A 144179-nucleotide genomic window follows, 5' to 3' on the forward strand; every position below is an offset into this window, starting at 1 on the left:
ACATCCTTCCTATAACAAGGAGGCAGCAGGGGGCTGCCAGGAAGGGAAATTTCCCTTTCATTTCGGTGGTGGAGCTGAGTGGGAGCAGTGAGAGCGAGGAGCTGAGTGGAAGCAGTGAGAGCGAGGAGCTGAGTGGGAGCAGTGAGAGCGAGGAGCTGAGTGGAAGCAGTGAGAGCGAGGAGCTGAGTGGGAGCAGTGAGAGCGAGGAGCTGAGTGGGAGCGATCGGGTTGCGCTCTGGGAAGGTGAGTGAACTGTTATATTTGGGCAGCGGCTGACCCAGAGACACTACACGCCCTCCTCCTCTAACCAAAAACAAGACTCTGTAGTACGTTGATAAGGTAGGGTTTTCTATTTTTCATTGTGTGATTGGTTAGAATTTTTCTTTTTTCATTTATCTTATTTGATATTATAGTTGGACTAAGTTAAGCTTAAGAGTAAAAATGGCAGGAGATCTCAGACCCGTGTTTTGCTCCTCTTGCTCAATATGGTAGCTGAGGGATGTGGCTGATGCCCCTGACTCCTTCACGTGCAGGAGTGTGTCCATCTGTAGCTCTTGTTAGACCACATGTCGGCTGTGGAGTTGCGGATGGAGGTCTTGATGGAGCAGAATTTGTAAGGAACATCCAGGATAGTTTTCTAGAGCAGTAGTCCAACTTGGGAAGGTGCCATACTGGACTTGGTGTTGGGGAATGAGCCTGGCCAGGTGGTTGAAGTTTCAGTAGGGAATTACTTTGGGAATAGTGATTATCCCCAAAGGTTTATTTGGAAGTTTTAACTTTCAGAGTGTTGCTCTTTTGTCAAGTAGTTGTCCTGATGAAGGAGTGGTGCTCCGAAAGCTAGTGCTTCTAAATAAACCCATTGGACTATAATCCGGCATGGTGTGATTCTTAACTTTGTCCAACACCGGCACCTCCACATCATACCTCTTTGAATTCACCCTAATCTTCTCAACCAAAGCTATCTCATGCCCCCTTTTCACCCTCATGATTTCTTTCTTCAGTAAACTCCTGTAATATCTCCAGGGGTTCCCTTGATCCCAGCTGCCTGTATCTGAGCCACACCTCCTTCCTTTTTCTGGTCAAAGCCTCAATACCTTTTGTCAAAGAGTGCTTAAGGCCCAAAGACGACATCACCATCGTGTTCCCCTCCTTCCCTAACCAAAGAAAAAGGGTTTGGGTAGAGAGATGTGCTATTGTAAAATTTATTGGTAGCAGAGTAAGAAGTAAGGCTTTGGCTCCAGAGGCTTCGGAGAGCAGTGGCTCAGTAAAAAAGTACAGGTAACCTCAGGTAAAGTCCTTTTAACTTTCCTCTTTAGTTTTACAGCAGTTAAGATGTTATCTAGGGTAGTCCCATATTCCACCTGCAGGATGTGGGAGCTCCGGGAGACTTCCATCGTTCTGAATGACTACACGTGTGCGAAGTGCACCCAGCTGCAGCTCCTGGGAGACCGTGTTAGGGAGTTGGAGCTGGAGCTGGATGCACTCAGGATCATCTAAGTGCTGAGTGCTTCACAGCTAAGAGTTTTAGTGAGGTGGTCACACCTAAGGTGCAGGCACAGAATAGCTGGGTGACCACCAAGAAAGGCAAAGGGAGTAGGCAGAGAGTGCAGGAGTCAACTGTGGCCATTCCCCCCAAAAACAAGTCTGCTGCTTTGGATACTGTTGGGAGGATGATCGTTCAGGGGAAAACAGCAGGAGCCAGGTTGGTGGCACTATGACCGGCTGTGGGGGCACAATAGGAAAGGGTAAAGGTCAACAGGGCCTTAGTAATAGGAGACTCAATAGTTAGGAGGACAGATAGCAGATTCTGTGGCCGCAAATGGGAATCCATGATGGTGTTTTGCCTCCCGGGTACCAGGCTCCAGGATGTCTCAGAATGGCTGCAGAATGTTCTCAAGGGGGAGGGTGAACAGCCAGAAGTCATTGTGCATGTTGGTACAAATAACATGGATAGAAATAGGGATAAAGTCCTGCAGAGTGATTATACAGAGCTAGGAAAAAAGTTAAAAACCAGGACCTTGATGGTGATAATCTCTGGACTGGAGATAATCTACATGATTGGAAATACTCCTTAGGCCTGGCACCAAGTGTACGGAGAGAAATAGGATTAATAGTTCAGGCATGTGACTATTCATCAGATCATAAGATCATAAGATGGAGGAACAGAATTAGGCCATTTGGCCCATCAAATCTATTCTCCCATTCGATCTAAGCTGATATGTTTCTCAATAAATTGAGACCTTAACTTTGTTTCTCTTTCCACCGACTGCTAGGCCTTACCAGCATTTTCTGTTTTTAATTTCCACTACTGTTAGTATTTTGGCTTGGTACTGCACAACTGGCACTTGTTGAAACATAACACATAACAAATCATCCAAGACTGGTACATATATGATTGGGAAGCTTGTTGATATCACAAGTGGCTTGTTCATGACTAAACAAAACCTTTATTCACTGCTAATTATCTGTTATTTTGATTTCCCTCTCAGCCCTAGTTTTGTTTATTCATTCACTGTTCTCTCCTCAGAACATTTTCTTCTCTTAATCATATACATGATTATTATTCTTTTTCCCACATGGAGGATAACGTTGTGCCTGCAATTCCATCATGTTGAGCATCTAACACCAAGAAACCAAACAGGTGGCGCAGAATCACATGGGTACGATGATGTAAAAGGAGGCCATTCAGCCCACAGTGCCGACACTGGCCTTGAAATGGGTGTCATTACCTCGTGACAATCTCCTGCTTTTCCTTCATTCCCTTGCCCACCATTTCCATTCAAATAATTACCTAAATCCCTCTTTGTGCCTCAGTTGAACCTGCCACCACCACATTTCCAGGCAGTGCATTCCGCACTCTAATGAGCCACTGAGTGGGGAAGGTGTACCTCACTTCAACCTTGCTTCTTTCACCAATTGCTTTCAGTTTAAGTCCTCTTGTTCTTGCTCCTTTTACAACCAGGGCAGTTCTTCCCTGTCAACTCTATCAAGCCTGCTCATGATGTTGTAAACCTCTCTGAGGTCCTGTTGGTTATGGTTTAGCTGTTGGGCTCCCTCAGATCTCACATCTGAGTCATAGAGTCACAAAGCTGTACAACATCAACACAGACTCTTAGGTCCAACTTGTCCATGGCGACCAGATATCCTAAATTAATCAAATCCCATTTGCCAGGATTTGGCCCATATCCCTCTAAACCCTTCCTATTCATGTACTATCCAGATACATTTTAAATGTAATTGTGGCAGCCTTCACCACTTTTGGAATATTGTGCGCAATTCCGATCTCCCTCCTTTTGGAAGGATGTCGTGAAAGGGTATAGAAAAGAGTAACAAGGATGTTGCCAGGGTTGGAGGGTTTGACCTATAGGGAGAGGCTGATTAGGCTGGGGCTGTTTTGTCTGGAGCGTCGGAAGTTGAGGGGTGACTTTATAAAATCATGATGGGCATGGATAGGGTGAGGGCATAGGTTTAAGGTGAGAGGGGAAACATTTAAAAGAGACCTAAGGAGCAACATTTTCATGAAGAGGGTGGTACGTGTATGGAATGAGCTTCCAGAGGAAGTGGTGGAGGCTGGTACAATTACAACATTTAAAAGGCATCTGGATGGGTATATGAATAGGAAGGGTTTGGAGGGATATGGGCCTAATGCTGGCAAATGGGACTAGATTAATTTAGGATATCTGGTTGGCATGGACGATTTGGACTTTAGGGTCTGTTTCCTTGGTGTATATCTCTATTACTCTATGACCTCCTCATTAGGAACTAACACAGAATTCTCATGCAACTGCTTTGTCAATGTCTCAGTTTGTAGGGAGAGGGTAGGCACCTTGCCCAATTCAAAATGGAGCACAGGGTCTTGAGGCTAACAGGAAGCCCTCCAAATGGAAGGAAGTCTGGTAAGAAATGGAGATGGCACCTTAGAGTGTAGCTTTCCCAACACTGTGGAAGTAAATGATAGGTTTGACTGGCAATCCATCACGGAGGAGAACATGTTGGCCTACAGTTATAGGCATGAGCAGGTATGCAGTGGCCAGTAGATGTTGGTGGAGAGGAGGCATTGCAATGACACGTCCTGATCTTCCTGGAATGCCCATCCACACCAGTCTGCTGCTGGGCATCATCTCCAACTAGCCAGGCACTCCTGGCACCACAGGCAACCCAATTGCTTACTGGAAAATTGGATTCGTAATGAACCTAAGAGGTTACCTGTGGATTATGGAGGATATCCATTCTACCCTTTACCCAGCCTTCAGGAATATGACAGTGATGGCACTGGCAAAATGATACACTGGCCAATGGCACAAAATTACATGCCTGCCTGCCTAATTCCCACTCCAGTGAAACTCCTGCCTGAGATAGGAATGAAGGAGGAATGAGGTTCTGCTGAGCAGCAAGAGGATAAATTAGAAAACAGATCCAAAAAGATGATACTCTGATTACAATATGAGCCATGAGCTAATTGGTGCAGGGTCAATAAGGTAAAGAGATATACACATGGCTCAAAGATTGGTGTGGGAGAAACGGGTTGGAATTCATGGGACATTAGCATCAGTATTGGGGAAGGAGTCGTAGAGTCATAGAGACAGGCCCTTTGGCCCAAACTGGTCCGTGCTGACCAAAATGTCTATCAACGCTAACCCCATTTCCTTGCATTTGGCCCATATCCTTCTAATCCTTTCCTATCCATGTATTTGTCCAAATGCCTTTTAAATGTCGTTAATGTACCGACCTCAACCACTTCTGCTGGCAGCTCATTCCATATGCGTACCACCCTCTGTGTAAAAAGGTTGTCCCTCCGGGTCTTTTTATTCTTTCCCCTCTAACCTTAAACTGATGCCCTCTAGTCCTCGATTCCCCAACCCTGGGAAAAAATGTTCCAGAGTCCTGGAAAGTCGCATAGTTGTGGCTATGGATAGGGTTTTAAACTAAATAGTGGGGGTATGGGTTCAGTTGCATGGAAATTATGGAAAATGTTGAACATTATTAAAGTTTCCAGAACAAGTAATAGGACAGAGAGTATGGAAATAGTCAGGAAACTAACTTCAGACACAGTGATTGAGGAGACAATTATGAGAATGGGAACAGTCAATGCAGGACTGAGGGTGTTGTACTTAAATGCATGTGAATGAGCCTGTAGCGCAGATTGAAATTGGTGGTTACGATGTTGTGGGTATCACAGAGACATGGCTGCAAGGGGATCAGGGCAGGGTACTAAATATCCAAGGATACATATCCTGTCGAAAGGACAGACAGGTGGGTAGTGGGGGAGGGGTTGCCTTGTTCATCAGAAATGAAATTAAATGGATAACAAGAAGTGATACAGAGTCAGAAGGCATACAGTCTATCCCACCTCCATCGCCCCTCCTCCCTACCTTTTATCTTAGCCTGCTTGGCTACTCTCTCTCATTCCTGATGAAGGGCTTATGCTTGAAACGTCGAATTCTCTGTTCCTGAGATGCTGCCTGGCCTGCTGTGCTTTGACCAGCAACACATTTTCAGCTGTGATCTCCAGCATCTGCAGACCTCATTTTTTACTATACAATCTATGTGGGTTGAGGTTAGGAACTGGCAAGAAAGCTTGATGGGAGTTGTGTACAGGCCTCCTAGCAGTAATCAGGATGTGGGAAAGGACTGAAATCAGGAGATAGAAAACCTGCATCAGTTTTCATAGTGGAAGACACCGACAGCATACCAGAACTTCACGAAGTGAGTGTAGTGTCCATCACTAAGGAGAAGGTGCTGGAGAAGTTGGAAGGTTGTGAATTAATCGACTGGATCAGATGTTCCGAATTTGATAGCTGAGAAGATTGTGAAGTCACTGGTGATCTTTCAGCAAAGTCAGTTAAAGGCGAGCTAGTGGACATGATGTATTTGACAAGGTGCCGCAAAGGAGCCTGCTAAATAATAGTGTTAGGGGTAAGGTACTGGTGTAGATAGAGGATTGGCTGACTGGCAGAAGGCAGAAAATAGGATCAAAGGGGTCTTTTTCAGGATGGCAACGGATGACTAATGGGGTCTGTAAGGGGACAACATCTATTCACATCATGTGTTAACGATCTAGATGAAGGAATGGAAGGCATTGTTGCAAAGTTTGCAGATGGCACAAAGTTAGGTGGAGGGACAGGTAGTTTTGAGGAAGTGGAGAATCTGCAGAAAGGCTTGAATATGCTAGGAGAGTGGGGAAAGAAGTGACAGATGGAATACAATGTGGCAAAGTGTGAGATTATGCACTTTGTTAGGAAAATTAGAGGCATAGACTATTTTCGAAATGGGGAAAGTCTTTGTAAATCTGAAGCACAAAGGGATTTGGGAGTCCTAGTTCAGGATTCATTTCAGGCCAATATGCAGATTCAATTGCAGTTAGGAAGGCAAATGTAATGTCAGCGTTCTTTTCAGGAGAGTTAGAATGCAAGAGCTGGGAGGTACTGCTGAGGCTGGATCAGGCTCTGGTCAGACTGCATTTGGAATATGGTGAGAAGTTTTGGGCTGCGTTTCTAAGGGAGGATTCGCTGACTGTCCACAGGAGGTTTACAAGAATGAACCAAAGGATGAAGGTCTTGTCAAAAGAGGAGCGCTTGAACACTCGGAGTCTGTACTTAAAGCAGTTTAGAGGGATGAAGGAGGATCTGACCGAAACTTACAAAAAACCGAGAGGCCTGGACAGATTAGATGTGGAAAAAAAACGTTTCCACTAATTGGAGAGATTAGTACGTGAGCGCGTAGCCTCAGAGTGAAGAGACAACCCTTTTAGAACTGAGGAGCAATTTTTCCGAGGGTGTTGAATCTGTGGAACTCATTGCTGCAAAAGGTTGTGGAGGCTGAGCTGTTGAGTGTATATAAAACAGAGGTAGCTAAATAAAAAAATGACAAAATGTGTTTGCTGGAGATCAGAAGCAAAAACAGAAATTGCCAGAAAATCTCAGCAGGGATGGTAATATCTGTGGAGAGAAATCAGAGTTAAAGTTTCAGCTCCAGTGACCCTTCCTTAGAACATATTAGCCATGATTCAATGGCACAGCAGACTCGATGGACCGAATGGTTTAATTCTGTTCCTGTACCTTACGGTTTTACAGAGAAAATTCCTATCATACACAGTGCCATTCGCACAGTTTCTTCTAATTCTATCAGTTCAACATTTGAAACAAAAATATTGAAACTAATTCTGTTTGCAAAGAAGCAAGAACTATTTACATATATTCTATTTTCATCAATGTAGACTGTGCTATGTCTGCCAAAACAAGCTGAAAATTACAACTCACAGTATGTCTAGTGAATAAAAAAAGCACAATATGAACTCTGGTTGGAAAGGTCTTGAATGAGTCAAAATATTTGCTCAAAGTATCTGCAGAAGTTAGAACTTCTGACTGTGTTTCTATCTGTTTTTAAGGTGATGTGGAATGTCCTACTGTAGTCATTGTTCGACTGCAGAGAGGGAGGGTTAACATTATAATCTCCCTCACTGACATTCGCACGAATACAAGTGCTGAGAGATGTCAACCACGGTGACAGATTTCAAGTCAAACTTTCTTATTTGAATGCACTGTCAAGAGTCGTTGAGGTCTACAGCATAGAAGAAAGCTCTTCAGCCCAAGCTGTCTGTTCTGGTCAAAAAACAACTACCTAAACTATTCTAATCCCATTTTCCAGTACTTGGCCATAGCTTTACATATCCTGGCATCACAGAGACACGTCTAACCTCCTTACCTATAATCTTGTCTTATCGGACAACTGTTTGCCAGAAATTCAAACAAGTTAGCTATTTGCTGAGTGATTTACTTTCAGAACTGCATTGTCATCTTTTGTTGGTTAAGGATGCAAATCCCAACTCTATGTATTCATCTGAAATAAGTGGGAAAATGAGAGACAGAAACTGCATGAAGAACATTTTATTTTTACAGTTTGAATTTGACAAAAATTAAAGTATCTGCTTATTTGGTTTCTCTCCAGTGTCAAACACAGCACTTTTGATTAATTCACTTTGAGTAACACCACAATATATCAGTAGTTTTTGAGCCAAACACAAGTTTTTAACCTTATCAGGTGTGGTATTTGGAAGATCGTGATATTGGATCTATTGCCATTGGAACGCAGAAAGCTAAATGAGATTCAGTTAAGGTTTTATTCACATGACCAGAGGCAGCTTGACACCATTTATAGGAAGCAGCTTGCTGCATTGGGAACCTATCTATCACACTTAACATTCACAACCTCCACCCTCAATGCACAGTGGTAGCAGTGTGTCTCACAATAAAGATACACTGCAGCAACTCACCAAGCTCCTCTAACACTATCTTCCAAATCCATGACCACTTCCATCTAGAAGGTCAATGGCAGGGTTGAGAGTGTGGTGCTGGAAAAGCACAGCAGGTCAGGCAGCATCTGAGGAACAGGAGAATCGAAGTTTTAGGCATAAGCCCTTCATCAGGAAGGTCAAGGGCAGTAGATATATGGGAACACCATATATCAAGTTCCGCTCCGTGCCACATTGTACCTTCACGATTGCTGGGTCAAAATCCTGGAATTCCTTCCGTAATAATACATGGATGATCTTACACCTTGAGAACTATAGTAGATCAAGGAAGTGGTTCACCACCCCACCTTTCAAGGGCAATTAGGGATTCTACAAGAGGCATCCACATCCCAAGAATATGGGATTTCCCCCCATAACTCTTGATTCCTTATTGATTAAAAATCTGTTTGCCTCAGCTTTTAATGACCGACCCACAACAGCCCTTTTATGGTAAAGAATTCTGCATACTCACAACCCCCAGAGAAGAGATTTGTCCTCATCTCTGAAACTTTTAGCACCTGTGGACAGTACTCTGGGGTAATTGAAAACTGTTTATATTTTTCTAGCTCCTTCAGAATTGTAAACCATCCAAAGACACTTTACAGGAACACTATCAATGTTTGACATCAAGGCACCTAAGGTGATATTGTGTCCGATAATCAAAAACCGTGACCAACATGAGAGGTTTTAAAGGATTCCTCAGACAGGCCATTGACCAGAAACTCAAGTGGACACAGTGGCTGCAAGAACAGGCCGGAGAGTGAGACTCCCCAAATCCTGCCCATTATCTACAAGGTACAAGTCGGGGGTGTGATGGAATCCTCCCACTTGCCAGAATGGGTGCCGCCCGCTTAATTGGCACCACACGCACTCCCTCAACACCGATGTTCAGAAGCAGCAGTGTGTACACTGTATAAGATGCATCGTAGAAATTCGCCCAAGATCCTCCGCCAGCACCTTCCAAACCCATGACCACTTCCACCTAGAAGGACAAGTAGATATGTGGGTACACCACCGCCTGCAGGTTCCCTTCCAAGCACCTCACCATCCTGACTTGGAAATATATCACCGTTCCTCCACTGTGCTAGGTCAAAATCCTAGAACCTACCTATAGCATTTGAACTGGAAGGCATCTCACCACTACCTTCTGAAGGGCAACTAGGAATGGGCAACAAATGTATTCCCAGCCAACGGAGCCATGTCTCAGCGGGTGAATTAAAAAGCCTGAAATATTGACTTCTTCCTGCTGCCTGGCTGACTGTGTTCCTCCAGCCTCCTGCTTGTCTACCTTGGATTCCAGCATTTGCAATTCTTTTTTGTCTCAAATGAAAAGCAAAGGCTGGGAAATGGGATTTTTCGTAATAAATGGTTTGCAGCTCTGCAGTGCTAATCTAATGCGATTTTCCCAATGTTCGCGCCAATGCCCACATCGCTCACGTTCCTGGTACAGAGAGAGTGCACTGGGAAATCTGAGGGCTGCCGACGGGATTTTTGTGTGACACACTGAGCATCCAGCTACCAGGAGATGTGGACCAATGTACTGAATCAAGTCTCAAACTGGCTGATGCAGAAGTGGGAGGTCAGTCAGACAATAAAACTCGGTTTTCCTAAAGAAAATCACAAAGGCACCATTCTGAAAGAAGTGACCTTTCACTCTTTACACAAGGAACTGTTCTTCTGAACATTCAACATGAATTTGGAGACAGTAAGGATTACAGATGCTGCACACTCATTCAACATGAATTTGCTTATTTACCCTGATTGTTTTTACTATGGTTTGACGTGAAACAGTTGAATGTGCAAGAACATTCAATTAAACTAACGGTTTGGCTAATAAAACGGTTAGAAAATTATAATCACATGAGGACGTTCATTTTTGATTTGCTTCGTGAGGGGATGGATCATTCTAAGCCTATCCTTTCCAGTAAGATGCTCTACGCAGATCCTTTGATGAGTGCAGCCAGCCTCTGCAAACCCTGTAAGGGATAAGAAACATGCCGATGAGGAACTCTCATTCTGTCATTTGATATCTTTATTTTTTGCGATGACAGTGTCCCCTGCAGAGTGCCACTTTTCGACACTGCTTCCTATTACTATATCATTTTAGAAATTGTACATCCCAGAAATATTTCTAGCAGCATTTGTGGAGTGAAAGCAGAGGTAACGTTTTAGAACTTCAGATGAACTGAAGAGGGGCTGCTGGACTTGAAAGGTTAACTGTGCTTTCTCGCTCCACAAAGCTACTAGGCCCGCTGAGATTCTTTGGAAATTTCTATGTTTACTTTAGATGCCCAGGTCTTGCTCAGGTCTATTCCAGCACAGAAACAGGCCGTTCGACTGTTTATTCCAGTAAGTCAACAGCCTGAGAGCCCAAATCACCTCTCAGACTCTACAGAGTGAAGGTAAGTGTGTAAGATAAATGGGTGAGGGAGTAAACTAGCAGGTGGGTGAAGGGTGGTGGAAATACGTGAGTGGCAGAGTGCCAGGTGGATAGGTGAGGAGGTAGTTCCAGGTGGATGGGTGAGGAATCAGGGTGCCAAGTGGGTGGGTGAACAGGCAGGGTGCCAGGTGGGTAGGTGAGGAGGCAAAGTGGCAGGTGGGTAGGTGATGGGGCAGAGTGGCAGGTAGGTAGGTGAGGAGGCAGGGTACTAGGTGGTGGGTGAGGAGGTAGAGTGGCAGGTGGATGGATGAGGAAGCAGGGTGCAGATGTATGGGGGTTAGAAGGCAGAGTGCCTGGTGGGTGGGTGAGAAGGCAGGATGCCAGGTGGGTGGGTGAGGAGGCAGATGTACCCCCTTCTATTCCTTTATCTTGCGTGTAATTACCTAGTTTCCTTTTAGAAGTGTTGATAAACCCTCTTCAACTGCACCTTCTACGGCTGCAAACATTGACATTTGGGAGGACAAGGACAACAGACATGTACAAACATGGCCATCTGCAAGTTCCCCTCTCAGCAATACACCATCCAGACTTCAACCCACACAGTTCCCCTCAGCCAGCTCAACATCCTGGGAGTCCCTTCGCACACACATTGTGGGTATCTATCCCCACCGCTCTAAGTAATTATATCTGGTCAAGAAGGTAGCTCACCACCACCATCTCCAGGGCAGTTAGGGATAGGCAATGCCAGCCCAACATGTGATGTCCACATCCTGTGAAGGCGTGGAAGAGACTTGATTAAATCAGTGAATTAATAATAAAAAAAAGCATTTACCTCGTCTATTTCTTCAGGGCTGGAAATGGAGAAAGCAGCTCGGAGATACGAACACGGTGCTGAGTTGTCAGTCATGAACACTCGACCAGGCACAAGCAGTACCTGAGGAGAGGCGGACAAACCCAGTTTCAGCAGGAATCACTTTCTGATGCATTCAAAATATGATGGACCAAGGTTAAGAAAGGAGACAGACGGTGAAAGGAATAAGCAGGAGATCTTGCCTTGCTCGCAGTCTGAGTGAAGGATAACTCCAGCAGGCCCACAGAGGATTAATTCACTGGAGACTAGATTTCCCCATCCACCTGTGTTGAAGACACCCAACCCTCAATCTCTGAGCATTGGCGGCCAGGATCTCTGCTGGCTCAGCAGCGCCAGTGGCAACAGTGGACAGGACAGGAACTACAAGGCGCATCCCTCCAAAACCCTTCAGGTCCCAGAGACCAGGACAGTGAAGGCATGAGCAGGAGATCTTCCAGCAGGTGGGGAGGGGTCCCATCAGCAAGTGGGGAAAGGGTGAGTGGAAGTCTCGATGAAGCGGCTGGATTGGCATTTGTAGGGAAGTGTCTGGAGGGAGCAGACCTTGGTGAATGGGATTTGGATTGGGGTGAGGATGTCAGGTATGGACACAAGGCTCTTCAGAAAGAGGCTGACCTAGCCTCCCACTCAATGCTGGAATGAGGTGACCTGTTGACTCTCCCACCCTCGCCTGTCCTCTGCTCCTGAAGATGCCCGGCAGTCCAGAACCAGGGCCCACATTCTAAGGACGTGGGTGAGCTCATTTCAGGCCTTTGTTACTCCTCCAACATCTGCTCTCTTTGTAACAATAAGCTGCCTCTGGATGCCTGCTGGGTCTCATGTCCCATTTGGTAAATGTAAAATGTAAATTTCTCATGAGGAGATGAAGAGAAATTGTATCACACAGAGAATGGGGAGTCTGGGGAATTTTCTCCCAAGAAAACCAAAACATTGAATGTTTTAAAGGAGTCAGATATAGTTCTTAGAGAAAAAGGGGTCAAAGGGTGGGAGGAGAAAGCAAGAACCTGAGTTTGATGATCAGCCATGATCATCTTGAATGGTGGACCAGGCTCGAAGGGTTGAATGGTCTACTCCTGTTCACATTTTCCATGTTTCTATACAGCCTTACAATTGAGGCAGTGACAGACCACTGATGGGATCTTGGCTGGGCCTGGGGTGGCCAGGCCGGTATAGGCTTTGCCCTTTTGTGTTAAATAGCAGACAGGGTGTGGGCTAGCAGGAGGGTCCCAGGAAGGCCATTCATGGAATTATCCTGACCCCGCCACCCCCTCCCTGGACTGGGACATCCAGCTTAGAATCAAATGTTCAAGGGCACCCCAACTGATTAGAAACAGGAACTCAGTCCAAAGGTAGAAAGAGAGTTCAGGATGAGGGATTTGATAGAAAATCAGTAAACATTACATCTAAAGTGGCTGTATGCCACTCACATGATAGAAACTGCACCTCATGAGTGCTTTTCAGGTAAAAGGTTCTGCATTTCAAGGAGCTTAGCCCAATGGCCTTGAAGACATTCTGATCCCTTATCACGAGGGAGACACTGAACTGAACATGACTGTCACGTAAACAAGTGTTAGTCCCTTGTGGAGATGCCAATGGGACATCTGCTTGAGACCTTTATCTGGATGTCCGCTCTATATCGTGTTCCTTTTGTCAAGTCAGAAGAAAGGGCCATGAATCCTTGATTTGCTAAAATGTATCTTCAAGTGGAGATCGGAGTGGTGGGTGCGTGGGGATTGGGCAAGGGAGATGTGTAGGGGCAGGAAGTTCGCAAGGGTGTTCTTCCTGGATCCTCAATACTACGTAGGCCACATTCTTCTCCTCCTCCTGATCACTTTAAAACAACAAGCTGCCTCTGGAAACATGTTAAGGGCCACTTGGGAACAATCTTTAGGCCTTCAGGATGAGGGTGAGGAGGAAGGAGTGAGGGAGACGGGAGTGAAGATGATGGGAAGATGGTGAAGAAAAAGAGATGAAGAGGTGTGGAGGCTAAAGAGGAGGGGACAGTATCTTAATTGAATAAAAATACATGGAGGAATGTTATTATTTAATTCAATACCTAGAGCACATAAAGAGAGCTGGGGCATGATGGATAACAGGTAGAAGCAGACATGATAATGCTGAATTCTCTGCATTATAAATATATTATAAAAATGAATTAATGGCTAATTGTTATCCTCTACTGACTGACTTGGGATTGAGTTAAAAGGGTAAAGAGGGGGGCAGGGTGAAAAAGGGGGGGAACGTGAAGGAGAGTGTGAAATGGAGAGGAGAGGGAGATTGAAGAAGAGAAAATGAAGAGCAAAATCAAGGTTATCTAAGATTATAAAGGGACCTTGATAGATTGGGTCAATGGGCTGAAAATTGGCAGATGGAGTTCAATTTGGATAAATGCGAGGTATTACATTTTGGTAAAACAAACAAAAGCAGGTCTTATACAGTTAATGATTGGGCCTTGGGCAGTGTTGTCGAACAGGAAGGCTTCAGAGTTCAGGTGCATCATACTTTGAAAATTGTGTCACAAGTAGACAGGGTGGTTAAGAAGGCATTGAGCATGCTTGCCTTTTATTGCTCAGACCTGTGAATACAGGAGTTGGGAGATGATGTTGAGGTTGTACAGGATATTGGTAAAAATGTGTTGCTGGAAAAGCGCAGCAGGTCAGGCAGCATCCAAGGAACAGGAGATTCGATGTTTCGGGCATAAACCCTTCTTCAGGAATGAAGAAGGGCTTATGCCCGAAACGTCGAATCTCCTGTTCCTTGGATGCTGCCTGACCTGCTGCATTTTTCCAGCAACACATTTTCAGCTCTGATTTCCAGCATCTGCAAACCTCACTTTCTCCAGGACATTGGTGATGTCACTTTTGGAGAACTGTGTGCAGTTCTGGTTGCCCTACCATAAGAAGAATATTATTAAATTGACAAGGTTTCGAAAAGATTTGCCAGAATGTTGCCAGGATCGGAGGGTTTGAGTTAGAAGGAGAGGCTGGAAAGACTAGGCCTTTCTTCACTGGAGTCAAGTTTAGAGTGGTGCTGGAAAAACACAGCACCCAAGGAGCAGGAAAATTGGTTTCGGGCAAAGGGTCTTCATCAGGAACCTTTCTTCACTGGAACACACGAGGTTGAGGGGTGACCTTATAGAGGCTAATAAAATAATGAGGGGGATACATAATGTGAATAGAAAAGGTCTTTTCCCCAGGGTCGGGGTCTTCAAAACTAAGGGGCATATTTTGAGAGGAGATTTAAAAGGGATATGAGGGGCAACTTTTTAACACAGGGTGGTGTGTATATGGAATGAGCTACCAGAGGAAGTGGCAGTTGCAACATTTAAAAGACGTTTAGACAGGTACATGAATAGGAAAGGTTTGGAGGGACGTGGACCAAGTGCAGGCAAATGGGAGTGGTTGCGTTTGGGAGACCTGGTTGGTATGGATGAGTTGGAATGAAGAGTCTGTTTCTGTACCACACGATCTATCACTCAAAGTTTCCATCAGATTGATGCATGTTGCCAGGGGAATTGCCTTCAACAGTTTGTACGCTACCTCTTTTTCTATGGCTTTCTCCGAGATGAGTTGTTGCGTGTCTGGGATTTTGTTCAGCTTCATCCAGAAGAACATGCCTGCACTGGGGACCTGCCAATCAGCTACATCTTGAAGGAACACAAACATTACAGAGAAAGAATCATTCAATATTCACCAAAGCGAATGCCATAAACTTGCATCAAACTGTTACCTTGGCTCGGAGAACTAAAAACAAAATGACTGGAAAGATAGGAAGGAAGATAGAGTGGCATAGTGGCTCAGTGGTTAACACTGCTGCCTCACAGCACCAGGGACTTGGGTTCGATTCCAGCATCAGCTGACTGCCTGTGTGGAGTTTGCACATTCTGTGTGGATTTCCTCTGGGTGCTCCAGTTTCCCTCCACAGTCCAAAGATATGTAGGTTAGGTGGATTGGCCATGCTAAATTGCCCATAGTGTTCAGGTTAAGTGCACTAGTCATAGGAAATATAGAGCAATAGGGTAGGGGAGTGGGTATGGGTGGGATACTTTTCAGAGGGTCAATGTGGACTTGTTGGGCCAAATGGCCTGTTTCCACACTGTAGGGATTCTATGAAGACAGGAAAAAGTGTGATTTGCATGGTTCGCCTCTTCAATCACTGAAGAGAATAAATTAGTAGATATGGAACAATGTGTTGAGAAAATCATTCTTGTTCTATGGAGAGGGGAATCTTTAGTCATGTCTTCACAGGAAGACAAGAAATAAGAGCAAATGTTGAGCCTGTTTTCCCATTTAGTATGCTAATTGATGATCTTGGATTTCAACTCCATTTTCCCACCCACTCGCTCTAGCTTTGGATTCTCGGACAGACTGGAAATCAATGCCGTTCTTCCTAGTATTCAACAATGGAACATCCACTGGTAGAGAACTTCAAAGGTTTCGAAGTTTTTGAAAGAAGACATTTCTCCTCACCCAAGTTTCTAAATGATCAACCTCTTAACCTGAGATGTGTCCGAATGCTCCACATTCCCCAGCCAGGGGAAACATGGGACAAAATTATGAATTTATAATTATCTTTAAAACAGGGGAGAAAAGAGAGATTATAGTTGAGATGTGAGAGTTTTCTTCGGAATTTAGTCTGACGATGAGACAGGTCAAGCAATCGGATCTGAAAACAAAAAACTGCTGGAAATCACAGGCAACATCCATGGAGAGTGACAAAGTCAAGATGACTCTTAACATACATAGAACATTACAGCGCAGTACAGGCCCTTCGGCCCTCGATGTTGCGCCGCCCTGTCATACTAATCTGAAGCCCATCCCACCTACACTATTCCACGTACGTCCATTTGCCTGTCCAATGACGACTTAAATGCACATAAACTTGGCGAATCTACTACCATTGCAGGCAAAGCATTCCATACCCTTACTACTCTCTGAGTAAAGAAACTACCTCTGACATCTGTCTTATACCTATCTCCCCACACTTTAAAGTTGAGTCCCCTCGTGTTTGCCGTCCCCATACTTGGAAAAAGGCTCTCCCTGTCCACCCTATCTAACCCTCTGATTATCTTGTATGTCTCTATTAAGTCACCTCTCAACCTCCTTCTCTATAATGAGAACAGCCTCAAGGCCCTCAGCCTTTCCTCGTAAGACATTCCTTCCATACCGGGCAACATCCTGGTAAATCTCCTCCTTTCCAAAGCTTCCACAAAGCTTCTTATAATGCGGTGACCAGAACTGTACACAATACTCCAAGTGTGGCTGTACTAGAACTTTGTACAGCTGCAGCATAACCTCCTGGTTCCGGAACTCAAGCCCTCTATTAATAAAGGCCAAGACACTGTATGCCTTCTTAACAACCCTGTCAATCTGGGAGGCAACTTTCAGGGATCTGTGTATATGGACACAGAGATCTCTCTGCTCATCTGCACTCCCAAGAATCTTACCATTAGCACAGTACTTTGCATTCCGATTACTCTGTCCAAAGTGTATCATCTCACACTTGTCCACATTAAACTCCATTTGACACGTCTCAGCCCAGCTCTGCATCCTATCTATGTCTCTCTGCAATCTACTACATCCTTCGTCACTATCCACAATTCCACCGACCTTAGTGTCGTCCGCAAATTTACTAATCCACCCTTCTAAGCCCTTATCCAGGTCATTTATAAAAATGACGAACAGCAGTGGACCCAACACTGACCCTTGTGGTACGCCACTAGTAACTGGACACCAAGCTGAACATGTTCCATCAACTACAACCCTCTGTTTTCTTTCAGCAAGCCAATTACTGATCCAAACTGCTATGTCTCCCACAATCCCATTCCTCTGTATTTTGTATAATAGGCTACTGTGGGGAACCTTATTGAATGCCTTGCTGAAATCCATATACACCACACCAACTGGTTTACTCTCATCTACCTGTTTGGTCACTTTGTCAAAAAACTCAATAAGATTCGTTAGGCCTGACCTACCCTTCACAAAACCGTGCTGACTGTCCCTGATCAGAGTATTCTTTTCTAGATGGTTATAAATCCTATTAGAACTCTTTATTAGAACTGATGTGAAGTGTGGAGGGGGCAGCATTTATGCTTTAGTAGGAGTTAGGCTTGGAGTACTGGTGGAGACAGAATGTTAATAGGTCAGATTAAGTGATTGGAATGGCAGAACACTGGTGTGTCTAACTGCCAAACTGGAAAGAATAGATAATCCCCACTGGGGTGGGGGGAGGGGAGAGAGGATGTGGTGACGGAGAATCTCCAGCATTTTTTTCATTTCAGTATAGATTCCAGCATCTGCAGTGGTTTGCTCCTATTAGTAACTGGGCCTTTCAACCACAGCGTGCTGACTGACCATCAGCGTGATTCGCTTTCTAATCTCCTCAATTCTCCACTTACACGAATGATTACGTGAGACCACAAAACCATGAGATGTCGGAGAAGAAGTAGGCCTTTCAGCCCATCGAGTCTGCCCCACTATACAATAAGATCATGGCTGATCTAATAATTCGCAACTCCACTTTCCTGTCTTTTCCCCACAACCTTTTGTTGGCCTTCCTGATTCAAAATCTATCTTCACCATGATTATTTAAATGACCCAGCCTTGACAACTCTCTGCAACAGAGTTCCACAGATTTACAAATGAGTTCACACACCTAAGACAGAGATGGGGAGAACTTCTTTTCTCACAGAAGGGGTGTGAACTCCCCTTCTTGCCCACTGAGGCCTGTCGAGGTTGGGACATTAAGTATATTTGAGGTTGAGATCGATTTTTAATCAGGAAGGGAATCAAGGGTGATGGTTGGAAATGGAGGGAAAATGGGGTTGAGGATGATCAGATCAGCCATGATCTCATTGAATGGCAGAGCAGACTCGATGGGCTGAATGGTCTACTGCTGTTATTATGTTCTATGGCCTCTCTTTTGCTCCCATCTGCATTTCTCTGGAGTGGGATCACATAGTGTCCACTGGTACATGGAACATTCAGTCTTTCTCTAACAACGCAGGCACTGAATGGACAGAAGTTGTTCACTGACATCTGAAACACTTAATTATAAATTTAAGTTCATGGAGATACCCATTAAATGTCAGCAGTTTAATTAACGTTGGAGCCTTGGTTCTCCTCTAAGTGAGGGATGTGCCCCTTCTCACTTCTGCAAGTGGGAGGACCATAAGAAATAGGAACGGGATTGGGCCATTTGGCCCCTTTGAGCCTGCCATTCAATGGGATGATGGCTACTCCATCACTCCTCACATTCACTTTCCTGCCTTTTCCCTGGAACGCTTGATTCCCTGAAAGATCTAGAATCTATCTATCTCAGCTTTAAATATACTAATTTGGTGTTTGGTGATCAGTCTAGACATGATGGGCCAAATGGCCTATTTTGATGCTCTATGACTAGACTAGATTAGATTCCCTTCAGGCCCTTTGGTCCAACAAGTCCACACTGATCCTCTGATGAGTAACCCACCCAGACCCATGGCCTACCCTATATTTACCCTTGATTTGGCATTTTAGCATGGCTAATGCACCTAACATCTTTGGATTGTGGGAGGAAACAGGAGCACCCAGAGGAAACCCACGCAGACACGAGGAGAATGTGCAAACTCCTCACAGACAGTCGCCCGAGGCTGGAATTGAACCTGGGTCCCTGGCGCTGTGAGGCAGCAGTGCTAACCATCGAGTCACAGTCCACCCCACACTGCGCCACTGTGCCGCCCCCATCTATGACTCTGCTCCCACAGCTCTCTGTTGGCAAGGAGTCCCAAAAACTCACAACCTTCTTAGAGAAGCATTTACCCTGATAAGCCCTTTAAGAATTCGATATGTTTCATGGAATCATAGAATCCTTATAGTGTGGAAGCAGGCCATTCAGCCAATTAAATCCACACCACCCCTCTGAAGAGCATCCCACCCAGACCCCTCCTTGTAACCCCGCATTTCCCACTCAACCTACACATCTCTTTTTCCACTGAGGATCACCTCTCATCCTTTTAAACTCCAGTGAGTAGGTTAGCCTTTGCTCATCAGGCAATCCCTCCAGCGGTTACTGGGTGATAGGTCCAGTTTAAAAAGATTACACCGTTTGTTTGGATCTAACCCTGAATTTTATGCTGACTATACTTGGTGAACCATTTCCTTTATGTTAAAAGGAGCTGTGTTAATGATCATTCCATTTTTTTTTAAACAATGATAGTTTAATTTGTCAGCATTACCTTTAAGCCATCTTTCTGCAGACTTGTGCATCGCATCTCGCTGCGTTCTGTAAAACTGCACCACCCTGTCATAAATTGAACGGAAAAGAAGAAATTCAAAAGCTTTTGGCATTTGCTGTTCAGTTCTTCCTTTGCTAGAAATAACAAGAATTCATGTGCTCTCAGGATAAAGGAACATGTCTGAGGATTTGCATCTGTTTTTCCTTTTGAACAGAAGCGTGCGGAGAAAGCATTTCCTGGTGCATTCTCCATAGCAATGCCCAACCAATAAGACTGGATAATGCCAACCACTCAGATCGTTTTTCTTCATGGAGTCTGATTGGTTGCTCCTTTTGAAATTTGGCATTCTTGCGTCTGTCCTGAGGATTGCAGAATGGAAAGCTTTCACAGTGTGTCTCTTTCTTTAACAATACTAACACAGCTCCTCATTCAAGTCTTTTAAAACAATGCATAATTCTGGTTGCAATGATGTTGAATAAATCTCAGGTTGACTATTCCGTCTGTGATCTTGAATGCAATTGACAATTTGCACCAAATAAGAAGGGATTTTCTGCTGGGACTCATACACACCAGGACTTGGGATAAACCTAACTCAGAGAGAGAGAGAGAAAGAGAGAGTGATTGGGCAGAGAGAGTCAGATAGAAAAAGAGAGGGACAGAGAGAGAGAGACAGAGAGAGAAAGGGACAGACAGAGAGGTGGGTGAGAGAGAGATGGGACAGAGAGAGAGGGACAAACAGAGAGTGGGACAGATAGAGAGAGATGGGACAGTGAGAGAGAGGGACAGACAGAGAGCAGGACAGACAGAAAGATGGGACAGAGAGGTGGGACAGTGAGAGAGAGGCACAGAGAGATGAAACAGAGAGAGATCGGACAGAGAGAGAGGGACAGAGAGAGAGGGAGACATACAATGGGAATGAGATGGAACAGAGAGAGAAGGACAGAGTTAAAGAGACAGAGAAAGATCGGGAGAGAAATGGGGAGAGAGAGAGATAGTGAAAGAGGGGCATAGCAAGAGAGAGAGAGGGATAGGGACAGAGAGGAATAAAGACAGAGAGATTGAAATGCTGAAGGAATCAAGTGGAGTGGAAGAAACGCTAGCCAGGCATCTGAAAGCAGAGATTGAAGGAAATTGGCAAAAGTCGCAACAGCGAGTGGTTAGGATCAGAACACACCGTCTGACAGTCTGTTGGAGGCAGGTTCAATTGAGATCTTCTCTAGAGATTTGGATGACTATCTGAAAAGGAAGACTGTGCTGGGCTGTGCAGAGAGGTTGGTTGAATGGCTCCAGGTGGACTGACCGTTCAGAGGGCTAGCATAGAGACATAGGCTGAATGGCCTTTTCCAATACTATAACCAATCTAAAATCTTCATTATTCTCCAAGTCTAATTTCACCCCAGTCAATCTGGACTGGGTTTCACCCAGGGAATGAGCAAAAAAAACCCTTAATAATCTTATCTCCTAAATATCATGCTCTTCAAAATGTTCTGACCACACCTTCCAAATCCACGTTCACTTCCATCTGGAAGGACAAGGGCAGCAGATACATGGGAGCACCGCCCCCTGCAAGTTCCCTCCAAGCCACTCACCATCCTAACTTGGAAATATATCACGGTTTCTTCATTGCCATTGGCTCAAAGTTCTGCAATTCCTTCCTTAGTTTGAGAAGGTAGCTCACTACCACCATCTCAAGGGCAACTAGGGATGGGCCCAGCCAGCGATGCCCATGTCTCATGAATGAATAAAGAAAGAGTGTATATTTTAGACCTGAAGAAGGGTTATACCTGAAACACTGACTTCTCCATCTCCTGATGCTGCCTGGTTTGCTGTGTTCTCTCAGCCTCCTGTGTGTCTACTTTAAATTCCAGCTTTTGCAGTTTTTTTTTGTCTCTAATATAGGTCTCAGCCAGCTTAAAATTAGATGTGTCTCCAGCAAATAGCCCTACTTTAATTATCATCAGTGGCAACCCACTTGCCTCCCTGTCCAATGTCGGCACCTGATTATTCAACAATGTCAAGTTACACATCAGGATGGTCTTGTTCCTTGGCTTTATGATCAGCCAGCATTCATCTCCTGAGTGCACAACACTGAAAACAAAAATGAGAAGAGAGAGCCAGACATATAATCAGAGACAGAGAGTGATAGAGAAAGAGAGAGAGAGATTGACAGAGAAAGAGAGAGAGAGAAAAAAAGACAGATAGAGGAGAAAAAGAGAGAGATATTGACAGAGAAAGACACATACTGAGAGAGAGAGAGAGAGAGAGAGAGAGAGGAGAAAAAAGATGCAGAGAGAGAGAAATTGATAGAGAAAGACCCAGAGGGAGAGCGAGAGTGAGACAGAGAGAGATGGAAAGAGAGAAACAGAGAGAAAAAGACAGCCAACTAGATAGAGAGAACGATTATGTTTGAGAGAGAAAGAGAGAGAGAGAGAGAGAGACAAAGAAAGCAAGTGAACAAAGAGAGAGAATACAAAAGAGAAGATAGGAGAGAGAAGGGAAACAGTCTGGAAGGAGAGAAAGCACGAGATGGTGGTTGAGGGACCGTGAGAGAATGAGATCAAAAGCAAGGTAGTGCAAATGGTAGAAAAATTAAGGCTGTCTCTAGATGTCCATCCTGTGTGTATTTCCTCAGGATGGGGCAACTGGTTCGGGTTTTACCCTGCAGAAAAGCCACCCACTTCTCCCATCTGCTCACTTAAACAGTGAACCCTGCAGACAGACCATAAGACCATGAGACATAGGAGCAGAAATTAGGCCATTCTACCCATTGAGTCTGCTCCATCATTCAATCGTGGATAGGTTTCTTAACCTTATTCTCCTAATTTCTTCCCGTAACCCTTGATCAAGAATCCAGCTCTGTCTTAAATATACTCAATAGTCTCCATAGCCTTCTATGGCAGTGAATTCCATAGATTCACCACTCTCTGGCTGAAGAAGTTTCCAGTTATCTCTGTTCTAAATGGTCTTCCCTTTACTCGAAGCCTGTGCCCTAATCTCTCCTACTAATGGAAACATCTTCCCAACATCCACTCTGTCCAGGCCATTCAGTATTCTGTAAGTTTCTATTAGATACCCTCCCATCCTTCTAAACTCCATCCAGTATAGACCCAGAGTCCTCAAATGTTCCTTGTACGTTAAGCTTTTCATTCCTGGGACCATTCTTGTGAACCTGCTCTGAACATGCTCCAGGGCCAGTATATCCTTCCTGAGATTTGGGGCCCAAAACTGCACACAATATTCCAAATGTGATCTGACCAGAGCCTTATAGAGCCTCAGAAATACATCCCCTGTTTTTGTATTTAAGCCCTCTCAAAATAAATGCCGTCATTGCATTTACTTTCCTAGAGTGAGTTTACCTTGAGAGAATCCTGGATTAGGATGTCCAAGTCTCTTTGCATTTCAGACTTCTGAATTTAGAAAATAGTCCACACCACTATTCCTCCTATCAAAGTGCATGACTTCACAATTTCCCACATGGTACTCCATCTGTCACTTCTTTGCCCACTCTCCTAACCTGTCCAAATCCTTCTGCAGCCTCCCTGCCTCCTCAATGCTACCTGTCCCTCTACCTATCTTTGTATCATCTGCAAACTTAATCAGAATGCCCTCAGTTCCTTCATCTTGATCGTTAATGTATAAAGTGAAAAGTTGTGGTCCCAACACCGAGCGTTGCGAAACACCACTTGTCACTGGCTGACATCCTGAGAAGGACCCTTTTATCCCCACTCTCTGCTTTCTGTCAGATAGCCAGGCTTCTATCCATGCTGGTACCTTGCCTTTGACATCATGGGCCCTTATCTTGTTCAGCAACCTCCTGAGCGGCACTTTGTCAAACACCCTCCCAATAATAAGTCCCAACACAGAATCTTTCCCTTAACCAATCTCTTTGTTCAGGAGAAGGGTGCAAAAGCAAGTTCCCTTCTTTAAAGCAAGATTATTCGCTGCTGAAGGAGCCTTACCTCAGACCTCACCAACCAGATTCCATGGTCCTTACCATAGCAACAGCTCACTGTCGGTGAGTAGTTTTGCGTTGGGCTTTTGCCGCACTAGCAACATGGGATGGTGAGGTTCTTCAGTAATGAGGGTGTTCAGACACCCTACAGTTCCAGGATTTGACCCAGCCTCAGTGAGTGATACAGTTCAAGGCTGGACGGTGAATAGCTCAGAGGGGATCTTATGAGAGGCGGCTTTTAAAAATGTATTCTTTCATGGAATCTGAGCTCAGTCAGCAATCATTGCCTGCCCCTAGATTCCGATGAGAAAGTGGTGGTGAGCTGCCTTCTTGAACATGAACAGGAAATAGTTAGTGATGAGCCAAATGCAGGCAAATGGGACTAGTCTGATTTGGGAATTCTGGTCAGCATGGACAAAAAGGACCGAAGGGTCTGTTGCTGTCCTGTCTGATTCTGTCCATGTAGCATAGATGTACCCACAGTGCTGTAAAGAAGGGAGTTTCCATACATCTACTACTCTTCAGCTTCTAGATGGAAGAATTCTCGAGTTTGGAAAATTCTGATGAAGTGGGTTTGGCAGGTTCACAGAATCATAAAAACGCTGGCTGTTTAGCCCATCACCTCCATCCTAGCTCTCGAGCAAGCATTCTGACTCAGTTCCATTCTCCTGCCTTTGCCCCATGATCCTTGCACATTATTTGAAAAGAGGCAAGTATTCAATGTCCCTCCCTAATGCCTCAATTGAATGCACCTCCACCACATTTCCAGTCAGTGCACGCCACACCCCAACCACTCACTGTGCAGAAATGTTATTTCCTCATCCCACTTTATTTTAATTTTCCCTTGTTGTGAGCACTTCGGGGACAGTGACCACAACTCGGTGACTTTTACTTTAGTGATGGAGAGGGATAATCGTGCGCCGCAGGGCAAGAGCTATAGCTGGGGGCAGGGAAATTATGATGCAGTGAGGCATGACTTAGGATGTGTGGATTGGAAAAACAGGCTTCAAGAGAAGAACACTAATGAGATGTGGGGAGTGTTCAAGGAGCAGCTACTGCGTGTCCTCGATAGGTATGTACCAGTCAGGCATGGTGTAAAGGGCCTTGTGAGGCAGCCGTGGTTTAGTAAGGAATTGGAGTCCCTTGTGAAAGGGAAGAAGGCGGCATATGTAAAGATGAGGCGTGAAGGTTCAGTAGGGGCGATTGAGAGTTATAAGGTAGCCAGGAAGGAGCTAAAGAGGGAGCTAAGAGAAGCGAGAAGGGGACATGAAAAGTCTTTAGCTGGTAGGATTAGGGAAAACCCAAAGGCTTTCTATAGGTATGTCAAGAATAAAAGGATGACTAGGGTAGGTATCGGTCCAGTCAAGGATAGTAGTGGGAAGTTGTGTGTGGAGGCGGAGGAGATTGGAGAGACATTAAATCAGTACTTTTCATCAGTATTCACTCAGGAACAGGACACTGTTGCTGATGTGAATATGGAATCACAAATAATTAGAATGGATGCCCTGAAAATATGCAGGGAAGAGGTTTTGGGAATATTGGAAAGGATGAATATAGATAAGTCTCCTGGGCCTGATGGCATTTACCCCAGGATCCTATGGGAAGCTAGGGAGGAGATAGCAGAGCCATTGGCCTGGATTTTTATGTCGTCGTTGTCAACGGGAATAGTACCAGAGGACTGGAGGATAGCGAATGTGGTCCCATTGTTCAAGAAAGGGAGTAGGGATAGCCCTAGTAACTATAGGCCAGTGAGTCTGACTTCAGTGGTGGGCAAAGTCTTAGAGAGAATGGTAAGGGATAAGATTTATGAACATCTGGGTAGGAATAATGTGATCAGGGATAGCCAGCATGGTTTTGTGAAGGGCAGGTCGTGCCTCACAAACCTTATTGAGTTCTTTGAGAAGGTGACCAAGGAAGTGGATGAGGGTAAAGCAGTAGATGTTGTGTATATGGATTTTAGTAAGGCGTTCGATAAGGTTCCCCATGGTAGGCTAATGCTAAAACTTCGGAGGTATGGCATTGAGGATACATTAGAGGTTTGGATTAGGAATTGGCTGGCTGGAAGGAGACAGAGGGTAGTAGTTGATGGATTATGTTCATCTTGGAGCGCAGTTACTAGCGGTGTACCACAAGGATCTGTTTTGGGACCATTGCTTTTTGTTATCTTTATAAATGATCGAGAGGAAGGACTTGAAAGCTGGGTAAGCAAGTTTGCGGATGACACAAAAGTCGGTGGAGTTGTGGATAGTGAGGAAGGAAGTGGTAGGTTACAGCGGGATATAGATAAGTTGCAGAGCTGGGCGGAAATGTGGCAAATGGAATTCAATGTAGCTAAGTGCGAAGTCGTTCACTTTGGTAGGAATAACAAGATGATGGATTACTGGGCTAATGGTAGGCTACTTGGTAGTGTGGATGAGCAGAGGGATCTTGGTGTCCATGTACACAGATCTCTGAAAGTTGCCACCCAGGTAAATAGTGCTGTGAGGAAGGCATATGGTGTACTGGGCTTTATTGGCAGAGGAATTGAGTTCCGGAGTCCTGAGGTCATGTTGCAGTTGTATAAGACTCTGGTGCGGCCTCATCTGGAGTATTGTGTGCAGTTTTGGTCGCCATACTATAGGAAGGATGTGGAAGCTTTAGAACGAGTGCAGAGGAGGTTTACCAGGATGTTGCCTGGAATGGTAGGAAAATCTTATGAGGAAAGGCTGAGGCACTTGGGGCTGTTCTCATTGGAGAAGAGAAGGTTTAGGGGAGATCTGATAGAAGTGTATAAGATGATTAGGGGTTTAGATAGGGTAGATACTAAGAACCTTTTACCGCTAATGGAGTCAGGTGTTACTAGGGGACATAGCTTTAAATTAAGGGGTGGTAGGTATAGGACAGATGTAAGGGGTAGATTCTTCACACAGCGGGTTGTGAGTTCATGGAATGCCCTGCCCGTATCAGTGGTGAACTCTCCTTCTTTATGGTCATTTAAGCGGGCATTGGATAGGCATTTGGAAGTTATTGGGCTAGTATAGGTTAGGTAGGATTCGGTCGGCGCAACATCGAGGGCCGAAGGGCCTGTACTGCGCTGTATCCTTCTATGTTCTATGTTCTATGTTGCTGCAGCATACTTGTCAAGCCATATTTGGGATATCTTGTTTTAATAATCATTTCCAATGAAGACTATCTCCATTTCCATTAAAGTAGTGGCTTCTCAACCACAGAATACTTCATTCAGCTCTTCTGACTTTTAGAGTCATAAAGGTGTACAGCATGGAAACAGACCCTTCAGTCCAACCTGTCCATGCTGACCAGATATCCCAACCCAATCTAGTCCCACCAGCCAGCACCCGGCCCATATCCCTCCAAACCCTTCCTATTCATATACCCATCCAAATGCCTCTTAAATGTTGAAATTGTACCAGCCTCCACCACATCCTCTGGCAGCTCATTCCATACACGTACCACCCTCTGCGTGAAAAAGTTGCCCCTTAGGTCTCTTTTATATCTTTCCCCTCTCGCCCTAAACCTATACTCTCTAGTTCTGGACTCCCCGATCCCAGGGAAAAGACTTTGTCTATTTATCCTATCCATACCCCTCAATTTTGTAAACCTCTATAAGGTCACCCCTCAGCCTCCGACGCTGCAGGGAAAACAGCCCCAGCCTGTTCAGCCTCTCCTTATAGCTCAAACACTTCAACCCTGGCAACATCCTTGTAAATCTTTTCTGAACCCTTTCAAGTTTCACAACATTTTTCCGATAGGAAGGAGACCAGAATTGTATGCAATATTCCAACAGTGCCTAACCAATGTCCTGTACAGTCGCAATATGACGTCCCAACTCCTGTACTCAATACTCTGACCTATAAAGGAAAGCATACCAAACACTTTCTTCACTATTCTAACTACCTGCGCCTCCATTTTCAAGGAGCTATGAACCTGCACTCCAAGGTCTCTTTGTTCAGCAACACTCTCGAGGATGTTGCCATTAAGTGTACAAGCCCTGCTAAGATTTGCTTTCCCAAAATGCAGCACCTCGCATTTATCTGAATTAAACTCCATCTGCCACTTCTCAGCCCATTAGCCCATCTGATCCAGATCCTGATCCTGTTGTAATCTGAGGTAACCCTCTTTGCTGTTCACTACACCTTCAATTTTGGTGTAATCTGCAAACTTACTATCTGTAACTCTTATGCTCACATCCAAATCATTTATGTAAATGTCAAAAATGGAGAGGACCCAGCACCGATCCTTGTGGCACTCCACTGGTCACAGGCCTCCAGTCTGAAAAACAACCCTCCACCACCACCCTCTGTCTTCTATCTTTGAGCCAGTTCTATATCCAAATGGCTAGTTCTCCCTTTATTCCACGAGATCTGACCTTGCTAATCAGTCTCCCATGGGGAACCTTGTTGAACACCTTACTGAAGTCCATATAGATCGCATCTACTGCTCTGCCCTCATCAATTTTCTTTGATACTTCTTCAAGAAACTCAATCAAGTTTGTGAGACATGATTTCCCACGCACAAAGCCATGTTGACTATCCCTAATCAGTCCTTGCCGTTCCAAATACATGTTCATCCTGTCCCTCAGGATTCCCTCCAACAATTTGCCCACCACTGAGGTCAGGCTCACCGGTCTATAGTTCCCTGACTTGTCTTTACCGCCCTTCTTAAACAGTGGCACCACGTTTGCCAACCTCCAGTCTTCCGGCATCTCACCTGTGACTATCGATGATACAAATATCTCAGTAAGAGGCCCAGCAATCACTTCTGTAGCTTGCCACAGAGTTCTCGGGTACACCTGATCAGGTCCTAGGGATTTATCCACCTTTAATCGTTTCAGGACTTCCTCCTCTGTAATCTGGACATTTTGCAAGATGTCACCATCTATTTCTCTACAGTCTATATCTTCCACATGCTTTTCCACAGTAAATACTGATGCAAAATATTCATTTAGTATCTCCCCAATTTTCTATGGCTTTCACATGAGGCCAACATGTGCATCTCATGCCAAAATATCCTGAGGGTAGTAAAGAATCAGCCACATTGCTGTTGGCTTGCAGTCACCTGTCGGTCAGGCCAGGTAAGGATGGTAAGATTTCCCTCCTTAAAGGGCAATACCGAACAAAAATGTTTTTTCCCCCGACAACCTATTCATGGTCATTATGAGACTGGATTTCCAGATTCTTATTGGATGCAAATTCCACCATCTGTCCATAGCAGGATTCGGACCCAGGAAACATTACCTGGGTCTCTGGAGTAACAGTCTTGCAATAATATCACTATGCCATCACCTCTCCATTTGATGGGATACAAACCTATCTCATGGGAACATTAACCTGAGGTTCTAGATTACTAGTGCAGTGGCATTAGCATGACACCATCACATTTCTATGGGTTGGCTTTAGCCTGTATCATGCTCTGATTACAAAACCATCTGTAACAGGCTTTCTCTTTGTTTACTGTTATCAAAACTATTCATGATTTTGGAAATCTCAGACAATTTCACTCTTAAAATCTTTACCTGCTCCAAAACAAGCAATTTTTGCTTTATAATCTGGAAGAAAGTTCAATCAAATATAATTTTTAATAGCGGTATACAACAGCAGGGAGGTAATGTTGAACTTATGTAAGATATTTATTAGGCCCCCACTGGAATATTGTGTAGAGTAATAGGTGTCATATTATAGGAAGGATGTGAACATGCTGGAGAGAGTGCAGAAACAATTTATGGGAATTGTTTCAGGAATGAGAAACGCCAGTGGTGAGGATAGACTGAAGAAGTCGGGACTGTTCTCCCTGGAGGGAAGAAGCCCAAGAGGAGATTCGATAGAGGTTTTCCAAATCACGAGCGGGGCTGGATTGAGTTGGTGAGGAGAAATTGTACCTGCTTGTAAAAGGAAGAAAGAGAAAGCATAGCTTGAAAGTGATGTGCAAAAATAGCGGAGGAACGCAGTGCCTGGAAAGGTGGTGGAGACAGGTTAAATTGAGACATCCAGAGTGGCTCTGGGTGCTTAGTTGGATAGAAAATAATGTATCAGGGTTTGGGGAAAAGGTAGGAGATTGGCAGCATATAATGATGCTTGTCTAAAGAGTTGGTGGCCCATATGATGGGCCAAATGGCTTCCTAATGCAACATAACACTCTGTGATAAAGCTTCAGGATAATTCACTGCTCCATATCCCTGACTTAGAGAGTGACAGAGAGAAGGGGAAAAATGTTATGCTGTAATTTTTACCTGTCGACATGTTTCAAGAAGCCGTCTTGTCCCCACTGTTTCAGTAGCTGTGCAACCATGAGCTAGAAATGGAAGAGACATTCACTGTACACACTTTGTTAAATTCAAACAAAAAGCAACATCTGAAGTTGAACACAATCCTTGAATTCTTTCTTTATTCTTAGGGTTTGAGGACCCTCACCAACTTTTACAGATGCACTTTTGAAAGCATTCCATCCAGGTGCATAACGGCCTGGTACAGTAACTGCACTGCCCAGGGCTGGAAGAAACTACAGAAGGTGGTGTGCATAACCCAGAGTAAAAAGTGAGGTCTGCAGATGCTGGAGATCAGAGCTGAAAATGTGTTGCTGGTTAAAGCACAGCAGGTTAGGCAGCATCCAAGGAACAGGAAATTCGACGTTTCGGGCTCTTCCTGATGAAGGGCTCTGGCCCGAAACGTCGAATTTCCTGTTCCTTGGATGCTGCCTGACCTGCTGTGCTTTAACCAGCAACACATTTTCAGCTCTGCATAGCCCAGACCATTACGGAAGCCAACCTCCCATCCATGGACTCGATTTACATTTCTCATTGCTGCAGAAAGGCCACCAACATCACCAAAGATCCTTCCCACCCCAGTTATAACCTCTTCCATCCTCTTCAGATAGACCTTGAACACCAATAGGTTCAAGAACAGTTTCTTCCCTGCCGTTATTCGACAGATGAATGGATCCTCCAACTTCAAACAATGTTGATCCTGCTTTGTGCATCTCCTGTGCAGCTGTAACCTTGAATTCCTCTCTCTGTTTGACCACGTTATGATCTGTATGTCCTTGTATGCTATTATCTGCCTTTACTGCTCACAAACCACAACTTTTCTTACGTACATGTGACTGCAATGAATCAATTCAAATCAAAATCAAACTTTTACAAGCCAATCCACTTCTGGCAAACTTTGGTTAGAAAGTCAAAGCTGCCCCTTCAACATTCCCTGATAAAATATAACCAATGGAGAGTTGTCTGAAGAAAGTGGTCTCAGGCTGGTGAGGACGAACAATCCTACTGGGGCAGGAGGCCAAGAGTAGGAGCACAAACATGTTGGCTTTAAGCAAAAAAATTGTGTGGGATGATACTAGAGCAAAACATGACTTAAATGAAAGCAATGTAACCTTATTATTATATCTGGACCTGGGGATGGGCAACTGAATACACTTCTGCACCATCAAATTCCAAGTCCCAACATCACTCATTCCCAAGCTTCTCCCAGAATCCCTCGGTCACACCCTTGTTACCTCTGACTAGACTATTCCAATGTATGAGGTGATGTCTCATAGGTTACCCTCCGAAAACTAGGTATTGTTGTTCTTCATTCTTTCAAGGGTCAGGAGTGTCACTGACTAGGCTGCATTTATTGCCTGGTTCAAGTTGCCCTAAAACTGAGTGGCTTGCTCGGGGTCGTTGCACAGGGCATTCAAAAGTCAACAACATAGGCTGTGGGTCTGGAGACACATATTGGCGGGACCGGGTAAGGATGGCAGCTTTCTTCCCGAAAGACAATTGCAAACCAGATTGTATTAAATAATAAAAACAATTAATGATAACTTCGTAGTCACCATCATGGAGTGTTTACATCTCAGATTTTGTTAACTGAATATTTTTTCTATTATTCATTCACAGGATGAGTATGTCACTGGCTTGGCCAACATTCATTTCCCATCTTGACATTTGACCACTTTGCTGCAAGACTGGAGTCATATGTAGGCCAGACCAAGTAAGGACAGCAGATTACTTCCCTAAAATACACTAGTGAACCCAATGGAGATTTATCACAATAATTTCGTGGTCATCATTAGACTCTTAATTGCATATTTTTATTGAATTCAAATTCCACCATCTGCCATGCCTGGATTTGAACCCAGATTTCCAGGACATTGCCTGGCCCCTACAGATTAATAGTCCAGTGATAACACCATTAGGTCATCATCTCCCCTTAAATTCCACTAGCTGTTGGTGGGATTTGAACTTGTAATCTTTGGATTTCAGTACTGAGCCATCACCACTGCTCCATTACCCTTCCTACCTGCCAGCTCCCCCAGAGGTACTCTGCTACACACAACCTAACAGATTCCCTTTCACCTATTCCCAGTGTTCACTGACCTATACTTGCTCTTGGCTAATCAATTCTTGGATTGTAACTATATCATGTTGGTTTTCAAATCCCTCCATGTCTTCTCATCTCTTCAATCTTCTACAGTTGCACAACCCATTGAGACCTTTGCACACCACTAACTCCTACCATTTATATTAACTCACTGGCCATAGGTGGTCGCTGCTGGGCTAGTGTTTATTTCCCATCCTCATCTGCCCTTGGGAAGGTAGTGGTGAGCTGCCTTCTTACAGCTACCTGACGAAGGAGTAGCGCTCTGAGAGCTAGTGCTTCCAAATAAACCTGTTGGACTATAACCGGGTGTTGTGTGATTTAACTTCTTGAACCGTTGCAGTCCATTTGGTGTAGCTACCTCCAAAATGCCATTAGGGAAAGAATTCAATAATAGTAACGGGTCAAGTTAAGATTAGGTTCACAGTATTGAAATAACCAGAGAAAATTGAAGAGCTTAAGATTTTCACCTTCTTCAAAAAGAAAGAACGTGGATTATTTTTATTGGTTCACATGATATTGGCATTGCTGGCTGATTTAACTTTCACTAGTTGCCTTGGAGAAAGTCCGAGTGGGCTTCATTCTACAGTTCATTTGACGTAGGGTCACCCATAATAATGTTAGGAAGAGAGTTCTAGGAGTTTGACCCAGTGACAGTGAAGGAAAAGTGACAAAGAAAGGGAACTTGCAGGCAGTGGTCTCTTAAGAGGAACCATTTGATTATGCTCAGTCCAACAATGGTGGTCCTACTTAAAGAGGCTCCAAACTCTTCAACTCTCTCTGTCCCACCTTTGCCGTTTTAAGCCCACCTTAAGACCTACTTTTCCAGCCAATCTTTCAGTCCTCTGTCTTAGAATCTCATTGGCACCAGATATTGTTCTGTGAAGTGCCTTGGGACATCTTATTATATTAAAGTTGCTACATAAATGTACAAATTGTTGTAATTCTAGTGGGAAATGTTAGTGTTAGTTGGGAGAGCTGATTTGATTCTTTAGCCTTGATGCCTGCTTCTTTCTAGAAAGCTGATTAAGTATTTGACCTTCACCTACAGACACTGGAAAGATTCCAAATGTACTTATTTAGCTGATTCAACTTTTCCAGGAGATGCCTAGTCACAGAGCCATGTTGACGTTCTTGCTGATAAATGACTTAAACGCTTAGCTCCTAATTATATCACAAATTCAACAAAGAGGTGTGACATAATTCTGTCATTTTACCCCATGTGTCCTACAGTTCAAAGAGCCTTGCATTTAGTCAGTCTGCATAAAAACAGCATGAAATAGTAACCTAGATTAACACAGCATTTGGCCCTTCAACGCAAACTGGTCCATGCTATCCATGGCGCCCATTCAGGTCATTCCAATTGCCCGCATTTGGTCTATATCCCTCGAAACCCTTCCCATCCATGTATCTATTCAAATGTTTTTTAAATGTTGTTATTTTACCTGCCTCAACCGCTTTCCTCAGCGAAAGTGGGTACTGCAGATGCTGGAGATCAGAGTCTAGATTAGAGTGGTGCTGGAAAACCACAGCAGGTCAGGCAGCATCCGAGGAGCAGGAAAATCGACATTTCGGGCAAAAGCCTTTCATCAGGAATGAGGGGCTTTTGTCCCTCAAGGTTAAAAATCACACAACACTCATTGTTTTACCTCACTGTCTCCCCTCAGTCAATGGCTGCCCTTGTGAATGGAGAGCTGTCTCAGTGTTGGGACCCCTGCTTTTTGTTTAGCACATTAACAATTTGGAATTGAACAGCGTGGGCACAGTTGGGAGATTTGCAGGCTACACAAAAATTTGCCAGTCCACGGATGCTAGGTAAAAACAATGAGTGCAGATGCTGGAAACCAGATTCTGGATTGGTGGTGCTGGAAGAGCACAGCAGTTCAGGCAGCATCCGAGGAGCAGCAAAATCAACGTTTCGGGCAAAATACCCTTCATCAGGAATAAAGGCAGAGAGCCTGAAGCCTGGAGAGATAAGCTAGAGGAGGATGGGGGTGGGGAGAAAGTAGCATAGAGTACAATGGGTGAGTGGGGGAGGGGATGAAGGTGATAGGTCAGGGTGGAGAGGGTGGAGTGGATAGGTGGAAAAGAACATAGGCAGGTAGGACAGGTCATGAGGACAGTGCTGAGCTGGAAGTTTGGAACTGGAATGAGGTGGGGGAAGGGGAAATGAGGAAACTGTTGAAGTCCACATTGATGCCCTGGGGTTGAAGTGTTCTGAGGCGGAAGATGAGGCGTTCTTCCTCCAGGCATCTGGTGCTGAGGAAGCGGCGGTGAAGGAGGCCCAGGACCTCCATGTCCTCGGCAGAGTGTCCACAGATGCTGTCTGACCCACTGATTTCCAGCATTTGTTGTTTTCAGTACAGATTCTAGCATCTACAGTAATTTGTTCCTACTATGTTGAAAGTGCAAGGGTAAAAGTGATTGATTACTTTAATAACAATCTGCCTGATTAGAGTAGATTAGAGTCATCAAAGACAGCTAGCTTAACTAAATAATCAATTGACACCAGTGATTGAAGTGCGAAGGAAGATTGACAGGTGGGACAGGTCATGAGGACAGGGCTGAGCTGAAAGGTTGGAATTGGGGTAAGGTGGGGGGAGGGAAACTGAGGAAGCTGACAATCTTCCCTTCTACCTATCTACTCCACCCTCCTCTCCGACCTATCACCTTCAACCCTACCTCCATCCACCTATCACACTCTCAGCTACCTTACTCCCAGTACCACACCCCTCCCATTTATCTCTCCACCCCCGAGGCTCCCAGCTTGAAATGTCGACTTTCCTGCTCCTCGGATGCTGCCTGACCTGCTGTGCTTATCCAGCACCACACTCTCAACTCTCGATCCCCAGCATCTGCAGTCCTCACTTTCTACTCAACCACTTTCTCTGGCAACCTGTTCCTTATACACACCACTCTCTGCATGAAGAAGTTGCCCCTCAGGTCCTTCTTAAATCTCTCCCCCTCATACCTTAAACCTATGCCCTGTAATTTTCAATTCACTATTCCTGGAAAAAGGCTATATGTATTCATCCAATCTCTCCCTCTCATGGTTTTATAGACCTCAATAAGGTCACCCTTCATTTTCCAAGGAATAAATTCCTATCCTGGCTAACGTCTCCCTGAGTTACGAGCCTGGCAACATCCTCGTAAATCTTCTTTGCACTCTTTCCAGTTTAATCATGTCTTTCCTATTAGCAATGTTTGAGAAGATTTGTAGCTCAGGCTGATGATGTCTGTAAGTCAGCTCGCTGAGCTTGAAGATTTGTTTTCAGATGTTTCATCACCATGACTGGGTAACATCATCAGTGAGAGTCTCCGGTGAAGCGCTGGTGGTATGTCCCGCCTCTCTATTTATAGGTCTTGATTTCTTAAGGTGGGTGATGTCATTTCCAGTTCTTTTTTTCAAGGGAAGGTAGACAGGGTCTAAATCGATGTGTTTATTGATGGAGTTCTGGTTAGAATGCCATGCCTCTAAGAATTCTCGTGCGTGTTTTTGTTTCGCCTGTCCTAGGACGTGTGTGATGTCCCAGTCCAAGTGGTGTCCTTCTTTGTCTGCATGTATGGAAACCAGTGAGAGTGGGTCGTGTCTTTTGGTGGCCAGTTGGTGTTCATGGTGGCAAGTTTCCTGCTAGTTTGTCTAATGTAGTGTTTTTTTTTACAGCTTTGGGAATGGTATCTTGCAAATGATGTTAGTTTTGCTGGTGGTATTTAATGGATCCTTTAGGTTCATTAGTCGCTGTTTAAGTGTGTTGGTAGGTTTGTGGGCTACCATGATGCCAAGGTGACCAAAACTGTATACAATACTCCAAGTGCGGCTTCACCAATGATTTATATAACTGCAACATAACGCCCCAACTCAATGTCTTGACCGATGAAATGCCTTCTTCATCCCATTGTCTACCTGTGACACTGCTTTCAAAGAACTATGTACTTGTATTGTCCAAGTTCTACCTTGGTTTGACTTTCCAAAATGACCCCCCCCCCTCACTTATCTGTAATGAATGACATTTGCTAATCCTCAGTCCACTTACCCATTTGATCAAAATCTCCTAATTTTTGATAAGCTTCCTCACTATCAACATTACCTCCTAATTTTGTATCATCCGCAAACTTACTAATCATGCCTTGTACATTCACATCCAGATCATTTACGTATATAACAAATAACAAAGGTCAAACAAACCTCAGGGTGAAAGCCTGGGCTATGCAATATATAGTAATTCATGAAACAAACTGAGAAGGGAGAGATGAGCCAAATGGTAAGGTCCAGTAACCTAGGTTTGTCTTCATAGAATCCCTATCGTATGGAAGCAGGCCCACTGAGCCCACACCAATCCTCTGAAGAGCATCCCACCAGACCCACCAATACCCCTGTAACCTTACATTTCCCATCGGTAAAAATAAGGACCACAGATGCTGGAAACCAGAGTCTAGATTAGAGTGGAGAAAGTGAGGACTGCAGATGCTGGAGATCAGAACTGAAAATGTGCTGCTGGAAAAGCGCAGCAGGTCAGGCAGCATCCAAGGAGCAGGAGATTCGACATTTCGGGCATGAGCCATTCCTGAAGAAGGCTTATGCCTGAAACGTCGAATCTCCTGCTCCTTGGATGCTGCCTGACCTGCTGCGCTTTTCCAGCTACACATTTTCAGCTCTAGATTAGAGTGGTGCTGGAAAAGCACAGCAGTTCAGGCAGCATTCAAGGAGCAGGAAAATTGACATTTCAAGCAAAAGCCCTTCATCAGGAATAGAGACAGAGTGCCTGCAGAGTGGAGAGATAAATGAGAGGGGGTGGGGAAAAAGTAGCATAGAATACAATAGGTGAATGAGGGTGGGGATGGAGGTGATAGGTCAGAGAGGAGGTTGGAGTGAATAGGAGGAAAGAAAGATAGGCAGGTAGGACAGATCATGAGGGTGGTGCTGAGCTGGAAGGTTGGAGCTGGGGTGAGGTGTGGGAAAAGGGGAAATGAGGAAACTGGGGAAATCCACATTGATGCCCTGGGGTTGAAGTGTTCTGAGGCAAAAGACGAGGCATTCTTCCTCCAGCTGTCGGGTGGTGAGGGAGTGGCGGTGGAGGAGGCCCAGGACCTGCATGTCCTCGGCAGAGTGGAAGGGGGAGTTGAACTGTTGGGCCACAGAGCGGACATCTCTGGGACACCCGCACCAATCAACCCCATCGCCATCCAATAAGCCTATACAGGGAGACGATCCTTTATCTGAAATGCTCAGGACCAGCTGTTTCTTGGAATTTGGAGTTTTTCGGTTTTCAGAATGAGTGACAGCTTAATGATGAAACTTTGTAAAAATCTTACTGGAGGAGCAGACTTCTAAGTAAAAAAGTGCTTGGCCCCTCAAATCACATCTGAGTGACATGCATCAAGTGGGTGTCGACTTGGGTTAACTGTTTGCCCATCAAACAGTTGAGAAAAAACAAATGAGAAAAAAACTTCACAAAAAAAATCTTCATATTTCAGAGCTTTTCAGTTTTTGGATGTTGGGATAAAGGATTTTTTTTTAGATTAGATTACTTACAGTGTGGAAACAGGCCCTTCGGCCCAACAAGTCCACACCGACTCACCGAAGCGCAACCAACCCATACCCCTACGTTTACCCCTTACCTAACACTACGGGCAATTTAGCATGGCCAATTCACCTGACCCGCACATCTTTGGACTGTGGGAGGAAACCAGAGCACCTGGAGGAAACCCACGCAGACACAGGGAGAACGTGCAAACTCCACACAGTCAGTTGCCTGAGTCGGGAACTGAACCCGGGTCTCAGGCGCTGTGAGACAGCAGTGCTAACCACTGTGCCACCGTGCCACCCACCTGCAATTGATCTGACCTTAGGGAATATCCGTCAAAGGCCCTTAAACTTGGCACAGAGCTAAATAAAACTATTTGGGTTTATAATCACACCTTTCATGTCCTTAAGAATACACAAGAACATATGAACTAAGGCCAGGAGTAGGTAATTTAGCCTATTGAATACTTTCACAGTGAATGACATACCCCAGAGGAGTCATGACTTGTAACATAAGAAACTTGGCAACCAATTTATACACAGCAAACTCACAAAACAATTCAACAACAGGAATGTGATAATAATCTGATAATTTATTATGCAAGAGGATGACGTTGATGAGGGATAGGGAATGGCTGAGGGAATCAGATCTCTGCCAAAGGGGAAGAGAAAATAAGCTGCTTTTATATCACATCTTTCATTTCGTAAGTTGTCTACCAAAAGAGAAATGAATTATGGGAACATGAGCCTAAACTGCATCATAAGATTTTAAAGGTGTGTGAAAGAAGGTTCGGTCACTAATCTAGGTTTTAAGGAGTGATTTAAAAAAGAGAGAGGTGGCAAAGCTTAGGGAGGGAATTCTAGACCTTCCAGCTGAAGGCTGGCTGGTAACAGAGGAGTGAAGGAAAATCAGGAAGGTTCTGGATGTAGGTTTGCTCGCTGAGCTGGAAGGTTCATTTTCAGATGTTTCGTCACCATACCTGGTAACATCTTCAGTGAGCCTCCGGATCCGGAGGATCACTGAAGACGTTACCTAGTATGGTGATGAAATGTCTGGAAATGAACCCTCCAGCTCAGCGAGCAAGCCTACATCCAGAATGTCAACCTGACCTACAAATCTTCTCAAAACTCACAAATCAGGAAGGTGCATGTATCCAGAATTGGGGGTACACAGAGATCATGGGATGTTGCCGGGCTAGATAGGATGTTACAGAGGTGGAGGGAAGTCAACAGAAGATGTTACAATGCTAGAGGGAATGAGGGTATGCAGGGTTAGCTTAAGATGGGTAAAATTATCTATTTAAAAGAGCAAATCTATATCAGTTATAACAGGTTTTAGTGAGGAAAGAGGCATTGAGCTTTGGGTGAGCTCAGGTTGAGAGAGGGTGGTAGTTGGGAGGCCAATTAGTAAAACACTCAAATAGTAAAGCCCAGAGGTAAACAGATGCTGGGATTTTGTATCAATATGCAGCAAGACCAGCAATATCCAGACTTGGGCTGACAAGTGATAATTCAAATTCATATCACACAGGTCAAGTAAAAATGATCTCCAATAAGAGAGAGATCCTAACGATCACCCCTTAACATTCAATAAGGTAAAAACAAGGACTGCAGATGCTGGAAACCCGAGTCTAGATTAGAGTGGTGCTGGGAAAGCACAGCAGGTCAGGCAGCATCCGAGGAGCAGGAAAATCGATGTTTTGGGCAAAAGTCTATTCCTGATGAAGGGCTTTTGCCCGAAGCATCGATTTTCTTAATCGTCGGATGTTGCCTGACCTGCTGTGCTTTTCCAGCACCACTCTAATCTAGAACCTTGATATTCAATGGCATGGTCAACGTTAAATTGCCCACTATTCCTGACATTACCATTGACTAGAAACTGAATTGGACTAGCCATAAAAATATTGTGGCTAGAAGAGTAGGTCATAGACCAGTAATACTGCGGCGAGTAATTCACCTTCAGACTCCCAACAGCCACTCCACCGTCTAAAAGGCACAAGTCAGGAACGTGATGGAAAACTCTCCACTTGTCTGATGACAACATTTCCAACAACAGTCAAGAAACTCAACACCATCCAGGACATAGTAACCCTTTTGACTGCCACCCCATCAACCACCATCACCATTCAGTCTCTCCACCACTGACAGTAGAAGCAATGTGGACTATCTACAAGATACATGACAACAGCTCCTTCACTGGCACCTTCCAAGCCTACAACATCTAACGTCTAGAAGCGAAAGGGCAGCAAATACATGCAAGTTCCCCTCTGAATTATGTTCCATCCTAACTTGCAAACATTCCTTTAGTGTTGCTCTGTCAAAATCCTGAAACTCTCTCCCTAACAGCATTGTAGGTGTGCTTACATAACACAAATTGCAGCAGTGCAAGAAGGCAGCTCACTATTAGCTTCTCCATGGCAACTAGGGACGAGCAATAAATGCTGGCCCAGCCAGTGGCACCCACATCCTGTAATGAGAATTCATGCTGCAGCTGTATAGGGGGCTGGTGAGGCCACACCTGCAGTACTGTGTACAGTTTTGGTCTCCTTACATGAGAAAAGACGTACTGCACTGGAAGGGGTGCAGAGGAGGTTCACTCGATCGATTCCAGAGTTGAGAAGGTTGCTTATGAGGAGAGATTGAGTAGACTGGAACTACACTCATTGGAATTTAGAAGAATGAGGGGGGACCTTATAGACACGTATAAAATTATGAAGGGAATAGATAAGAGAGAAGCAGGGAGGTTATTTCCACTGGAGGGTGAAACTAGAACTAGGGGGCACAGCCTCAAAATAAGGCGCAGCAGTCTTCGGACTGAGTTGAGGAGGAACTTCTTCACCCATCAGGTTGTGAATCTGCGGAATTCCCTGCCCAGTTGAGCCTACCTCGTTTTTAAGGTAAAGATCGATATATTTTCGAACAGTAAAGGAATTAAGGGTTACGGTGAGAGGGTGGGTAAGTAGAGCTGAGTCTAGGAAAAGATCAGCCATGATCTTATTGAATGGGGGAGCAGGCTCGATGGACCAGATGGCCTACTCCTGCTCCTAGTTCTTATGCTCTTATTTAAAACAAAACATCAGGACTCTCATTACGTTAGGACATCCAATTTGGTTTGATAAAGTTCTAGGACTAAAGGGATCAAAGGGGAGGGGAGAAAGTGGGAACAGGAGACTGAGTTAGCTGATCAACCATGATCATACTGGATGGTGTAGCAAGCTCGAAGGGCTGAATGGCCTACTCCTGCTCCTATTGTCTATGTTTGTCAGGGTAGCCAGATAAGTATCAAGCGAGAAGGCAAAGCAGGCAGGCACAGTGAGACATTTACACTGACAAATGGTCTTGAACTGGAGACTGGATTGATTTATTGATAGAACAGCTAGAAATGTCTTTTGTAAACGTATTCACAGGAATTCCCTCTGCTTAGTACATTTTAGCAACAACATAGCCAACACATTCTTTTAGCAACAGTAGATGTAATCCTCACTGATAACAGGTTGTTGACCAGAAAAATGTGTTCCTCTTGACACTATTCAGTCCAGGTGATACTGCGCATAATTGCTTTGAGTTCTGATAGAGTATGCCAAAAACAGGAACTCAATCCAAGCAATGTGTGAAATGGCACAAGAGATTGGAAGAGACAAGTGTGGTTTTACTGGGTTCCCCACTGTCACTATAAATAATTCAATCGTTTTTATAGCGATGGTATAAGATGAGAATGTAACAACATCCTGTTTTATAAACTTGGGTCATTTTACCCTTTGGAATGTACAGATTTAGGAGATTTGCACAAAACATTTTCAATAAAAACAATATGTTCATGAGAAGAGTTAAACACTTTGAACAATGCACTAAATGAATAAATGACCTGGGTTGAGGTGATGGTCTGTGAATAGGGATTATGTATTCATAGTGGATTGATAGTCCCCACTTCAATCACTGGTGTCAATTGATTATTTAGTTAAGCTATCTGTCTTTGACAACTCTAATCTACTCTAATCAGGCAGATTGTTATTAAAGTAATCGATCACTTTTACCCTTGCACTTTCAACATAGTAGGAACAAATTACTGTAGATGCTGGAATCTGTACTGAAAACAACAAATGCTGGAAATCACAGTGGGTCAGACAGCATCTGTGGACACTCTGCCGAGGACATGGAGGTCCTGGGCCTCCTTCACCGCCGCTTCCTCACCACCAGATGCCTGGAGGAAGAACGCCTCATCTTCCGTCTTGGAACAATTCAACCCCACAGGGCATCAATGTGGACTTCAACAGTTTCCTCATTTCTTCTTCCCCCACCTCACCCCAATTCCAAACTTCCAGCTCAGCACTGTCCCCATGACTTGTCCTACCTGCCTATCTTCTATTCCACCTATCCACTCCACCTTCCTCCCTGACCTATCACCTTCATCCCCTCCCCCACTCCATGCTACTTTCTCCCCACCCCCACCCTCCTCTAGCTTATCTCTCCACGCTTCAGGCTCTCTGCCTGTATTCCTGATGAAGGGCTTTTGCCCGAAACATCAATTTTGCTGCTCCTCAGATGCTGCCTGAACTGCTGTGCTTTTCCAGCACCACTAATCCAAAATCTGGTTTCCAGCATCTGCAGTCATTGTTTTTACCTAGCATCCGTGGACTGGCAACTTTTTGTGTAGCCTGCAAATCTCCCAACTGTGCCCACACTGTTCAATTCCAAATTGTTAATGTGCTAAACAAACAGCAGGGGTCCCAACACTGAGACAGCTCTCCATTCACAAGGGCAGCCATTGACTGAGGGGAGACAATGAGGTAAAACAATGAGTGTTGTGTGATTTTTAATCTTGAGGGACAAAAGCCCCTCATTCCTGATGAAAAGCTTTTGCCCAAAATGTCGGTTTTCCTGCTCCTCGGATGCTGCCTGACCTGCTGTGGTTTTCCAGCACCACTCTAATCTAGACTCAAATCTCCAGCATCTGCAGTACCCACTTCTGCCTGATTTTTATCTTTGTACACACCAGTCCAACACCGGCACCTCCAAATTGTGAAACAATGTGTGAGAAACACACACCGTCGTTCATTCAAATGCCCCTTCCAGCTGAGTCTACAACAAAATCACTAAGATAGCTCCAAAGAAATCTTCCTATCCTCAAATTTTATCAGGTTATCATTCCCTTTGAAGAAAAACTAGCTAAAGTCTTTCATTTTAAAAAAATGTATTCATTCACAGGAAGTGGGTGTCACTGGCTGGACCATTATTTATTGCCCAGAAGGCAGTTGAGAGTCAACCACACTGCTGTGGGTCTGGAGTCACAGGTAGGCCCGATCTGGTAAGAATGACAGTTTCCTTCCCTAAAGGATATCAATGAAACAGATGGGTTGTTCCTTAAAATCAATACATGGTCATCATTAGACTGTTAAGTACAGATTTGTACTGATTTATAATTTCATCTTTAGGCATTGCCAAGTTTGAACCCAGGTCCCTAGAACATTACTTGGGTCTCCGGATTAATAGTCTGGTGAAAATACTCACAGAATGCACCCAGGTAGGTAGTGCAGAGTCTGAATCCAAGCCACGTGATGAGAAAAATAACTTGTTTGAAGTGCTGACAGAAAATAGATGCTTGTTGTGTTTCCTTCCAGCTAACAATGATTTCAAACACTTATCTTGTTATACTTGATATTAGTGATGATGTGGAGGTGCCGGTGTTGAACTGGGGTGGATAAAGTTAAAAATCACACAGCACCAGGTTATAGTCCAACAGGTTTATTTGAAAGCACTAGCTTCCATTCATACTTCCAAATAAACCTGTTGGACTATAACCTGGTGCTGTGTGATTTTTAACTTTGATATTAGTGGAGAATGCACGTACCTGTGTGAAGGTGCTCGTATGCATCGTGGAAACCTGAATATGTAAAACCACCCGGTCTATGAGTGGTTTGGGACCAGTTAGGAAGCCCACTCTCAGCCTATTAAAACACAAGAACAGACGTCACAAATTCTTACTGCTCTTGTTTGTTTAAAAAGTAAAGTTTCCTTTTTCAGTAAAATGTAAAAGCAAGAGGTTCCATTTGTTCAATGAAGGTGGTTAGTGAACACAGCGTCAATGCTTCCTCCAATATGATGTCCATCAAATTGTACCCCACATTCCTTGCCAAAATTACGCTAGACAAATTCTTTAACTCCAAACTTTGCCAGTCGGTGTTTTCATGTTGAATCGATTTGATGCTGCATTCTAAGACTGTTCCAATAGAAGCTACTGCTCTTGGAAATGTTTAAAACTTCAGTAGGAGGGGAGTTTAATGCTCCCCTCCCTCCTCTATCCAGTAGTGCATTTGTTGGGGGGGGGGTTGGAGGGGGGGTGCAGTTCAACCAGGCAGGGGATGGGTGGGAGTGGGTGGGTCCTCACTACCTTCCCATTTCTGACCTGATCAGGATTGTCTTGGGAAGGGTCACGAGGGGTCATTCTGCCTTGCTGCCAACACCTGCGATGGTTCAGTACGGTGCCCAGTGTTAGGAATCCAATACTAAAATGAATACTTCAACAAAGATTAGATGTTGAAACTTGGGTAACATCAAAAGGAGCCTTTGTTATGTTGACCAAAATTGCCTGCCCATCTGGGAATGCCTTGGGTTGAACTTAATCCTTGTTTCTGAATCACTCCATAGGAGTCTCTGTAAGCTCCTACAACCCTCAGAGATATCTGCATCCAATCCATCGATTCAAATGAGACATAATCCATAATCAAATCTGACTAGTTGCAGACTGCAGTTTCTAAGGCCTGGGCACACACAGGCACTGTTACAAGCTGCTTGGCCTTCACCTGGCATCACTCGTTGACATAGGTGGCATGGTGCATCAGTGGTTAGCACTGCTGCCTCACAATGCCAGGAGTCTGGGATCCATTCCAGCCTTGGGTGACTGTTGTGTGGAATTTGCACATCCTCCCGTGTCTGTGTGGAGGTGCTCTGGTTTCCTCCCAGGTTAGGGTGGATTGGCCATATCAAATTGCGCAGAAGTGTCAAGGTTAGGTGGATTAACCATGGGAAATGCAAGAGTTACTGGGATAAGGTGTGGATTGGGCGGGGTGGTCTTTGGAGAGATGGTGTGGACTCAAAGGGCTGAATGGCCTGCTTCCACAATGAAGGGATTCAAAAATTATTCCGAAGCAAGTAACAGCATGACAATGTACCTTCCATAACAGCAAATCCAAGGAAACACCCTTACCCTGAAGACAAGATCTTGGAGAAGGAATCTGTCCTTATGACACGACCGTCCACATCTAAGGAAAGGAATGATGGAGCCCAAGGCTGTAAATCAACACAAGAGAGTCGTGGTCAGCGAAGGATCTAATATGGCCTGTCAGCACTATCCCTCCCATCAGTCACATGGTTGTCAGTTCAAAGTTCAGAGATGTGAGGATAGAAATCTAGGCTGACATCCCCATTCCAACTTTACATGAATGAGTTGATGCTTTTGTTGCCATAGCAATACCTTGTCTAAACGTTTAACTGAGTTCAGTTTGTTTCACAATTGCAATGAGTTCCCACAGCAACAGTTTACCGAAGTTATTCATGAATTTTCCAGTTATTAACATGCAACTGCTAACTGCATGTAAGATTGGATTCCCTAGTGTGGGAACAGGCCATTTGGCCCAACAAGTCCACACCAACCCTCCGAAGAGTAACCCACCCACACCCATTCTCCTATATTTACCCCCGACTAATGCACCGAACACTATGGACAATGTCCCATGACCAATCCAGCTAACCTGCACATCTTTGAAATGTGGGAGGGAACCAGAACACCTGGAGGAAACCCACGCAGACATGGGGAGAATGTGCAAACTCCACACAGTCACCTGAGGCTGGGATCGAACCCAGGTCCTTGGCACTGTGAGGCAGCAGTGCTAACCACTGAGCCACCGTACCGCCCTAAAGAAGACATGGCACCAGGGGAAGATTGTGGTGCAGTGGTAATCCTGTTAGATTGAAGGACAGGCCAGTGCTTCTGGGACACGGGTTCAAATCCCACCACTTCAATAGGCCTGAAGTATGGTGACTGTGGCAAAGATCATCAAGTGTTATTTAGTTTCAAAAAAAATCACTTGGTTCACTCATGTCCTTGAGGGAAGGAAATCTGTCATCTCTACCTGGTATGGCCTACATGTGACTCCAGACCCATGGCAATGCGATTCATTCTTAACTGTCCTCTGAAATAGCCCAGCAGGATACTCGCTTCGAGGTCAATTAGGGGACAGTAACACCCACATTCCTTGAAAGAAGTTTTATGAAATTTACTTGAATGCCAACTGATGGGATGTTCACTCACCAAGCGGTTAATTTAGCTCCGCCAAGCGACTGAGTGAAGTTGTTTTGAATGTAGAGTGGCAAAGACCACAAAAGGGAGATTTATTTGATCGATTTTCTTAAAAAAATATATTTATTCGCCCAATGCCCTCAAAATTTCAGGCATTTAGTGTCTGTTCTTCACTACTCTGGATTGAGTGCCCATCTTAAAATGGCAGTAATGACTCAACTAATGTTGGCATGGGTAGGGAGTCACACAGGGAGCAGGCTTGGTCAGGAAGGCAAGCCTGCATTGCTGACGTAATCAGTGAATCAATTTTGGTGTGAATTTTCCAGACTTTTAATTATGGATTTCCAAACTTTCAAACCACCATGGTTGAATTTACAACATACTCTCTAGATAGTTATTTCATCTTCTGGATTATTGATCTGGCGCCAATACTCTAAAGGCATATCATCTCTACCAATGACACAATTTTGACTGTAAATTTAAGAGGGACCTTTGCTGTTTGTTATATAAATTAACAACATGGATGTGAATATAGAAGGTATAATTAGTACATTTGCAGATAACTTGAAAATTGATGGTGTTGTTGATAGTGAGGAGAATGGTCTCAGGCTGCAGTCTGGTATTGATCAGCTGGTTAATTGGGCAGAGCAATGGCAGATGGTATTTAAATGTGATAAGTGTGGGGTGATGCATTTTGGGAGGTCGATAAGGGGGGTATACAAAATGAATGGTAAGTCCCTAGGGAGAACTGAGGCAGAAAGGGATCTTGGTGTACAAGTCCACACATGCCTGAAAGTGTCAGCACTGGTAGATAGGGTGGTGAAGAAGGCATTAGGATACTTGCCTTCATTTGCCAGGGCGTTGAATATAGGAGTAGGGAAGTATTGTCTTAAACATTTATAAAGCATTAGTTAGACCACAGATGGGTGCAGTTCTGGTCACCACACTATTGGAAGGACATGACTGCACTGGAGAGGGTTCAGAGGACATTCACTGGGATGTAACCTTTCCCATTAGATTCCCTACAGTGTGGAAACAGGCATTCGGCCCAAGCAGTCCACACTGACCCTTCAAAGACTAATCCACCCAGACCCATTTCCCTCTGACTAATGCACCTAACAGCACGAGCAATTTAGCATGGCCAATTCACATAACTTACACATCTTAAACCAGCACGCGGAGGAAAACCCACGCAGACACGGGGAGAATGTGCAAACTCCACACAGACAGTTGCCCGAGGCTGGAATCACACCTGGGACCCTGGAGTTTGCACATTTTCCCCGTGTCTGCGTGGATTTCCTCCGGGTGCTCTGGTTTCCTCCCACAATCCAAAAATGTGCAGGTCAGGTGAACTGGCCATGCTAAATTGCCCGTAATGTTAGGCGAAGGGGTAAATGTAGGGGAACGGATCTGGGCGGGTTGTGCTTCGACGGGTCAGTGTGAACTCGTTGGGCCGAAGGGCCTGTTTCCACACTGTAGGGAATCTAGTCTAATCTAATCTAACCACTGAGTCACTGTGCTGGGATGGAAAGTCTCAGTGATGGATTGGCTGGGCTTGTTTTCTGTGGAGCAGAGCAGGGGGTGATCTGATTGGGGTTTACAAAGTGATGAGAGGAATAGACAGAATGGATTGTGAGATTCTTTTTCCCATGGCAGACATGTCTAAGACCAGAGGACATGGGTTTAAGGTGAGGAGGACGTGGTCTACAGGAGGTCTGAGAAAGAAAATATGTCTTTCATCCAGAGGGTGGGAGAAATATGGAAGGTGCTGCCTGAGAGGGTGGTGGGGGCAGGTACACTTGCAACGTTTACGAAATATCTGGATGCGTACTTAAAATGCCAGGGCAGAGTAGGCTATGGAGAAATGGGAATAGTGTAGTTTGGTGTTTACTGGTCGGCAGAGAAACAAGAAATTTGCAGCGGACGTTTACTAAGCCCTATCATTTCAGGAACATTATTCACAATTAGCATATTTTCAGGGGTAGTATTCTCATCCTGTAGTCAGAAGCTTCAAGCTCCTGCCCAGGGACCAGAAGATAAAATAAAGACAGCTCCTTAGATTCTCAAGACGGAGCGTCACACTGGAGACGCCTCCTTTTGGTTGGCATTTTAAACTGGGGTTCCCCTCAGGTCGATCTAAGAGATCTCTGGTGCTCTTCTGAAAATGACCAGTGGAAATTGTTCTGTCTAATAGTTAGCTCTTAACTGAAAGCAATGTTGCTGTTTGTAAGAGCTTTCTCTGTACACATTGGTGCAGAGCTACCTGCATAACAACAGTAATTACAATTCAAAAGAACTTCATTGACTATAAACCATTTGGGATGTTTGGAGATCAGGAAAGGTGCCTTACATATGCAAGTTCTTTTACCTTTTCAAACTGCAGAAAATAGTAAGGATCATCTTCAATTATCAGCAAATCGTACTTTCTAGCAATCTGCAAAAGAAAATGTCAATTTTACAAAACGGATAGGTTTCTTCATCATTTGACTTTGGGTGAGAATTGTTCCTTTTTGTTATGACAATGCCAGTCCACACCAGTGCACGTATACAGGTAAGGGTCGATTGCACAGAAGTGGGTTTTCATGCACCCAAATAGCCCAAAAGGTGCATTTCAAATGGAGTCTCCAATAGATTTTAGATTAGATTACTCACCCTCAGCCACAAACTTGAACGTCATCCAAAGTTCTCTGACACAACTTGTTCATGAAGGCAGCTCACCGCTGCTCCCTCCTGGCCAACCAGGGATGGGCACTAAATACTGGCCTGGCCAGCAATGCACACAGAAAGACTATGGTGTTTGTTGGCCTCTCCTACTCTCATCTTCTCACATTTAACATTTTCATCCCCTTGTCTAAAATCCCTAATGGTATCATCAACCTTCTCTCTGCAAAGCTCATCGGCAGTTGCTGGTTGATAGCTCTCATATCTTGAAGGTTCCAGGTTCAAGTCCCACTCAAGGGTTAATTCAACGCTGACAGTCCAGTGCAGCATCGAGGGAGTGAGAACTAAGGTTAACCAGGTGAGAGATGGGTCGGGGGGGGGGCGCAGATAGTATCGTGATGGAGGCTGATTTGGTCTCTGTACAGAGAAGATGTGGACATCTTGCAGATTGTCTCATTGAATGTGGAGGTACAGGGAGGTTGGTCATTCACGATGATGAAGAGATGGTTAGGGGCTGGAAACTGTGAAAGAGATCAGGATTCTGCTGTTATAGAAAGTTGATTCCTCAAAAGGGGAAGGAGGGAAAAGGCCTGGCAAAGGAAATGTGATAATAGTCATGGCATATGAGTTTCAGAGTTTGGATTTTAAAACAGAGACAAATAGGTTGGATACATTGCTGAACTGTTTAAAAAAAAAACAAGGTGAGGTGGGAGATGGGGGCACAGTGGTATTTGTGATGGACTAGTAATCCAGACTAATGCTGTGGGAATATAAATTTAAATCCCATCAGAGCAGATGGTGAAATTTGAATCAGTGAAAATTTAGAATTAAACACTGGCCTAAGGGAGACCATTGTTTATTGTTGTAGGAATACTTTTGAGGGAGTGAAATCTGCTGTCCTTACCTGGTCTGGCCTACATGTGACTCCAGACTCAGAACGATGTGGTTGATTCTTCACTGCCCTCTGAAATGGCCCTGGTAAGCCACTCAATTCAAGTGGCAATTATGCATGGGCAATACAAACGGGCCCAGCCAGTGACACCCACATCCAATAAATGAATTTTAAATAAGTCTGGAATAGTGAGCTGATCTAGAATATATCAGTGAGCAAGGACCCCAGGAGTGCTTTAGGACAGGTGAGGTAAACATTTAAGGTTGAGAAGACCAGGTTAGGATCAGAAGCGAACATAGTTTCTCCATTAAGATAGGAATGTAGGATATTTCCATGAATATACATGTAAAACAAGACAGGAACTGGGGAGAACCAGATAAGTCGAAATTAAAGACTTGATAGTGGGGTAATTTCTCTGTGTGTGAGTTGCTGTAAAGTGCCATTTTTGGGAAATAGGTTGAGTCTTTTATTTAATAAGTATTTTAAGATTTTTCAAACTGTGTTCTAAATCACGATTGTATGCTATTATATTCAACATGTATGTAATAAACTTTTGTTGTTAAAGAAACATGGCAGCCTCATGTGAATATAGTTCAGTGAGTGACCTCTACATTAACTAAACTAAAAATATGACCATCAAGCATGATTTCTGGGACCTGACGAGCCCAGGTGGGACAGGCAACAAAGCAGAGTGACTGAGCAGAGGCTGATAGTCAACTTAGGTCGCCATGAGGATGGCCTCAACCAGGACCTTGGGTTCATCTCACACTACAGGTGACCCCACTGCACTTAATACTCTCTCTCTCTCACACACACACACACACACTCTTACACACTCACACACTCATGCAAACCCTCTCACATACACAAGCTCTTTCTCATATGCACACACATGTACCTTCCACACTCACACCCACACACACACCCTCTTACAGGCTTATGCCCCATCACATTCATACACACACTTTACCAAACTTGCACACATGCAAACACACACACTCTCACATGCACACACTCACTCTGTCTCTCTCCTGCATGCACACACACACACACAAGTTTATGGAGTAAATTTGTATTTGCAGATACATTCTATTTTGCTCAAAAAGTGCAGAATCTGCAAATAGTCAATGCAGGCAGTGAATCCATATAGTATTTGTAAATTCCACTTTGGAACTAGAACCAGTCTGACTCAAGATTGGCCTGACTCACACTTTTAGGGTATTGTCTGAGCTGAGATGTTACCTTTTATTATAAAAAAAAGCTTAAATTTCCTTGAGAATGTGACTTAAAAGAAGTTCTGGGATTTAGATATTAAAAAACTGAAAGCAGCAAATCCATTCTGAAGGATGAAAGACTTAAAAGTAATCTAGGTTTGTTCAATGAGTCAATGTATCACTATAATCTTATGCTGTAAATTCTGTACCTTGTGGTCCTGCTTCACAAAAGCTAGTGCTGCCAAGTAAACCTGCTGGTCGATAGCCCGGTGTTGTGTGATTTCTAACTTTGTCCATCCCAACCCGGCACAGTGGTTAGCACTGCTACCTCATGGCGTCAGAGACCTGGGTTCAATTCCCGCTGCAGGTGACTCTCTGTGTGGAGTTTGTACATTCCCCCCGTGTCAGCGTGGGTTTCCTCACTCGATCCAAAATGTGCATGTTAGGTGAACTGGCCATGCTAAAATTGTGTTGGGTAAAGGTAGGGGACTGGGTCTGGGTGGGTTGCGCTTTGGCAGGTCAGTGTGGACTTGTTGGGCTGAAGGGCCTGTTTCCATACTGTAAGTAATGTAATCTAATCAAGCCAGCTCCTCCAAATTATGAATCATACCAAGAGAGTGTTGGCAAGAAGCTTAACACTGCCACCCACTGGGAAAATATAAATATTACAGATATAAGATTTACTTGAATTAAGAAAATGTGTTGATGGAAAAGCCCAGCAGGTCAGGCAGCATCCAAGGAGCAGGAGAATCGACGTTTCGGGCATGAGCCCTTCTTCAGGAATGAGGAGAGTGTGCCAAGCAGGCTGAGATAAAAGGTAGGGAGGAGGGACTTGGAAGAGGGGCGTTGGGAATGCGATAGGTGGAAGAAGGTTAAGGTGAGGGTGATAGGCCGGAGTGGGGTGGGGGCGGAGAGGTCAGGAAGAAGATTGCAGGTCAAGAAGGAGGTGCTGAGTTCGAGAGATTAGACTGAGACAAGGTGGGGGGAGGGGGGTGGAGAAATCTGAGTTCATCCCTTGTGGTTGGAGGGTTCCGAGGCGGAAGATGAGGCGCTCTTCCTCCAGATGTCGTGTTGCTATGGTCTTGCGATGGAGGAGTCCAAGGACCTGCATGTCCTTGGTGGAGTGGGAGGGGGAGTTGAAGTGTTGAGCCATGGGGTGGTTGGGTTGGTTGGTCCGGGCATCCCAGAGGTGTTCTATGAATCGTTCCGCAAGTAGGCGGCCTGTCTCCCCATTGTAGAGGAAGCCACTTCGGGTGCAGCGGATGCAGTAAATGATGTGTGTGGAGGTGAAGGTGAATTTGTGGCGGATATGGAAGGATCCCTTGGGGCCTTGGAGGGAAGTAAGGGGGGAGGTGTGGGCGCAAGTTTTGCATTTCTTGCGGTTGCAGGGGAAGGTGCCGGGAGTGGAGGTTGGGTTGGTGGGGTGTGTGGACCTGACGAGGGAGTCACAGAGGGAGTAGTCTTTTCGGAACGCTGGTAGGGGAGGGGAGGGAAATATATCTCTGGTGGCGGGGTCCGTTTGGAGGTGGTGGAAATGACGACGGATGATACGATGTATATGGAGGTTGGTGGGGTGGTAGGTGAGGACCAGTAGGGTTCTGTCCTGGTGGCGATTGGAGGGGCGGGGGAGATGTGGTGGAAGGCATCGTCGATCACATCTGGGGGGAAATTGCGGTCTTTGAAGAAGGAGGCCATCTGGGTTGTACGGTATTGGAACTGGTCCTCCTGGGAGCAGATGCAGCAGAGACGAAGGAATTGGGAATATGGGATGGTGTTTTTACAGGGGGCAGGGTGGGAGGAGGTGTAGCCTAAGTAGCTGTGGTTGGTTTAAAGTAAATGTCCGTGTTGATTCAGTTGCCCGAGATAGAAATGGAAAGGTCTAGGAAGGGGAGGGAGGAGTCTGATACGGTCACAGGTAAATTTGAGGTCGAGGTGGAAGGCGTTGGTAAAGTGGATGAACTGTTCAACCTCCTCGTGGGAGCACGAGGCAGCGCCGATAGTCATCGATGTAGCGGAGGAAAAGGTGGGGGGTGGTGCCAATGTAGCTGCGGAAGATGGACTGTTCTACATATCCTACAAAGAGACAGGCATAGCTGGGGCCCATGCGGGTGCCCATGGCAACTCCTTTGGTTTGGAGGAAGTGGGAGGATTGGAAAGAGAAGTTGTTCAGGGTGAGGACAAGTTCAGTCAGTCGAAGGAGGGTGTCAGTGGAAGGGTACTGGTTGGTACGGCGGGAAAGGAAGAAGCAGAGAGCTTTGAGTCCTTCGTGATGGGGAATGGAGGTGTACAGGGACTGGATGTCCATGGTGAAGATAAGGCGTTAGGGACCGGGGAAGCGAAAATCATGGAGGAGGTGGAGGGCGTGGGTATTTTCAGCTCTGATCTCCAGCATCTGCAGTCCTCACTTTCTCGTATTCTAGCTCTCTACAAAGGAATCCTAACACTGCATTTGCCTTCATAACGAGCAACTGAGTCTGCAAGTTAAACTTAAAAAGAATTCTGAACTAGATCTCCCAAGTCCTTTTATGGTTCAGAGTTCCAAAGCCTTTCCCAGTTTAGAAAATAGTCCGCACCTCTATTCTTCCATCAAAATGTATAACCTTATACTTTCACACACTGTATTCCATCTGCCACTTCTTTGCCCAGTCTTCTTGCCTGTCCAAGTCCTTCTGCAGCCTCCCTGCTTCCTTAACACTCCCTGTCTCTCCAGGCAAAAGTGAGGACTGCAGATGCTGGAAATCAGAATCTAGATTAGAGTGGTGCTGAAAAATCACAGCAGGTCAGGCAGCATCCGAGGAGCAGGAAAATCGACGTTTCGGGAAAAAGCCCTTCATTTGCCCGAAACGTCAATTTTCCTCCTCCTCGGATGCTGCCTGGCCTGCTGTGCTTTTCCAGCACCACTATAATCTAGACTAATTCCAGCACCACTATAATCACCACTATAATCTCCACGCATCTTTGTGTCATCTGCAAACTTAGCAACAATGCTCTGAGTTCCTTCATCCAGACTGTTAACATATGACGTGAATAGTTGTGGTCCCTACTCTGTAGGAAACTGTACTAGCTTACTTCAATCCCTTATCTGAGTCATGTATATAAAGGCTCCAGCCCTCTACTCTGTGGCACACCACACGTACATCTTGCCAACCAGAAAATGACCCATTTGTATCTGCTTTGCGTTCCTGTTAGCTAGCCAACCTTCAGTGTGCTAGCATGTTACTCCTTGAGAATGAACTTCCATTTTCCATCATAATGTTTGGCACGTAGGATTTCCCAAACACTTCCTGGAAATTTAACACCTGACAATATTTGACCTCAGTAAAATAGAACTTGCTTAGCTTGTATTTTTATAAAAGTTAAACATTAACTTGACATAACTGTTTCAAGAGTTCATACCTCGAGCACGCGGTTCCATGGCAAATGATTATATCAACTTAATCTAACTGTCGTGTCATAATGAGTCAAAGCTGCAGACTGGATTCAATGGGTCAAATGGGAATATTTTCAAGATTAAAACAGAAATTACTGGAAAATTTCAACAGCTCTGGCAGCATCTTTGGGGAGAAAGCAGAGTTAACGTTTCGGGTCCAGCGACCCATCTTCAGAAGGCATGACTTCCAGCATCCATCGTTCTTTCTTTTGGAAGCTATTTTTCTCACCACTTTCTTGTGCAAGTTTGCTAACTAATTACTTCGGATCGGTGAGCCTCATACCAAACTGAGATGGCAACATCATGAGAAAGGAGGTCACGGACTCAAGGTAACCCGGGTCATGGGTAAAAAATCTGGACAAACATTACCGTGCTTTTTGGTTAACAATTTCCAACAGCTTCACGGTCACTTTTGCTGATCCTCTATTTTGACAAGAATAAGTTAAAATTTTCAACTGGTGGGATTCGAACTTGAGATAAAAAACTGACACTTTTCTTCCATTCTTATCACAAGATTTTATAATGAGCCTTTACACAATGAAATAATCTAAGATGCTGTACAGAAATACGAGAAAGCCAGTTTTGACACTGAGTCACATAAGGGCACAACTTTTTGGTTAAAAATGTATGCTTTCAAAGAAGGTCTGAAAGGACAAAAGGGATATAGAGAGATGCAAACGTATCAGGGGGTTTTAAACATCTTAGCGTCTAATTGACTGAAGGCAAAACTAACAGCAATTAAAATTTAGTATGTCCTTGAGGCCTGAGTAAAGAGAATATAGGTATCTCCGAGTAATGTAAGTCTGGAACAGAGTCAGGAAGGGTGGAGTGATGGTGTGATCGGAAAATAAGGCTGAGAATTTTTTGAAAAAGACCTGTACGCTACTTTACTTCGATCCTGTGTAGATAAGTGAATACAGCGGTGAGAGGCGAACACAGTGTGGGCAGAGTTTCTGATGATGATTGAGTTTAGAACTGGAGACAAAAGCAGAAATTGGTGATGGGACTTTCAGCACTGCCAACCAATTTTCATCTACTTACGGTCCCCATTATCGTTACTTCTGCCTCCTTGGCTTAGTACTATCCAGCCCTTTCTCTGAATGTCTTTCTCTCCCTCTGGGCTGTGTCTCCACTTATCATTTAGCCCTACCTCCTGTCTTCAGCATATATACCACCTTTTCCTAGCTATTCTGCACACGTGAAGAACGGTCACAGAAACCGAAAACGCTAACTCTGCTTTCTCTCCACAGAATGCAGCGAGACCTGCTGAGTTTCTCCATCAAATTTATATCTTTGCCTCAGATCTCCGGCGTCCAGCATTGTTTTCTTCCGTTTTAGAATTCGAGAGGTTGTCTATTATGCGAGCCTCGAGATGACAGAAGGTCCGAATGAGAGCATTAGCAGTCAGAGTGCTGTGGCTGGGTGGAATTGGCCAAGGTTAGGTACCAAGAAGAGGTAGTCTTTGGGATGGTGCAGGTATGTGGTTGGAGCCTCTCTGGATGTGGCGGGGGGATGGGGTAAATCATTTGGAAAGTTTGCTTGGAGAGAAACCCAATCCCTGCATGGGAAAGGTCCATGGGGTTGTTTTTGCATTCACCAGCAATTAAAACCCTTGAATAGCTGCTTAATGACTTCAACTCAACATTTCCCAAATCAACAGCCTGCCCAGCAAGCATGAAAAAGGAGCTAGTTTGCTGATTGAGACACCACAGCTACCAACCACAGTGATTGTAATGGTGAGTTCCCTGACTGGGAATGTTAACCTGGGAGCCCTGGCTGACAGATAGAAACAGGAGTGTCAGGCGTTCTGCTCGCTTGAGGAGCTGGCTCTGAGGAAGTTGGACCAGTGTCACGGACTCTGGACCAGTGAACAAAGGGTGACTCAGTGACAGGAGTCCAGCCTTTGTGGAGTTATTTCACCAGGTTTGGTGAGGGGGCAGCCCCTCCAGCTGCCCCAATCAGAGCCACGACTGGCAGGCAAAGAGGTGGCCTCTGAAAGCCCAGCCTTTGCCTCTGACCAACATGACATACCATGGGGTGGGTCACTGGGTCAGTAATCCCAGGCTAATATTCTGTGAATCTGTTTCTGTTTGAATCCCGCCATGGCAGATGGTGAAATTTAAATTCAAATCCAAAATCTGGGATAAAATAAAAACTAGACTGTGAAAACGCTGTTGATCACTGTTAAAAACAACAGGCAGGTTAAACCCATCAGACATCCTTACCTGATATGGCCTACACGTGACTCAAGATCGACAATGATATGATTGACTCTTAAGTGTCTGGGCAATAAATGTTGCCCTAGCCAGTGACACCTGCTTCCTGCAGACGAACAAAACCACCCTCTCCCTGTGACCCTCACCTCAAGAGAACAGGACAAACAAGACTTACCTACTCATCACATGAAAAGTAGGCCATGACTAGTGGGCTTTAAGACCCAGAAGCTGACAGCCTCTGATTGGTCAGCAGCTCCTGGTGGCCAGGGTCACTGGTGTCAAAGCGTGTCATACCTCTTATTTAATCACCAAAAAAAATCCATTTGTTCTTCTTTCTTTTGTTCTGTTTGAAATGAGTCAGTGACTTTGGGAGAGAAGCTTTCAAAGAGGGACAAGAAAATACCTAACAACATCTAATTACAGACAGGGTTTTGGAAGGGATCCAATACTGAAAGTTGCCTAGCAACAGCCTCTGGACTCAGTTGGTGCATGTTTTGCCACAAACTTGGAAGCTGTGGGAGGCTGGAATAAGCTGGTAATGGGGAAAAATGTCTCATTTTTCTCAGTAAGCTAAAATATAACTCTTGGTGTTGAAGTAATATTTTTGAGGTATTAACTGAGGATCAGAAAAACAAGTTTCAGGAATCAATATTCTGATCTCCTCAAACTCTGAAAGGTGAATTATTAACTTAGCTGTAAAATCTGACCTGCAACCCACACTAAGCATCTTTCATTGCTTATTGACAAGCGACTGAAGGGATTGTGAGAAAGTCGTCTCAGTATACTCTTTTAGTTTAGACTCTTGATCAACACACGTTCTCCCCATCTTTTCAATCACAATTGCTCTGCAGAACTGTGTCATTTTGTTCTGTTGCTGTATGAACGTGTGTTTGTTTGGGAGTAATCTGCATTTAAATCTGCATCATCTGTAAGGGGGTTTGAGACAGAAACCTTCATAACTGTTATGGAGTATCCAGATGTGGACTTGTGATACCAAGACAGACAGGGCTATGGGCCCAATGCTGCAAAATGGGAATCAAGAAGTGCTTATTTTTGAATAGTTAGGTGCAGACTTGATTTGCCGAAAAGGCCTTTTTCTGTGCTGTCGGCCTCTATGACTCAGTAGCTTAGTTAATAATCTGTTTGCCACTTTTTTTTTAAATAATACGTTTGTTCACAATAAAAAATGTTTCTTTCAAGCTATTGAAGAAGCTTTTTAAAAGCTTATTGCTGTTATTCAGAAAAAAGAGAAACTAATTGATCATTTTTGGTAAACAAGATGTTGACACTTCTGGTATGGCTCACAGATGGGGAGGGGTGGATTTCGATTTCGATTTTTGTAACACTATTCTGTTCCAATACAGCCTGCCTCTATACGTAAGTGGAGTTCATAGTATCATAAGATCCCTACAGTGTGGAAGCAGTCCATTTGGCCCATTGTTTCTAAATCAACCCTCTGAAGAGTATCCCATGCAGACCCACCCCCCCATCCCGAAAACCCTGCATTTCCCATGACTAACCCATCTAGCCTCTGGACATGATGGACAAGTTAGCACGGCCAACTCACCTAACCTGCACATCTTTGGATTGTGGGAGGAAACCAGAGCACCCAGAGGAAACCCTCGCAGACACGGGGAGAACGTGCAAACTCCACATAGTTGCCTGAAGGTGGAATCAAACCTGGGTCCTTGGCACAGTGAGGCAGCAGTGCGAACTACCGTGCCACCCTAAATCCATTGTAGGTTCTATGCAGTACAGCATATTGAATCATAGAATGGTTCCAGCTTAGAGGGAGGCCATTCGGTCTACGGTATTCAAGCTGGCTTTCTGGGAAAGGTTCTCAGCCAATTCCATTTCCCCTTCCCGAGCTCCATATTCAATGTTCCACTCCCCTTCTGATGGAAAGTTGAATTGGATAATACAACCCTGCTCTTATGAATGGCAGCAATCCTTCATCAATGTACCATTTCCCTTGGATTAAAGCAGTAGGGGTTGGCTACAATGTCAAGAAGTGGTGGGGCATGTTAACCTTGCCAAAAACATTATTTGTGTCCAAATGCAAAGTGATTTTTAAAGATGATTTAATGAAGAACTTACTGAACAGGAGCAGCCAAACACACACACGAAAATGCCTTAATCGCTGCATTTGCAAAATACTTTTCAGTTACTCGTGATAAAATGTCATGCAGATGGACCGTGTGTGTCTGTTAGAGATGGCTGATTGTGTGTGAAGACTTCTTTAAAACACTACAGTTACATGACTGTCTAGGAATATCTGGCATTTGCCATACCTGGTACACCTCCTGCTTCCGATCAGCTGTCATGGAAGCTCCAGTTGGGTTTCCGCCATTTGGAATTGTGTACAAAATCCTTGGTACGTCGGAATCCGGATTCTTCGCCTCCTCTGGTGCCCACTTTGAAAGGACTTCTGACAGGGATTCAGGAATGAGTCCGTGTTCATCACTCAAAATGCTGAGGATCTTGCAGCCTAGAGGTCTGAGCTGGGTAGAAACAAGAGCAGAAACAAGTAAGAGCGGAGACTTACTGATTGGCACCTTCCTCAATGCAGTAAAGAGCCATTCCTGGCCCAGCGCTGGTGAATGAATTAATGGTTTGTTAAAAGGGGTGCTCCTCCCTTCAGCTGGTAATAGCGCTGATTAATGTAGATCTTGAGTGAGAATATTTCTCAGACTCAGCCCAGGGGCTTTGCAAATTGTTGATCTCAGCCAATGTGATTGTTCAACTGCCCTAGCTCCCACGGTAGGAAGGTGGTGCTGGTGGTGGTTAGAATGAATAATCAATCCATCATCAGGATGGATCATCCATCTGACTGGGATATAAGAACATGCAGGAAAGAGTGTTAGGTTCAGGTCAGCGCAAGGCCTGGTCCTGCCAGCATCAGGCAGAGGTACGGGAAGGTGAATGAGGCATAGAAAATCAGAGCAGGAGTAGGCCACTCAGCCCTTCCAGCCTGCTTCATCATTCAATAAGATCATGGCCAATCCACCTGACCTGCACACCTTTGGACTGTGGGAGGAAACCAGGGCACCCGGAGGAAACCCACGCAGACACAGGGAGAACAATCAAACTCCCCACAGACAGTTGCTTAAGGGTGGAAGTGAACCTGGGTCCCTGGTGCCATGAGGCAGCAGGGCTAACCACTGAGCCACCATGCAGCCCCTACCTTCAATACTACCTTTTATGTTCTCAGGATGTCTAGCTAATGGAGTAGAATGGCTGGTACAATGCAGGGAAACAGTGAATTCATTGATCTCCAGCGAACTCTCACAATCAGCAACATGACAATGATGGAGAAACAGCATGTTTCTGGTGATGTTGATTGTCAGATACATGTTAATCAGGACAATACAGCAGGGATAATAACCCTGCTAGTCTTTAAGTAGTGCGGGAGGGGATCTTTTATGTCCACCTGACTGATTAACGAGGGAGAAAATGTTCCCATTCATGATGGGGTCAAGAAGGAGAGTGCACAGATTTAACCAATTCATAAACAAAGGAAAAAAAGCGATTTGAGGAAAACCATTTTTCCACAATAACTGTTCAGAGCCTGGAGTATATAGCCTGACAATGTGCTGGAGGCAGCTTCCCTTAAAACATTGAGAAAGGAATTGGACGGTTATTTGATTGGGAAGAATACGCAGGGTTGTGGGGAGAAGATAGGAGAATGCAATGAGGTGAGATACTCATATGTCTGGTTGGCGCCTAGAAGGTGGGCTGCATGGTCTTCCTCTGTGCTGTAATGATGCTGTGACCCTGCGTGGACAGGAATGCGCTTTATTTTATAAATGGGATGAGGGCATCGCTGGCTCGGCCAGTGTTACTGACCTTCCCAGAAGGCTGTTTAAGAGTCAAGCACATTGCTGTGGGTCTGGAGTCACATGTAGGCCATACCAGGTAAGGATGGCAGTTAAAAGACGTTAATGAACCAGATGGGTTTTTCCAACAATCGACAATGATTTCATGGTCAACATTAAACTGTTTTCTCCTCATTGAATTCAAATTCCACCAGCTGCCAGGGCAGAATTCAAACCCAGGTCCTCAGGACATCACCAGGGTCTCTGGGTTAATAGTCCTGTGGTAATATTACTAGGCCATTGCCTCCCCTTTGAATTGGCCCTTTGCAAGCAAACATCAGGCACTTCTTACTGCTGATAATGTCCCAGGATACGTCGGTGTGTCGAGAAGAATGAAGTCACCAGGAGCTATGAGCATCTCAAATACCTGCAGAGGGAACACAGAAATCCCTGTGAGAAGGTTTGAGAGCAACCTCCTTCCCAAACATCACATCACCATGTCACCTTACAGGAGAAACGAACAGAGACCTTTCTCCAGCATTCCCCATTAGCTTTAATAGTGAATATTATTTACGAGTAGAGATCCACAAAACGTTTGCATTGCATTTAATAAGATAACAACTCAATCTTCCATCTTTCCTACTGTAGTGATTGAAACCAGGTGGATCTTATTGACTATGAGATCCTTGATTAGGATCCTTAACCTGGGTCTGGCTGACCAGTATAAACCGGGGATATTGTCCACATTTCCATTTGAACTGGTTATGGGATTTGGGGGTTTGGCCCTTACTGCCCCTTTCTCCTGGAAATTGCTGTTTCTCGCAAACTGCTGTTTATTGTTCATTGGTGACAGCTTGTTTGTACTTTGTACAGTTTAATACAATACAAAAAAAGGGAAGTAAAATTTTTTTTCACTATATCTTACACACACAAATGTGAGTGCTGGGGAATATGAGCACTTCTGCTGGAATGGCAATAGTGTGGGGGAAACAAAACAAAAAGGAAAGAATATAACTGGGGAAAAATAAAGTCAAAACATGGGATTCAGAATCTCCTCACTGACTCTGAGTTGGCTGTTCTCAGCCAATGTACTGTATAAATGTAAATAAAGGGTGACTTGGTGATACAATATTGTCATCTGTGCAGTTATATCACGTATGCATTCCACCCCATGCTGTTCTTCTGACTTCTCTCAGCTCACCCCCCATCCCATTCGTATGTCTTGCCCGCTTTAAAAGATACTTGGATGAGCCCTTAATGTATGCAAGGCTACGGGCCGAGTATTGGAAAGTGGGATTAGTCTGGATAGTAGTGCATTTGATTTGATTAGATTAGATTCCCTGCAGTGTGGAAACAGGCCCTTCGGCCCAACCAGTCCACACTGACCCTCTGAAGAGTAACCCATCCAGATCCATTCCCCTCTGACTAATGCACCTAGCACGAAGGGCAGTTTACCATGGCCAATTCACCTGACCTGCACATCTTTGGACTGTGGAAGGAAACTGGAGCACCTGGAGAAAATCCACACAGATACGGAGAGAATATGCAAACAGTCGCCCGAGGCTGGAATCGAACCTGGGACCCTGGTGCTGTGAGGCAGCAGTGCTGACCACTGTGCCACCATGCCGGTACAGACCAAATGGGCTGAAGGGCCTCTTTTGTACTGTATGGCTCTATGGTCTGGCTATCTCAGCCTTAAATGCATTCAATGATGGGCACAAAACCACCAGGGTAGAATATCCCATAGATTCACAACTGGTTGCACCAAGAAATGTCTCCTCATCTTATCTGTGAAATGATTTACTGGGTTCCAGGTTCCTCAGCCCCTTTCTTCAACTCATTCACGGGGTGTGGGCATCACTGGCCAGGCCAGCATTTATTGCCCATCCCTAATTGCCCAGAGGGCAACTAAGAGTCAACCACTTTGGGTCTGGAGTCACATATCTGCCAGACTGGGCGAGGGTGGCAATTTGCATTCCTGAAGGAGATTAATACACATGATGAGCTTTTCATGACAATTGACCACGGATTCATGGTCATCTTTAGACTCTGAACTGCTGAATTTTATCAAATTGAAACACTATCATCTTCCATGACAGGGTTTGAGCCTGGGTCCCCAGAATATTACCTGGGTCTCTGGATCAATAATACAGTGATAATACAGTGAAAGGGCCATCACCTCCTGTTTTTTATGAAAGGATACACTTGTATTGGAGGCAGGACAGTGAAGGCACACCAAATTGGTCCCTCACATGGTGGGGGGGGGGGGAAGGAGGTGAGTGTGTAGCTTACTCAATGGTATGGAACTCCATAAATTGGCCCTATATTCTCTACAGCTGAAAATGTGTTGCTGGAAAAGTGCAGGTCAGGCAGCATCCAAGGAGCAGGAGAATCGACGTTTCTTCAGGAAGGGCTCATGCCCGAAACGTCGATTCTCCTGCTCCTTGGAAGCTGTCTGACCTGCTGCACTTTTCCAGCAACACCTTTTCCGCTCTGATCTCCAGCATCTGCAGTCCTCACTTTCTCCTCCTATATTCTCTAGAGTTTGGTTCAGTGAGATCACCTCTTTGGACAGGGCTCTGAGGGAGCTTTAACAGAGCAGATACCAAGAGACTGTTTCTGCTGGGCGGGGAATCTTAAACACGGGGAGGGGGGAGGGGACACAGTATCAGGAGAAGGAGCTGAACATTTTGAATGGTAATGAGAAATGACTCCGACTCAAAAGATTGCGAATCAGTGGGGAACTGCTACCCTCGAGGGTTATGGATATATTTAAAACTGGGATTGATAGATTCTTTTGGTTTCTCAGGGAAATAGGGAGTGGGAGACAAAGTGGAGTTCAACCTTAAGATTGTACAGGAGAACAGAACCAGCTGGACTAACCATATGATCGACTCCTCTTAATTCTTACATTCTCGTATTTTCACTACATTTACTCCATTGCAAATTGGCAGCTACTCTTGGGGATAGTCTCCCTGACAATTGTAAGGCCATAAGACTGTCAGGCATAATGAACAGAAATAGGCCTTTCAGCCCATTGAATCTGCTGCCCCTTTCAATCAGATCCTCATAATTCTCAATCGCAGTTTCCTAACCTTTCCCAATAATCCATGATTCCCTCCCTGATTAACAAGCTGAGAAATCGGAACCTTGAATATACTTAATGACCCAGCCTCGATAGTGCTGAGAATTATAGAGTCACAGAGATGTACATCACGGAAACAGACCCTTCGGTCCAACTTGTCCATGCCGACCAGATATTCCAATCCAATCCGGCCCATATCCCTCCAAACCCTTCCCAATCATATACCCATCCAGGTGCCCTTTAAATGTTTCAATCGTACCAGCCTCCATCACTTACTCTGGCAGCTCATTCCATACACATACCATCGTCTGCGTGAAACAATTGCCCCTCAGGTCTCTTTTATATCTTTCCCCTCTAACCGTAAACCTATGCCCTCTAGTTCTGATCTCCCCCATCCCAGGAGACTTTGCCCATTTATCCTATCCAAACCCCCCACTGATTTTATAAACCTCTATCTGGTCACCCCCTCAGCCTCTTGCCACTCAGGGAAAACAGCCCCAGCCCATTCAACATCTTCCTGTAGGTCAAATCCTCCAACCCTGGCAATATCCTTTGTGGTAAAGAAGTCTACAGATTCGTGCATCTCTTGAGAGAAGAAATTCCTCCTCAACTCCTACTTATTCTGAGAATTATCGCTTGTTTGCACATAGAAGAAGAAACTTCCTTAACATAGCTGCTTGCCATCCTGACTTGGAACAATAATCGCTGTTCCCTCAAAGTTCCTGGGCCAAGAAATTCCTCTCCTAACCATACTCCCACAACTCCCCGATGACGGTAGAAGTCCAGGAAAGTGGCTCAGCACTGCCTCCTCCAGGGGATGGGCAATAAGAGCTGTCACAGCCAGAGGAGCCATGTCCCACATGTATCTTTTTGTGTTTATTATCCATTAGGTTCTTTTTGCTTTGGAAACTGCCCCACCCATCAATATTTTATTTAGTTGGCAACTTTCCAGACAGCCTGTGCAATAATTGCCACACCTTACTTAATCCCTCCTGACTGCCGTTGGTGACACAGAGCTCCATCTTTCCTCCATCAGGACTGTAGTTGACGGTTGGAGGGTTATGAACACTCTTTTGCAGATCCTTCATCCAGGAGACTAATTCTGGAATTCTGTAACACACACCAGCACACAAGCAATTATGTTTACCACTTCAGAGCTCTCACCCTCTCAAAGATCACAGTGTTATCAGTTCAGAAGTCAGAATGATTTAAACAAATAGTAAAATTCAGTTCCTCATTTACAACAAAACAAAAATTCAGGCATGGTCTAAATTTCTCTGTCATTTATGACCTGATGTTTCATTCTCACATTTTTCAAAGCTGAGGTAGTGTTTTGGAAGTCAAGTCTGTCCCTGGAGTTGTCATAAAAACTAAACATTCTAACAAAGTACATAAAGTCCCCAGTTTCCTTGACTTTCAGACCTTGGTTGAGAGGAAGCATGGTGTAGGTTTCAGTAATGAACAAGAATGACACATTAACAAATTCTAGAGTCATAGGGATGTACAGCATGGAAACAGACCCTTTGGTCCAACCCGTCCATGCCGACCAGATATCCCAACCCAATCTAGTCCCACCTGCCAGCACCTGGCCCATATCCATCCAAACCCTTGCTATAAATATACTCATCTAGATGCCTTTAAAATATTGCAATTATACCAGCCTCCACCACCTGCTCTGGCAGCTCATTCCATACACGTACCATTGTCAGTGTGAAAAGGTTGCCCCTTAGGTCTCTTTTATATCTTTCCCCTCTCACCCTAAACCTATGCCCTCTAGTTCTAGATTCCCCTACCCCAGGGAAAAGACTTTGTCTGCTAAACCTATCCATGCCCCTCATAATTTTGTAAACCTCTATAAGGTCGCCCCTTAGCCTCTGACACTCCAGGGAAAACAGCCCCAGCCTGTTCAGCCTCTTCCCTATAGCTCAAATCCTCCAACCCTGGCAACATCCTTGTGAATCTTTTCTGAAGCCTTTCAAGCCTCAACATCTTTTCGATAGGAAGGAGACCAGAATTGCACACAATATTCCAATGGTGGCCTAACCAATGTCCTGGTAAAAAGTGAGGTCTGCAGATGCTGGAGATCAGAGCTGGAAATGTGTTGCTGGTTAAAGCACAGCAGGTTAGGCAGCATCCAAGGAACAGGAAATTTGACGTTTCGGGCCAGATTCCTGATGAAGGGCTCTGGCCCGAAACGTCGAATTTCCTGTTCCTTGGATGCTGCCTAACCTGCTGTGCTTTAACCAGCAACACATTTTCAGCGTAACCAATGTCCTGTACAACCACAACATGACCTCCCAACTCCTGTATTCAATACTCTGACCAATAAACAAGCATATCAAATGCCTTCTTCACTATCCTATCTACCTGCGACTTCACTTCCAAGGAACTATGAACCTGCACTCCAAGGTCTCTTTGTTCAACAACATTCCCTAGGACCTTACCATTAAGTGCATAAGTCCTGCTAAGATTTGCTTTCCCAAAATGCAGCACCTCACATTTATCTCCATCTGCCACTTCTCAGCCCATTGGCCCATCTGGTCCAGATCCTTGTGTAATCTGAGGTAACCTTCTTCGCTATCCACTATACCTCCACTTTTGGTGTCATCTGCAAACTTACTAACTGTAACTCTTACTCTCACATCCAAATCATTTATATAAATGACGAAATGTAGTGGAGCCAGCACCGATCCTTGTGGCACTCCACTGGTCACAGGCCTCCAGTCTGAAAACCAACCCTCCACCACCACCCTATCTTCTACCTTTGAGCCAGTTCTATATCCTAATGGCTAGTTCTCCCTGTATTCCATGAGATCTAACCTTGGTAATCAGTCTCCCATGGGAACCTTGTTGAACGCCTTACTGAAGTCCATATAGATCACATCTACTGTTCTGCCCTCATCAATCCTCTTTGTTACTTCCTCAAAAAACTCAATCAAGTTTGTGAGGCATGATTTCCCACGTGCAAAGCCATGTTGACTATCCCTGATCAGTCCTTGCCTTTCCAAATACATGTACATCCTGTCGCTCAGGATTCCCTCCAACAACTTGCCCACCACCGATATCAGACTCACTGGTCTACAGTTCTCTGGCTTGTCCCTACCACCCTTCTTAAACAGTGGCACCACATTAGCCAACTTCCAGTACACGGTACCTCACTTATGACTATTGATGGTACAAATATCTCAGCAAGAGGCCCAGCAATTAGTTCTCTAGCTTCCCACAGAGTTCCAGGGTACACAGTTAATGATTCTGGAATTTAAAAGCTTTTCTAACAATGACTATTGTTGTAAAAGTGCATCTCATTCACTAATGCCCTATTGAATTGGAAATCTGCCATCTTTACATGGGAGTCCAGACACACAGCAATGTAGTTATCCCGTTTTTTTCCCTCTGAATTGGCTGAAGGGTTGCACCTGAAACATCGACTTCTCCACCTCCTGTCTAGCTTATTGTGTTCTCCCAGAGTCTTGCCTGACTACCTCTGAATTGACCCAAGCAAACTCCTCAGTTCAATGCAAATAGGGACAGCCAACAAATGCATCTTGTCAGAAACGGATACGTTCCATGAATGAATAAACAAAAAAAAACTATAAGTGTTTAGCACTGGAGGATATGGTATAAAATGAGATATTTCATGAGGGGAAGACTCCTTGCTCCAAATAAGGGATTGAAGTGGAGTGTAAATCTATCCAACAAATGGAATTGTCATAGATCAAAATCTAGGACTGATGGCTTTCAACTAAAACAAAAAAGAAATTCGAGGAGAGGAGGCAGAGAGGAGACCTGACACCGTGCTGTGGTCCTGAAGAATTCAGACGGGCTGAATGGCTTCATAGAGATTCAACAGCAACCCTTCCTAAATCTCAGGGAGACACTGCACAGGAGAGACCCTTCAGCCCATTTGGCTCGGGTTTGCAGGGAGAAGCTGCATCACTCTAGTTACAAGTGAACATCGATGAACTGCTGACATATCACCAGTTAAAATTCTAACCCCTGATAAAACTCCACACATTCCACACATGTGCGTACACACACACACACACACACTCATACGTACAGTCACACACACATATACACATACACTCACTCATAAATGCAGTCACACATACGTGCGTGCACGCACACACAAGCTCACTCATATATACACAGTTAGACGCACGTGCACACACACACACACACACACACACAGAAAGACACAAAAAAAATTGGTGTTCTGAATGGAAAGCAAAAACTGGGAAGTTCGAAGGCCCCTGCCCACAGAGTTGACTGAGAGGTCCTTTTTGCTGTTACACTGGGTGTGGTGTATCTGCTGGACCAACTGTAGTCAACTTTATGCAACTGCTGTGACCACAGATCCACCTCGTACTTACACCTGTATAGTGATAAGACATCAGTCTGAAGCCTGAAACTTTGCATGCATTATGCTGAAAGGTGGCTCATTCATGTTTTCTTGAATATTACTCCTTTTACAATTTTAAACTAGCAACATTGGGATGTGGTTTGAAGGGGTTTAATGATTAATGTATTGGTTTCTGGAGCCATCTTATTTAGCAACAGCATGAAAAAGACAGTTTTTGGAGGCTATTCAGAATTTGTTTAATTAGGGCATATTTTTGGAGCAAACGGAATGGTGCAGTATAAAGTTAGAAGACTCTTGAATTATTATTTTTTGTCTTAAGGGAAACACCTATTGTTTCAGAAGTTTTTGATTGGGCTTTACTGAAGTCTTACAGAGGTTTGTTTGGGAGTTTGGTCAGCAAAATAGTTCCTTCTGAGGAAGTTAGATCGTTGAAAACTGTTAAGAAATCAGTTACTTCAATGTAAGGAGCTTAGTTTGAAAGTTCCAAACAAGAAGTGTTAGGTCAAGACCCTGGAATTATTAATTGAAACTGAGACAGTCCAAACTCAAGGAATACTCAAGGAAGAGGATATCACTCTTTCGAGACTGGGAATTGAAAGAAATAGTTAGGTCCAGATGTTCTTTGATTGTGTAAAAATATAGCGATTCTTGTTAACCCCGAGTGCTGGTGATCTGACCTTTACTTGAATATCTCTATCACCTAGGCTTTTCAATTTAAGTCTTGATGAAGAAACATGAATTCTCCGTTTCCAATTTCCTAAATGCCCTAGTGTTGAAAGACAGTCATCTGTTTTCTTCCTTTGGCTTGCATATTTACAGTTGCAGTAGTATTGAGTATTTCCATATGATAAAGATTCTGCAGCTGCGCCATTTTACTTTTAGGTGTACCAGATGACCATTTTAAGATGGCAACTACAGAGTTTCCTTGTTTTAGGTGGACCTTTGAGTAGTCATGACAGTGTCTTTTGAGCCTACACAATGACCAGACTCACCCACTGCACGAGCAGCACAGTGGCACAGTGGCTAGCACTGCTGCCTCTCAGCATCAGGGACTCGGGTTCAATTCTCACCGAGGGTGACTGTTTGTGTGGAGCTTGCACGCTCTCCCTGCGTCTGGATGGGGTTCCTCTGGGTGTTCCAGTTTCCTCCCACAGTCCAATGATGAGTAGGTTATATGAACTAGCCATGTTAAATTGCTCAGGGATGTGTAGGTTAGGTGCATTAGGCAGTGGGAATGTACAGTTATAGGGCAGGGGAATGGGTCTGGGTGGAATATTCTTTGGAGGGTCGGTGTTGACTTGTTGGGCCAAATGGCCTGTTTTCACGCTGTAGGGATTCTATGATCCAAGGTCCCCATATTCCTATAGATTATTTTTCAGGGATTTTGTACTTTCAATTTGTATTGAACAACATTCTCGAGTGCCAGGTTATCACTTATCATTGTGAGTGACAAAATTTTCAGAAGGTACTTAGATGATAACTCAGTTGCGAATAAATTTGTCTTCAATGCTCCATTCTCGCATCAACTGGCTAACCTGTATAGGTTGCTAAGGACTGATTTGATGGAGTCCCCATGTCTTCAGAATCTCTGATGGGATTGTTCTTGCTTAATTATGAGGCTCCAGTTTGGGCCGAAGTATGCACTGGATGTTTTTAGGGATAACTTCAAAGTTTTCAGAGGTCTCTTTGGGAGATGCTACCTGAAAGGCAGCTCACTGCACACAGAAACCAATCCAGTGCTTCCATTCTCAGGCGTGCCAGTATACAGGAAAATAGCGGCTTAATAGTAGTGTTACTGGGCTAATGATTCAGAACCCCAGGCTAAAGTTCTGGGTTCAAATCCTATCTGTGGCAAATGGTGGATTTTGAATCCAATTCAAAAAACACTCGAATTAAATGATGACTGTGAATTAGATGCCATAAAAACCCAGCTGGTTTACTAATACCCTTTAGGGAAGGTAATATGCAATCCTCACCTGGTCATAAAATGTGACTCCAATAGCAATGCAGTTGACTCAATTAGGGATGGACTTAAAATGCTGGCCCAGCCAATGACATCCACGTCCCATGAAGGCAAATTTTTACAATGATCTTGATGTTTTTGGGTACCACTGGAATTACCTTTTCCATAATTCCCAGAGATGACCTCTCCCCAAGCTATTGAGATTCTCAAATGGGGTTGTGGAACAGGCAGTGACTGTTCAAATGATATCATCAATGCTTCAGGTTTTTAGGCTAATTCAACAGCTGATTTGATTACTTTTACTGGCATCAGCTTTTTGAAACAATATAAACTACACATGAACTCTAAGCCTTTGGACACATAAGACTATAAGACTAGAGCAAAAAAATAGGCCATTCAGTCCATCAGATCTTCTCCACCATTCATCATTTGACCAGGGCTGATCAAAGCCACTCTCTTGACTTTCCCCCATAATGCTTGATTCCCTTACTGACTGATCATCTGTCTACCTTGAAGATACTTAACGTACCAGCCTTGATAGCCTTCTGTGGTAACGAGTTTTACAGACTCACTGCTTCAGCACTTCATTGGAGACAATAAGGCAGGGCAGGTGACTGAGGTGTCAGTGGAGGAGCACTTTGGGGCCAATAACTATAATTCTATTAGATTTAAAATAGTGATGGAAAAGGATAGACCAGATCTAAAAGTTGAAGTTCTAAATTGGAGAAAGGCAAATGTTGACGGTATTAGGCAAGAACTTTCGAAAGCTGATTGGGGGCAGATGTTGGCAGGTAAAGGGACGGCTGGAAAATGGGAAGTCTTCAGAAATGAGATAACGAGAATCCAGAGAAAGTATATTCCTGTTAAGGTGAAAGGAAAGGCTGGTAGGTATAGGGAATGCTGGATGACTGAAGAAATTGAGTTAAAAAATCACACAACACCAGGTTATAAAGAAATTGAGAGTTTGGTTAAGAAAAAGAAGGAAGCATATGTAAGGTATGATTTGGAGATGCCGGTGTTGGACTGAAGTGTACAAAGTTAAAAAGCACACAGGCTATAGTCCAACAGGTTTAATTGGAAGCACACTTGTGTGATTTTTAACTATGTAAGGTATAGACAGGATAGATCACGTGAATCCTTAGAAGAGACTAAAGGAAGTAGGTGTATAATTAAGACGGAAATCAGGAGGGCAAAAAGGGGACATGAGATAGCTTTGGCAAATAGAATTAAGGAGAATCCAAAAAGTTTTTACAAATACATTAAGGACAAAAGGGTAACTAGGGAGAGAACAGGGCCCCTCAAAGATCAGCAAGGTGGCCTGTGTGTAGAGCTGAAGAAAATGGGGGAGATACTAAATGAGTATTTTGCATCAGTATTTACTGTGGAAAAGGACATGGAAGATATAGACTGGAGGGAAATAGATGGTGACATCTTGCAAAATGTCCATATTACATAGCAGGAAGTGCTGATGTCTTGAAATGCATAAAAGTGGATAAGTCCCCAGGACCTGATCAGGTATACCCGAGAACTCTGTGGGAAGCTAGAGAAGTGATTGCTGGGCCTCTTGCTGAGATATTTGTATCATCGATAGTCACAGGTGAGGTGCTGGAAGACTGGAGGTTGGCTAATGTGGTGCCACTATTTAAGAAAGGCGGTAAAGACAAGCCAGGGAATGATAGACTGGTGAGCCTGACCTCAGTGGTGGGCAAGTTGTTGGAGGAAATCCTGAGGGACAGGATGTACATGTATTTGGAAAGGCAAGGACTGATCAGGGATAGTCAACATGGCTTTGCACATGGGAAATCATGTCTCACAAACTTGATTGAGTTTTTTGAGGAAGTAACAAAGAGGATTGATGAGGGCAGAGCAGTAGATGTGATCCATATGGACTTCAGTAAGGCGTTTGACAAGGTTCCCCATGGGAGACTGATTACCAAGGTTAGATCTCATGGAATACAGGGAGAACTAGCCATTTGGATATAGAACTGGCTCAAAGGTAGAAGGCAGAGGGTGGTGGTGGAGGGTTGTTTTTCAAACTGGAGGCTTGTGACTAGTGGAGTGCCACAAGGATCGGGGCTGGGTCCTCTACTTTTTGTCATTTACATAAATGATTTGGATGTGAGCATAGGAGGTACAGTTAGTAAGCTTGCAGATGACACCAAATTTGGAGGTGCAATGGACAGCTAAGAGGGTTACCTCAGATCACAACTGGATCTTGACCAGTTGGGCGAATGGGCTGAGAAGTGGCAGATGGAGTTTAATTCAGATAAATGTGAGGTGCTGCATTTTGGGAAAGCAAATCTTAGCAGGACTTATATACTTAATGGTAAGGTCCTAGGGAGTGTTGCTGAACAAAGAGACCTTGGAATGCAGGTTCACAGCTCCTTGAAAGTGGAGTCGCAGGTAGATAGGATAGTGAAGAAAGTGTTTGGTACGCTTTCCTTTATTGGTCAGAGTATTGAGTACAGGAGTTGGGAGGTCATGTTGCAGCCGTACAGGACATTGGTTAGGCCACTGTTGGAATACTGCGTGCAATTCTGGTCTTTCTGATAGGAAGGAGATGTTGTGAAACTTGAAAGGGTTCAAAAAAGATTTACAAGGATGTTGCCAGGGTTGGAGGATATGAGCTGTAGGGAGAGGCTGAACAGGCTGGGGCTGTTTTCCCTGGAGTGTCAGAGGCTGAGGAGTGACTTTATAGAGGTTTACAAAATTATGAGGGGCATGGATTGGGTAAATAGGCAAAGTCTTTTCCCTGGGGTTGGGGAGTGCAGAACTAGAGGACATAGGTTTAGGGTGAGAGGGGAAAGATATAAAAGAGACCTAAGGAGCAACCTTTTCACGCAGAAGTGGTACGTGTATAGAATAAGGAAATGGTGGAGGATAGTACAATTGCAACATTTAAGAGGCATTTGGATGGGTATATGAATAGGAAGGGTTTGGAGGGATATGGTCCGGGCGCTGGCAGGTGGGACTAGGTTGGGTTGGGATATCTGGTGGGCATGGACGGGTTGGACCGAAGGGTCTGTTTCCATGCTGTACATTTCTATGACTCTAATACTCATTGATGATGTTATCCAGTATGGTGACAAAATGTCTGAAAACAAACCTTCCAGCGAGTGAGCTAACTTACATATTTATCATCAACCTGAGCTACAAATCTCAGAGATTGACTATCCTCTGAAAGAAGAAATTTCTCCTCATCGTTTTCTTAAATATGCCACCCCCTTATTCTGAGATTATGTCCTTTGGTCCTAGACGGTTCAACGAGGAGAAACAATCTTTCCACATGTACCCTGTTAAATCCCCTAAGAACTTTATGTAATTCAATAAAGTCACCTTTCAGTCTTCTGAACTGTCGTAACTACAAGGCCAAACTACTCAACTTCAACTCATAAGATAGTCTCCCCAGAACCTGGTATCCACCTGAAGAATCTTTCCTGGACTGTCTCCAACTGCACTATACCCTTCCTTCGATAAGGGGCCCAAACTATTCACTGTATTCCATCCGCGGTCTGATACATGCCTTATATAGTTTTAGCAAGACCACTTTACTTTTATACTTTTAGCCCTTTTAAATAAGGACGCATATTACATTTGCCTTTCACATTATGCCGAAAATTGATGGTAGCTTTTCGTAATTCATGGATAAGTATTCCAACTCACTCAGTTCCATAGCTTTCTGCAGTCTTTCTCCATTTAAACAATATTCTGCTCTTCCATCCAAAGTGATTAACCTCACATTTTTTTCACAATATATTCCATCTACCCACACTTAATCAGCCAATAGCCCTCCTCCGCATGTTCTTTTTTCTGTCATCTGCAAAAGTGCATTCACTTGCCTCGTCCAAGATACCTTGTAAACAATTGTGGCCCCAGCACTGACCCCTGTGGCACTGAGGCAGAGCAATTTGGTTGCTGTCGAAAAGTGTGGCGCTAGAAAAGCACAGCTGGTCAGGCAGCATCTGAAGAGCAGAGAGTCGATGTTTCGAGCATAAGCCCCTCATCAAGAATGTGCTGCCTGATCTGCTGTGCTTTTCCAGCGTCACACTTTTCGGCTCTGCCTCTCCAGCCTCCGCAGCCCTCACTTTCTCCCAGTTGCTGCTGATGTTCACCATAGTTTTACATTACCCTGCTGAATTGGAATACTGCAGTGCCCTCTTCATTGTTTCCGGACTGAAGTTTATTTTCAGACCGTCCTGGATGGTAAAACTGGCAGATTCAAAGGGGAACATTCTGGGGTTCGGCATTCCTCCAGCCAATGAGATCATGGTTGGTGGGCTCCTGTTTAACAGTTCAGCTGAAAACAAATAATAAAAAAATTTTTAAGTCATAAACATTATATGGCCTAATTTTTAGGTCATAAAATTATTAAGACTAACTTTCATTTGCAGTCATAACCTTCCCCTGGGGAAAAACACGGGAGTGCAATTTTGGTGAATGAGGCATGGGAGAGAGTCATAGAGATGCACAGCATGGAAACACACCCTTCGGTCCATCTCATCTATGCTGGCCTGATATCCTAACCTAATCTAGTCCCATTTGCCAGCACCTGGCCCACATCCATCTAAATCCTTCCTATTCATAATCCCATCCAGATACCTTTTAAATGTTGTAATTGTACCAGCCTCTGATAGTTTCTTTGGCAGCTCATTCCATACACATTCCCCCCGCCTTCCCCCCCCCCCGTTTGAAAAAGTTACCCCTCAAGTCCCTTTTATGTCTTCCCCTCTCACCCCAAAACTATGCCCTCTAATTCTGGAACCCACCACCTCAGGGAAAAGACCTTCTCTATTTATCTCATCCATGCCCCTCATGACCTTATAGACCTCTGTAAGATCACCCCGCAGCCTCCGACACTCCAGGGAAAACAGCCCCAGCCTGTTCAGCCTCTCCCTATAGCTCAAATTCCAATCCTGGCAACATCCTTGTAAATCTTTTTTGAACCCTTTCAAGTTTTGCAACATCCTTCCGTTAGGAAGGAGACCAGAATTGCAGGCAATATTCCAACAGTGGCCTAACCAATGTCTTGTACAGCTGCAACATGACCTCCCAAAGTTTATACTCGACTCTCTGACCAATAAAGGCAAAGCATACCAAACGCCTTCTTCACTATCCTATCTACCTGGGACTCTACTTTCAAGGAGCTATGAACCTGCACTCTAAGGTATCTTTGTTCAGCAACACTCCCTAGGACCTTACCATTAAGTGTATACATCCTGCTAAGATTTGCTGTCCCAAAATGCAGCACCTCACATTTACCTAAATTAAACACCATCTGCCACTCCTCAGCCCATTGACCCATCTGATCAAGATCACGTTGTAACCTTCTTCGCTGTCAACTGCACCTCCAATTTTGGTGTCATCTGCAAACCTACTAATTATATCTCCGATATCCCAATCATTTATATAAATGACAAAAAGTCGTGGACCCAACCCCCAAACTGGAGGGCCCAGCACCGATCCTTGTGGCACTCTACAGGTCACAACCCTCCAGCACCACCCTCTGTCTTCTACCTTTGAGCCAGTTCTGTATCCAAACGGCTAGATCTCCCTGTATTCCATGAGATCTAACCTTGCTAATCAGTCTCCCATGGGGAACCTTGTTGAACGCCTTACTGAAGTCTATATAGATCACATCCACTGCTCTGCCCTCATCAATCCTTTTCGATACTTCTTCAAAAAACTCAAAGTTCTACTTTCAAGGAACTATGAACCTGTACTGGATAGATCTAACAAAAGGAATTCTGAAGAAGGGCTTATGCCCGAAGTGTCGAATTTCCTGTTCCTTGGATGCTGCCTGACCTGCTGCGCTTTTCCAGCAACACATTTTCAGAAAAGGAATTCTGTGTTCAGTTCTGGTCTCCCTCCTCTAGGAAAGATGGTGTTAAACTTGAAAGCTTGCATAAAATATTTAAAAGGACATTGCTGGGGTTGGAGGGTTTGAGCTATTAGCGAGAAGCTGAGTAATCTGGGGCTATATTCCCTGGAGCATCGGAGGCTGAGGAATGACCTAATAGAGATTTATAAAATCATGAAGGCAGCTTCATGAATAGCTGAAAATGTGTTGCTGGTTAAAGCACAGCAGGTTAGGCAGCATCCAAGGAACAGGAAATTCGACGTTTCGGGCCAGAGCCCTTCATCAGGAATGTGATGAAGGGCTCTGGCCCGAAACGTCGAATTTCCTGTTCCTTGGATGCTGCCTAATCTGCTGTGCTTTAACCAGCAACACATTTTCAGCTCTGATCTCCAGCATCTGCAGACCTCACTTTTTACTCGAAGCTTCATGAATAGCCAAAGTATTAACAAGAGAGCATAGGTTGAAGGTGAGCAGGAAACGATTTAAAAGGGTCCTCAGGTGCAATGTTTTCACACAGAGGATGGAGTGTGTGTGTGAAGTGAGCTGCCAGAGGAAGTGGTGGAGGCTGGTACAATTACATTTAAAAGTCATCTGGATGAGACCATGAATACAAAAGCTCAATGGGATATGGGCTACACATTGGCAAACGAGACTAGATTAATTCAGAATAACTGATCTGCATGGACAAGTTGGATCACGTAGTCTGTTTCCGTGTTGTCTGACTCTATGACTAATTGCAGAGAGAGAGAGAGAGAGAGTGAGTCAGGCAGATACGAGAGTGAGTGCAGAGATAATATGATTGATTGTGTGTGTGAAGAAATAGTGCAGGATGGAAGGGTTTAGATTTCTGGGGCAGGTTGAACCTACACAGGGAGGACACACAGCTGAACAGAACTGAGACTAACATCATCATATGGAGATTTGCTTAGATTGGAAAATGAACAAAGATGGTTAGGGAAGTAAAAAATTTAGTAAATAAAAGTGGCAGGATGCAGAAACAAATGCTAACATCAGTTAGGGTCAAAAGACTGAATAATGTTAAAAATTGTTATGAAGATGTGGGTATACCTTTAAGAGAGTTAAAAGCAGCAGAACTACCAGACCCAGAACCAAGTGTACTCAGAAATGGTAACAATGTAACCCTGGGACAAACCACTTGATTAGTTTGTTGCTTGGAGACAAAAACAAAATTGAATCCCGCCAATCAGTTTAAATTATACTCGAAACATATCAAACTCCAATCAAGATCGAATTGAATATATTGACAATCTTAAAAGCCAACGACACAATCCGATGCTCTGGAGTATAAGACCCGGGAATATTGAACAGTTGAGGGGGGATCTGCCACATCTGAGCATGTAAGAGACAGCCTGAACAAATATTTCTCTTAAAAGTCCCTTTTCGATCAGTAACCTGGAGCGCAGAAATTCCTAACAAACAGAAAAGAAGAAACATGAAAATCTAAAGACAAGAACCTTCAGCTGTCCGGTTTTGACATAAAAAGTGTGGTTTTGTTAATTTTAAATGGGAGTTTTATCGGACTAGTACTACAGAAGGGAAGCTAAAAGATAGGTTAGAGAAAGAAGTTGTAAATCGTGGTTAGTTAATTATTCTCTGCTATACTTTCAGAAATAAAGTTGTTAACTTTTACTTTAAATAGTTCTTGGCCACTCGATTTTTATAGATTACTGCACGGGATAAATCTTCTCTGTGTTGCTGGTTTTAAATTAAGCAGGAGGGTTTACCCTGTGTCATAACAGTCTGGGGGCTCGGATCCGTGATCTGAACTGGTTAAAACAGGTTGAATAGATTTGGTAGTACAAAAAATCACAGAAGATTTAAACCTAAACAGATTTAGGTTAGTATCCCAGATTTTTAAATAAAATGTAGGTGAGACAATTTGTTAATTTCGATGACTTGTAGTTGATTAAATTAAAAATGAGAGAAATGGCTCTTAAAATTGCTAAAGAGGTTCTGGGATTTGAAGATGATTCTCAAATTTGCCAAGAAAGGTTAAAAGGAAAGAAAAAGGCCAGACTTTTAGAATCAGCAAAGATGTTAGATTTGGATTTAACCAAGGACAAAAGTAAAGCTGAAATTACTCAAATACTTAAGTGTGTCCGAGAAACAGACAAGTGCAGTCGAGGTAGAAAAACATAGATTACAATTGAGGAGAATGAAGATGGGATTGAAATGCCAGTTGGTTACTTTTCGAAGAAGGTCAACATTCACCACAGGAAATACTCCACAATCGAAAAGGAACTATTGAGTTTGGTACTGGCCTTACAGCACTTTAATGTGAATGTCACAATGTGTCGGTGATGATTGTGTACATTGACCACAATCTGCTTACATTGTTAGAATGTTTTCAAGATAAGAATATGAGACTATTTCGTTGGAGTAAAAGTGTTTAGTTAATTATTCTCTGTTATGCCTTAAGAAATAAAGTTGCTAACCTTTACTTTAAATAGTTCTTGGCCACTTGATTTTTACAGATTACTACACGGGATAGATCTTCTCTGTGTTGCTGGTGTGAAATTAAGCTGGACGGGTTACCCCATGTCGTAACAAAATGCAGAGCTAAAGTTACCACCTGTTTGCATTTGGCATTGCAACAAAGCAGGTGACAGTCTGCTTAAATGTAAGTAAATGGGAATGTTTTTACTGTCATAACAATAATGCGACTGATATTTAGCATTTTTTTATTCATTTGTGGGCCATTTATTGTCTCGTTGGCCTTGAGAAGATGGTAGTGAGCTGTCTTCTTGAATTGCTGCAGTCCACCTGCTGTAGCGGGATCCACAGTGATGCTTGGGAAATAATTCCAGGATTCTGACCCAGCGACAGCGAGGGAACAGCAATAATGGAGATTTAGGAAGGACAGGCAAAAAGGAAAAAAAAAGAGTTGGGCAACGTGTTAATAAGGGTTTGGGATCGGTAGTGAGAGAAGGCGTTAAATTGGAAGTATAAATTGTAGAAATTGTTTGAGTGGAGCTGAGAAACAGCAAAGGGCAGCAACTACTGTAAGACACGTGCAAGAAACCTGTTAGATCTCAGCTGGGCAACTGTGTAGTTGTGGGTGCCACATTAGAAAAAAAAGTAAAACACATTGGAGAGAATACAGAAGTGATTTACTCAATTGGTTCCAGGAATGAGAAGCTTCAGCTATGAGGGGAGATTGAAAATGCTATGACTGCCCTCCTTGGAAGATTTGATAGATGTTTTCAAAATCATGAGCAGGCTGGATAAATTAGGTAGGGAATGTGGAGGTTGACCCCATACTGAGAATTAAAATCAAAATACCCAAAGAGTACCTCACGTAATAATCTGTAGAATGTGAAAAGTGGTGTAACTTACTTTTCAGAAACTTCTAGTGGTCAAATAAAATAAATCCCTGACATTCATTTCAAAATCAACAAGTAGAAATTTATTTATCTAACTCAACAGTGAACAAATCAACCAAACTATTAATGACAGAATAATTCCCTCTAACTACTATTCCTGAATAAAGTAAAATTTTAATGGCATGCTGTTCCAATAAATACAAGTCCCACTTATATTTTTTTAAAAAAATCAGTCTCTGAAATTACAGTCAGGTCACATGTCTTCTAGAATCTTCTGTGCCTTCTCTGTTGACTCTTCAGTCAGGAATGTCTTCTTTGTCAATTTTCTGTCAGGAATGTTAACTAGTTGTGCCTTTGGTATCACTGTTATTTAAATGATGCTTTCTCTAAGACTTAGAGGAGGCTGTGAATGTCAGTGATTCTCTCTCGAGATCTGAGGGCCATTAGCTCTGAGGTTTTTGTCCAACTATCACCTTTTTATAACCGTGATGACATATCAATATATGTACAGTAAGATTGGTCCTACGTTGTCAAAACCAACAGAGTTAAATTTAATAGCTCTTTGGTATCCAAGTACCTGGTTCAAATTGATAGGCTAAATTCAAAAGCCTATTGTCTTGTTTTAAAAAATAACTGCCGCTGGGTCTGATAATTATACGGCCTTTCAATACAATTGTTTCAGTTCCGACTCTCTGTGTACTTACAAACTTTCAAGCCTTTGCTCACAGACATCCATTTTAAATGTCTAAGCCCAGAAGAAATGCACAATCTTTTAAAGGGACCACACAATGCTTCTCCCCAGCATTTAGCAAATGTCAAATTCTAACTTGCTGTCTCCCAATCCATAAGGATTCTTCCCAAAGTCACAACAGGAGAAGCTGTTCCCGCTCATGAAAGGAATGAAAACAAGAGGGCACTGATCTAAAGTGATGTGCAAGTGAAGCAAGGGCGATGTCGGAGAAAAAAAACTTTTTCACACACTAAGTAGTTAGGGCACAGAGTGCACTGCCTGGAATTGTGGTGGATGGAGGTTCAGTTGAGGCATTCAAGCGAGCAACAGATGATTATTTGGATAGAAATGGTATTCAAGTGTTTGGGGAGAATGTAGGGGACTTTTGGGTTAGGTAACGCTTTGCATTTGATCGGCAAATGTAAAGTTTCCAAGCTTATAGATGACAAAAACCAGGCGGGAATGTGTTCGAGAAGGGTGCCAAAAGACTTCAAGGCTGGGGTCAAATAATATTTTCTCAAGGACTCCTTTTTAGATTTCTGGTTTGTGTAGATTTTTTTGGTTTTCAGGGATTCCTTTTTCATTCTCATCAACATATTTATTAGGTGATGGAGTCATGTGATAATATTACTGACTGTACTTGTGTTGATGTGTGGGGGATTTGAACACATGCAGAAACAAAATTAGCAGAATTAATCAATATCCTCAATAATAATTACCACTTTGTTAAAGTGAAAACCACAAGCCATCACATCTTCCACATATCTGTTACAACACAGGGACAGCAAGCTAGATTGAACCCACCTCGTGGAATCCTTACAATGTGGAAGTGGGCCATTTGGCCCATTGAGTCCATGCCGTCCCTCTGAAGAGCATCCCACCTACCTTATCACTGTAACCATGCATTTTCCATAACCAATCCACTTAACCTGCACATCTCTAGACAATATGGGCAACTTAGCATGGTCAATCCACCTAACCTGCACATCTTTGGACTGTGGGAGGAAACCGGAGCACCTGATAAAGGCCTGGTACTGATATGCGATGCCGTGTATGACATCAGGGTGGTATTAGCTCATAGTCAGTGAAAAGGAGAGAAACACCCACCAGTGTATACATCCAGGACTTTAGCTAATGCTCAGCGTAAATACGTCCAGATAGAAAAAGAAAGATTAGCAGTCACATTTGGAGTGAGGAAGTTGCACCAATAGTTTATGGACAGAAATTTGTTATAATCATGGCCCACAGACCCCTACTTAGTCTGTGTAAAGAGGACAAGGCAGTGCCACTCATAGCTTCAGGTCACATTCTGTGGTGGGCTCCAATACTAAGTGCATGCAATTGCAAACTAGAATACCATTCGGTAGGTCAAGTAGCGAAAGCAGATACATTGAGCTGCCTCCCATTAGCAGATACACCACTGGTGGCACTCCCAATGAAAGAGTCAATCATGAAATTAAATTTTCTGAACATGCTCCCAGTCACAGCTAACAACATCAAACTTTGGACATGGAAAGATCTAATCCTTTCCAAACGGAAATAAGTGGTATTCAGGGGGAAGCTAAAGAACCATTACAACCAGAATTTCTGGACTTGGTGAGACCAGATCACTGTAGAGGATAGCATATTGTTACGGGGAGCCAGAGTGATTGTTCTAAGTGAAGGTCACCACCAGATACTCGCTGATCTCCACCACGGCTATCCAGGGCTGTCCAAAATGAAGGTGTTAGCGCAAAGTTGCATCTGGTGACCAGGTTTGGTGGGGCAGTGCCCAGAGAGTCAACAGGGTCAAAAAATATTACCAGCTGCTCCCCCATATCCGTGAGAATGGCTGGGTGAACCCTGGACTTGGTTGCACATCGTCTATGTACGTAGATCCCTCAAAGTTGCCACCCAGGTGGATAGGGCTGTTAAGAAGGCATATGGTGTGTTAGCTTTCACGAGTAGAAGGATCGAGTTTCGGAACCATGAGGTCATGCTGCAACTGTACAAAACTCTGGTGTGGCCGCACTTGGAATATTATGTGCAGTTCTGGTCACCGCATTATAGGAAGGACATGGAAGCTTTGGAAAGGGTTCAGAGGAGATTTACTAGGATGTTGCCTGTAATGCAGGGAAGGTCTTATGAGGAAAGTTTGAGGTACTTGAGGATGTTTTTGTGAGAAGAAGGTTGAGAGCTGACTTAATTGATGCACATAAGATAATCAGAGGGTTAGATAGGGTGGACAGTGAGAGCCTTTTTCCTTGGATGGTGATGGCTAACACGAAGGGACATAGCTTTAAATTGAGGTGTGATAGGTATAGGACAGATGTCAGAGGTAGTTTCTTTACTCAGAGAGTAGTAGGGGCATGGAACACACTGTCTGCAACAGGAGCAGCAGACCTAACTTTAGGGGCATTGAAGTGGTCATTGGATAGGCATATGGACAGAATGGAACTGTGTACATTAGATGGACTTTGGATTGGTTTCACAGAGCAGCACAACATTAAGGGCTGAAGGGCCTGTACTGCGTTGTAATGTTATATGTTCTATGACTATGCAGGTCCTTTCATGTGCTCAGTGTTCCTAGTTATTATAGACACCCACTCAAAGTGGTTGGACATGAGTAGAGTTGAATTGTGAAACACTGGAAGGATGATAGAGAAACTGCAAAATCTTTTGCAACATATGGACTGTTGTTCACAGATAACAATGGGTGTTTACAAGATACATTAATGGCTGTGATGATGGGTGTGAATGTACTGGTGTCAGTTTGACAGATCTCCCAAACATAAGTTGGGAGGCAAGAATGAAGGATGACTCAGAGATTACAGAGGGATATAGGTTGGTTAAAACATGGCAAAGCTTGGCAGACAGAATGTAATTCCTGATGAAGGGCTTTTGCCCGAAGCATTGATTTTCCTGCTCCTCGGATACTGCCTGACCTGCTGTGCTTTTCCAGCACCACTTTAATATAAACTCTGTGTTCCAGTATCTGCAGTCCTCACTTTTGCCTAGATAGAATGTAATGTTGGAAAATGTGACACTTGGCAGTTTTGAACTTGACAGGAAGATTAGAAAAACTGAATATTATTTAAAGGTGGAAACATTTCAGAAAGCTGTGCTACAGAGAGATTTGGGGATCCTAGTGCACGAATTATAAAATGCTACAATCCAAATTCAGAGGGAAGGCAAGTAAGAAAGGCAATCGCTAATAATATACAAAACACTAGCCAGACTTCAGCTGGAATACTGCGAACAGTTTCGGTCCCTTTGCTAAAGATAGCTACATTGCATTGGAGGGAACCCACATCAGCTTCACGGGGTTGATCCTGGATATGAGAGGGGTTCAGTAGGTTGTGGCTGTACTCATTGGAGTTTAGAAGAATGAGAGAAGACCTTATCAAAACCTGTAAGCTTCTTAGGGGACTTTACAGGGTAGATACTGTTTCTTCTTGTGGGGCAGTTTAGGACAGAAGGCATAATCTTAGATTAAGAAGTCACCCATTTAAAACAGAGATAAGGTGGGTTTTTTTTCTCTCATGACAGTGACAAATCTGTGGAATTCTTGACAGCAGAGTTCTGTTGAGGCTGGATCATTCAGAACATCCAAGGCTGAGGTAGACAGATTTCCAATCATTAAAGGAATTAAGAGGTATAGGGATAAAGCTGGAAGATAGAGTTGAGGACGATCAGATCAGGCTCAGCCAAGCTGTCACTGAATGGTGGAGGAGACATGATGAGTTGAATGGCCTACTTCTGCTCCTGTTTCTCATGGACCATGGTATGTTCATGTTTAGGTAAATGAAACTATTAAAGGCAACAGATATTTGTAAAAGGGTTAATCTGCCAACACTAAAATGCTTATAAACACTATTGAGTACCTGCATAGTATCATGAAGCCTGAGAAAGAAGTGGAATGTTCCAGAACCTGCAACCTCTCTCTCCTGGAGGAAGGAGTGATGGCAGCTTAATTACTTTTTCTGAATTAATTGTGTTGAGCAAGGAACAATTAAAATTAGCCGTGTGTAAAGGGAATGAGGAAGGTCAGAGAGGAAGATTTTACTGAAAATATCATTTGACTAATGCGTGGATAGGATGGATATCGTTTGACCTCCAAATAACCCCAGGTCTTTTACAATAGCAACCGTTAAGACATATGGACAAACATATGAATGGACAGTGAATTGAGGGACATGAACCACTTGCAGTTAGATGGAATTAGTTGAGAATAGTATCATGGACGTGATGGCCGAAGGGCCTGTTCCTGTCTTGTACTGTTCTATGATAACAACTGGAATGGACACAAGGTAAAATCATAACTGCTGCAAGTCACCTGTTTATACAACAGCATATTCTCCATGGTGGAGGCAGAGATATGCTCAGATAGGTAACAACACTTCTTCAACTTTACCAACACCTTCCATCCCGACCTGAAATTCACCTGGACTGTCTCAGACTCCTCCCTCCCCTTCCTAGACCTTTCCATTTCTATCTCGGGCGACCGACTCAACACAGACATCTATTATAAACCGACTGACTCCCACAGCTACCTGGACTACACCTCCTCCCACCCTGCCCCCTGTAAAAACGCCATCCCATATTCCCAATTCCTTCGTCTCTGCCGCATCTGCTCCCAGGAGGACCAATTCCAACACCGCACAGCCCAGATGGCCTCCTTCTTCAAGGACCGCAGATTCCCCCCAGACGTGATCGACGATGCCCTCCACCGCATCTCCTCCACTTCCCACTCCTCCGCCCTTGAGCCCCGCTCCTCCAACCGCCACCAAGACAGAACCCCACTGGTTCTCACCTACCACCCCACCAACCTCCGCATACAACGTATCATCCACCGCCATTTCCGCCACCTCCAAACGGACCCCACCACCAAGGATATATTTCCCTCCCCTCCCCTATCAGCGTTCCGCAAGGACCACTCCCTTCGTGACTCCCTCGTCAGATCCACACCCCCCACCAACCCAACCTCCACCCCCGGCACCTTCCCCTGCAACCGCAGGAAATGTAAAACTTGCGCCCACACCACCACACTCACTTCCCTCCAAGGCCCCAAGGGATCCTTCCATATCCGCCACAAGTTCACCTGTACCTCCACACACATCATCTATTGCATCCGCTGCACCCGATGTGGCCTCCTCTATATTGGTGAGACAGGCCGCTTACTTGCGGAACGCTTCAGAGAACACCTCTGGGCCGCCCGAACCAACCAACCCAATCACCCCGTGGCTCAACACTTTAACTCTCCCTCCCACTCCACCGAGGACATGCAGGTCCTTGGACTCCTCCACCGGCAGAACACAACAACACGACGGCTGGAGGAGGAGCGCCTCATCTTCCGCCTGGGAACCCTCCAACCACAAGGTATGAATTCAGATTTCTCCAGTTTCCTCATTTCCCCTCCCCCACCTTGTCTCAGTCGGTTCCCTCAACTCAGCACCGCCCTCCTAACCTGCAATCCTCTTCCTGACCTCTCCGCCCCCACCCCACTCCGGCCTATCACCCTCACCTTGACCTCCTTCCACCTATCCCACCTCCATCGCCCCTCCCCCTAGTCCCTCCTCCCTACCTTTTATCTTAGCCTGCTTGGCTGTCTCTCTTATTCCTGATGAAGGGCTTATGCTCGAAACGTCGAATTCTCTATTCCTGAGATGCTGCCTGGCCTGCTGTGCTTTGACCAGCAACACATTTGCAGCTGTGATCTCCAGCATCTGCAGACCTCATTTTTTACTCGAAGATTTTAAACAACACTTGTTGAACTAATGAGAACTAATGGAGTTAATTGACAACTCATTCAGAGAATGGTAACTCAGCATTAACTGGAAAAAAACTTTAACTGCCAAGAGTTCCCCAAGATTGGGAAAAAATGCTGTTTCTGGAAAACGATTAACATGACTTTAAAAATGTGGATTTGGAAAATGAAGCAGATCAAGAAAAGAACCTGGACTTCTCATAGCTACTGGGAATTTCCAGCAATTTGTTATGTAGGGAGGAACTTCTTCACCCAAAGGGTTGTGAATCTTCAGAATTCCCTGCCCAGTGAAACAGTCCTGAAAAAGGGTTACACCCAAAATATCGACTTCTCCACCTCCTGATGTTGCCTGGCTTGTTGCGTTCTTCCAGCTTCCTACCTGTCTAAAGTGAAGCAGTTGAGGCTACCTTGTTGAATATTTTTTTAAGGCAAAGATAGATGGACTTTTGAACAGTAAAGGCATTAAAGATGCAGTATTATACAGAACCTTGAAGCCTGATGAAAGTTCTTGAATTTGTCTTTGCCTTGACCAGTCTGTCTTGAACCCAAACTTACGGACATGGGCCTAAAACTATACAACAAAATAATTACTCTAGGGGCTTGCTGTATATAAATTGGTTGCCACATTTCCCAAAGCTTATTTCATTTCTTTTCGACATTCTGATGTAAAGATCAGCCATTGTCTTATTGAATGGTGGAACAGGCTCGAGGGGTCAGATGATTCTTATGTTCTAATCTGTAATAAAATCTATATTTTGTCCTAAAAAAAAGCATGACTTAGTTCATTTTCACAAAATCACTTGCTTACAGTGGCCATCTTGAATGATTCAGAAAAGATATGCTGTGCAGACAAAGGGAGATCCCATCTTTAACCATTGTGAAGAAACACCTTTCCAGGCATAGAAGAGAGAAAGAGAGAGAGTGAGTGAGAGAGAGAGAGAGAGAGAGAGAGAGAGAGAGAGACACCTTGAAACAGCTTGGGCTCTGCTGTCGAATAACTGAGCAGGTAAACAGAAAAGATATGCTGTGCAGACAAAGGGAGATCCCATCTTTAACCATTGTGAAGAAACACCTTTCCAGGCATAGGCAGAGAGAAAGAGAGAGAGTGAGTGAGAGAGTGAGTGAGAGAGAGAGAGAGAGAGAGACACCTTGAAACAGCTTGGGCTCTGCTGTCGAATAACTGAGCAGGTAAACAGAAAAGATATGCTGTGCAGACAAAGGGAGATCCCATCTTTAACCATTGTGAAGAAACACCTTTCCAGGCATAGACAGAGAGAAAGAGAGAGAGTGTGTGAGTGAGAGAGAGAGAGAGAGAGAGACACACACACCTTGAAACAGTTTGGGCTCTGCCGTCGAATAACTGAGCAGGTAAAAGGCTACAAATACAGAACCAGACATAGCCTGCCTCTTAAAATTTGCTTTTTCTCAGAATCCACGTATTTCAGAGAAAAACTATTCAATTATGGATTTGACTTCAAGTCACTCAAATTCCCTACAGTGTGGAAGCAGACCATTCGGCCCATTGAGTCACAGCGACCCTCTGAAGAGAGTCCCACAGAGACCCATCCCTATCCCAGTAACCTCACATTTCCCAGGGGTAATCCACTGAGCCTATACATCCCCTGGATACTATGGGCAACTTAGCGTGGCCAATCCACCTAACCTGCATATCTTTGGAAAATGGGAGGAAACCCACACAGCCACAGGCAAAGTATGCAAGCTGCACACAGACAATCACTCTATGATGGAATTGAACCTAGGTCCCTGGCACTGTGAGGCTGCAATGCTAACCACTGAGCCACCAGCATAAACAAAAATGAATTCAAACAATTTACTTTACAAAGACTTAATGGGACTTTACTCATAAGTAATTTTCCCATAACTTTTTACCCACATTGGTGTACAATAACGGGTTTTGTACAAACCTATAACCTCTTCACTAGATTGTCTCATTAATCACACAAGGATCACAATATGGAAAGGACAGGTGATTAAATCTCTCTCGGTTTTGATTTAAAATAATTCAATATTAGCAATGACAGATTTGTGTCTCTACTTACTCAGCTCTCTAATCGGTGAAGCTTTTCGAGCTGCACTTACTGCATTGATATATCGGAAGTAGTTCATGGTGCCTGCAATTAAAAAAAAATGTTTCAAATATGGGAATCAATAACAAGACAACTTTATGATCTGGTGGACACTGATGGAATTGATGAAGGATCTGATGAACGATCACTGCGCGCAAAAGATAATCTCTGTTTTTCCTCTCAAAAATGCTGCCAGACTAGTTTCCCCAGCAATTTCAGTTTCTTTTGTTTCAGATCTCCAGTGTCACCAGCCCTATGTCCTTGCATTGTTGTATACCTGTACCACTCTCACTACATGAACATTGCCTCGATTTGCAAATCTGAAAAGCTGCAGACAAAATATTCCATCTCTGAATACCATGCACTGCACTATCCAACATACAGTGATATAAAGAACCTTGAAACCTGATGAATGTTCTTGAATTTGTCTTTGCCTTGACCAGTCTGTCTTGAACCCAAACTTATGGACATGGGCCTAAAACTATACAACAAAAGAATTACTCTAAGGGCTTGCTGTGCATAAATTGGTTGCCACATTTCCCAAAGCTTATTTCATTTCTTTCGACAGTCTGAATCAAGAAAGGTGTTGAAGAAATATTTTTTAATCATGAATGGAACAGGGTTGTCACAGGCATTTATTTTTTCTTCATTCATTCATGGGATGTGGCCATCACTGGCCAGGCCAGCATTTATTGCCCATCCCTAAATGCCCACAGGGCAGTTAAGAGTCAGCCACATTGTTGTCGGTCTGGAGTCACATGTAGTCCAGACCAAGTAAGGATGGCAGTATTCCTTCTCTGAAGAAACATCAGTGAATCAGGCTGGTTTTCCCAACAATCAACAATTAATTCATGGTCATCATTCGACTCTTAATTCCAGATATTTTAAATAAAATTAATTCAAATTCCATTGTCTGCTAGGGCAGGCTTTGAACCCAGGTCCCCAGAACATTATCTGGTCTCTGGATTAACAGCGCAGTGATAATACCACAACACCATTACCTCCCCCCATCCACCCCGCATAGAGATTTATCCCATACAGAGATTTATTTTAATTGTCCAGAGGACAGATGAGAGTGGACCAAAACACAGAGTTACAGAGATCAGTTTCCTTCATTAGCCATCTAGATGGATTTTCAACAGTTTCATAGTCATCGTTACACATTTAAGTGCAGAATTTTATTAAATTCAAGTATTTGCTATGGCAGGTTTCAAATCTGGGTCCCTAGAACATTACCTAGGTCTCTAGATTAACAGACCAGTGGGAGGCACAGTGGTACGGGTGGCATGGTGGCACAGTGGTTAGCACTGCTGCCTCACAGCACCAGAGACCTGGGTTCAATTCTCGCCTCAGGCGACTGACTGTGTGGAGTGTGCACATTCTCCCTGTGACTGCGTGGGTTTCCTCCCACAATCCAAAAATGTGTAGGTTAGGTGAATGGGCCATGATAAATCGCCAATAGGGGAATGGGTCTGGGTGGGTGCGCTTCGGAGGGTTGGTGTGGACGTGTTGGTTCGAAGGGCCTGTTTCCACAGTGTAAGTAATCTAATCAATATCACAGGGCCATCACCTCTGTTCAAATGCAAGTATTCCCTAATAATAAAAGACATCACATCACACTGTACAAACATCCCTTATTGGAGAAATTTTCACCGCTGTCTGAAAATGTTTTGATTGGAATTCCTTCTTTATTTACTTTCAAAATTATTCGCAGAGCTTCACTTAAGATCACTTCAGCCCACAAGATGCAGTTTAAGACTCACCTCAGGGACTTGTACCTTACTTTTGTCCTCTGATCTCATTATTCCTTCAAACAAAATCACCGCACTTCAAAATTTTGAAGTTCACTGTTAAATTTGTCTCAAAAGGGCAGATCGCGACCACAACTTGAACGGCTGTGGGGCACTTAAAAGTAAAGGGGTGAAAGAAGTGGGCAACAGATGATCTTACCTGGGGACCAGCAGTTTATTTTTGACAGTAGCAGCTGTCCGAATGAGCGAGGGCGACACAAAATTCCTTTGATTTCGCTGACAAACAGATCTGGGGAATTGCAACTGGAAATGTTACGTAAGTAGCAAGGGAGGGAGCTAGTCTCTGAACCTCCGGTGAGAGACGTGCCTATTTGGGCAGTGGGGTGAATCCTCTCTCTCTCTCTGTGACTCCGCTGCTATATTTGCTGCAGCTGACATTTATTTTTGGCTGGTCCCCTCAGCTGTCAATCATCGCCGGCTGCTCAGCGGCCGAAGGTTTCCAGACTGACCGGGCGGTCCGCCCTTGCAAGGAGACGCAGAGACCTCACCGCGTTGGGTTGCAATGCACTCGGGCTAACCCCTCTTCCCTCCCCGACCCTCCGACCTCACCCCCTTTCCCCGGCTCCCTGAACCTTTTTACCGGGTCCTGGCCGCTTCGCTGCTCGGGTGTGCAGCCTCCGCCACAATTGCGCTCCAAGTGGGTGTTTGTTGCCTTACAACCTGGGTTTGACGTAAAAAAAAATGTATTTGCGCTTGCATTGGCCAGGCACAATTCTGGGGAAGGGTGCATCCAAAAGACTGTTCTTGGTGCTGACAAGGAAGTGTGCAGCACTGAAAACAAAGATTCATTTGTGGGTGTTCATTGGGGTCAACATATATTGCTCATTGCTAATCTCCCTGGAAGTCGTCAAGTGGGAAACACATTGCTCTGTGCCTGGAGTCACACACAGGCCAGACCAGGTAAGGATGGCAGATTTCTTTAGCTTAAAGAACATTGGTGAACCAGTTGGGGCTTTCCCCCAGGCAATCGAGAACAGTCGGATGGCTATTGTGACTGAAATAACTGCACAGAGGCTGCTACCCTGTCACAAAATCACATTTTATTTCGGATATGAAGGACTGGGGTGTACGGAGTTAAAAATCACACAACACCAGGTTATAGTCCAACAGGTTTATTTGGAAGCACTAGCTTTCGGAGCGCTGCTCCTTCATCAGGTGGTAGTGGAATATAAGATTGTAAGACCCAGAAATTATAGTGAAGGTTTATAGTGTGATGGAACTGAAGATGAGAGATTTAACAAGCAATCAAGGTAATTTTCAATGTATAATTTCAGTTACATCATGCTGTAGATGTTTGCTACAAACTCTGTGCCTTACAATCTTATATTCCACAATCATCTGATGAAGGAGCAGCGCTCCAAAAGTTAGTGGGTGGCATGGTGGCACAGTGGTTAGCACTGCTGCCTCACAGTGCCTGGGTTCAATTCCCACCTCAGGCAACTCTCTGTGTGGAGTTTGCATATTCTCCCCGTGTCTGATTGGGTTTCCACCAGGTGCTCTGGTTTCCTCCCAAAATGTGTATGTTAAGTGAATTGCCCGTAGTGTTAGGTGAAGGGGTAAATAGAGGAGAATGGGTCTGGGTGGGTTACGCTTTGGTGGGTCGGTGTGGACTTGTTGGGCCGAAGGGCCTGTTTCCACAGTGTAAGTAATCTAATCTAGTGCTTCCAATTAAACCTGTTGGAGTGGGTTTTTTTAACTTTTTATTTACACATGCACAGAACATGGACTCTGCCCGGCCAGCCCAGAGCCAGTCCCTTGACTAAGGAGACTCCTGTTTAAATCTGTCGGCCAGGGCTTCCTCATTAGAGACAAAAAAAAAGCTGCAGAGGCTGGAATTCAAAGTAGACAAGCAGGAGGTTGGAAGAACACAGCAAACCAGGCAGCATCAGGAGGTGAAGTTGATGTTTCACCCTGATTAAGGGTTACACCCGAAACGTTGACTTCTCCACTTCCTGATGCTCCATGGAAGTCACACTGATGATGATAATGAAATGACCGCACGATAACCCAGCAGCTCGGTGAGGTAACCAAACACCTCACTCCACAAACAGATCTTCGCAAAAACATTAAATCTCCACCTACTGTTAGATATTTCATTGTCCACTATTGTTCACCACTAGTTGTGGTCGGACAGCAGAGCTTAGATCTGATCTGTTAGCTGCAAGATCATTTAGTTTTGTCAGTTGCATGCTGCTTAAGCTGCAGGCATGCATGTCATCCTGTGTTGGAGCTTGACTCTGTTGGCACCTCAACTTTAGCTACGTCTAGCACTGTTCCCGGCATGTCCTCATGTGATTATAGATTCATAGAGATGTACAGCACGGAACCAGATCTTTCGGTCCAACCCGTCCATGCTGACCAGATATCCCAACCCAATCTAGTCCCACCTGCCAGCACGAGGACCATATCCCTCCAAACTATTCATGTACCCATCCAAATGCCTTTTGAATGTTGTAATTGTACCAGCCTCCACCACTTCCTCTGGCAGCTCATTCCATACACGTACTACCCACTGCGTGAAAAAGTTGCCCCTTAGATCTCTTTTATATCTTTTCCCCTCTCACCCTAAACCTATACCCTCTAGTTCTGGACTCCCCCACCCCCAGGAAAAGACTTTGTCTATTTATCTAACCATGCTCCTCATGCTTTTGTAAACCTCTATAAAATCATCTCCCAGCCTCCGACGCTCCAGGGAAATCAGCCCTAGCCTGTTCAGCCTCTCCCTATAGCTCAAATCCTCCAACCCTGGCAACATCCTTGTAAATCTTGGCTGAACCCTATCAAGTTTCACAACATCTTTCCGATAGGAAGGAGATCAGATTTGCACGCTATATTCCAACAGTGGCCTTACCAATGTCCTGTACAGCCGCAACATGACCTCCCAATCCCTGTACTCAGTACTCTGACCAATAAAGGAAAGCATACCAAACACCTTCTTCATTATCCTATCTACCTGCGCCTCCACTTTCAAGGAGCTATGAACCTGCACTCCAAGATCTCTGTTCAGCAACACTTCCGAGGACCTTACCATTAAGTGTATAAGTCATGCTAAGATTTGCTTTCCCAAAATGCAGCACCTCGCATTTATCTGAATTAAACTCCATCTGCCACTTCTCAGCCCATTGGCCCATCTGGACAAGATCCTGTTGTAATCTGAGGTAACCTTCTTCACTGTCCACTACACCTCCAATTTTGGTGTCGTGGCTTGAGACACGGGTGTTGGACTGGTATGTTCACAGTTAAAAGTCAAACAACACCAGGTTATAGTCCAACAGGTTTATTTGGAAGCACTATCTTTTGGAGTGCTGTTCTTTATCAGGTGGTTGTCCTCGGAGCAGTGCTGGTGTTGTTGATTTTTCATTTTGGTGTCATCTGCAAACTTACTAACTATACCTCTTATGCTCACATCCAAATCATTTATATAAATGATGAAAAGTAGTGGACCCAGCACCGATCCTTGTGGTACTCCACTGGTCACAAGCCTCTAGTCTGAAAAACAACCCTCCACCATTACCTCCTGTCTTCTACCTTTGAGCCAGTTCTTTATCCAAATGGCTAGTTGTCCCTGTATTCCATGAGATCTACCCTTGCTAATCAGTCTCCCATGGGGATCCTTGCTGGACACCTTACTGAAGTCCATAAAGATCATGTCCACCCCTCTGCCCTCATCAATCCTCTTTGTTACTTCTTCAAAAAACTCATTCAAGTTTGTGAGACATGATTTCCCACGCACAAAGCCATGTTGAGTATCTCTAATCAGTCTTTGCCTTTCCAAATACATGTACATCCTGTCCCTCAGGATTCCCTCCAACAATTTGCCCACCACCGACGTCAGGCTCACTGGTTTATAGTTTCCTGGCTTGTTCTTAACACCTTTCTTAAACAGTGGCACCACATTAGCCAACCTCCAGTCTTCTGGCACCTCACCTGTGACTATCAATGATACAAATATCTCAGTAAGAGGCCCAGCAATCACTTCCCTAGCTTGCCACAGAATTTTAGGGCACGTCTGATCAGGTCCTGGGGATTTATCCACTTTTATGCACTTCAAGACATCCAGCACTTCCTCCTCTGAAATGTGGACATTTTTCAAGATGTCACCATATATTTCCCTACAGTCTATATCTTCCATGCCCTTTTCCACAGTAAATACTGATGCAAAATACTTGTTTAATTTCTCCCCCATCTCCTGCGGCTCCAAGCAGAGGCCGCCTTGCTGATCTTTGAGGGGCCCTATTCTCTCTCTGGTTACCCTTTTGTCCTTAATGTATTTGTAAAAACCCTTTGGATGCTCCTTAATTCTTACCAGGGAAGAAGGAGAATGGACTGTGTTGTCCTTTGTGTCTGTTCCTGGGGTTTTTTAAAGTAAATAATGGGACAAGGAATTAAATGGTCAAAAATGTGGTAGACAGGTAAGAGGGGAAAATAATAACATGCAAAATGAGCATCAGAGAATGGCAGAGAATAAAATCTTGGGAATACCTCAACAATCATGACTAGATGTTACAGAGATTTAAGAAAAACAAAACCAAAGACTTTATCTGGATGCATGTGGAAGATGAGCATAGTTTCATTGAAGGGAAATCATGTTTAACTAATTTATCAGAATTGTTCGAAGGAGTCACATGTGTGTGGATTGGGGGAATCCTAGATATGTACTGAACTTAGACTTCCAGAAGGCATTTGATAAGGTGCCACTTGGGAAATTATTGCAGAAAATGAACCTTCTTAGCAGTTAATAGATGAGCATGGATTGAAGATTGGCTGGCAGTGAGAAAACAGAGAGAATGCATAAGTGGGTCTATAATTTGCAGGATGTGATAAGTAGAGGTCTTGCAGGTGCCCCAACCATTTACAATTGACATCAACACTTAGACAAACGGAGTGAAGGGATGGGGCCTAAACATTTAGGTGGTGTCAGATAGGTAGGAAAGTATGTTGTGAAGAAGACATATGGAGTTGCTGATAGATAGGTTGAGTGAATGGGTAAAAATCTGGAGTATACTTCAGGAAAGTGTGAAATAGTTTGGTGCACAGATGTGGTCCAGATGTGGGCTCACCAAGGTCCTGGAGAGCAGCAGTAAGACATTCTTACTACCTACTCAAACTTTCTTTTATGAAGGCCAAAATCCCATTTGCATTCCTAATTGCTTACTGCACATGAATGCTTGCCTTCAATAACTGGTGTCCAAGGATACCCAGGTCATCAATGTTTTTCAATATGTCACCATTTAACTCATACTCTGCCATTCTGTTGAACAACTTCACATTTATTCATCATATACTGCATCTGCCATGTTTGAGTTGTCGTGAATCCTCTTTACATCTTCTTCACCATTCACAGCCCCACCTTGTCTTGTGTCTTCAGCAAGCTTGAGAATATTACAGTCAATCCCCTGATCCAAGCCATCCACATAAATTGTGAATATCTGGGGCGCAAGCATTGTTTGTTATGATATTCACTTGTCACTGCCCTCTACTCTGAAAACCACCCACTTGTTTCTATTGTCCATGTACTTTCTACCAATCAATTCTCAATCCATCCTGATATCCCATTGTCTTGATTTTGCGCAGTGACCTCTTATGTGGAACTTAGTCAAAAGCTTTCTTAAAATCTATATACACTCACAACTGTTGATTTTCCTTCACCTGTTCTGATAGTAATGTCCTCAAACAAACCCTAGTAGGATTGTCAAACAGAATTCCCAACAAATCATGTTAACTTTGCGTTTTATGTCAGTATTTTCAAACTGTCCTGTATCACACTCTTTATAATATACTCTAACATTGTCTTCCTATTGATGTTAGGCTTAATTGGTCTGCAATTCCTGGTTTTCTCCCTTCTTGATTAGATTACTTACAGTGTGGAAACCGGCCCTTCGGCCCAACAAGTCCACACCGACCCGCCGAAGCACAACTCACCCATACCCCTACATTTACCCCTTACCTAACACTACGGGCAATTTAGCATGGCCAATTCACCTGATCCGCGCATCTTTGGACTGTGGGAGGAAACCCACGCAGACACGGGGAGAATGTGCAAACTCCACAGAGTCAGTTGCCTGAGTCGGGAATTGAACCCGGGTCTCAGGCGCTGTGAGGCAGCAGTGCTAACCACTGTGCCACCGTGCCACCCACTATTCTTGGTTCAACAATAGTTCACATTTAACCTCCAATCTGCCGAGACGGTTCCAGAACCTACAGAATTTGGGAAGGTGACAAATAATACATCCAACATTTCCATGGCAAGTTCTTTTAGAACCCTGGGAGGTGGATTAAAAAGCTTTGCTTTCAGCTTTCAATTGTCAGCTTTCAGCCCATTAATATCTCTCGCACTACTTTACAAATACTAATTTCCTTCAATCCCTCCTTCCCAAAAAATATTTGCTTCTGTATCATTTCGGAGATCATTTTATGTCTTCTTCTGTGAGTCAGAACAAAAGTTGCTGGGTAATTGCTCTGCTATTTTCTTGTCGTCCCCTTTCAGACTGTAAGGGGCCTCCATTTCTCACAGATTCTTCACTAATCCTTATTGTCTTCCATTCAGAAGCTCTTACAGTCCTCATTTATGTTCCTTGTAAGTTTACCCTCAGGCACACCTCAATCTTGGTCTGTCTCTACTGTATTAAATTATGCACCCACTCCTCAAGCTTGCTACTTTTTCTAGCAATGTTATATGCATTTTTTTTTTAGAATTTAATGCTTCTCTTAATCCCCTTTGTAAACTATGGCTGGGCCACTTTTCCTGTTGCATTCCTTTGCCCAACGGGAATATCTAACCACTGCAATGAATGCATTTTTTCCATAAATATCAATCATTCGTGTCTATTGTCATGGCTTTTAAATAAAGTACTCAGTCCATTGCAGCCAACTCTGTCCTCATACATTGTAGTTTCCTTCGTTTAGATTTAGGACCCTGGTTTTGTATCGGACAACTTCACTGTCAATCTGAATGAATGAGTGTTGTGATCACTTAATCGTAAAGGACCTTCATAACAAGATTATTAATCAATCCCATCTCATTGCACAAAGCCATTATACAAATCTCGGATAACCTGCCCTAGTGTTAGTTTCTTGTGCTTTAAGTTTTAACTTGTATTCACTCTTGGAATTCATCTGCCAATGTTATTGTTCATCTCACTTGCTCAGTCTATATCTGAATCAAAATAACACATGGGAATGTAGCACCTATATTGCATACATTCATAAATGCCTGCCTAAGAATGCCCCCTTAGTTATTGCTATTATTTGGAGGACTGGAAGTAATTCCCACTATTGCTTTCCACATTTAGTTGCTTGTTACATGCCTGTATACATACATAAATGAACAAAACATGCATCACATTGTGTAGATATACATACACACAGGCATGTACATGACATGTACCACGTGCACAGTTGCATACATGCTACATCTTTCTATAGGCACACTCTACACACATGCATTACACACACACACACACACACACACAATTTCAAGCATCACATAGGCACATATGCACTCACACATTCACCATAGACATAGTTAAAAATCACACAACATGAGGTTATAGTCCAACAGGTTTAATTGGAAGTACACTAGCTTTTGGAGCGACGCTCCTTCATCAGGTGATTGTGGAGGCCTCGATCGTAACACAGAATTTATAGCAAAAATTTGCAGTATGATGTAACTGAAATTATACATTGAAAAATTGATTGTCTGTTAAGCCTTTCATCAACAAGTTAAATGTCACATGCTCACAACAAACATGCTCCCTACACAATGTTCAGTGTAAATCTAGTTTCTGTCATCTTTTACATTGGTTTAAAGAAACATGTTGGAATTCCAGTCAATCACTGAATCACTTATTTCCTTTGTTTAGATTTAGGACCCTAGTTATGAATTGGACTACTTCATTTCCTATCTGGATGAAGAATTCTACCATGATGTGATCATAAAAAACCTTCATAACAAGATTATTAATGAACGGCATCTCATTGTATAAAACTGAATCTAGGATAACCTGCCCTAGAGTTAGTTCCTTTTGGTTTAAATTTCATCTTGTACGCACTCTTGAAACCAACCATTTTGTTAATCTGGTTTGTTTACTCTATATCTAGATCAAAATGACTCATGTTTATGTAGCATCCGCAATGCATGCAATCATAATCTTCTGTTTAAGGACATCTCCATAAGTTACTGATATCACTTGGATTCCTAGAAGCATCTCCTATGAACGTTTTTCACTCTTTGTTGTTCTTACATGCATGCATACATAGACACATGAACAAAACATCTACCACATTGTGCCCAAATACATATCGTAGAATCTCTACAGTATAGAAACAGGCCATTTGGCCCATCAGGTCCACATAGACCCTCTGAAGAATAATCCACCCTGATCTGTTCCCTTACTACTCTACATTTACCCTGACTAATGCACCTACACATCCTTGAACACTTTGGGCAATTTAGCATGGCCAATTCACCCAATCTGCACATCTTTGGATTGTGGGAGGAAACCAGAACAGTTGGAGGAAACCCATGCAGACACGGGGAGATTGTGCAAATCCCACACAGACCGTCGTCCAAGCTGGAATCGAACCATGTCACTGTGAGACAGTAGTGCTTACAACTGAGCCACTGTGCCGCCCATTTACACACATATACATGATATGTACCACATGCATATGCATGTACCTACAAACTCACATCATACACATGCACGACATGTGTGTACACATACAGGTATCGTATAGGTGCATACACACTCATGCATTTACCATAGACACACCAGACCACCATACATGCACGCACACAAACACACATGTTCCTGCGCACAGAGAAAGGGATAAAGTAACCATGTGACAATAAATCAGTTGCCACACATGCATAGCAAACATACACTCTACACAATGTTCAATGATTTCTGTGATCTTTTGCATTGTTTTAAAGAAACATGGAACCCCAGTCAATCATCGAGTCACCCATTGCAATGAATTTCCACTAATTGCAGATCATTGTGGAGTTTTATAGTTAGCATTCTCACTTCTGAAACTGACATTTGCGACTCCTAGTCTTACGTCAGAGACATGAGCAGAGAAATGTAACATCAAATTTGAGGAACATTTGCACTTCATGATTTGAATATGTCATCCAACTGAGGGCCTGACCATTACTTCTCTCAGGTGGGCATCAAAAATTCTGTGGCACGACATTGAAGAAATGCAAGGGTACTATCCCTGCTTTCCTGATCAATATCTATCCCTGAATCAATGTCAAGTGATCCAATCAAAAACATATTGCTGGTTTTGGAGCTTGCTATGCAGAAATTGGCTGCTTCATTTCTGAGTCACTATGCTTCCAAAAAGGTACTTCATTGACTGTATGTTGCTTTGGGACATTCAGCATTTGATTCAATTACCTACAGTGTGGAAACAGACCATTCAGATCAATGAGTCCACACTGACCCTCCGAAGAGTACCTCACCCAGGCCCAATTCCGTCTGACCAATGCTACCTAACACTATGGGCAATTTAGCACGGCCAATCTACCTGATCTGCACATCTTTTGGATTGTGGGAGGAATATGCAAACTCCACACGGACAGTTACCCGAGGCAGGGAATGAACCCAGGTTCCTTGATACTGTGAGGCTGCAGTGCTAACCACTGAGCCACCATGCTGCCCTTATTGTGAAAATTGTGAAAGTCTTTCTTTCTTGCCAACTAACGTGTACACCAACAAAGGATTCTCAAAAGCTTCTTAGAGTCATATTTAGTTGCTTAAAGTTGGGTAACTCACAGGTCATAATTGAGAGTGTGGTGCTGGAAAAGCACAGCAGGTCAGGCAACATCCGAGGAGGAGGAAAATTGACATTTCAGACAAAAGCCCTTCATCCGGCACCACACTCTAGACTCTAATGTCCAGCATCTACAGTCCTCACTTTCTCCTAACTCATAGATCATTTACTAGTCACACCATTTTAAATTATTAATTTATATGAACTTTGGTGCAGTACAGGCATGATGGGCTGAATGGCCTCCTGCAGTTTAGCAATTCTGTGATGTTCCAAATATCAATTGTGTCAGTAAATGCATAGAAATTCGCCACTAAGTAAGAGAAAATTTAACATGTAAATTCATAAATCCATAAAGAGGACAACTGAGGCTTGTTTGAAACCAAAAAGGCAACCTGTGTTTCGAGGAAGGAGAGCTGAACTGTCTGAGGGTTATAAGGTGGCATGCTGGCTGTAGGCATTGGAATAGTTGCATCTAGAGGTAACAGAGTTGAGAACAAAGGTTTCAGCAGCTGAAACAGTGCCTTTCCATTTTGTCCCATCTCTCCTTCAAAAACCGTCTCACACTCTATCTAAAACCTTCTCACACTCTATCTATTGGGCTAGCCTCCAAAACCATTCTTCCAGCATGTTGACCTCTTTCTCCAAAGTCTAATACTCCCTGGGAGAGTTATTTGTATTGTAGACAACATACAAATGCAAAATTTGGACATCTAGTGGACAATCACATAAATGCAAAACGTAAACAAAAACTGAACCAGATTTTCTTTCATTTTATCAAATGAACTCAACTATAATGAAAGCAATTTCCTTCGAATGACTGGATCAGCAATACATAGCTCAATATTCTGGGGCTAAGAATTGATGATCACACAACATGAGAGTGGAGAAAGGTAGGGGACTGAGCTCAATGAATATAGAACATAGAACATTACAGCACATTATAGGCCCTTCGACCCTTGATGTTGCACCAACCTGTGAAACCGATCTGAAGGCTATCTAACCTAAACTATTCAATTTTCATCCATATGTTTATCCAGTGACCATTTAAATGCCTTTAAAGTTGGCGAGTCTACTACTATTGCAGGCAGGGTGTTACATGTCCTTACTGCTCTTTGAGTAAAGAAACTACCTCTGGCATCTGTCCTATATTTATTACCCCTCAATTTAAAGCTATGTCCTCTTGTGTTAGCCATCACTATCTGAGGAAAATGGCTCTCACTGTCCACCCTATCTAACCCTCTGACTATCTTATATGTCTCAATAAAGTCACTGTTAACCTTCTTCCTGCTAATGAAAACAGCCTCAAGTCCTGGAGTTTGCACATTCTCCCTGTTCCTCCGGGTGCTCTGGTTTCCTCCCACAGTCCAAAAATGTGCAGGTTAGGTGAATTAGCCGTGCTAAATTGCCCGTAGTGTTAGGTGAAGGGGTAAATGTAGGGGAAAAATGTAGGGGAATGGGTCTGGGTGGGTTGCGCTTCGGTGGGTCGGTGTGGGCTTGTTGGGCTGAAGGGCCTGTTTCCACACTGTAAGTAAGTAAGTAAGTAAGTAATCCCTCAGCCTCTCCTCATAAGACCTTACCTCCATACCAGACAACATCCTAGTAAATCTCCTCTGAATGCTTCCTGGAGCTTCCACATCCTTCCTATAACATGGTGACCAGAACTGCATGCAACACTCCAAATGTGGCGACACCAGAGTTTTGTACAGCTGTAACATGACCTCATTGCCCCAAAACTCAATCCCTCTATCAATAAAAGTCAATACACCATATGCCATCTTAACAACCCTCTCAACCTGGGTGGCAACTTTCAGGGATACATGCACATGGACACCAAGGTCTCTCTGCTCATCTACGTGATCAGGAATCTTCCCATTAGCCCAGTACTCTGTATTCTTGTTGCTCCTTCCAAAGTGAGTCACCTCATACTTTTGCACATTAATCTTCATTTGTCACTTCTCAGCCCAGCTCTGCAACTTATCTATGTCACTTCGTAACCTGAAACATCCTTCGGCACTATCCACAACTCCACCGATCTTAGTATCATCTGCAAATTTACTAACCCATCCTTCTACACCCTCATCCAGATCATAGATAAAAATGACAAACAGCAGTGGTCCCAAAACAGATCCTTGTAACACACCACTAGTAACTGAACTCCAGGATGAACTTTCCCATCAACCGTCACCCTCTGTCTTCTTTCAGCTAGCTAATTTCTGATCCAAATCTCTAAATCACCCTCAATCCCATGCCTTTGTATTTTGTCCAATAGTCTATCATGGGGAACCTTACCAAACGCTTACTGAAATCCATATACACCACATAAACAGCTTTACTCTCAGCCACCTGTTTGGGCACCTTCTCAAAGAATTCAATAAGGTTTGTGAGTCACGACCTACTCTTCACAAAACCATGTTGATTATCCCGAATCAAATTATTCACCTCTAGATGATTAGAAATCCTCTCTTATAACATTTCCAACATTTTACCCACAACTGAAGTAAGGCTCACAGGTCTATAATTTCCAGGGTTGTCTCGACTCCCCTTCTTGAACAAGGAACAACACTTGCTGTCCTTCAGTCTTGTGGCACTATTCCTGTAGATAAGTTTGACAAAAAGATCAAAGCTAAAGGCTCTGCAATCTCCTCTCTGGCTTTGCAGAGAATCCTAGGATGAATCCCATTCGGCCCAGGGGACTTATCTATTTTCACACTTTCCAGAATTGCTAACACCTCCTCCTTGTGAACCTCAATCCCATCTAGTCTAGTAGCCTATATCTCAGTATTCTCCTCGACAACATTGTCTTTTTCCAATGTGAATACTGACAAAAAATATTCATTTAGTGCTTCCCCTATCTCTTCTGATTCTACACAAAACTTCCCACTACTGTTCTTCATTGACCATAACCTTACTGTAGTCATTCTTTTATTCCTTATACTTAGAGAAAGCTTTAGAGTTTTCCTTGATCCCACCTGCCAATGATTTCTCATGTCCCCCTCCTGGCTCTTCTTAGCTCCCTCTTTATGTCCTTCCTGGCTAACTTGTAACTGTTGTTGTGATTCTGTTCGCCGAGCTGGGAGTTTTTGTTGCAAACGTTTCGTCCCCTTTCTAGGTGACATCCTCAGTGCTTGGGAGCCTCCTGTGAAGCGTTTCTGTGCTGATTCCTCCGGCATTTATACTGGTTTGAATCTGCCGCTTCCGGTTGTCAGTTGCTGTCCGCTGCAGTGGCCGGTATATAGGGTCTAGGTCGATGTGACTGTTGATAGAATTTGTGGATGAGTGCCATGCCTCTAGGAATTCCCTGGCTGTTCTCTGTTTGGCCTGCCCTATAATAGGGGTGTTGTCCCAATCGAATTCGTGTTGTTTGTCATCTGAGTGTATGGCTACTAGGGATAGCTGGTCGTGTCGTTTCGTGGCTAGTTGGTGTTCATAGAAGCGGGTTGTTAGCTGTCTTCCTGTTTGTCCTATGTAGTGTTTTGTGCAGTCCTTGCATGGGATTTTGTACACTATGTTGGTTTTGCTCATGCTGGGTATCGGGTCCAAAGTCCTGGTGAGTTGTTGTCTGAGGGTGGCTGTTGGTTTGTGTGCTGTTATGAGTCCTAGTGGTCGTAGCAGTCTGGCTGTCAGTTCAGAAATGCTCCTGATGTATGGTATTATAGGGCACTATATATAGGGCAGGCCAAACAGAGAGCAACCAGGGAATTCCTAGAGGCATGGCACTCATCCACAAATTCTATCAAAATACACATCGACCTAGACCCTATATACCGGCCACTGCAGCGGACAGCAACTGACAACCGGAAGTGGCAGATTCAAACCAGTATAAATGCCGGAGGAATCAGCACAGAAGCGCTTCACAGGAGGCTCCCAAGCACTGAAGATGTCACCTAGAAAGGGGACGAAATGTTTGCAACAAAAACTCCCAGCTTGGTGAACAGAACCACAACAACGAGCACCCGAGCTACAAATCTTCTCACAAACTTTTAACTTGTAACTCTCATATGCCTTTAAGGTCTCATCCTTACATAAGCCTTCTTCTTCCCCTTGACATGAGATTCAACTTATTTCGTAAACCACAGCTCCCTCCCTCAACCACTTCCTCCCTGCCTGACAATTACGTACTTAAAGCCCGACTGTAGGCCAAACTGTCATCTGCGATGACTCTTTACTGTACATATAAAATAAGGCTTACACTACTATTGTGGTGCAGCAGAGGAATGTCCATGTGCACCAACCATTGAAGGTTTCAGCTTTCAGGGTAATAAGCCAGATCGGATTCTTGGGTTTATCTTTTTGTAGAAAAAAGCATAGGATGTCGCATTGAACTTGTGTCAAGCGGCCTCTGCTGAAGTGTTGTGTTGTCGTTCCATTACACATTATGGAAGATGCCAGATTGCAAGTTTATAGAGATGTCTCCCAAAAATAGCGTTTCAATGTGATGAATGAGATATTCAGCATAGGACTGATATTTCAAGGAGGCAATGCCCAGGGGTGTGATCGCCAGACGATTGATCTGGAGATTCAGCTGATGCCTTTGGGGTACAGGTTCAAATCCCATCTGGCAGATGATAAAATTTTAACTCAGTAAAAAAAAAAATTGGAATTAATGTCTTTTCCCTGGGTGGGGGAGTCCAGAACTAGAGGCCATACGTTTAGGTTGAGAAGGGAATGATAGAAAAGAGACCTAAGGTGTAACTTTTTCACGCAGAGGGTGGTACTTGTATGGAATGAGCTACCAGAGGACGTAGTTGAGGCTGGTATAATTGCAACATTTAACAGGCAACTGAATGGGTATATGAATAGGAAGGGTTTGGAGGGATATGGGCCGGGTGATGGCAGGTGGGTCTAGATTGGGTTGGGATATCTGGTCAGTATGGACGAGTTGGACCGAAGGGTCTGTTTCCGTGCTGTACATCACAATGACTCTATGACACGCAATAGCTGTCCCTTGAATAAATGCCACATTTCAATCATGCCCCCATACTCTGCAGTTTCCTGCCCCACCCTGTGCATCCTAAATCTTGCCCCTCCCCCAACATAACCGAATTATGGTCACTATCACCAAAGTGTTCACCTACCTCCAAATCGAACACGTGGCTGGGTTCATTACCCAGTACCAAATCCAATGTGTCTTTGCCCCTTGATGGCCTGTCTGCATACTGTGCAAAAAGCCCCCTACACACATTGGACATAAACGGACCCATCTAAAGTACTCAAACTAGTATTTCCACTCAATATTAAAGTTAAAGTCCCCCATAACAACTACCCTGTTACTATCTTTGCTATCCTTTCCTCTATGTCTCTGGAACTATTTCAAGGCCTATAGAAAACTCCCAACAGGGTGACCTTTCCTGTTTCTAACCTCAGCCCATACTATCTCAGTAGAAGTGTTCTGAAATGTCCTTTCTGCCACCATAGCTCAGTATGATTAGTGAAAGATTTGCCTGCTGCATTGATCTCCTCATGCCCATTTAGACAGGGTAGTTGTACTTTGAGAGGGAACAGTCTGCAATTGCAATTCTAAGGCCGATGCTGCTTACTAGCAGCGAAAGATAAATAAATCAACTTGTACACAAAAAAACAGGACAAATCCATCTCAGCCAATTAATGCCCCACCAATCTATTCTTGATCATCAGTAAAATGATGGAAGGTGTCAACAACAGTGCTATCAAACAGCACCCGCTCAGCAATGCTCAGTTTGGGTTCTGCCAGGGCCAGTCAGCTCCTGACCCCATTGCAGCCTTGGTTCAAACATGCACAATAAATTCCAGAGGGGAGGTGAGAGTGCCAGCCCTTGACGTCAAGTCTGCCTGCCACCAACTGTGGCATCAAGGAGCATAGGCAAAACTGCAATCAATAAGTATCGGGGAGGGGGGTGCAGCTCTCTGGTGGTTACAGTCATACCTAGCATGTAGGAAGATGGCCGTGATTGTTGGCGGTCACTCATCTCAGCTCCAGGACATCTCTGCAGGGGTTCCTCAGGGTACTGTGCTTGGTGAAATCATCTTCAGCTGCTTCATCAATGATCTTCCCTCCATCATAAGGTCTGAAGTGGAATTGGTTACTGACGATTGCACAATATTCAGCACCACTCATGACTCCTCAGGTATTAAAGTAGTTCACATTCAAATGCAATATGATCTGGACAATATTCAGGCTTGAGCCAATAAGTGGCAAGTAACATTTGTGCCATACAAATGCCTGACAATGACCATCTCCAATAAGAGACAATTTAACCACCACCCCTTGATGTTTAATGGTTTTACCATCACTAAATCCCTCACTGTCAACATCCTGAGGATTACAATTGACCAGAAACTTATCTGGACTTACCATATAAATGCAATAGCAACAAGAGCAGGTCAAAGGCCAGGAATACTGCTGCAAATAACTTACCTGCTGACTTTCCAAAGCCACCTGCAAGACACAAGCCAGGAGTGTGATGGAATACTCCCCACTTGCCTGGACGGATGCAGTTCCAACAACACTCTAGAAACTTGGAACCATCCAGGATATAGCAGCTGGCTTGATTGACATCACATTCAGAAGCATCCATTCCCAATCCCACTGACACTCACTAGTGGCCGTGTATACTCTCTACAAGATGCAGTGCAGAACTTCACCAAAGATCTTTCAACAATGCCTTCCAAACCTACCAACTTCCATCTAGAAGGACAAGGGCAGCAGATACATAGGAACAGCACAACCTACAGGTTCCCCTCCATGTCACTCACTATCCTGTCTTGGAAATATATCGCCATCCCTTCAGTGTCGCTGGGTCGACATCTTGGAATTCCCTCCCTAAGGACAGTGTGGGTCTGTCTGGCTAGCAAAGCCCACATTCCAATTAAAAAAGTGGAAGGTTGGACTGGAATCCAGACCTTGTAGCCTAGAGATAGTGACACTAACTATGTGCCTCAATATCCTTTTGCTTAATTACAGCCAAAGCTAACTCCAGCAAACTGGAAAATTTGGTTAAGGTCAATTGAGATACAGAGAGATATTTGAGGGGATATTTCAGAATACACAGAAGCACATTACAAAAGAAATAATTATTCGAAGGGAAGGACTCATGATCAGATGAACTAAAGAAATTAAAAGAAAGCATATTAACAGTTAACCTTTTGAGTCATCTAGACTTGAAACATTAGCTTGCTCTGTCCCCATAGATGCTGTCTGACCTGCTGTAATCTCTAGCATTTGTTGTTTTCAGCATAGATTCCAGCATCTGCAGTAATTTGTTCCTACATAGAACATAGAACATAGAAGGATACAACGCAGTACAGGCCCTTCGGCCCTCGATGTTGCGCCGACCGAGTCCTACCTAACCTATACTAGCCCAATAACTTCCAAATGCCTATCCAATGCCCGCTTAAATGAACATAAAGAAGGAGAGTTCACCACTGATACGGGCAGGGCATTCCATGAACTCACAACCCGCTGTGTGAAGAATCTACCCCTTACATCTGTCCTATACCTACCACCCCTTAATTTAAAGCTATGTCCCCTAGTAACACCTGACTCCATTAGAGGTAAAAGGTTCTTAGTATCTACCCTATCTAAACCCCTAATCATCTTATACACTTCTATCAGATCTCCCCTAAACCTTCTCTTCTCCAATGAGAACAGCCCCAAGTGCCTCAGCCTTTCCTCATACGATCTTCCTACCATTCCAGGCAACATCCTGGTAAACCTCCTCTGCTCTCGTTCTAAAGCTTCCACATCCTTCCTATAGTATGGCGACCAAAACTGCACACAATACTCCAGATGAGGCCTCACCAGAGTCTTATACAACTGCAACATGACCTCAGGACTCCGGAACTCAATTCCTCTGCCAATAAAGCCCAGTACACCATATGCCTTCCTCACAGCACTATTTACCTGGGTGGCAACTTTCAGAGATCTGTGTACATAGACACCAAGATCCCTCTGCTCATCCACACTACCAAGTAGCCTACCATTAGCCCAGTAATCCATCATCTTGTTATTCCTACCAAAGTGAACGACTTCGCACTTAGCTACATTGAATTCCATTTGCCACATTTCCGCCCAGCTCTGCAACTTATCTATATCCCGCTGTAACCTACCACTTCCTTCCTCACTATCCACAACTCCACCGACTTTTGTGTCATCCGCAAACTTGCTTACCCAGCTTTCAAGTCCTTCCTCTAGATCATTTATAAAGATAACAAAAAGCAATGGTCCCAAAACAGATCCTTGTGGTACACCGCTAGTAACTGCGCTCCAAGATGAACATAATCCATCAACTACTACCCTCTGTCTCCTTCCAGCCAGCCAATTCCTAATCCAAACCTCTAATGAATCCTCAATGCCATACCTCCGAAGTTTTAGCATTAGCCTACCATGGGGAACCTTATCGAACGCCTTACTAAAATCCATATACACAACATCTACTGCTTTACCCTCATCCACTTCCTTAGTCACCTTCTCAAAGAACTCAATAAGGTTTGTGAGGCACGACCTGCCCTTCACAAAACCATGCTGGCTATCCCTGATCACGTTATTCCTACCCAGATGTTCATAAATCTTATCCCTTACCATTCTCTCTAAGACTTTGCCCACCACTGAAGTCAGACTCACTGGCCTATAGTTACTAGGGCTATCCCTACTCCCTTTCTTGAACAATGGGACCACATTCGCTATCCTCCAGTCCTCTGGTACTATTCCCGTTGACAATGACGACATAAAAATCCAGGCCAATGGCTCTGCTATCTCCTCCCTAGCTTCCCATAGGATCCTGGGGTAAATGCCATCAGGCCCAGGAGACTTATCTATATTCATCCTTTCCAATATTCCCAAAACCTCTTCCCTGCATATTTCCAGGGCATCCATTCTAATTATTTGTGATTCCATATTCACATCAGCAACAGTGTCCTGTTCCTGAGTGAATACTGATGAAAAGTACTGATTTAATGTCTCTCCAATCTCCTCCGCCTCCACACACAACTTCCCACTACTATCCTTGACTGGACCGATACCTACCCTAGTCATCCTTTTATTCTTGACATACCTATAGAAAGCCTTTGGGTTTTCCCTAATCCTACCAGCTAAAGACTTTTCATGTCCCCTTCTCGCTTTTCTTAGCTCCCTCTTTAGCTCCTTCCTGGCTACCTTATAACTCTCAATCGCCCCTACTGAACCTTCACGCCTCATCTTTACATATGCCGCCTTCTTCCCTTTCACAAGGGACTCCAATTCCTTACTAAACCACGGCTGCCTCACAAGGCCCTTTACACCATGCCTGACTGGTACATACCTATCGAGGACACGCAGTAGCTGCTCCTTGAACAATCCCCACATCTCATTAGTGTTCTTCTCTTGAAGCCTGTTTTTCCAATCCACACAACCTAAGTCATGCCTCACTGCATCATAATTTCCCTGCCCCCAGCTATAGCTCTTGCCCTGCGGCGCACGATTATCCCTCTCCATCACTAAAGTAAAAGTCACCGAGTTGTGGTCACTGTCCCCGAAGTGCTCACCTACCTCCAAGTCTAACACCTGGCCTGGTTCATTACCTAGAACCAAATCCAATATAGCCTCCCCTCTTGTTGGCCTGTCGACATATTGTGTCAGGAAACCCTCCTGCACACATTGTACAAACACCGACCCATCTAATGAACTCGAGCTATAGCTCTCCCAGTCAATATCTGGGAAGTTAAAGTCCCCCATAACAACCACCCTGCTACCTTCACTCTTTTCCTGAATCATCCTCGCAATATTATCCTCTACTTCTCTAGGACTATTAGGAGGCCTGTAGAAAACACCTAACAGGGTGACCTCACCTTTCCTATTTCTAACCTCAGCCCAAACTACCTCAGATGGCAAGTCCTCTTCCATCGTCCATTCCACTGCTGTGATACTGTCTTTGACAAGTAATGCCACGCCTCCCCCTTTTTTACCCCCATGTCTGATCCTACTAAAACATTTGAACCCTGGAACGTGCAACAGCCATTCTTGTCCCTGTTCTACCCACGTCTCTGTAATGGCCACAACATCGAAGTCCCAGGTACCAACTCACGCTGCAAGTTCACCTACCTTATTCCTTATACTTCTGGCATTGAAGTATACACACTTCAATCCTCCTTTCTGGTTACAGGCACCCTCCTTAGAGATCGCTGCATTATTCCTAACCTCCCTACACTCAAGGCCCTGTACCCTAAAGCTACAGTCCTGGTTCCCATGCCCCCGCGGAGTTAGTTTAAACCCTCCCAAAGAGCACTAGCAAACCTCCCCCCAAGGACACTGGTGCCCCTCAGGTTCAGGTGTAGCCCATCCTTTTTATAGAGGTCCCACCTTCCCCAGAAAGGACCCCAGTTGTCCAGAAACCGGAATCCCTCCCTCCTGCACCATCCCTGTAGCCACGCATTTAACTGCTCTCTCTCCCTATTCCTTGACTCTCTATCACGTGGCACGGGTAACAAACCAGAGACTACAACTCTGTTTGTTCTAACTCTGAGCTTCCAACCTAGCTCCCTGTAAGCCTGTCTGACATCCTCACCCTTCTTCCTACCTATATCGTTGGTGCCAACGTGGACCACGATCTGGGGCTGCTCCCCCTCCCCCTTAAGGACCCGGAAAACACGATCAGCGACATCACGTACCCTTGCACCTGGGAGGCAACATACCAAACGTGAGTCCCTGTCGCCCCCACAAAACCGTCTGTCTGTACCCCTCACTATCGAGTCCCCAAGAACTATTGCTCTACCTTTCTCCACCCTACCCTTCTGAGCAACGGGGCCAGGCTCCGTGCCAGAGGCCTGAACCTCGTTGCTTGCCCCTGGTAAGTCATCCCCCCCACAAGTATCCAAAACGGTATACTTGTTCTTGAGGGGAATGACCGCAGGGGGTCCCTGCACTGGCTTCCTCCTCCCACTCCCCCTCACTGTCACCCATCTATCTTGAACTTTCGGAGTAACTACTTGCCTAAAGCTCCGATCTATGACCTCCTCTGCCTCCCGAATGATCCGCAGTTCATCCAACTCCAGCTCCAGTTCCCTAACACGGGTTTGGAGGAGCTGGAGATGGGTGCACTTCTTGCAAGTGTACTCAGCAGGGACGCTAATGGCTTCCCTCACCTCATACATGTTGCAAGAGGAACATTGCCCTCTCTGCACTGCCATCCCTCTAAAAGTAAGCTTTCCTTAAAAAAAAACAACAAAAACCAACTAAATCTAAAGAAACAAACAAGGAAAATGCAACACTTACCCGCTAGTCACAATTGGTCTTATTATTAGGTTAGAGGAGGTGGAAGGGTGGGAGGCACTACTCGTGTAGTGCCTCGGGTGACTCGCCTACGCCTTTAAATAAGGGGAGAGAAAAAAAAACCTTACCCAGGTAACCTAGCGCGCCTTCCGGGTCTGCTACCGCTTTTTTTTAAAAGGAAAACTTTAAATTTACAACTATTAAATAAGCGACCAAACTTACCCACCAGTCGTCGCGAAGTCTTCCGAGAGACTGAGGCCTAAAACTCGGAGCCCGCCTTTAAATAAGGGGAGAGAAAAAAAACATATTATAGTTGTTTGCTAGTAGTGAACTTGAGTATTGCCAAAAGAAAGATGGATTTTGTCGAGGCTTTCCATTTTGCACTCACCAGAATATTTCACGAGGACAACAAGAGAAAGGGAATCCAGCACTTATACAGTATGAAGTGTTGGTCACCTATGAGGAACTTCTAGGGGTTTCACGTTGCCTAGCCTGTTCAACCTGTTATAGAAACAGCACGGTGACAGAGATTCATCTGCAGCTGGGTTAACCCCAAATGCCAGTGGGGCCAGGCACCCTTGGGTGCTTTGTGAATCAGGTTAAAATAAAACAAAGATAATTTAAACAAGACAGGTTCAAAACAAGATATGTGTGGAGCAGCACTGACCACAAATTGTTCCATGTAGAAGCAGGGTGTAGAGCCGGTAGACATGTAGCAAACTGCAACTTGCTCCATTTCAAGCAAAGAGGAAGTTGTGAACCACATTTAATTTCTATGACGGGAGTCTAAGGCAAATGACCTTATCTTGAGTGAGGCATAACCAAAGTGGAATATGATTGGTCTATTGTTTTGACATATCAACATGCAATTGGACAAGAAGAAGAAGCCGAGATATGATTGACTACAGATTTCTGAATGAAAATACGTTCGTAACTGCCAAAAGGCACACATTCTGAGCAAGGGAGACTTGGCCTTTTAAGGCTGAGTCCCTTGCATTGCAATGAATAAAGGTACTGTGTGTGTGCAACAAGAATACTATTGTCTGACTAAAGTTCCTTCGACAGTTCCTCAGTTGGCCACTTAAAGGCCAAGTTGACATGGTCCAGCTTAGAATCTTTGGACTGCGGGAGGAAACTGGAGCACCCACAGGAAACACACGCAGACAAGGGGAGAACATCCAAATTACTTTTTATTTCAAATATATACTTTATTCATTGAATAGATTTAGTCACTGAAGCATACATAGTCACTGAAGCAGTTCGATATTATACAGTAGTATATGAAGGAACAATGTTCAGGTGCAACACGATCCTGTCAAACTGAATGCCTTTCCAAGTCCAATCCCACTGCCAATGAAAGCAGAGGATACCACGCCCACCAATTACAGCACAGTATCATGTACTGTACAATTACAGTACAAGTACATGAAGGTACAAATCGCAGTTGCTGATATCAGTTTATTTCCTGCTCCCTTCTCTAGGATATACACAGTGAAAAATCAGAGAGGTGTCTGCGGCCCTAATGTAAGCTTTATCTCATTAGGTGGCAGTGTTATCACATGAAAACTGATAATGTTACAATTGGTCTTGGTGGCTGGGGAATTGGCAGTCAGCAACATCGATAGAAGTCAAACCTGAATCGGTTCAAAGTGTACCTCCACTATTTGTGCCACTATGATTTTGTCATGTTTCCTAACTTTTGGCGGCTGTTTTTTTAAACTTTTCCAAGCACTGAGGGTGTTGCTTCTGAACTGAGATTAAAATACGAGATTGCAAAATTCTATCCTAATAGATACTGCACACTAATTAGGGATGAGATAGTTTGCATCAACCTATTACCTGGTACAGGTGTGACTTGAATCCTTGCCTTTTGGCCCAGGAGTAGAGCATTTCCACTTCCCTCAGGCGTCTTTCTGTTACCTTTCCTGGTTTAGTATGGGTTTACCTCTTCAAGGCCAAATCTCAAGAATTGTAGAATTCCTTCAGTGCAGAAAGAGACCATTCAGCCAATTGAATTTGCAGTGACATTCTGAAGAGCTTCCTATGCAGACCCACTCTACCCCATCGCTGCATGTAGATTTTACCATAGCTAACTCCCTAACCTAACCTGGACAATTCCTGGACACTGTGGCCAATTTTTTTTTCGCCTGGCCAGTCGCTCTGACCTGCACATCTTTGGACTGTAGGAGGAAACTAGAGCACCCACAGGTAACACACTCAGACGTGGGGAGAACATGCAAACCCTTTTTTATTTCAAAAATATACTTTATTCATAATTCTGCCCTCGGGCTACTGTCTGTGTGGAGTTTGCACATTCTCCCCATGTCTGTGCAGGTCAGGTGAATTGGCATGCTAAATTGCTCATAATATTAGGCACTTTAGTCAGAGGGAAATGGGTCTGGGTAGGTTACTCTTTGGAGTAACTCTTTGGAGGGTCAGTGTGGACTGGTTGGGCTGAAGGGCCTGTTTCCACACTGTAAGTAATCTAATCAAACTGAAGGCATTTTTTACTTGCACAAGATGATATTTACACATATTTGAGACATTGGGAGGGTCCGATAACTGGGAGTTACCTTAGACGCTGGTCTTTCCCCTCAGCACTTAATCCTGGACCTTGGAATGAGCCAGTCTGTAACGCTTGGTTGAGACCAACAAGTTTCAGGCAGACCAGAGAGTGTCTTTGACCGAGTTAATGATTCTCCAGGTGTAGTCAATTTTTGTCTCGGTGTGTGTGACCAGACCATACAGCACAGACTCCTGCCTCACAGAACTGCTCGAAAGATGGTTATCCAAAGCTGAAATCGAACATGGGTCCCTGGCGCTGTTAGGCAGGAGTGCTGACAAGTTTGTTGCCCATAAAAGTAGTATTTATGTAATGATTTAACATTGGTAATCAAACACTGTTCTAGTTCCAAGCTTCCAGCAGAATCTCATCACATGTCTACTGAGATCACAGTTATATCACAGCATACCATAGAGGCATATTTGCATATTTACTAAAATGCATGTCTAAATTTCAGATGAAAACCTGAACAACGTCAGAATATTTAAAAATGTTACGATCCAAAATTGTTTTCCTGGTTAACTAATTGCATGACAGAGGTTCTGTAAATGAGATAAACCTCGAACAGATCTAGCAACTAAGACCAGGCATCCATGAAACACTGTGGGTGAGTAACAACAGCAGAATTGTACTCATGGCCCAGCATACCTTCCACTTTACTGTTGCCATCAAGGAAAGGGGTCAATGGACAGTGTAGGAGTGCATACCTGAAGCAGCACCAGAGGTGTTTCCAAAGGAGATGTCAGTCTGCTTAAAGAGGACTACTTGCACGCCAAACAGCACAAGCAATGAGTGACAGGCAGAGCTGGGTGATCCCAGAACCTAAGGATGAAGTCTAAGCTCTGCAGTCTTGCCAAATCCAGTTGGGAATGGTGGTGGACAATTAAACAGCTGACTGGAAAAGGAGGCTCCACAAATATCCTCATCCTCAATAATGGAAGAGCTCAGCACATCGATGTAAAAGATAAGGCTGGAGTAGTCACAGCTAATTTCAGTCAAAAATATTGAATGGACGATCAATTTCAGTGTTCTCTCAAGGTCCCCAGCATTACAGATCCCAATCTTCAGCCAATTCAATTCACTCCCTATGATATCAAGAACAGCTGGAGGCACTGGACATTGCAAAGGCTATGGGTCCTGCAAAATTCTGCCAAAGGTACTGAAGGCTTGTGCTACAGAGCTTGCCACTGCCCTAGCCAGCTGTTGCACTACAATTATAGCGCAGGCGTCTACCCGACAATGTGAATTATTGTCTGGGTATGTCCTGTATACAAAAGGTAGGACAAATCCAAGTCAGCCAATTACTGCCCCATCAGTCTATCCTTGATCACCAGAAAATTGATGGAAGACATCATCAACAGTGCATTCAAGTAGCACCTGCTCAGCAATAACCTGCTCAGTGATGCCCAGTTTGGGTTCCATCAGTTCCTGACCCCATTACAGCCTTGGTTCATACATGGACAACAAAGCTGAATTCCAAGGAAAGGCGCAAGTGACATCTCTTGGCATCAAGGCTGCATTCAACTGGAGTCCTAGCAAAACTGGAATCAATGGGTATGGAGGGCAAACTCTCTGCTGGTTGGAGTTGTACCTGATACATAGAACAATGGTCACAGTTGTTGGAAGCCAGTCATCTCAGCTCCAGGACATCTCTGCAGGAGTTTTTCAGGGTAGTGTCCTTGGCCTAACCATCTTCAGCTGCTTCATCAATGTCCTTCTAAGAAGGTCAGAAGTTTGCACAATGTTCTGCACCATTCACAACACATAAAATTACAGAATCCCTACAGTATGGAAAGAAGCCCCTCAGTCAATCAAGCTTGCATGGATTGTCCTAAATACATCCCACCCAAACACCCTGTAACCTTCATTTCCCATGGCCAGCCCACCTAGCCAGTAATTCCCTGGACACTATCGGACGACTTAGCAGAGTCAATCCACCTGACCTGCACATCTTTGGAGTGCAGGAGGAAACCAGACCACCCTGAGGAAACCCATGCAGACATGGGGAGAATGTACAAACTCCATACAGACAGTAACCTGAGGCTGGAATCGAACCTGGGTTCCTGGCACTGTGAGGCAGCAGTGCTAACCACTGAGCCACTGTGCCATCCTCTGATACTGAAGCAGTTCAGGTTCCAATGTAACAAGATCTGAACAATATGCAGGCTTGAAAAGTAACACTCATACCACATAAATGCCAGTCAAGACCACCATTTTTATGTTATTCAATCACAAGATGTAGGCATTGCTATATGGGTCAGCATGTATTGACCATCCATAATAGCCTAGAGGGCTTTTAGATTAGATTACTTACAGAGTGGAAACTTCGGCCCAACAAGTCCACACCGACCCGCCGAAGTGCAACCCACCCATACCCCTACATTTACCCCTTACCTAACACCTGACCCGCACATCTTTGGACTGTGGGAGGAGACCAGAGCACCTGGAGAAAACCCACGCAGACACGGGGAGAACGTGCAAACTCCACACAGTCAGTCACCTGAGGTGGGAATTGAACCTGGGTCTCTGGAGTTGTGAGGCAGCAGTGCTAACCACTGTGCCACTGTGCCACCCACTAAAGAGTTAAGAGTTAACTGTTAAGAGTTAACCACATTGCTGTTGTGATTTGGAGATACCGGTGCTGGACTGGGGTGTACAAAGTTAAACATCACACAACATCAGGTTATAGTCCAAAACCTGTTGGACTATAACCTGGTGTTGTGTGATTTTTAACATTGCTGTTGGACTGCAGTCACATGTAGTCTGCACCAGATAAGGATAACAGTTTCCTTCCCTAAAGGACACCAGGGAATCAGGTAGGTTTTTCCCTGACAATCAGTAATGGAACCATCATCATCATTAGACTCTTCATTCCAGAATGTTACTGAATTCAAATTCCACCATCTGTTGGGGACAAGATTTTAATCAAGATCTCCAGAACGTTACCTGGGTTTTTGGCTTAATAGTCCAGCGGTAATACCACTAGGCCCTCACCTCCTTATAAGAGAGAATCTAGCCAGCATCCCTTGACATTCCTGACATTATTCTCACTGAATCTCTCACTATCAACATCCTGAGGTTTACCATTGACTAGGAACTGAACTGGGCTCACCATATGAATACCTTAGTTGTAAGATCGGGCCAGAGACTAGGAATACTGCTTAAGACCATAAGACCATAAGACATAGGAGTGGAAGTAAGGCCATTCGGCCCATCGGGTCCACTCTGCCATTCAATCATGGCTGATGGACATTTCAACTCCACTTACCAGCATTCTCCCCATAGCCCTTAATTCCTTGTGACATCAAGAATTTATCAATATCTGCCTTGAAGACATTTAGCGTCCCGGCCTCCCCTGCACTCTGCGGCAATGAATTCCACAGGCCCACCACTCTCTGGCTGAAGAAATGTCTCCGCATTTCTATTCTGAATTTACCCCCTCTAATTCTAAGGCTGTGTCCATGGGTCCTAGTCTCCTCGCCTAACGGAAACAATCTCCTAGTGTCCACCCTTTCCAAGCCATGTATTATCTTGTAAGTTTCTATTAAATCTCCCCTTAATCTTCTAAACTCCAATGAATACAATACCAGGATCCTCAGCCATTCCTCGTATGTTAGACCAACCATTCCAGGGATCATCCGTGTGAATCTCCGCTGGACACGCTCCAGTGCCAGTATGTCCTTCCTGAGGTGTGGGGACCAAAACTGGACACAGTACTCCAAATGGGGCCTAACCAGAGCTTTATAAAGTCTCAGTAGCACAACGGTGCTTTTATATTCCAACCCTGTTGAGATAAATGACAACATTGCATTCGCTTTCTTAATCACGGACTCAACCTGCATGTTTACCTTTAGAGAATCCTCGACTAGCACTCCCAGATCCCTTTGTACTTTGGCTTTACGAATTTTCTCACCGTTTAGAAAGTAGTCTATGCTTTTATTCTTTTTGCCAAAGTGCAAGACCTCGCATTTGCTCACGTTGAATTCCATCAGTCGTTTCCTGGACCACTCTCCCAAACTGTCTAGATCCTTCTGCAGCCTCCCCACTTCCTCAGTACTACCTGCCTGTCCACCTAACTTCGTATCATTGGCAAACTTCGCTAGAATGCCCCCAGTCCCTTCATCCAGATCATTAATATATAATGTGAACAGCTGCGGCCCCAACACTGAACCCTGCTGGACACCGCTTGTCACCGGCTGCCATTCTGAAAAAGAACCTTTTATCCCAACTCTCTGCCTTCTGTCAGACAGCCAATCCTCAATCCATGCCAGTAGCTCACCTCGAACACCATGGCCCTCACCTTGCTCAGTAGCCTCCCGTGTGGCATCTTATCAAAGGCCTTTTGGAAGTCTAGATGGACTACATCCACTGGGTTTCCCTGGTCTAACCTACATGTCACCTCTTCAAAGAATTCCAACAGGTTTGTCAGACACGACCTCCCCTTACTAAATCCATGTTGACTTGTTCTAATCAGGCTCTGCTCTTCCAAGAATTTAGAAACCTCATCCTTAATGATGGATTCTAGAATTTTACCAACAACCGAGGTTAGGCTAATTGGCCTATAATTTTCCATCTTTTGTTTTGATTCTTTCTTGAACAAGGGGGTTAAAACAGTGATCTTCCAATCATCCGGGACTTTTCCTGACTCCGGTGACTTTTGAAAGATCTCAACCAATGCCTCCGCTATTTCCTCAGCTACCTCTCTCAGAACTCTAGGATGTATCCCATCGGGGCCAGAAGATTTATCAATTTTAAGACCTTTTACCTTTTCTAGCACTTTCTCTTTCGTAATGGCAACCATACTCAACTCAGCCCCCGACTCCCTTTAATTGTTGGGATATTACTCATGTCTTCCACTGTGAAGACTGACACAAAGTACTTGTTAAGTTTTCCTGCTATTTCCTTATCTCCCATCACTAGGCTTCTAGCATCAGTTTGAAGTGGCCCAATGTCTACTTTTGCCTGTTGTTTGTTTCTGATGTATTGAAAGAAACTTTTACTATTATTTCTAATATTACTGGCTAGCCTACCTTCATATTTGATCCTCTCCTTCCTTATTTCTCTCTTTGTTATCCTCTGTTTGTTTTTGTAGCCTTCCCAATCTTCTGATTTCCCACTGCTGTTGGCCACTTTATAGGATCTCTCTTTTTCTTTCATACATTTTCTGACTTCCTTTGTCAGCCATGACTGTCTAATCCCTCCCGGATAATCTTTCTTTTCTTGTGGATGAACTTCTGTACAGTGTCCTCAATTATACCCACAAACTCCTGCCATTTTTGCTCTACTGTCTTCCCCACTAGGCTCTGCTTCCAGTCTATTTCTGTCATTTCCTTTCTCACGCCCTCATTTATTTAACCTTTATTTAACTGTAACACCATTACATCCGATTTTGCCTTCTCTCTTTCAAAACGCAGACTGAACTCTACCATATTATGATCGTTGCTTCCTAAGGGTTCCCTTACTTTAAGACCTTTTATAAAGTCTGGTTCATTACATAGCACTAGGTCCAGAATAGTCTGTTCCCTTGTGGGCTCCATGACAAGCTGTTCCAAAAAGCAATCCTGTAAGCATTCCATGAATTCCCTTTCTTTGGATCCACTGGCAACATTATTTACCCAGTCCACCTGCATTTTGAAGTCTCCCACGATCACTGTGACCTTGCCTTTCTGACATGCCTTCTTTATTTCCCGGTACATGTTGCGCCCCTGGTCCTGACCACTGTTAGGAGGTCTGTACATAACCCCCATTATGGTTTTTTTGCAGTTGGTAACTTACTTAATTCTTGACTCCCCAAAGCTTGTCTACTATTTACAAAGCACAAGTCAGGAATGTGATGGAATACTCCCCACTTACCCAGGTGGGTGCAGCTCCACAACACTTAAGTAGCTTGACACCATCTAGGAGAAATCAGCCGCTTGTTTGGCACCACGTCCATGAACAAGTGGGTATTGATTCATTAGGTGAGGAGCAGCATTTGATAATCAGTAGGAGGTTTTCATGTTTGACCTGATGCCATACGATGCCATGAGTATCAGAGTCAATGCTGAGGACTCCCAGGCAATTTCCTCCTGACTGTATACCACTGTGCCACTACCTCTGCTGGTTCTGGCCTGATGGTGGGACAGAATGGTGATGGCAGTTTCTGGAACAATATTAGGTGTGATTCTATGAATATGATCATATCAGCCAGCTGTCTGACATGTCTGTAAGACAGCCGTCTGAATTTTAGCATGACGCCCTACTTGTTGATTGTGATGTCTTTGCAGGATCCACTGGACTGAGCATGCCATTGTCATTGCTGATGCCTAAGTTATTGGCCTGATTTCAAGCTCTGCTCTGAGGCCTTTTGATACAAATGAGTGGCTTCCTCAGTCATTTCAGAGGATTTTTAACAGTCAACCACACTTCTGTTGATCTGGAGTCACATGTAAAAGAGGCTGGGCAAGGACGGCAGATTTCCTTTCCTGAAGAATATTACTGAACCAGATGACAATGGAAAATGGTTGCATGGCCACCATTAGAATTTAAATTCCAGATTTTATTCAATTCAAATACTATCATTTGGTGTGCGGTTGCAGTCCAGTTATAATTCCAGTCTGCCATCACCTCCCCATAAATGGCTAATCTCTAGTTCAACAATTAAGAAACCATCTCTCGTTGCAACATCTAGTTCCAATTTTGATTAAATCTTGACAAAGGGATACTTTGATTGGTTGTCTACTTGCTGCAGAGGTTATAAATGTGTGGTAAGATGGTGAAGCATCACACTATAGCTTCCTGGAATACATCAAGTTACTCAGGATAATAAACTTAACTGCTGTCCTGTTTTACCATCAGTCGTACAGGAAGCAGCTTAATTGATCTATTTTAGGAAGAAAAAAAAACAAACATAGGGGAAGTGATAGCTTGGTTCTGTGAAAGCAAATGTTAACTTAACATTTTCACAATTCATTGCTCAGATTTTTTAGTGTAGGGGTTGGAACGTCATGTTGAGGTTGTATAGGATGTTTGGTGAGGCCTCTGGTCTCCCTGTTATAGGAAGAAGATTATTAAACTGGAGATGGCTCAGAAGAGATTTCCCAGGATGTTGCTGGGAACAGAATGTTTGGATTAGAAGGAGAGGCTGGATAGGCTGGGACCTTTATTCCCTGGAGGGTAGGAGGTTGAGGGGTGACCTTATAGAGGTTTGTAAAATCATGAATTAGATTTAGAGTTAAATTTAATTGTCACGTCTGCTCAAGTACAAAAGTGCAAGAGTACAATGAAAAGTGTACAATATCGCCACACGTCACCATATTAGATATAAAGTACCTTGTTACAAATCTTAGATGCAAAATAGACTAGGTAGGAAAATAGGGAAATAAATAAAAAAGGCTAGAAGTTCTACATTACAGTTCCTCATACTGTAAATTAGGAAAATAAAGAAATAAACTTAAAAGGGCATATTGACTCGATAAAAAGTAAAATATTTACATTTTGTCAAATGTGTCTGACTCTTATTTGCTCTCTGGGTGATTACGATCAGCTAATAAATGCTGGTTTAGGCAGTGACACCCACACACTATGCTCAAGTAATCCTTGCAAAATATCCAGTTTATTTCAAATTAGAGCTCCATTTCCAAGTATTGCTGAATTTTCCCTCTTACAAAGCAAAATGTCAGAACAATTCTTTTAAACCTCACCAGAATTGTAGAGTCAGAGAGTCACAGATTTATAGAGCTGTATAGCACGGAAACAGACCTTTCGGTTCAAGTTGTCTATGCTGTTCAGATATCCTAAATTAATCTGATCCCATTTCCAAGCACTTGATCCATATCCCTCTGAACTCTTCCTATTCATTGTACCCCAGCTACATGGTGGATTTATTTAAGATGCGTCTGGACAGATGCATGAGTAGGTGGGGAGTAGAGGGATAAGCATCTGCAACCCTCTGCTCCCCACCTACTCATGCATCTATCCAGACGCATCTTAAATGAATCTACCGTGCCTGCCTCTACTACCTCCGCTGGCAGCGTGTTCCAGATGCCCACCACCCTCTGTGTAAAGTACTTGCCACATGTATCCCCCTTAAACTTTTCACCTCTCACCTTGAAAGTATAACCTCTCGTTATTGAATCCTTCACCCTGGGAAAAAGCTTATCTCTATGTACCCTGTCTATACCCTTCGTGATTTTGTGGACTTCAATCAGGACCCCCTCAATCTCCTTTTTTCTAATGAAAACAAACCTAACCTACTCAACCTCTCTTCATAGCTAGCACCTTCCATACCAGGCACCATCGTCATAAACCTTCTCTGCACCCTCTCCAAAGCATCCACATCCTTTTGGTAATGTGGCGACTAGAACTGTACACAGTATTCTAAATGCGGCCGAACCAATGTCGTGCACAATTTTAACATGACCTACCAGCTCTTATACTCAATACCCCATCCAATGAAGGCAAGCATACCATATGCCTTCTTGACCACTTTATCCACCTGTGCGGCAACCTTCAGGGTACAATGGGCCTGAACTCCCAGACTTCTCTGCTCATCAACTTTTCCCAAGGCTCTTCCATTTACTGTATAATTCGCTCTAGAATTAGACTTCCCAAAATGCATCACCTCACATTTCCCTGGATTGAACTCCATCTGCCACTTCTCTGCCCAACTCTCCAATCTATTTGTATTCTCCTGTATTCTTTGACATTCCCTTATGTCGGAGGCAGGATGGCATGGTGGTTAGCACTGCTACCTCACAATGCCAGAGATCTGGGTTCAATTCCCACCTCAGGTGACTGTCTGTGTGGAGTTTGCACATTCTCCCTGTGTCTGCATGGGAAATCGCCCGTAATGTTAGGTGAAGGGGCAAATGTAGGGGAATGGGTCTGGGTGGGTTGCTGTTTGGAGGGTTGGTGTGGACTTGTTGGGCCGAAGGGCCTGCTTCCACACTGCAATTAATCTAATCTAATCTATGCTTTCTGCTATTCCACCAATCTTCGTGTCATCTGCAAACTTGGTGATCATACCAACAGTGCCGTCTTCCAGATCATTTATGTATATTACAAACAACTGATCCCTGTGGAACACCACTGGTCACCTTTCTTCATCCTTCAACTACTACTCTCTGTCTCCTGTTGGTCAACCAGTTCTTTATCCACCTAGCTAGAACATCCGGCACATCATGTGACTTCACTTTCTCCATTAGTTTACCATGGGGAACCTTATCAAGCGCCTTACTAAAGTCCATGTATATTACATCTACACTTCCTTCACCTATCAACTTGGTCACTTCCTCAAAGAACTCTACTAAGTTGGTAAGGCATGATCTCCACTCCCCCACCCCCCTCCCCCGCCACAAAAATAAATAGGATAGTGAAGAAGGCATTTAGAATGCTTGTCTTTATTAGTTAGTGCATTGAGTATAACAGTTGGGAGGACATGTTGCAACTGTACAGGACATTGGTTAGGCCACTTTTGGAATACTGTATTCAATTATGGTCTCCCTTCAAAGCAGTTCTGTATCCAAGTAGCGAGTTCTCTCTGTGCTCCATATGATCTAACCTTGCTAATCATTCTACCTTGCAAAACCTTGTCAAATGCCTTAATGAAGTCCATATTTATGCTCCAGCACTCTGCTTTCATCCGTGTTCTTCATTACTTCTAAAGAAAGTTTTATCTAGTCAGTGTGACACAATTTCCCATGCACAAAGCTGTGTTGACTATTTCTATTCAGTCCTTGCCTTTTCAAATTCTGTCCCTCAAGAGTCTCCTCCAATAATTTGCTTATCACTAATGTCAGACTCACCGCTCTATAGTTTCCTGGCTTTTCCTTACTACCTGTGGCTCAGCTGTTAGCATTGCTGCCTGACAGTGCCAGGGACCTGAGTTTGATTCCAGCCTCGGCTGACTGTCTGTGTGGAGTTTGCACATTCTCCCCATGTTTCCTCTTACTATATAGGTTAGGTGGATTAGCCATGGGAACTGCAGGGTTATGGGGATAGGGTGGGATGCTCTTCAGAGGGTCAATGTGGACTCAATGGGTTGAATGGCCTACTTGCACACTGTAGGGATACCACGATACAGAGTGCATCAACACTTGGGTGCTACATAAATTAAACCGTATGTTTAGGGAGGAGGTAACGGCCTTGTGGTAGTATCACTGGACTGGGAATCCAGAGAGCCAGGTAATGTCTTAGGGACCTGGGTTTGAATTCTGCCATAGCAGATTTGAATTCAATAAGGGCGGCATGGTGGCTCAGGAGTTAGCATTGCTAACTCTCAGCGCCAGGGACCCGGGTTTGATTCTAGCCTCGGGCAACTGTCTGCGTGGAGTTTGCACATTCTCCCCGTGTCTGCGTGGGTTTCCTCTGGGTGCTCCGGTTTCCTCCAGAGATGTGCAGATCAGGTGAATTGGCCATGCTAAATTGCTCATAGCAATAGGTGCATTAGTAGGGTGTGGGGGTGGGTTACTCTTTGGAGGGTCGGTGTGAACTTGTTGGGCTGAAGGGCCTGTTTCCACACTGTAGGGAATCTAATCATTAGCCAACCTCTAGTCTTCTGGCTCCTCACGCATTGCTTTCGATGATACAAATATCAGCAAGGGACCCAGCAATCACTTCCCTAGCTTCCCACAGATTTTTCAGTTATGTCTGGTCAGGTCCTGGGGATTTATCCACCTTTCCCTTTAAGATGTCCAACACCTCCTCCTCTGGAATATGCACATTTTTCAATATGTCACTACTTATTTCTCTATGTTCTATATCTTCATGTCCTTCTCCACAGTAAACACTGATGCAAAATGCCTGTTTAGTATCTCACCTGTCTCCTGCAGTTCCACACATAGACAGCCTTGCTGATCTTTAAGAGGCACTGTTCTCTCCCTAGTTTCTCTTTTGTTCTTAATGCATTTGTAGAATCTATTTGGCTTCTCCTTAAAACTATTTGTCAAACCTGTCTCGTGTCCCATTTTTGCCCCCCTGATTTCCCTCTTCAGTATGCTCCTACTGCCTTTATACTTTTCTTGGGATTCAATCGATCTCCTCATCTATATCTGACAAATGCTCCCTTCGTTTTCTTGACTAAAACCTCGATTTCTCTACTCATCCAGTATTCCCTACACCTATCAGCCTTACCCTTCACCCTAACAGGAACATACTGTCTCTGAACTCTTGTTATCTCATTTTTGAAGGATTCCAACTTTTCAACCATCCCTTTATCCACCCCAATTAACTTTTGAAAATTCTTGCCTAATACCGTCAAAATTGGCTTTCCTCCAGTTTAGAGCTTTTAACTTTTAGACTAGGTCTATCTTTTTCCATCACTATTTTAAAACTAATAGAATCCTGATCCCTGGCCCTAAAGTGCTCCCCTATTGACACCTCAGTCACCTGCCCTGCCTTATTTCCCAAGAGTAGGTCAAGTTTTGCACCTTCTCTAGTAGGTGCACCCACATACTGAATCAGAAAAAATTATTGTACGCACTTAACAAATTCCTCTCCATCCAAGCTCTTAAAGCTGTGGTAATCCCAGTCTATGTTTGGAAAGTTAAAATCTCCTATCATTACCACCCTATTATTCTTACAGATAACAAAGATCTCCGTATAAATTTGCTTCTCAATTTCCTGCTGACTACTGCGGGAGTCTACAATGCAATCAAAAATTGCTTTGGTGCTAATCAACCAACTTGCTCCATGAGCTGTTTTGCATTCCTAATTACAATCCTTTACATGCCATTCCAATAATCTATACACTGGATTCAGGAATCTGTGCAAGTTTGGTCAGCAGGAGTTTAATGCATCAACTTTATCACCTATACAGAGGAGGACTTCCCAAAATGAGGGTCAGGAACCCAATTGGGATCCCAAGCAGGAAAGTTGGGATTGACCTCATTAATATAACTGTGCTCCCTTTCAAAGAGGCTCCCTCACTCACAGATCCCCTGTCCTTGCTATCATAGCCATAAACTCCCCTCCCCACTAGTTTCGCATGTTTCATTGAGAAGTCAGGGCAGTTTTCAAGAGTTCAGATGGGGGTCACAGCAGGTTTTGGAAGCACTGATGAAGGACCGCTGGGGGACTCACAGCACCAGGGACCCAGGTTCAATTCCCACCTCAGGTGACTGTCTGTGTGGAGTTTGCACATTCTCCCTGTGTCTGCGTGGGTTTCCTCTGGGTGCTCGGTTTCCTCCCACAATCCAAAGATGTGCAAATTAAGTGAATTGGCCATGCAGAATTGCCTATAGTCAGGGGTAAATATAGGGGAATGGATCTGAGTGGGTTACTCTTTGGAGGGTCGGTGTGGACTTGTTGGGCCAAAGGGCCTGTTTCCATACTGTAGGGAATCTAATCTAAAAAATGTCTATCTCAGTAAAATTGAGACCAATCTAGTTGAACGGGTTAAGGTTTGAAACTGGGGTTTGTTCTTGATGAACTTTATCATAAGGTCTGAAAAGAAGTAGTTGACGGATTATTTTATATTTCAAAAAATCCTGAAATTTTGTGAATGTGCTCTTAGGGTCGAAAAAGCAAATGTAACTCTATCGTTCAAACAGGGAGTGAAACAGGAATCAAGAAACCACAAGCAAGTTAGCTTAACATTGGTAACAGGGAAAATGTTATCAGCTTTAATAAAAATGCGACAGCAGGGCAGTAAGAAAAGTTCAAGGCAATCATGAAAAGTCAGCAGGGATTTGTGAAAGACTAATCGTGTTTAACCAATTTATTGGATACTGACATCTATCTGACAATGTAGAAAATTGTTCAGGTATGTCCTGTGCACAAAAAGAAAGACAATTCCACCCCAGCCAATTACCATGCTGTCAGTCTACACTCGAACATCAGTGAAGTGACGGAAGGTATCATCAACAGTGTGATCAAGCAGCACCTGATCAGCAATAACCTGCTCATTAATGCCCCACTTAGGTTCCACCAGCTCCTGACCTCTTTACAGCCTTGGTTTAAACATGGACATAAGAGTTGAATTCCAGATGTGGAGGAGCCGGTGTTGGATTGGAGTAGGCAAAGTTAAATATCACACAACACCAAGCTATAGTCCAACAGGTTCATTTAGACGCTCTAGCTTTTGGAGTACTGCTCCTTCAGCAGGTGCTTGTGGAGTGTAAGATGATCTTGCACCCCACAACCACCTAATGAAGGAGCAGCACTATGGCTGATCATTCCTAATTAGTATCCTTTTCCTGCCTTATCTCCATAACCCTTATCTCCATAATGCTGAACTATAGGAACTCCCTGTGCATGTCATGGTTGGAGTAGTCTTCAGTGACACCAGTTTTGTAAGCATTTGACTGGCTGTCAAGCAGTTTAGGACGTGCCAGAATTGTGAAAGGGGTTTTTAGAAATACAACTCTCTTTTTCACTTCTCAATTGGTGAGCAGAATTTAGTCCTCCTGGGTGTTTTAACTGGGCCCTCAGTTTACTTGGGGATCAGCAACAAGTGCCAACCTTTCAACAGCCGGTCAAACACCTATTATACCGTGTGAATAATGTCACAAATACATACTCCATTAAAGCCAGTGTACAGGATTTGTAAGTTGCATTCAGTTTTGAAAATGCAAAGCGATCCTGACCTAAGCTGCATGATGTGATCAAAGAAATTGCTTATATACACGATTGTCAATGATAGAATGATCTCTGTCTTGTTCTGCAATCACTTTGTGGGGCCGGTCTGTTTCCTCATGCACTGAACCCATGTTGCAATGCTTGTTTTACAGCTAAGGTTGCACATGCATGTACTCATCTACAGCTTTCTCTCCTGGTGAGTAAATTAACATATTTTACAGGTTCATAAATCATAATTTAACACGATTCAAAGTAGCACCATTACCGTCATCACTCACTCCAGCTGTTGATCTTGGTTCACTTCTGGGAGGCTGTGCAGTGCAATCCCACTGCAGAGGTGCAGTCACTGAAACCTCAGCTGGGATTTCCAGTGCATTGCTGAGAGGGTGCTGGACTGTCAGAGGTGTTGTCCATCCGATAAGGCTCATTCACCATCTCAGATGCACTTGGGCAAAAAAAATCCCATGGCCCTGTTTCAAGGAAGAGAACTCTCATTCTCCTCAACATTGTCCTGATGGAGGGTTATCTGTCATCATCTAATTGCTGGTTGTGATGTGGCTACTGGCTGCTGGTTTCCCTACATTATCACTGTGAATGCCTTCAAAAGTCTCATTCTGAAGTTGTAGGCTGCTGCCCATCAGAGACAAAGACAAGAGACTGTATTGAATTGAATTGAATTTAGATTAGATTAGATTACTTACAGTGTGGAAACAGGCCCTTCGGACCAACAAGTCCACACCGACCCGCCGAAGCGCAACCCACCCATACCTAACCTAACCTAACACGACGGGCAATTTAGCATGGTCAATTCACCTGACCTGCACATCTTTGGACTGGGAGAGGAAACCGGAGCACCTGGAGGAAACCCACGCAGACACGGGGTGAATGTGCAAACTCCACACAGTCAGTCGCCTGAGTCGGGAAATGAACCCGGGTCTCTGGCGCTGTGAGGCAGCAGTGCTAACCACTGTGCCACCATTGTCACGTGTACCAAGGCACAGTGAAAAGCTTTGTCTTGCGAGCAATACAGGCAGATCACAGAGTTAAGAATTGTTTCCTTCTTTTGAGTTCAATTTGAAACCCCCTATTCAAAGCAGCCTCTTCCTGCGAGGAGATATAAAAAGCAGAATACGCATTCACAAAGGCATTCATATTTTGAAAGGTTTTATTGAGTTACCATGAGGGAGCAGAGTTCATTTGTAAAGGTGCAAATGTAGACGCAGACAAACAGATGGTTCCAAATAGCAGACGATGTTAAACAACGTGCAACCATGAGGCTTAAAAACAGAGGTTTCGGCAAAAGTAACAGTCTCTTGTTATATTTAACAGGGTACATAATCATGCTAAGGGGTTGAGCATTTAGGACTGGGATGAGGAAAGATTTCTTCATTTGGAGGGTCATGAATATTTGGAAACAGTTTGTCCTCGATCAAGTGATAAATTCAAGGCTGAGCTCAATTGACCAGAATTATAATTGAACCAGCCACATAACTTCTGCAGTTAGATGAGTAGGATAGAGACTGGAGTGCTGTGGTGAATAGACTTATACACTGACTCCTCAAAGCCAGTCCAACGTCTACAAAGTACAAGTCAGGAAGATAATGGAATCCTCCCCACTTGCCTGATGAGTGCAGCTCCAACAACACTCAACAAACATGTTGTCATCAGCAAAACAGCCTATGTAATCAGCATCCCATGCTGTATATTAACAATTTGCTGCATCTATCATTAACAGAGTGGCAGCAGTGTATACCATTTACATCATGTACTATGTTATCATCCAATTAGGTCTAAAGGGATGTCTAAGACCTAATGGAATGGGGGCATAGGTGATGGATACATATAGATAGATATAGAAAGGGTTGATCAGTTGAGAGTTGGTTGTATAAATATGGAGAGTTAGTAATCAGTGTGATGCAATTATGGACTGTGATTAATTGAAAAGCAAAGCACTCACTAAGAGTGTGGATGTGGTACATAGTTTTTCACAATATTCACTCCCAATATCTAACATTCCAATAACTTGCTAACACCTTTCAGTAGTACTCTCCGGACCCATGACCTCTCCCAGCCAAAAGGACAAGCCATACATTATCCTGACTTGGAACTATATTGTGGTTCTTTCACTGTCTCTCAAAATGCTCGAACTTTAGCTGTTCCTATATCACAAGGACTTTCTCATTTCATGGGGGCATCAATTAAGGACAGACAGGAAAGAAAATTTAAAATTGCCTCCTCCTTCTTATTAACAAATGGAAAACAGAGAAATTGCTGGAAAAGCTCAGCAGGTCTGGCAGCATCTGTGAAGAGAAATCAATGTTGGCGCTTTGAGTCCGGTGACCCTTCCTCAGAACAAATGGAAAAAAACTCTTTGGAGGAAGAAAATCTGATCTCCTCATTCAATTTTGTCTGATGTACATCTCCAGTTTTACATCAGTTTGTACTATCTGATTGCCTTGATTGGCTACAATTTGCCTACCATCTCAACAAATTCACGGCAAATTCATCTCTCTGTCACTACACTCATCCCCTGGAATATCTGTATAACAAGGACACCTATGTCAGACTCCTATTTATTGACTTTAACTCTGCCTTCAATGCTATAATTCCAAGCAAACACATCTCCAAACTCTGTGATCGAAGAGTCTGCTCCGCCCTCAGAAACTGGACCGTTGACTTCCTGACCTACGTACCACAATCAGTAAGAATAGGTGGTGACACCACCACAAGAATCCTCAATGCCATTGCCCCAGAAGGCTGTGTGCTCAGCCCCTTACTGTACTCCTTATACACCCATGACCGTGTGGCCAAATTCAGCTCTAACTCCATTTACAAGTTTGCTAATGACACCACGATTGGATCTCGCACAACGAAGAGAGAGTACAGGAAAGAGATAGAGAGTTTAGTGACATGGTGTAAAGACAACAATCTCTCCCTCAATGTAAGTGAAATGAAGGAGCTTGTCTTGGGCTTCAGGAAGTGGAGTGGAGGACCTGCCCCTATCTGTATCAATGGTGCTGAGGTGGAGGTGGTCGAGTGCTTCAATTCCCTCGGAATAAATGTCACCAACAATCTGTTCTGATCCATCCACATAGATGCCACAATCAAGAAAGCACAACAATGCCTCTACATCCTCAGAAAGCTGAGGAAATCTGACATGCCCACAATGACCCTGAACAATTTTCAAAGATGTACCGTAGAAAAAACCCATTTGGATGCATCACAGCTCAGTACGGCCCGAGACCAGAAGAAATTAGAAGAGTTGTGAATGCAGCCCAGTCCATCACAGAGTAGTTTTCCTTCCATTGACTCCATCTACACCTCCTGCTGCCTCAGGAAAGCAGCCAACATAATCAAAGACCCCTCCTACCCTGGTTATATTCTCTTTCATCTTCTTCCATTGATCAGAAGATACAAAAGTTTGAAAACACATACCAGCAGATTTCAGGACAGCTTCTTCCCCGTTGTTTTCAGACTTATGAACAGACCTCTCATATATTAGAGTTGATCTTTCTCTGCACCTTTGCTATAGCTGTAACAATGTATTCTACATTCTGTTATATTATCCTGATGTATTTACATAAAGTATATTTTGTCTGGTAAGCGTGCAATACAACACTTTTCACTGTTTCGTGGTGCATGTAACAATACTAAAGCAAATCAAGTTAATTAAAAGTTTGGTTTATCTTCTGAAATGGTGAGCAAGAGCATCAGTTTTATCAAAGAGCCAACAATTCAGAAAGTTTCATCTCCAACTTCTCAGGTCAACTATTAATGGCAATAATCTGTAGATTAGATAATTATTAAAAAAACAAATTCATTACATTTGGCCTTTGAGGTTCTGCTTCACATATCATTAAATAATTCTTTGAATCATTTGCAGGATTTGAGAGTCAGCAACTTTTCCTTGTCATTAATTCCCCTCACAAAGATGAGTTGAATTACTTTTTTGCGTGACTTCAACCCATCCAGTAGAGCTAATCCCACAGTGATGGAATTCCAGAATTGTATCCAGCAACAGTGAAGGAATGGCAATACATTTCCAAGTGAGAATGTTGAGTGGCTTGGATGGGAACTTGAAAGTGTTCCCATGTATCTACTGCCTTTGTCCTTCGAGATGGTAGCAGTCATGGGTTAGAACATAGAACATAGAAAAATACAGCGCAGTACAGGCCCTTTGGCCCTCGATGTTGCGCCGATCCAAGCCCATCTAACCTACACTACCCCACTATCCTCCATATGCCTATCCAATGCCCGTTTAAGTGCCCACAAAGAGGGAGAGTCCACCACTGCTACTGGCAGGGCATTCCATGAATTCACGACTCGCTGAGTAAAGAATCTACCCCTAACATCTGTTCTATACCTACCACCCCTGAATTTAAAGCTATGCCCCCTCGTAATAGCTGACTCCATATGTGGAAAAACGTTCTCATGGTCAACCCTATCTAAACCCCTAATCATCTTGTACACCTCTATCAAGTTACCCCTGAACCTTCTTTTCTCCAATGAAAACAGCCCCAAGTGCCTCAGCCTTTCCTCATACGATCTTCCTACCATACCAGGCAACATCCTGGTAAACCTCGTCTGCACCCGTTCCAATGCCTCCACATCCTTCTTATAGTATGGCGACCAAAACTGCACACAATACTCCAGATGCGCCTGCACCAGAGTCTTATACAACTGCAACATGACCTCAGGACTCCGGAACTCCATTCCTCTACCAATAAAAGCCAGTACGCCATATGCCTTCTTCACAGCACTATTTACCTGGGTGGCAACTTTCAGAGATCTGTGTACATGGACACCAAGATCCCTCTGCTCATCCACACTACCAAGTATCCGACCATTAGCCCAGTACTCCATCTTCTTGTTACTCTTATCAAAGTGAATCACTTCACACTTACCTACATTGAACTCCAAGGTTTGGAAGGTGCCAGTGAGGTTTGAGAAGATTTGTAGCTCAGATTGAGGTTCTGGATGTAAGCTTTCTTGCTGAGATGGAAGGTTCATTTTCAGACATTTCATCACCATACTCGGTAACATCATCAGTGACCTTCTGGTGAAGTGCTGGTGTTATGTCCCGCTTTCTGTTTATATGTTTAGGCTTCCTTGGGTTGCTAATGTCATTTCCAGTTCTTTTTCTCAGCAGCACCTGTGGAAGGTGGTTGAGAAACTGGTTGAGTCACTGCAGTGCATCTTGTAGATGTTACACATTGCTACCACTGTGTATTGGTGATGGAGGGAGTGAATGTTAAAGGTATGGTCAGATGTGGGGAAGGCACATCAGGTGTCTTTCCTAGACATGCAGACCAGTTGGAATGCAGGCTGACCTCATCTGGGATGTGAAAATCAAGGTCACATTCTAACTGAAGATTAAAAATTCAACACTAACGTCATCAATTCACAACTTTGCGTTTACCCACAGTGGGAATACAATTGAAAGTTTTCTGCCTGTGACATAAGATTGACAAAGTTTGACAAGGATTTAAAATGCCAGTGCTCCTTGAGAATATAAATAGCTTCAGTTCCACTCAGCTGCAATATCCACAAGTCCATTAAATGCCACTTTCTGAGTCTTAGAACTGTCAGATTTGTAAGAGGGCTGAAGCAACAAGAGATTCATACGATCTTGTAAAGAATCAATTTGAGAAAGAGGGATTATCAACTAAGGGTAATGATGGTTGAATCCTTAACCCCTTACTACCTGATGTTTCCAGCTTACAATTCAGAAAGATTTTGCTGAAGCAATTTCACTGCTCATTGTCTGAGATAAATTTTAAGTTTTTGAAACAAGAATTTTAAGACAGAAGCAGGTTGAAAGTTAATGCTGGCTTTCCTTCCAGACAATATCGGACAACTGAATTATGTCAGGATTTACTTTAAGCTTTTTTAGGGGAAATGAAACTTTTAATGCATGTTAGATTTGAAGTTGTTGCAGAATTTGAGGATACAATGCAGTTTCAGCTGGAGAGTGTGATATAAAGAGAAGGGTTTGCAGCTTGAGCTCACTTCCTCATTATCTTCAGAGAGGTTGGATCTGTGTGCATTTTCTTTTGCATGTAATCTAGTCTGTGTTTTTGGATTGATAGAGTCACAGCAATGTGCAGCACGGAAACAGACCCTTAGGTCCTTACTGAACAACTATCCTAAATTAATATAGTCCCATTTGTCAGCATTTGGCCACATCCTTCTAAACACTTTCTATTCATATTCCAGATGCCTTGCAAATGTTGTAATTATACCGACCTCCACTGTTTCTTCTGGCAGCTCATTCCAGACACACATCACTCTCTGCATGAAAAAGTCACCTCTTTGGTCCCTTTTAAAAGTTTCCCCTCTCAGCTTAAAGCCATGCCCTCCAATTTTGGACCCCCCTACCCTGGGGGAAAGACCTTTGCTATTCACCCTATCCATGCCCCTCAGGATTTTATAAACCTCCAGGGAAACTAGCCCCAGCCCTATTCAGCCTCTCCCTGTAGCTGAAACCCTCCAACCCTGGCAACGTCCTTGTAAATCTTTTCTGAACCCTGGACCCCGGGTTATCCAAGATGGAGGATGGGAGAACGTTGTGGCTATAAGCGATGCTCCCCTTTTGAGATTTATTTCAGTGTTGGAGCTGATTTCTTGGAGCAGTTATTACTGTTTTATAAGCTGTTGCATTGTTTTGGATAGGCTGGGATCTTTTTTCTCTGCAGAGTAGAAGTCTGAGTGGTGACCTTATAGAGTCTATAAAATTATGAGAGTCATAGATAAGGCAAATAGTCAACAAATTTTTCCCAGGGTAGGGGAGACTAAAACTAGAGGGAATAGGCTTAGATGAGAGGGGAAAGATTTAAAAGGGACCTAAGGGACAATGTTTTCACTCAGAGAGAGGTATCTGGAACTAGCTATCAGAAGAAGTGGTGGAAGCAAGTATAATTTCATCATTTAAGAAACATTTGGACATGGGATAGGGGGATGGAGGGACATGGACCAAATGCAGGCAAATGGGACTTGATTAATTGTTAAAGTAGGTGGTATGGACAAGTTGGGCCAAAGGGCCTGTTTCCCTGCTGTAACATTGTATGACTCAATGAGCAGGAGGAGGTAAAGCTTTTTCTTTCTTCAGTACCGTCATGGCTAATCTGAATACTCCACAGTTCTGCCTGTAAGGTATAGGGTTAAAATTGTGCAGAATAAGGGAACAGGTGTTGCTTCTGCAAAAGTTTACATTATAAAATTAGACTGCACATGCCAGTACTAAACAGTGAGAAGCGAAAACAGGTAGAATTATCTATGACTAATAGGGTAGAGTGACCGTGTAGCGGGATGTATCAGTAACAGGAGAGTTGCGTGCCAGTCTCAGGAGGGATGTGGCCAATGGATGGAATTTAGTTTGGCAGGATGATCGCACGCGGACAGCAAACCATGCCAGGGTAGTCACATATAAGGAATGAGATAAATAAGAGTAAGGGGCGATAGGCTTAGAGTAATAGGAGAAGTAAACAGAGGCGGAGAGAAGCTAGACAAAGGTGGAGTGAAGCTAGAGCTTGTGATAGGCTACGCGCTACAGCAAAAGTAACCAATGGGGTGAAAGGGGAGGACCGAGAGATGCAGCTGAACAGCATCAATCAGAATGTAACCCTCAGATCGGGGTGCTTACTCGTTAGGCACCCGTTCTTGCAAGTACGTATCAATAAAATTCACTGCTTCAGAATTTGACTCAGACTGAAATTTATTAATATGCGAGTTTTGTTTCTCACAATTTGGGGGCTCGTGTCCGGGATATCCAACATCACCAGCAGGGCGGGCATCATCGACGGCTGGGAAGACGCATCCCGTTCCTATTAGAACGGTCCCATGTTCCTCGGCGGTGGGTTCCCCATTCTGGTTGACTGATTGAGATCCGATGAGATCTGATCCAGGCGAAAGTAAGTAAGCACAGGCAGCCAGGCAACTCCATGCATGGACCAAGGTAGGGAAATTGACTTGTAAGTACTGCCTTGGTGGCTGGGATTGAGTTCTAACAGTTAATAAGTGTCTAACGAAAGAACTCAATATGGGCTGTGCCGAGGGTAAAGTATAAGCCGCCAGAAAAAAAATGGAAATGGAGGCTGGGTCCCTGACAACATACCTCCAGAAAGTCCGTTGGGCAGGATGTTGTGGAATTGGAAAAATAATACTTGCACAAGGGGAAGAGATGGCAAAAAGATGATTAAATATTATTGCTTTGTATGGACTAAGGAATCCATTCTTTGTCCTGCCGTCTTCTGGCCATAGTATGGATTGGATGAAGACTGTGTTTGTAAATATTTGAATTTATATGTCAACAGAAAACAGCCTTTCAGTCAGGAGGGATCAGATTATGCTTAGTGTTGGAAGGGCTAGTAGCTGAAGGGCTACTGAGGGTATACTTTGTAATTAAATCATGGCCAGACATCAAAGAAAATTCTGAAAATAGACGGGTGGAGTGAGAAATCACTTGATGAATTGTTAAGAGATGCACAGAAAGTGTTTGTAAAGAGAGAGGATGAGAAGCAAAAGCAGAAGGCAAAAATGATGGTCGCCATGGTTGACGAAGTAGTCAAGAAAAGAATCGAATCAGTGACTAGCAACCGGAGCGGAGGTGGCAGCACGTAGAACATAGAGGAAGGTGTAGAGGACGAGGAGGACCTTTTGTAGGGACCAATCAACAGGGATAAGGACAGAGGTGGAGACCCCAACAAGCAGGGTGTTACATCCAGAAAAGAAAATTCAAAAGATAGAGGGGTGGGGCGAGAAGCCTCTAGAGTTGTTGTTGCTGGAAGCTCAAAAAGTGACTGTGAGATATGGTGTGTACAGCTAATAGAAAGTTTAACCCTTTGTGATTCAATTTGAATGCACATTTGTTTGTTGGTGATTGAATGTTTGTACTGTGTTCACTGAAGCTTGAGATCTGGGCCTGTATGGATTTTATTTCTATTATGGAAATTTAACATGATTTCTTTTAAAGTTAAGGATTTTACAGTGATTATGAAATAAAATGTTAACTCCTGTTCTTTTTACAGGTCATGACTGCCTTACTATCAGTTTCTAACTAACCTCTTTTATCCTTACATAAAAGCGATTTCAAATCAGCTTAATACAGAGGAAAACAACATGATAACCTTTTCTTGTGTTTCAGACTCATTTGTTTTCACTTAATTTTAAACCGTAGCTTTATTCAGAAAGTTCCCTCCCTCAATGACAGTTGAAGTTTCAGTTCAACATTAGATTGTAATAAATCAATCCTATGGTTAATATCTGTGACCTTGGATTCGGCCATTATTCATGCATTATAAGTTTTTTTTTAACTTGAATAGACAAATCCTTTAGCAATGTAATTGAGCAATGACTGGTCAGGACTATTTGAGAAAATTAATTTTGGATTTAAATGAAGAGACTAAAACCGGGTAATAATAGTGGATTTCAAAGTTCGGAGCTGTATGCATTTTACATTTTAAATATTAAATACTGAATAAATGAATGTATAATATATAAATATATATTTAAAAGTAAGATTCCAAAATATATGGTTAGGAACAGGCTTTAAAGTTAGACAAGCGTAATTGATAAATTGGTATTTGAAGCTATAGGGAGCAAGAAATATTGCAATATTTCTTTAAACAAAAATAATGGTTTAAACAAAACGTTGGGTGATGAAGAATGGTCATGAGGTGGCCCTAAAGTTGTTCAATTGGTTAAATTGGGTCAGCAATTGATCTGGCAACGTAACATGGGAGCAGGAACGAAAGGGTTAATTGGACTATGGCGACAGTTTTGTGATGAGAGGCACGAAGAATCAGTTTTGCATTTATGGCAAGACACCGCCACCAACTTGGGGATTGAATTAACTGCAAATGGTGCGATGGAATCTGTTGAGGTTTTTAAAAATGAATGTGCTCGAGCAAAACAATTACAGAAACAGAATGAGAAGTCATAAGTGACTGGTAAACAAACAGAGCTACGCAATTACAGTTTCTAAAATGTTTTAGTCACTTGTTGCGTTTCCACCCTGAATTACAGATAATGATTATTTTATTTATATAATATATATAATTAATAATTAGTATTTATAATATATCAGTTGTATTAGTCTGAATCAATATTAATTGACAGGATTCCTTCACACTCTCTCAGTGATCTGCCATATTGCTAACTTAAAACATGGCAGCATCAATTCATTGTTAATTAAAGAATGGAAAGCTACATTACTGCCAGAGTGTGTGCAGGCAGTGACAGCAACAGCCTTATTGGTAGAGGAGAGTCGGAAACTTACTTTTGGGGGAGCCTTAATAGTCAGCACCCACATCAGGTATGGACCATATTAAATCAGAAAGCAGAGCGGTGGCTTACGGACTCTAGAATTATAAAATATGAAGCAATTCTAATAGAGAGGGATGAAGGGCTTATGCCTGAAACGTCGAATTTCCTGTTCCTTGGATGCTGCCTGACCTGCTGTGCTTTTCCAGCAACACACTTTCAGCTCTGATCTCCAGCATCTGCAGACCTCACTTTTTCCTCCTAATAGAGAGGGATGACCTTAGATTGATCACAGACATTTGTCTGAATCCAGCTACCTTTCACTGGAAAGGGGAGGATGAAGCTCCCCCAGACACAGAACATGAATGCCTCGCCATTATAGAATATCAGACTAAAGTAAGAATGGACCTTAGCGATATCCCTCTACATGCAGGGGCCAGGCTGTTCATTGATGGGTCCTCCAGATTGATTGAAGGTAAAAGACACAATGGATATGCAGTAGTGGATGGAATAGAGGGGAGTGTTATTATTTTTTTTCTTCTTTTTTTTTGAAATGATGCATTCATCTCCTGTTTATTTATTTTTATTTTTTAACCCCCACACTACCGCCTAACTGCGGTAGTGCTTATTATTTTTATCCCCAGCACCCATGGTGTGTGTGTGCAGGTGTGAGACACAGTGAGAGACAAGGTGTACAAATCTTTATTCAATTTCCACCACCAGGAAAAGTAGGAAAACACCCGAGTGGCCTGTGACAAGCAGTGCCCTTCACATCAAAGGGCAATGCTGTGTGATCAAAACAGTGAAGGGGAGGGCAGGGACTAAATCAAAATAGAGTTGGAGGGGGAAATGATGCACTCCACTCCCTGCGGCGCCCACCTCTCCCTGAACAACTCCAGGGTGTTGGTGGACACCACGTGCTCCTTCTCCAAGGACACCCGGGCCCTAACGTAACCGCGGAGAGGGGAGTGTTATTAAGGTTAGTTGACTACCCAGTGATTGGTCGGCGAAACTAAATTGCAACCAGATTGGGAGGGACCGTACCAGGCTCTTTTAACTACTGAAACGGCGATACACATGGCGGAGGGAGGGCCCTTAAGACCTTGGAAGGCAAAGAAGAAACTGTATACAGAGATTCTAAGTCTGCCTTTGGGGTGGCACACACATTTGGGAAGATGTGGCAGGAGAGGGGACTGATAAACAGGAGGGGTAAAGAACTGGCTCATGAGGAATTGGTAAAGCAAGTATTGGAATCCCTTTCATTGCCAAAGGAAATAGCAATAGTCCACATAAATGGAAATGATCCCAAAGCAAAGGGAAATAGTGGATGAAGTCGCTAAGGAGGCAGCTCTGAACCCTCAACCTGCTACAGTATAGATTTTGGTACCGATGGTGCAGGAACCTGGGAGGAGACCAATATTTAACGCTAAGGAAAAGAGAGAGTTAGAAGAACGAGGGGCTATACAGACAGTAGAGGGGCGCTGGATGCTATCCGATGACCGGGAGATGCTAAATAAGCTGATGATGCGAGAAATTATGGCTGTCTTACACCAGGGGAGTCTCTGGGGAGTGCAAGCAATATGTGATTTGGTCTTAAGGAAATATGGATGCAAAGGGATTTATACGATAGCCAAACAGATATGTGAGGGATGTATAACATGCAAGAAAATCAACAAGAAAGTATTGAGGAAACAAGTCCCAGGAGGGAGAGAACCTGGGCTCCGACCATTTCAGAGCATTCAAGTGGATTATACCGAATTATCCTGAGTGGGAAGACTGAGGTATATGCTGGTAATGGTTGATCAACTATCTGGATGGGTGGAGGTGTATCCTTTAGCCACTGCCACCACAAGTGGGGTGTCCAAGATAATACTTGAACACATAATCCCCAGATACGGGATAGTGGAATGCATAGATTCAGATCAGGGAACTCACTTTACTTCCAGGGTACTCCAGGGAGTGATGAAGGGGTTAGGAGTCTCCTGGGAGTTCCACACCCCTTGGCACCCACCTTCATCAGGAAAAGTTGAGAGAATGAACCAGACACTCAAGAAGCAGTTATCGACATTAGTAGTAGAAACTAGACTCCCTTGGACTAACTGTTTACCTATAGCCCTTTTGCGAGTGTGGACAGCCCCAAGGAAAGATATGGGACTGTCCCCTAATGAGATATCGTTTGGCCTGTCCTATCTGGGAACGAAAGGGGAACTGCCAACCCTGGAGACTAGAGATCTGTTCTTAAAGACTTATATACTGGGCTTGTCCTTGTCTTTTCTTAGGAAACAAGGATTACTGGCACAGACTCCGCCCGTTGAATTCGCCATTCATCCCATCCGGCCGGGAGATTGGGTTCTAATTAAGTCATGGACAGAAACTAAATTGTAACCGGATGGGGAGGGACCGTACCAGGCTCTTCTGACTACTGAAACGGTGATACACACGGTGGAGAAAAGCTGGACTCACTACACCAGGATTAAAGGACCGGTGGAATCTCCGGTTAAGAAGGAAGTCTGGACAGCCGAATCTACAGAAGAACCACTGAAACTTAGACTCAAAAGACTTTAAGTAATTGATTTTTATCCGGACACGGGAAAGTTTTTTTTGATATCTATATATTGTATTGCATGGTAAATCTCTCCGTCCTTCAATACTATTATAGGATGCTGGGGACGCTTAGGGTTACCATATTAGCCTTCTTAGTATTGGGATTTTGTCAAACAATGCTGTCACCTCCATATTTGTTATTAACGGTCCCTGAGTCTGAATATCCACAAATAATAGAGGTCAACGCTTGCAGTCTAGTAGAATGCACAGATGTAAAGTATCAAAGGGAGTATATTTCCTCCGAAATCCTTCTTAAGACCCTACTGGACAGAAAGTATGGTTCGCAAAAACCACCACCTGGCATCACTATCCATCGAGCCTCCTTTCGCCCAGCCTTAGACTGTCCTGACAAAAAGTGCCACCCGATATATCTCACCATCAAAAACACCTCCTCTGAAGACTCCTTTCCCTGTAAAAATGGGTCACGGCTCCTCAGTAACAATCTAAGGTAGTAATGGCTGCCACTGGGAAGTGTTTTTCGGTCTGCTGTTTCCGAATAGCCGTAGAAACAGAAAACGAGACAAACAACTTGATAATAAGATACATCCTTTTGCCCCTCCCAATGACCCTAAGGTGGTAAAAATTATAGAGGTGAAGAACTTGAAGCAGACCATTGAAATAGAAACTGGATACCGGGACGCAAATGCCTAGGTTGAATGGTGTTAGGCCGGAATCTCGGGATTCCGGTCTTTGCGAGTTCTTTGGAAGGAGAGACCGCACCAGCTTCTTTAGTTTGAAACAGAGCACCGTTTATTTTACAGAATCACAACTGGCAAACTATACAACGAATTCTACAGCATGCAATTCGTTGGAGAAGGCGTTCTGCCCCTCTGCTCAACTTCGCCCCAGTTATACCCCTCGCTGGCCAGTGCTCCAGGTCAGGTGTCCACGTCTGACCTTCCTGTTGGCTACTCGTTCCCGGGCAAAGCGTTCCGCTCTCTGGTTGGATGGTTTGAACTGTCTGTCCGTTTGCCTCGGAGCGACCAGTCCCGTAGACATTGTGGGGCCACTGGTCCTGCTTATTCAATTAGTGGTTTACCAGAAACAATAGTTCATTACCATTTAAGTGAGTAGTTTCGATGGTTCAATCGACAGCTCAACTAATCCAATTAGCAATGTCTACCGGTTACAAATTCCAGAGGTACAATTAACAGGCTGTCTATCAGCTAGCCTCTGATCAGATTAGGAGGCCAGGCCAGCAGTTTCCAGTTCAGTAATCATGATAGTTTAACCATTTCAGGCCCAGTATTAGAAGCACTTGTTACAGTTATAGTTTTTTCCCTCCCTAGATCTAGTGTGCCCACCCCACTAGTACAGCTACCCCAACAACTACCCCAACAATGGGTAAAGTACACTGTTAAAACTCTGAATAAAAGCAATTGCTATGCATGTACCTCCAGTTGACCAGTTGCTCACATAGTGCCCTTTCTGCTCGGTGGAACCAAAACAGAAAGGGCATGGAATGTATGATAGCCCTGTATCAGGATAAGACTGCATGGAATGATAGGAATTGTATATCCCTATCTCTAATGTTCCGTCCCTTGGAAACGACAGATTTGAAAGCTCCCCCCCTCCCCGTTTTTGACCACAGTCGGGAATCACACATCGTGTATAAGCCGACGGGGTCAAATCGATCCAGAGACTTGGGGGAGCTGAAGTTATGTATAGAAACTCAGAATGACACCGAAACGGACAAAGGAGGAACTACTCAGCATCAGGGTTCCCTGGGCGGATCTCTGGTGGTACTAAGGAGGCAGAATATTACGACTTACCCTAACTCCTGACTGGAGAGAGATATGTGCACTTGTGCAATTGGCAATCCCATTCACCTTGGCATTTGAGAAGGACAAGGTGGTAGTAACAAAGAATGAGAGGAATAAAAGGTCGGTATTAGATCTTTCCTTTGATGATAGGATTTATCTCGACTCTATCGGAGTTCCTAGAGGGGTCCCCGATCAGTTCAAGGCCCGCAACCAGATTGCAGCAGGTTTTCAATCGGCCCTATTTTGGTGGGTAACAGTCAACAAGAATGTGGATTGGATAAACTATATATTTTTTACAACCAGCAAAGATTCATCAATTATACTCGAGATGCAGTCAAGGGTATTTCCGAGCAATTTGATGCAACCAGCAGAATGGCTTGGGAAAACAGACTGGCCTTAGATATGATCCGTGCTGAAAAAGGGGGTGTATGTGTGATGTTAGGAGGTAGCTGTTGTACCTTTATAACAAATAATACAGCACTTGATTGGTCAATCTCTTGTGCCTTGCGAGGATTGACCATCTTGGCGGAAGAATTGGCTGAGAATTCAGGAGTGGACACATCATTCACGAGGTGACTGGAATCATGGTTTGGGAAATGGAAGGGAGTGGTAGTCTCCATCCTCACTCCCTGATAGTGGTAGCAGGGGTACTAACAGCAATTGGCTGTTGTATCATACCTTGTGTATAGGGGTTAACCCAGCAGCTAATTGAGACGGCCTTGGCAAAACAAATGCCTCTAAAAGGTAAGCAGGCAGAGGGACTCAACTTCTTGAACAATGAGGGGATGGTTGACCTTAAGGAATTAGCCACTATAAATGAAGTCTCAGGGATGATGCTAGGGAACTGGAAGGCAACGTATGAGACAGATGCAGAAGACAACAGTTAGTAGCCAAGAAGAAAAGGGGGGAATTGTAAGGTATAGGGTTAAAATTGTGCAGAATAAGGGAACAGGTGTTACTTCTGCAAAAGTTTACATTATAAAATTAGGCTGCACATGCCAATGCTAAACAGTGAGAATCGAAAATAGGTAGAATTATCTATGACTAATAGGGCAGAGCGACCGTGTAGCGGGATGTACCAGTAACAGGAGAGTTGTGTGCCAGTCTCAGGAGGGATGTGGCCAACGGATGGAATTCAGTTTGGCAGGATGATCGCACGCGGACAGCAAACCATGCCAGGGTAGTCACATATAAGGGATGAGATAAATAAGAGTAAGGGGCGACAGGCTTAGAGTAATGGGAGAAATAAACAGAGGCGGAGAGAAACTAGACAAAGGTGGAGTGAAGCTAGAGCTTGTGATAGGCTACGCACTACAGCAAAAGTAACCAATGGGGTGAAAGGGGAGGACTGAGAGATGCAGCTGAACAGCATCAATCAGAATGTAACCCTCAGATCGGGGTGCTTACTCGTTAGGCACCCGTTCTTGCAAGTACGTATCAATAACATTCACTGCTTCAGAATTTGACTCGGATTGAAATTTATTAATATGTGAGTTTTGTTTCTCACACTGCCTAACCCCAGTCACATTACAGAACAACCTTGGTTATCCGAACATCAATTATTTGAATTTCGGATTGTCCGAACAAGATCTCAAGGTCCTGTAAAATTTTATTACATTTAAAGAAAAACACAGTCAGAACAGGCAGCCTGGGCTGGTGCTGGAAGCAGGAACAAGGTCACCATGGGAACCCTGAACCTGCTATTGCCGTTGCCAAGGAACCCTATTCCTGCCGCCATGGGAACCTTGAACCTACAATTGCCGCCGCCATGGGAACCTGTTCCTTCTACTGCCGTCGCCATGGGAACCTGCTCCTGCTACTGCCATCGCCAAGGGAATCCTGTTCCTGTTATTGCCATCGCCATGGGAACCCTGTTCCTGCTGTTGCTGCCGCCATGGGAACCCTGTTCCTACAATTGCTGCCGCCATGGGAACCTGTTCCTGCTACTGCCACCGCCACAGGAACCCTGCTCCTACAATTGCCATCGCCACGGGAACCCTATTCCTGCTATTGCTGTCACCCTGGGAACCCTGTTCCTACAATTGCCGCCGCCATGGGAACCTGTTCCTGCTACTGCCATCGCCATGGGAATCCTATTCCTGGTATTGCTGCTGCCATAGGAACTCTGCTCCTACAATTGCTGCAACCATGGGAACCCAATTCCTGCTATTGCTGTCGCCATGAGAACTCTGTTCCTGCTATTGCCGCTGCCACGGGAACCCTATTCTTGCTATTGGTGGCGCCATGGGAACCCTGTTCCTACAATTGCCGTTGCCATGGGAACCTGTTCCTGCTACTGCCATCGCTATGGGAACCCTGTTCCTACTACTGCCACTGCCATAGGAACCCTGTTCCTACTATTGCCATCGCTAGGGGAACCCTATTCCTGCTATTGCCATCGCCATGGGAACCCAGTTCCTACTATTGCCATTGCCATGGGAACCCGGTTCCTACTGTTGCTGCTGCCATGAGAACCCTATTCCTGCTATTGCAGTCCCCATGGGAACCCTGTTCCTGCTATTATCATCACCACGGGAACCCTATTCCTGCTATTGCCATCGCTATGGGAACCCTGTTCCTGCTATTGCCGCTGCCATGGGAACCCTGTTCCTTCTATTGTCATCGCCATGGGAACCCTGTTCCTACTATTGCCATTGCTTTGGGAACCCTATTCCTGGTATTGCCATCGCTACGGGAACCCTGTTCCTGCTATTGTCATCGCCATGGGAACCCTGTCCCTACTATTGCCGCCGCCACGGGAACCCTGTTCCTGCTATTGTCATTGCCATCGGAACCCTGTTCCTGCTATTGTCACCGCTGTGGGAACCCTGTTCCTGCTATTGTCACCGCTGTGGGAACCCTGTTCCTGCTATTGCTATCACCACAGGGACCCTGTTCCTGCTATTGTCATCACCATGGGAACCCTGTTCCTATTATTGCCATCGCTATGGGAGCCCTGTTCCTGGTATTGCCATTGCAACAGGAACCCTGTTACTGCTATTGCTGCTGCCATGGGAACCCTGTCCCTACTATTGCCGCTGCCACAGGAACCCTGTTCCTGTTATTGTCATCACCATGGGAACCCTGTTCCTGCTATTGTCATCACCATGGGAACCCTGTTCCTGCTATTGTCGTCGCCATGGGAACCCTGTTCCTGCTATTGTCATTGCCACAGGAGCCCTATTCCTACTATTGTCATCGCCACGGGAACCCTGTTCCTGCTATTGTCATTGCCACAGGAGCCCTATTCCTGCTATTGTCATCACCATGGGAACCCTGTTCCTATTATTGCCATCGCTATGGGAACCCTGTTCCTGCTATTGTCATCGCCA

General features: G+C 44.0%; 1 protein-coding gene across 5 annotated transcripts; it reads right to left on the reverse strand.

The window, feature by feature from the left end:
* Positions 1-7871: 7871 nt before the first annotated feature.
* Positions 7872-110837, reverse strand: aadat (aminoadipate aminotransferase). Of its 5 annotated transcripts, XM_060835013.1 has the most exons (16): positions 110768-110837; positions 110489-110601; positions 110323-110377; positions 87262-87333; positions 73653-73821; positions 64176-64308; positions 60466-60540; positions 58590-58799; positions 48254-48319; positions 44794-44876; positions 43438-43534; positions 29932-29993; positions 19754-19818; positions 15078-15184; positions 11503-11604; positions 7872-10266 (listed from the first exon to the last, which is right to left on the reverse strand). In XM_060835013.1, the coding sequence occupies exons 4-16, from the start codon at positions 87326-87328 to the stop codon at positions 10225-10227; spliced, it is 1278 nt and encodes a 425-aa protein (XP_060690996.1). In that variant the 5' UTR covers positions 87329-87333; positions 110323-110377; positions 110489-110601; positions 110768-110837; the 3' UTR covers positions 7872-10224. The 5 variants fall into 5 exon arrangements, with proteins under 5 accessions (XP_060690996.1, XP_060690968.1, XP_060691004.1 ...); XM_060834985.1 differs by lacking the exons at positions 110323-110377; positions 110489-110601; positions 110768-110837 and adding an exon at positions 104782-104802; XM_060835021.1 differs by lacking the exons at positions 110323-110377; positions 110489-110601; positions 110768-110837 and adding an exon at positions 89672-89735.
* Between the last annotated feature and the right edge of the window lie 33342 nt (positions 110838-144179).

Source organism: Hemiscyllium ocellatum, chromosome 2 (assembly GCF_020745735.1).
Source record: "Hemiscyllium ocellatum isolate sHemOce1 chromosome 2, sHemOce1.pat.X.cur, whole genome shotgun sequence".
NCBI lineage: Eukaryota > Metazoa > Chordata > Chondrichthyes > Orectolobiformes > Hemiscylliidae > Hemiscyllium > Hemiscyllium ocellatum.

Bases quoted from the DNA above. Each gene is read 5' to 3' on its own strand.
- aadat (XM_060834985.1), bottom strand. The intron at 29,994-43,437 runs GTACGTGCATTC...TTCCATTTCTAG, and splicing joins ATACGAGCACCTTCACACAG to CTCATGGTTGCACAGCTACT. The intron at 10,267-11,502 runs GTAAATGCTTTT...TATCCCTTACAG, and splicing joins GCCCTGAAGAAATAGACGAG to GGTTTGCAGAGGCTGGCTGC.